Genomic DNA, 136,618 nt, shown 5'->3' with positions numbered 1-136,618 from the left:
GTTCTCCTCTTTTTATTCCCCAATATTATTCCACTTTGACAGGATTATTTTTCTCATAGCCAAAAAAAAAAATCTGGCATACGAAAATTCTTAGAATCAAATTTTATAAAGTTTCGCAATCTCTTCAGACTTCTTCATCTCTGTTAGCAGTCAGCAAGTCTTCTCAGTTTGTGCGAGGGAATTGCAGGGATGCGTTTAATTTTCGGATCCAGTTGGGTCGGAAGATGGATCTCGATCAGGGATGCATCTAATCCCGAATCTTTCCGTTCCGCCACGTAAGCAGATGCCGCCGAGTGTCCGACAGCGTTGACTGCAAGAGTTGAGCAGGGAGAATCTATCCATCTGATCTCATCGTGATCTTGTCTGTTGCATGCAGTCTGCGACACCCGTCCTTGCCATTAGATTTCCACCCATTTACAGCTGGTACCATCAGATCTCCATGGAGCATTATGGCTTGTTAAAAAAAAAAAAAAAAGGGAATTTGGGGGTTTTTCTTCTTCTTTATATATATATATATATATATAGAAGAAGAAAAACCCCCAAATATATATATATATATATATATATATATATATATATATAATTTATTATTTTTTTTAAGGATTAGCTGTTATTTAAGTCATGCATTTCATTCATCAATTTTAGTTTCAAAAGCTAGTTTAATTTTAACCTCTAATTTCTTCATAGTGAACTTTTACCACAAATTCATCAATAGCGTCTCCTCTGTCCCTTATATGTAGTTATGCGGAAAACAATGGTTCCAGAGAAGGTCAAAGTTTTTCTTTGACTTGCCTTAAAACCAAGCTACAAACCAAGGAGATCCTTGCCAAAAAGGATGGTCAGTGAGTATTGGATGTCCATTTTGTAGAGAAAATGCCAAATCTATCAGAGAAGTTGTTCTTCAATCTTCATTCTCTTTGGACCTCATGGTGGAACAAAAAATTCATCAACCAGTTGAAAAAGCTTGGGATTGACTTATCATGGCACTGTTTTGGCATGTTTGGTGCAAAAAAAAAAAAGGAAAATATCTTTCTTAGGGCCCATTTGGCTGGAGTTTATCGGATTACAGGATGATCTAATGATTTTTTAGAATCATTTTTCGAAAAAAATGTTGATTACGAAAGAAAATAATATTTACTATATTTAGTTTGTAAAAAAAATTATTTCAAAAAATAATATTGAAAAAATATTATTATAATTGATTGGAAGTAATCCTATATAAAGATATTGTCACGTCCCGAACCCAACACCCGGATCGGATACGTGATGGTCACACACTCTTTAGAGCAAGTCCTAAAGAATATGCAAGGCCAAATTAAATCATTACAACCTTATCAACCATAATAATTTATTTCAACAATAATTTGTAAAACTTGCATAATTACAAATTAATTTTCTTCAATCCTCTGATCATGTACTATGACACTCTATCTATCCATCTGCTCACCCATAAATCTAAGCCATAGCCAATCATGAATGTCCTGTAACTCTGAGAAGAAAAAGAAAGATGAAGGGGTGTGAGCTTTACAGCCCAGTAAGAATTTCCATATCACATCAATATAATAATATAATCTGAAAATAAAGATAAGCAATAACACATAAAAGTCGATGTTCACTATCCAGAATACTGCAAATATTTATAGATTATCTGTTTTATCAAAGGAGATGCATTATCATATATTAATAAGTGAAACAAATTTATTCAACGATTGTTTCATGTCTTATCTTTTCTAGTTTCTTCTATTATCACATCATCTTAAATCCTTTTCTTTTTGGCTTTGGCTTTGGACTATCAGGATCATGCGACGATCTTTTATTCGGATCGATTTCTGTGATCTTCTTCGGATCGAAATATTCATGATCTTTCTCGGATCAAAATGGCCATGATCTTTCTCGGATCAAATCATCCATGATCTTTCTCGGATTATATTCTTCCACACATAAGCCTGTGGGGGCTGTCCCAGGCATAAGCTCCTGACAGGCTATTCCACATGACAAGGCCAGTCCAAACCATATTTCTCTTTCTTTTCATTTTTATGAAATTATAATATTTGACTTCATTAATCAATTCAACTTTTGCAGTGTAATAAATATGTCATACACATATAATCATGCCATCAATCGCTGATACATATGTATTGATATAACATACTCATGCTCAAAATCACATAAATAAATAACAGTGTCTCAGATATAACAAATTCATTGATCTTAAATCCAACGATGCAAAATCAATGAGATAAAACCAACGGTAAAATAACATATATAATGATGATCATGTACAGGGATTCTTACCTTTACCGGTGACTGATCCAAGCACAGAAATCAATGTTCTTTTTTGATTTATGAATTTCTTTAACAAAATATTCCACTCGATATCATATGCAGACAATCATCTCTTTATAACCCTAATTAAATATAAAAATCATATACGAAGAAAATTATCCGATAATCAATCCACAAATCTAGGATCTCTCTCAGGATTAACCAAAATTAAGATTTGTCTAAGTATCTGGATCTTCCACTGATCCATAAGACTCCTAGAGAAAGAAAATTCATGAAAAGAGAGAAAATTTTAGAGAGAGAAAGTAGAGAGAGAATCTTCGTATCCTTCAGATGAGGCAATCATGATCGAGATCATCAGAGGTCTTATCAGGATGACTTAATATGAATCAAATGTTATAAATTTCGAATAGGATCGGACTGAGATTAGATCTACTGCACGAATTTCGGAGCAATCTCAGATCATCTTATTTTCATCTCAATTTTATCCTGGGTTCGCGATGAAATCATAGAGGAAGAAAAGATCTTAGAGAGATAAAATCCGTAAAGAGAGAGAAAAGTTCTAGAGAGAGAATCTAGAGAGAGAAAATATAGAGAGAAGGTACAGAGAGGAGAGAGGAAAGAGGAAGAGAAAGGAGAGAGAGGAGAGAGAGAAAATTCTCTCTTTCTTCTTTTATTTTATTTTATTTTATTTTATTTTATTTTTATCTCTTTTTTTCTTCTTTTTCTTTTTTTTTTCTTTTTTTTTCTTTTTCTTTTTCTATTTCTTTTTCTTTTCCTTCTTCTTCCAGCGGCCTCCTTGGGCTGAAACAGGGGGAGGACTAGAGAGGGCTCAGTGGCTCGACTCCGGCGAAGGCGGCGGCTTCGTCAGAGGTCCGGCAGCAGGTGGAGGTGGCGGTGGAGCAAGGGACGGCCGACGGCAAGGTTCGACCGACGAGAATCAAGAAGAGATCGGAAAAACAGGGGATCGCTACTTTTCTTTTGTTTTTCGGTCATTGGCCGATCACCGACGGCCAATACCTTCAAGGAAGAGAGAGAGAGAGATGAGGGTCTGGTCTCGAAAATGAGACGCCGCAACCGGCGGTGCCGGTGGCCGAAAAAGAGAGGAAAGAGTCCGGCCGAAACAGAGCAAAATAGGATTCATCCTTTTCATGGATTTTTCGGCGATCCCGACGGTCGGTGAGGGTTTAAAGCCATGGGAAGAAAGAGAAGAGGGAGAGGAAGAAAAATTGAACCCTTACCTGAACTCCGGTGGCCTCTTTGACCTTCGATTTTCGACGAACACAAGAAAAAGTGCCGCGGCTTCCACGGAGAAAAGGAAAGAAATCAGGCTCAACAGTCACCAGTGGAAGCTCGAGAGGGAGAGGAGAGGCTTATATATAAAGGGTCCTAGAGTTTCAACAAACTTAGAACCCTTCTCCGATCGGGATTCATCGGAGAAGAAGACTCCCGAGTCTTCTTCCTGTTCTATTTTTTTTTTTTTTTTTTATGGGCCGTGGCTGATTCTGGGCCCAATTTGGGTCGGGGTGTTACATTCTCCTCCCTTCAAATAATTTCATCCTCGAAATTAAGTTATGTTGTTTGAGATATATTTCAAAGTATACATTCTTCATATCATTCTCAAGCTTACAATAATATCTTTTATTTCTTATGATCTTGTTATAACAAAAATTATTTAAAATTTCAAACTCATCCCTTCTTATTGATTTCTCAACTTTTTCGAAGAACTGTAACATTTTAGACTTGTATTAATATACCACCATTATTTGTCTAATACATTCCACTCAAAATTCATAATTATCTCAGACTGTCTATGATAGAAAAATAAATAAAGGTCAAACATCGGGCACTCTTCACAATCATCGATTTCTTTCTTCTCTTGACCTTCCAACAAATTTTATATGTAGACTCTCATCTTAAGAAAACCTCAATCTTCTATATCAGTTCGAATAATAATATTAAATTAATATATATATATATATATATATATATATATATATATGAGATCTGTGTTAAGACATTCTAAGTTTGAACTAATAACAGAACTATCAAGCTATTAACAATAAACTTGAGATATCTAGGATTTCTTGATATTATCTACAATGAAGCAATCTACTGACAAAAATTATTAGACTATGATCAGATTAGATCAAAATCTATAACATCCTTTCATTATCAATAAAATCTTTCTTTATTTGCAACTAATGTATTCCATCATAATATCCTTTTTAAAAAAATTAATATTTCTAATCAGTTTAATCCACCACGCTTTGCTGCGCACTCTGATCTTAATTTATCAAATTATATAAGTCTATCAAAGATAAAAATATCCTTATATGTTAGATCAATCCAGAATAGATCCAACCTTCAAATTTCATATAAGACTTAGGATAAAATTTTTAAGTTTCTTTATCTTTATTGCTCCTTAGACATAGCACATCAAAATTAAATCTTGATCCACTCCCTATGTTTAAAATCATTGCATAAGCTTCATCACTCTTCAAGAATCCAACATGTCTAGAATCAATTGGAGTTAACCTTAGATTTACCTTACAATCATTTAGATAATTTCAAAATCAATCTTTATTTTTAAAAGAATTAATAAAAACTTGACAAACTAGAAGAACTCAAGCCAACATCCTTAAGTAGAATCAACTTAATTATTTCTTATAGAGCTCCCTTCATCACAATCGTTAATATTAATCCATACAAAATCTTGTCCCTTGTATAAGTCATTCAAAATTTATCACTAGCAAGATGTCTTAGTTCAAAAAAAAAATCCAAACTTTGATTTGAATAATTAATACACTTCACCATCTTCAACAATCACAAGAAAAATTAAAAAAAATCTAATTCGAAGATAGTAATACGAATTATTAAAGATTTCATCATAACCTGTATATCATACTCTGACCAAATAAATTTTCTTCTTTAATTTAACAACAATATCAAAATACTTTTGATCCACTTAGAAAAATAAGCTTTTGACTTGAAATTCAATGTAACTTGAAAGATCAAGGAATCATATTCAGAATATGATATTTTGAGTAACCAAAGATTTTACCAAGATGTGTATCTCATATTCTTATAATAAAATTCAAGTATATTTTTCGTCTAAGATTGAGTTTCATATATGACCTCTTATAGGTTCAGTGTTCAAAAATATTTCTCTCTCATATGATGTAATTTTTTTTTTTTTTAGACCATATCCTAACTTTCTTCTGATAAATTTAAAATTTATAATGCTCGAATAATTAACATCAAAATCAAAAAAATTATCATGATTTCCTTCCATATAAGTTTAGCATTTCCAAAATCATCGAGTATACTCAACATAACATATCAATACCTCCCGCTTCCTTCCAGGGTCAATTCTTCTTATATTCAGACCACCCCACTAATTGAAATTCAAGATATAACTCGTCAATTCTATTATAGATATCATATGCCACTTATGCGTAATTTTATCTTAATATCTATTGATTCGCAATCTAAATATTGAATCTTCTCTTTTATATCTATCATGTTCCTCATGATCATAACCTAAGTTCAGATATCACTAAAATTATAATTCTGAATCATTATAATCTTAAACTCAAATACCACTTAAATCATATTTTCTAGTGATCATAACCTAAACTCTAATATCGTTCTATCATACCTTTAATGATCATAATCTTAAATTCTGATATTATCAATCATACTCTATTGATTATAATCCCAAAGTTTTGATATCACTTATATGACAATCCCCAGTGACCTTAAACTTGAGCTCCAGTACTGTTTATCATATTCTCTGATTTCACTCTGTCACATCCTATTGATCATGCATAAAGTTTTGATATCTCTTCATAATCTCTGGTGATCTTAAACCTAAGCTCTGATACCATTCTGTCACGTCCCAAACCCAACACCCGGATTGGATACGTGATGGCCGCACACTCCTTAGAGCAAGCCCTAAAGAATATGCAAGGCCAAATTAAATCATTACAACCTTATCAACCATAATAATTTATTTCAATAATAATTTGTAAAACCTTGCATAATTACAAATTAATTTTCTTCAATCCTCTGATAAGGTACTATGACACTCTATCTATCCATCTGCTCACCTATAAATCTAAGCCATAGCCAATCATGAACGTCCTGTAACTCTGAGAAGAAAAAGAAAGATGAAGGGGTGTGAGCTTTACAGCCCAGTAAAAATTTTCATATCACACCAATATAATAATATAATCTGAAAAATAAAGATAAGCAATAACACATAAAAGTCGATGTTCACTGTCCAGAATACTGCAAATATTTATAGATTATCTGTTTCATCAAAGGAGATGCATTATCATATATTAATAAGTGAAACAATTTTATTCAACGATTGTTTCATGTCTTATCTTTTCTAGTTTCTTCTATCATCACATCATCTTAAATCCTTTTCTTTTTGGCTTTGGCTTTGGACTACCAGGATCATGTGATGATCTTTTATTCGGATCGATTTCTGTGATCTTCCTCGGATTGAAATATTCATGATCTTTCTCGGATCAAAGTGGCCATGATCTTTCTCGGATCAAATCATTCATGATCTTTCTTGGATCATATTCTTCCACACATAAGCCTGTGGGGGCTGTCCCAGGCATAAGCTCCTGGCAGGCTATTCCACATGACAAGACCAGTCCAAACCATATTTCTCTTTCTTTTCATTTTTATGAAATTATAATATTTGACTTCATTAATCAATTCAACTTTTACAGTGTAATAAATATATCATACACATATAATCATGCCATCAATCGCTGATACATATATATTGATATAACATACTCATGCTCAAAATCACATAAATAAATAACAGTGTCTCAGATATAACAAATTTATTGATCTTAAATCCAACGATGCAAAATCAATGAGATAAAACCAACGGTAAAATAACATATATAATGATGATCATGTACAGAGATTCTTACCTTTACCGGTGACTGATCCAAGCACAGAAATCAATATTCTTCTTTGATTTATGAATTTTTTTAACAAAATATTTCACTCGATATCATATGCAGACAATCATCTCTTCATAACCCTAATCAAATATAAAAATCATATATGAAGAAAATTATCCGATAATCAATCCATAAATCTAGGATCTCTCTCAGGATTAACCAAAATTAGGATTTGTCTAAGTATCTGGATCTTCCATTGATCCATAAGACTCCTAGAGAGAGAATATCCATGAAGAGAGAGAAAATTCTAGAGAGAGAAAGTAGAGAGAGAAAGTTCGTATCCTTCAGATGAGGAAATCATGATCGAGATCATCAGAGGTCCTATCAGGATGACTTAATATGAATCAAATATTATAAATTTCGAATAGGATCGGATTGAGATTAGATCTACTGCACGAATTTTGGAGCAATCTCAGATCATCTTATTTTCATCTCAATCTTATCCTAGGGTCCGTGATGAAATCAGAGAGGAAGAAAAGATCCTAGAGAGATAAAATCCATAAAGAGAGAGAAAAGATCTAGAGAGAGAATCTAGAGAGAGAAAATGTAGAGAGAAGGTACAGAGAGGAGAGAGAAAAGAGGAAGAGAAAGGAGAGAGAGGAGAGAGAGAAAATTCTTTCTTTCTTCTTTTTATTTTATTTTATTTTATTTTTATCTCTTTTTTTTCTTCTTTTTCTTTTTTTTTTCCTTTTCCTTTTCTTTTTCTTTTTCTTCCTTTTCTTTTTCTTTTTCTTTTTCTTTTTCTTCCCGCGGCCTCCTTGGGCCGAAATAGGGGGAGGACCAGAGAGGGCTCAGTGGCTCGACTCTGACGAAGGCGGCGGCTTTGTCGGAGGTCCGGCAGCAGGTGGAGGCGGTGGTGGAGCAAGGGACGGCCGGCAGCAAGGTTCGGCCGGCAAGAATCAAGAAGAGATCGGAAAAACAGGGGATTGCTACTTTTCTTTTATTTTCTGGTCATTGGCCGATCACTGACGGCCAATACCTTCCGAGAAGAGAGAGAGAGAGATGAGGGTCTGATCTCGAGAATGAGACGCCGCAACTGGCGGCGCCGGTGGTCGGAAAAGAGAGGAAAGAGTCTGGCCGAAACAGAGCAAAACAGGATTCACCCTTTTTATGGATTTTCCGATGATCCCGACGACCGGTGAGGGTTTAAAGCCATGGGAAGAAAGAGAAGAGGGAGAGGAAGAAAAATTGAACCCTTACCTGAACTCCGGTGGCCTCTTCGACCTTCGATTTCTGACGAACACAAGAAAAGGTGCCGCGGCTTCCACGAAGAAAAGGAAAGAAATCAGGCTCAACGGTCGTCGGTGGAAGCTCGAGAGGGAGAGGAGAGGCTTATTTATAAAGGGTCCTAGAGTTTCAACAGGCTTAGAACCTTTCTCCGATCGGGATTCATCGGAGAAGAAGACTCCCATCGGAAGTCTTCTTCCTGTTCTGTTTTTTTTTATTTTTTTATTTTTTTATGGGTCGTGGCTGATTCTGGGCCCAATTTGGACCGGGGTGTTACAGATATAGCCAAATTTATAAATATTTTCATCAATATAAAATAATTTTTTAATATCAGGATAGCATTATCTCCAATCATTTTTTATATGATAGCTATAATCATATAGCCTTTTGTATAATGTCATCTATATACTAATTTTTTTGCAAAATTTTTTTTATTGAATGAGTTTACAAAGACATCAAAATAAATTCAATGATTATATATATACTTTATTTTATAAGCTTCATTCTTTCTAATATTTTTATTATTATCAATGTCTTATTCATCATCCTTGATTTATTGGGAGTATTTTTGTTAAGTATGAATTACCATCGCTCGAAAATTTACTAAATACTAATCCTCCATGATATTTATTTTACCTTTTCTCTCTCTAAAAAATAAGTATGGGATCCAGTAATTTTTTTATCATCTCTCTTTTTTATTTTTTATATTAAATATGATAATCTAATATAAAATTTATTTGTCCATCTTAGATTAACCCCAACTAAACAGACAAAAGAAAAAACTTCATCCATGCCACTCTCCAAAGGCCACTATAAACTTTTTACTAGTGGGAGAATCTATGTTCAATGAAGGAAATTGACAGCCATGGACAGATTTGGAACTCCTTGTCTAACTAAGTTTCTCCTCAAACCTCTTAGTCTCGTAGCGTCTCATGGACATAGTCGAATTTGTTTGGCTGTATCTGTTGTCCATGGCTTAATTTGGGAACTCATCTTGTCCTTTTCCTCTCCTTCTTTGCACATTGCTTTCAATAAATCATGGAAAGTATCTCACTTGCTCCATATTCACTCCAAACAAAGAGGATCTATTTTTCAAAGCCCAATGCCAGGAGGTTGTGAAGGAATGGTATCTTGGGCATTGGCATTATCTATGATTCTGATGTTGCTCCATATAATAGAAGAAACATTTGAGTAAAACATATGAATCCAGCCTTTTCTATTTAATAGTTTACTAATGTTGAGGGTGTTCTTGAGGGTTAGCCAAAATAAAAAAGACTTTACATTTGGTTAGAGCAGAAGATTCCAAATTGGGGGTGCCATTAGACAGGTAATATCTCCCCTAGTCAGAAATTTTTGAAAAAGAGTTAGCGTAGATGGATGCTAAGCAAGTGTGTCATACATTGGTATCGCTGAAGTGCAGTTCGAACGGGCTTATCGGATTTTATGGTGGCTAAAGCATGCATGTCATACACTATACATCACAGACCGGCTAGGGGTGTAATCAAGCTGAGCTGAGTCAAATAGCTAGAAGTTCGATCTGAACTCAATTCAAAATACTCAAGCTCAAAATTTAGCTCTTGATTGAATTTTAATATCTCAAACTTGAGCTCAACTCAATGAACAAAAAGCAAAACTCGAGATCAACTTAACTTGAATATCAACCGAGCCATACTCAAGCTCGAGTTCCAGTTCAAATCCAAACTTTAGCTTACTAATGATATATATATTATATAGATATGATAAATAAAAATAATATTATTAAAAATATACAAACTCAAATCAACTTATGAACTTTCAAACCGAGTATCTTACTACTTGAACTCGACTTAAAAAACTACTTCAGCTTAATAATAGTTAAGTCAAGTTGAGTTTGGACTCAAGTCAAGCCTGAATAGCTCACAAACAGCTTGATTTGTTTCCACCCTTCACCCTGACTTTCAAATTGTAGTAGTTGCTGCTAGGTCCATCCCAGCCATGGCACCAGCATGGGGACAATAATGGTGTGCCTTCATTGTGGCTAAAGAGTTAACTGAGAATACTAGAGAACCATCTGTATACTAGCTTGTCACATCATAGGTTTAGTTTGAGGAGGGGCAGAATTTTAGGAAGATCCCAGAATTCTTAAATGGAAAAAATCCAACATTGGAAGGATCAGAGGAATGGACCAATTACAAGGGTTGTCATTCTAGAAGTTAGCGACTAGAGCCTCTTTTTCAAAAGAATTTTCCCAAAGATTGGGGAAGAGGACATTTTGGGGATATCCACCAATCCAGTGCAAGTAACTTGTAGGAAGAGGTAAATAATAAAATGTCCATGGACAAAGAATTGAGTTTCAATTTTTTTCTAAAATGTTAGAAATCGTTTTGTTGCTCTCAAAACCAGATCTGATGGGGAGATGAGCTGACGAGTGAGGCTACTTTGGTCAATTGGGCTAGAGGAGTTGGTATTGGAGCTTATCAAAGGAATAAACAGATCTTACTCGAAAACCAAAATACCAAAGGCGAGCTGCTTTCCTCAAGGTGGCTAAGAAAGCTCAGCATAAAACTACATTAGCCGCCCTTTATAATATCATGAGAGCCTTCAACCTCTCAAGGTGGGCCATTGGGTCTAAGGTGTCAAAGTATACTTTAAATTGGAGCATCTTGAATTTTCTTGATGGTGGTTCCTTCATAATTGTTTGGAGAATGGTGGGTCGATCATGATCTCTAGTTCTTCTCTTTGGACGACATGCCTTTCTCTAAAGGCTTTGATTTATTATTCATTTTCCCTGATCCATTAGGTTGGCCTCGCTCTTGAAGTGGCTTTTTGGCTGGAGGGATTTCAAATCTCTTAGGTCGGAGTCCATTTCAACGAGCACTAGGATGATCATTTTCTCGATGTCACCAAAATTCTCAGGGTGATGATCAATATGCTATGCTAAGCTGTACCTAATGGTCTAGTGGCACGATGGTAGTTTGTTGGTTGGGCATTACTTACCCTTGACTACCTCTGTCAAAGTTTTTACTTACTGGATGTGCAAGTTAAACTACTTGGCTATTACCACCTCGGGAACCGGCTGCAGAGTCGAAGACCATTAAGGCTAGGTCGGAAGTCATTAGACTTCTCTAGAGTAGGTTGGTACAATGGTATTTGTTTCGTTTGAATTTTATCTCTCTTAAATCTCCATATAAACCTCAAAAGAGGAGAATTATTCTTCTCGCGTCAATTTATTGCTACTCAAAACCTAACCTGATGTGTGAATGTACTGACGAGATGAGTCGACAAACTAGATTGCTCTACTTAGTTGGACTCAAAAAGCGTTGTATGGTGTTGAAGCTAACCTGCAATGCAAAAAAATGATCAGGAGGTCATCGGAATATGTCCGATTGAAAATCCTCTAATGTTTAAGTGTGATAAAGTTTCGAGAGGAACAAGAGAAGTAAAAGAAAGATTGAAGCATGAGAACATGGTATTCAAATTTTCTCATGTACCTAAGGATCCTCATGTCTTATATTTATAGAGAAGAGGTGCAAATCTACGTAGTTAGGATTGTGCGATTCATAGACGAGTAGTTGAGCTCTTTCTTTATCCGTTGGTTGGAATAGTCAAGAAATTCATTTTTAGGTTCATCGTGATCAGGTGCTTGTCTTATCTGTTGATCAGGTTGATTATGATATTTCTTTTCAAGTACGTTGAGATCCCATCAAGCAATAATCAATCGCATGGATTATTCGGAGATTCGATTGGCCATTGGTTTTGCAGAACATATGTCATCTTCTGGTTGAACGGTTGAGCTGTTGGGCAAGATTTTGGGATGATGAATTGAGACGTATCACTTTGTTTGACTATCACTTGGTTATCAAACTTTAAATAAAATGTTATTTTACATGTAGTCTGCCGCATCTAATTATTATAAAACTAGATTGACACTTTCTACATTACTTATAGAACTAAATATAAAAAGGTCGTTGGAACTAAGGGGCAAAGTAAAATTTTCAATCAGAGACTAAAATAAAAGTGATAATCATTCTAAATGGTCTATCTTAATTTTCTTAGAAAGATTTACTGGAAGACAGCGGGCTGTAGAATAACGAGTAGTCTTCTTCTTCTTCTTCTTCTTTTTGATTCAAGTAGGAGGTAGCTGGAGCTACCTGGCTTTATCATATCTCAGTAGGTACATGAAAATTGAGGTTTACATATAAACTCTACGAGTCATCAGAGGGACCACGATTTACAGAGCCCAAATATTCAATTGTTTAAAGAGGTTTATAGAGATTATAGAGTTTAGAACAGAGATACTGCATATGAAAAGTTGACACTACAGCAAATTCTGAACAGAGTTATTGCACGTTGGGTCAGCTTATTGTTTGTGCCAAAGCTTTTAGCTTCTCCCACAGGTTTTTGTGAAGATTTTCAGAGTTCCCAGTGCATAAGTGTTCCTAGCTTCGAAAGGAGTGGAGGAGCTTCTGCACCGGGGATAAGAAGACCCTTAAACTATGTTGAAGAGTTTCAAAATGGTTAAATCCTCTTGCTATACAAGTACACTTGACCCCACAATAAACCTTTTTTCTTTTTCTTTTTTTAAGGGGAATGGATCATGCAATAAGTCAATTCCCTTTTTTATTAATAAAGAATAAATTAATTTGACCCCACAATAAGCTTTTTTTTTTTGATAAAAAAAAGAATTTTGGGTGGGGGGGGGGGCGCGACCAGCGTAACCATCCCACGCACCCACGTCCATCCAAGAAAATTTCTTCATTTAATCGACTCCCATTGTGGTTTCAGCCAATACTGACTGAGCTACCATCTTGATGGTACCCCACAATAAGCTTGAGAAAGGAATAAAAATATAAGAGAATAAATTTAACATGCTTAGCCGAAGTGGAGAAGTTAAAAAAGCATCAATAATGAAACAGAAAAAAAGGAAAACTAACGTGCCACTTGATGTAGTGATGCTTCCCTATATATTATTGAAGAAATACTTTAATCATCTTTCGAGATGGTGGGAAAATCCTTGATCCTTGTCCAGATGTAGAAGGTCCTAGGGGGATGAGCCAGTCTACAAAGCACATATCGATCATTAAAAATAGACATGCCTCATGATGCATCAGAGCAAATAGATGAATCACTATTCAAAAAAGTCAAATTGCATTCCTTCCATGTAGACCAAGATATTGCCATGAAAAGGGCTTAAAAGCAAGCCCCATCTTCATTGTAGTATATTTCTTCTCCAATCAAGGTAGAAGCTCTTGAAGGCTTCGCAAGGGAGAATTATACCCTACACCATATGTATCATGTGATGATGTATTACGCCAACCACCTTATTTTATTTTTGTGGGCTCCATTCATCTATGTTTATCTCGTTTGTCTTAATGAATGGCTTATAGAAATGAGACGAAGTGGGGGTATGATCTATCGCTATATGGTGCACGTAGTATAGGATATAATTTTCCTAGCATATATGTTTTGATGATAAATAGTGAAAAAAAATAACAAAATAAAAAAAAAAAGTATCATAGCTTATTGTAAAGAGTATGATATTTTTTATTTGATAGATATATTAAGAATTGCAATACAAGCATCTTTCACATCCAATGAGTCTTTATTAATGCATGCGGTATCTTAATTATGTTTGGTAATTGGTTAGGTTGCATTCCGAAGGTTAAAAAGTTTCAATCCTAGCAAAACCATTTCCAGTCAGGTTAGGAAGAATAAACCAATATTTAACTCTTGTGAGGGCTCAAATCCGGCACCGCTGAGTTCTACGAGCAATTAGAAGGTTCAATCCTCTAAAGCACCTGTGAAAATATTTTTGATGTGGTATCGATACTCTTATGTCCGTATTCTTGAGATTACAAATTTATCCCTTAATAAATCAAATGTAGAAAAAAAGCTTTTTGTTGATGATGCAGAAAATAAAGCAACCAAAATTATTATTACTTGATTATCAAAACTTATTATTTTGATTTCTTCTACTTAGCTAGTTTTTTCTTTCGTTAATTGTAAGTATTTGTTTATTTTTTATGATAATACTTATAAATTTAGTTGAGATTTGAGAACTTAATTTTATTAATATTTGAATATTATATATATGATTAATTTTTTTTATATATTTTTATTAATATTAAAATATTATATATATTTAAATATTAATAAAATATAAAATATGTAGCCGTATCCGTATTGTGAATTTTTTAATTTTTGTTGTATTGACGTATCTGTAACATAAAGTATTCGTATCACATTTTGATATCTATACTTTCTAAGTTCAATCATTATTTTACTATTCAGAAATCAATCTGGTGCTCTTTAACTACTGAGTTCTACGAGCAATTTTCAGGATTCATGTATTATATTTTGTCACTTGCTGTGGCACTGTATAACAGTACTTCAATAGTATCATGCTTCCAGATACTCTGATTCCAGTTTATTCAGTCAACTATCCTACGTGCCGGATATGCCTTACAGATTTCACATATCATTGATTTCTGTAGACATGCTGGGACTCCCTTTTTTTTTCTATCTTTTCTATCAAGTTCAGGGTTGCAGCAGCTATTTATGTAGAGCTGGATATCACATGATTTTATTCTCATTCTTTTCTCTTCATTTCAAAGTTACAGCAGCTGTTTTGCTGGATGTGCAATAAAATATTTTGGCTTGGGTTCTTGCAGTATATACCATCTATTTGGATGTTTGTTAATCTATTGCAACTCTCTTTCTTTTGTTCCCTTCGCTGGGTATTCTTTTTCTACTTTGGGGGCCCATGTAGTTTCAGTTTGTAATTTGTTACATTATTAATATTTTCTTTCAATATAGCTCATGCCCCTTTGTTCCTACCAATAAAAATATTGGGTGGATGTCTGGTCAGGACACCACCTCCAAAGACTTTTTCGACACAGCACGATGCAGCAAGAAGAAAAAAAAATAAAATAAAAAATAATCAAAATACGTGGATCAGCCACAAAAGAGCTCGTCTCCACGGGGCATGCAAATTTCACTATGAACAAAAAATTTTACAAGAGGAGATCTCACCCTTAACCCTCGTACACCCAATTTCTCTCTCACAGAAAGTTTTCCTCACAAAAGCTCTCTTTTTCTTGGAAGACACTCCTGAATCCCTAAAGCGACCGCTGTTTGCTGTCCAGGAGCCTCCCTGCTCCTTCTCCTCTCAACGTCTCAGGCTCTTTCTCTTCCCGAAATTTTTCTCTTCATAGGATTTTTCGTGCCCATGCGAGACCATGGGTCGCCGTCCACAGATCTTCACAATAGAAAACCACCATGGGTCGCCGTCCAGGCTTTTCTCACGTGAAAAGTCAAGCCCAAAGACCATGGGTTACTGTTCCCGTGAGAAACCAAGCCACCATAACACCCCTTTCACTGTTCTTGGCCTTTTAAAGGCTTAAATCCCTAATTAGATCCATATTAGGACTCCTAAACCAAGCCATAAAACCCCAGATCAAGCCCCGAACCGTCGGATCATCACCGGGAGTCATCCAGGCCATTTGATCGCACGTCAGTCCACGAAACAGTGCCTTGGACCGCACGAAATGCATGGGAAATGCCCATGCAGTCCATGCGGTCCGCCATGAACCTCCCGATCCACGATGGACTAGGATCTAGGCTCCCAGTGTGGCACGCTGGGCTGGGCCAACCTGCATGTGGGCCTGGGCCGCGCCCGAGCAGGCGCGCCTGGGCCTGGGCCACGCGGTCCGAGCTTGGCCCGACCCACTCGCCTGTGTGCCTGGGCCTGGGCTGAGCCCGCCCGCTGGGCCACGCCCTGCGTGCACCGAGCCTGCGCATTGGCTGCACCTGGGCCGTGCACCATCGGCTTGCCATCGGCCGCCGACAGTCCACCGCCGCTTCGGATTTCATGCCGACTTCAAAAGGTTGTATCTCCTCCGTCCGAGCTTTATTTGAGGTGACCTTGATCTCGCTGGGCTCCATTTTTTATCACGAACTTCGCTATAGGCTCAATTTGGAACGAATCTTAAGGCATCAAGTTCTAACAATCTCCATCTCGATTCGATATTCGATCTCCTCCTAACTCCGAGAGCTTCTGGACCTCCTTGCCCCCATGCCTTGGGGCAATCGCCTGCTGATCGTGGATAGGCAAACATGGGAGTCGAGCTAGGCTGCTCGATCCCATCTCCATCTTTTGTTGTGCTCCTCCCGACCTGAGACCTACTCGAGATATCATTCTGCGGCAATAGAAATCTCACCTTGCGACGTTGCCTTTCTTCCTCCTGAATCTCTTGTCTCATGCCCAATCCACCTCCACCTGGAGCTCCATCTGGCTCCTGAAGCTCCACCTCACACTAGGCTCCCTGCCAGGTGATAATGTCCTCTACTCTTCTTTTCCTCCAGTATAATCCTATCGCTGCGTAGGACCTTCAAGATTTCTCCACCAGCTACCGTCCTGTAGCCTCTCGAATTCAGTCTGTTAGATGAGATAAGATTCCACCTGAAATTGGGTATGTATCGGACCTCCTTCAATCTCCTCACTGCACCATCATATGTCCTCCAGCTGACCGTCCTGATGCCTCTGATCGCACAGCTCGATCCATCCGATAGGTAAACAATGCCCCACTGTTCTTCAGGGAGTCAAACTGCTCCTCTTTGCAACATACATGATGGGTGCATGCAGAATCTAATATCCACTGCTGCGAAGAAGTAGATACCTCATCAGATATCTCTAGGACATCTCCATCTGAATTGCTGCCGACCGCTGCTACAGCAGCCACCGTCCAATTTTTGAGTTTAGGGCAATCTCTGGCTAGATGCCCCAACTCCTCACACCGATAACACCTGATTTTGCTCAAGTCCCTCCTGGACTTGGATCGCCCTCATCGCGATCTCCTGTCGCTCTGTCTACCGCCTTCTGCTCCTCTAGAAGCCATCAAAATTGAGCTACCGTCACCTGAGCTTGAAGTCGGGTTTTCTCTGTTGAGAACATCATTCTGGAGTATCGTCGTGGTGACCTCGTCCAACTTGATAGTGCTCTTCTCCACTAGAAGAGCAGTCACCAAGGACTCGTACGAAGGAGGAAGCGATGCTAGCAAAACCAGCACCCTGGTCTTCTCCTCAACATTCTCGCCAACACTGAAGAGGTCAGTGAGGATCTTCTGGAAGTGGCTTAGATGCTCCTACACGCTCCGTCCCTCAGCTATCCGTAGCTGGTAAAACTGCCTCCAGCGAAAAAGAGTATTGGTGAGAGACTTCACCATGTATAACTCCTCGAGCTTCAACCACAGCACCATCGAAAAAGTCTCGTTAAGCACATGGATCACCACTTCATCTGCTAGGTACATGCGGATGGTACTCACCGCCTGCATCTATTGTCACGCCCCGAACCCAACACCCGGATCGGATACATGATAGTCGCACACTCCTTAGAGCAAGCCCTAAAGAATATGCAAGGCCAAATTAAATCATTATAATCTCATCAACCATAATATTTAATTTCAATAATAATTCATAAAACCTTGCATAATTACAATTTAAATTTCTTCAATTTCTGATCAAATACTATGACACTCTATTTATTCTTCTGCTCACCCGTAAATCCAGATCATAGCCAATCATAAGTATCCTGTAACTCTGAGAAGAAAAAGAAAGATGAAGGAGGGTGAGCTTTACAGTCCAGTAAGAATTCCCATATCACACTGATATAGTAATATAGTCTGAAAATAAGAATAAGCAGTAAGATATAAAATCTCATGTTCAATGTCCAGAATAATGTAAATATTCATAAATTTTCTGTCTTGTCAAAATAGATGCATCATCATATATTAACAGGTGAAACACTTTTGTTCAACAATTGTTTCATGTCTTATCTTTCATTTCTCCTTTCATAATCACATGATTTTTTAACATTTTCTTTCTGGCTCTGGACTATCTGAGTCTATACCTCAATCATCATCCGAATCGAATCCACTTAAAAAGTCTTTCAAGACTGTCCCAGGATGAGCTCCTGGCCGGCTGTCCCACATACCAAAGCCCGTGAGAGGCTGTCCCAGGATAAGCTCCTGACGGGCTGTCCCAGGCATGAGCTCCTGGCCGGCTGATCCACCTGTAAGCCAGTGGGGGCTGTCCCAGGCATAAGCTCCTGACGGGCTGTTCTATATGACAAGGCTAGTCCATACCATATATCTCTTTCTTTTCATTTAATCATTATGTATTGATTTTATCAAATCAATTCCGACTTGCATTATGATCAATTCAGATATGTCATATCCATATAATCATGCCATCAATCTCTGATACATATATATTGACATAACATACTCATGCTCAAAATCAAATAACAGTATCTCAGGTATAATAAATTCATCGATCCCAAATCCGACGATACAAAACCAACGATGCAAGACCAACAGTAAAATAGCATATATATAATAGTGATCATGTACAGGGATTCTTACCTTTATCGGTGACTGATCCAAGCACAGAAATCAATGTTCTTCTTTGATTTATGAATTTCTTTAACAAAATATTTCACTCGATATCATATGCAGACAATCATATCTCTTCGTAACCCTGATCAAATATAAAAATCATATATGGAGAAAATTATCGATAATCGATCCTAATAACACAAATCGAGAATCTCTCTTAGGATTAACCAAAATTAGGACTTATCTAAGTATCAGGATCCTCCACTGATCCATAAGACTTCTAGAGAAAAAATCCATGAAGAGAAAGAAAATTTTAGAGAGAGAAAGTAGAGAGAGAAATTTTTGTATTCTTTCGATGAGGCAATCATGGTTAAGATCATCGGAGGTCCTATCAGGGTGACTCAATATGAATCAAGTGTTACAAATTTCGAATAGGATCGGACTGGGATCAGATCTACCGCACAAATTTTGGAGCAATTTCAAATCATCATATTTTTATTTCAAATTTATCCTAGGGTTCATGATGCAATCAGAGAGGAAGAAAAGATCTTAGAGAGATAAAATCCATAAAGAGAGAGAAAAGTCTAGAGAGAAAATCTAGAGAGAGAAAATATAGAGAGAGAAGGTAGAGAGAGGAGAGAGAAAAGAGAGAGAAAGGAGAGAGAGGAAAATTCTCTCTCTTCTTCTTCTTCTTCTTTTATTTTATTTTATTTTATTTTTATTTTTTTTCTCTTTCTCTTTTTCTTTTTTTTTTTCTTTTTCTTTTTCCTTTTTCTTTTCTTTTCTTTTCTTCTTCTTCTTCCTTCTCCTTTTCTTTTCTTCCCACAGCCTCCCTTGGCTGAAACAGGGAAGACCGTGAGGTCCCCCCTCGGTGGCTCGGGCTTCGATGGCTTGGCCGGAGATCCGACAACGGCCGGCGATGGGGTTCGACCGGCGGCTCTCTTTTTTTTTTTTTGAAAAACAGGGAACCGTCCCTATTCTTTTTATTTTCCGATCATTGGCCCGTCACCGGCGGCCAAGACTTTCAGGGAAGGAAGAGTGAGAGACGAGGGTCTGGTCTCGGGGATGGAATGCCGCAACCAGCGGTGCCGGTGGCCAAAAAAGAGAGGAAGATGGCCCGACTGAACAGAGCAAAAATAGGGGTCATCTTGTTCATGGATTTTCCGACGATCCTGACGGCCGGCGAGGAGTCTAAAACCATGGGAAGAAAGAGAAGAGGGAGAGGAAGAAAGATTGAACCCTTACCTGAACTCCGGTGGCCTCTTCGACCTTCAATTTTTGATGAACACGAGAAGAGGCTGTCGCGGCTTCTACGGAGAAAAGGAGAGGAATCGGGCTCGAAGATCACCGATGGAGGGTCTTGAGAGAGGGAGAGGCTTATTTATAGGGGTCCCTAGGGCTCGGGTGATCCTAGGACTCCCCTTCCATCCGGGATTCATCGGAGAAGAAGACTCCCATCGGGAGTCTTCTTCCGGTTCTGTTTCTCTTCTTTCTTTTTTTTTTTGTATGGGTTTTGGGTTTTGGCTTGATTCTGGGCCGGGTTGTTACATTCTCTCCCCCTTCAAATAATTTCGTCCTCGAAATTAAGTTATGTCGTTCGAGATATCTATTTCAAAATATACATTCTTCATGTCATTCTTAAGTTTACGATAATGTCTTATATATTATTTATTTCTCATGATCTTGTTATAACAAAAATTATTTGAAATCTCAAACTCATTCCTTCTTATTGATTTCTCAACTTTTTGAAGAACTGTAACATTTTGGACTTGTATTAATATATCACCATTATTTATCTAATACATTTCACTCGAAATTCATAATTATCTCAGACTACCCTTGATAGAAAAATAAATAAAAGTCAAACATCGGACACTCTTCACAATCATCGATTTCTTTCTTCTCTTGACCTTCCAACAAATTTTATATGTAGACTCTTATCTTAAGATAACCTCAATCTTCTATATCAGTCCAAGTAACAATATTAAATTAGAAAAAATATTAGATCTATGTCAAGACATTCTAAGTTGAACTAATATCAGAACTATCTAGTTGTTAATAAACTTGAGATATCTAGAATTTCTTGATATTATCTACAATGAAGCAACCTACTGACAAAAATTATCTGGCTATGATCAGATTAGATTAAAATTTATAGCATCCTTTCATTATTAATAAAATCTTTCCTTATTTGCAACTAATATATTTTATCATAATATCTTTTGATTTAAAAGATTAATATTTTTAATCAATTCAGACCATCACGCTTTTGCTGCGCACTCTGATCTCAACTTACCAAATTATATAAGTCTATCAAAGATAAAATATCCTTATATGTTAGATCAATCCAGAATAGATCTAACCTTCAAATTTCATATAACACTTAGGGCAAAATTTTAAGTTTCTTTATCTTTACTACCTTCGGGTATAGCATATTAAATCTTGATCCACTTTCTATGTTTGAAATTATTGTATAAGTTTCATCACTCTTCAAGAATCCAACATATCTAGAATCAATTAGAGTTAACCTTAGATTTACCTTACAATTATTTAGATAATTCCTAAATCAATCTTTCTTTTTTTTAAAAGAATTAATTCTAACTTGACAAACTAGAAGAATTCAAGCCAACATCCTTAAGTAGAGTCAACTTGATTATTTCTTATAGAGCTCTCTTCATCACAACCCTTAATATTAATCAATAAATCCATACAAAATTTTGTCCCTTGTATAAGTCATTCAAAATTTAACACTAGCAAGATGTGTTAGTTCAATTTAAAAAAAAAAAAATTCAAACTTTGACTTGAATAATTAATACACTTCACCATCTTCAACAATCACAAGAAAAAAATTAAAAAAAATCTAATTCAAAGATAGTAATACGAAGTATTAAAGATTTCATCATAACATGTATATCATACTCTGATAAAATAAATTTTCTTCTTTAATTTAACAACAATATCAAAAGACTTTTGATCTACTTAAAAAAAATAAACTATTGACTTGAAATTCAATGCAACTCGAAAGATCAAAGAATTATATTCAGAATATGATATTTTGAGTAACCAAAAATTTCACCAAAATGTGTATCTCATAATTTCATAATAAAATTTAAGTATATTTTTCATCTAAGATTAAGTTTCATATATGACCTCTTATAGGTTCAGTGTTCAAAAATATTTCTCTCTTATATGATGTAATTTCTTCTTAGACCATACCCTAATTAACTTTCTTTGATAAGTCCAAAATTTATAATATTCAGACAATTATCATTGAAAATAAAAAAAAATTATGATCTTCAATCATATAAGTTTTACATTCCAAAATCCTCTAGTATACTCAACATAACTTATCAATACCTCCCACTTTATTCCAAGGTCAACTCTTTTCATACTTAGGTCAACCTTACTAATTGAAATCTAAGATATAACTCATCAATTCTATTATAGATATCATATGCCACTTATACATAAATTTTATCTTAATATCTATTGATTCGAAATCTAAATATTGAATCTTCTCTTTTATATCTATTATGTTCCTCATGATCATAACCTAAGTTTAAATATCACTAAAGTCATAATTTCAAATAATTATAATCTTAAGCTTAAATACCACTTAAATTATTTTTTTTTTTAATGATCATAACCTGAACTATAATATCATTCTATTACATCCTTAATGATCATAACCTTAAACTCTGATATTATCTATCATACTCTATCGATTATAATCTCAAAATTTTGATATCACTTAAATGACAATCCCTAGTGACCTTAAATCTGGGCTCTAGTACTGTTCTGTCATATCCTAATCACTTGTATCATTGGCTCCAAATAAACATAACCTAAGCTCTAAGCTCAGATGCCACTCTATCACATCCTACTGATCTTACATAAGGTTTTAATATCTTTTTATAATCTCTAGTGATCTTAAATCTATGCTCTGATACCATTCTGTCATGCCCCGAACCCAACACCCGGGTCGGATACGTGATGGCCGCACACTCCTTAGAGCAAGTCCTAAAGAATATGTAAGGCCAAATTAAATCATTATAATCTCATCAACCATAATATTTAATTTCAATAATAATTCATAAAACCTTGCATAATTACAATTTAAATTTTTTCAATTTCTGATCAGATACTATGACACTCTATTTATCCCTCTGCTCACCCGTAAATCCAGATCATAGCTAATCATAAGCATCCTGTAACTCTGAGAAGAAAAAGAAAGATGAAGGGGTGTGAGCTTTACAGCCCAGTAAGAATTCCCATATCACACTGATATAGTAATATAGTCTGAAAATAAGGATAAGCAGTAAGATATAAAATCTCATGTTCAATGTCCAGAATAATGCAAACATTCATAAATTTTCTGTCTTGTCAAAATAGATGCATCATCATATATTAACAGATGAAACACTTTTGTTCAACAATTGTTTCATGTCTTATCTTTCATTTCTCATTTCATAGTCACATGATTTTTTAACATTTTCTTTCTGGCTCTGGACTATCTGAGTCTATACCTCAATTATCATCCGGATCGAATCCACTTAAAAAGTCTTTCAAGACTGTCCTAGGATGAGCTCCTGACCGGCTGTCCTACGTACCAAAGCCCGTGAGAGGCTGTCCCAGGCATAAGCTCCAGGCAGGCTATCCCAGGCATGAGCTCCTGGCCGGCTGATCCACCTGTAAGCCAGTGGGGGCTGTCCCAGGCATAAGCTCCTGGCGGGCTGTTCCATATGACAAGGCTAGTCCATACCATATATCTCTTTCTTTTCATTTAATCATTATGTATTGATTTCATCAAATCAATTCCGACTTACATTATGATCAATTTAGATATGTCATATCCATATAATCATGCCATCAATCTCTGATACATATATATTGACATAACATACTCATGCTCAAAATCAAATAACAGTATCTCAGGTATAATAAATTCATCGATCTCAAATCCGACGATACAAAACCAACGATACAAGACCAACAGTAAAATAGCATATATATAATAGTGATCATGTACATGGTTTCTTACCTTTACCGGTGACTGATCCAAGCACAGAAATCAATGTTCTTCTTTGATTTATAAATTTTTTTAACAAAATATTCCACTCGATATCATATGCAGACAATCATATCTCTTCGTAACCCTGATCAAATATAAAAATCATATATGAAGAAAATTACCGATAATCGATCCTAATAACACAAATCGAGGATCTCTCTTAGGATTAACCAAAATTAAGACTTATCTAAGTATCAGGATCCTCCACTGATCCATAAGACTTCTAGAGAGAGAAAATCCATGAAGAAAGAGAAAATTCTAGAGAGAGAAAGTAGAGAGAGAAATTTTTGTATTCTTTCGATGAGGCAATCATGGTCAAGATCATCAGAGGTCCTATCAGGGTGACTCAATATGAATCAAGTATTACAAATTTCGAATAAGATTGGACTGGGATCAGATCTACCACATGAATTTCGGAGCAATCTCAAATCATCATATTTTTATTTCAAATTTATCCTAGGGTTCATGATGCAATCAGAGAGGAAGAAAAGATCCTAGAGAGACAAAATCCGTAAAGAGAGAGAAAAGTCTAGAAGAGAAAATGTAGAGAGAGAAGGTAGAGAGAGGAGAGAGAAAAGAGAGAGAAAGGAGAGAGAGAAAAATTCTCTCTCTTCTTCTTCTTCTTTTATTTTATTTTATTTTTATTTTTCTCTTTCTCTTTTTCTTTTTTTTTTCTTTTTCTTTTTCCTTTTTCTTTTCTTTTCTTTTCTTCTTCTTCTTCCTTCTTCTTTTCTTTTCTTCCCGCGGCCTCCCTTGGCTGAAACAGAGAAGACCGTGAGGTCCCCCCCTCGGTGGCTTGGGCTCCAGCGGCTTGGCCAGAGATCCAACAATGGCCGGCGATGGGGTTCGGCCGGCGGCTCTCTTTTTTTTTTTTTGAAAAACAGGGAACCGTCCCTATTGTTTTTATTTTTCGGTCATTGGCCGATCACCGGCGGCCAAGACTTTCAGGGAAGAAAGAGTGAGAGACGAGGGTCCGGTCTCGGGGATGGAATGCCGCAATCGGCGGCGCCGGTGGCCGAAAAAGAGAGGAAGATGGCCCGACTGAACAGAGCAAAAACAGGGGTCATCTTGTTCATGGATTTTTCGACGATTCTGACAGCCGGCGAGGAGTCTAAAATCATGGAAAGAAAGAGAAGAGGGAGAGGAAGAAAGATTGAACCCTTACCTGAACTCTGGTGGCCTCTTCGACCTTCAATTTTCGATGAACACGAGAAGAGGCTGCCGCGGCTTCTACGGAGAAAAGGAGAGGAATCGGGCTCGAAGATCACCGGTGGAGGGTCTTGAGAGAGGGAGAGGCTTATTTATAGGGGTCCCTAGGGCTCGGGTGATCCTAGGACTCCCCTTCCATCTGGGATTCATCGGAGAAGAAGACTCCCATCGGGAGTCTTCTTCCGGTTCTGTTTCTCTTTTTTTTTTTTTTTGTATGGGTTTTGGGTTTTGGCTTGATTCTGGGCCGGGATGTTACATCTATAGCCGTTTCCAATCCTGCACCTCCATAGTGGTTGGCTTCTTCTAGCACAAGAGAACATCGATCAACCCTTGTTGGATGAGCATGTCCTTCACCCTTGCCTACCACAAGGAGAAATTACTCTTACCATCAAATTTGTTGATCTTCATCTTGATTGTTCCTGTCTTCTCCATCTTCGATCTTGCTCACCACCACTGCAATCTACATCTTTGTACCGCCTCACTCTGATATCACTTGTTGGGTGGATGTCTGGCCAGGACACTATCTCTCAAGATCTTTTTGGTACCACGCGATGCAGCAGGAAGAAAGAAGAAATAAAATAAAAAATAATCAAAATACGTGGATCAGCCACAAAAGAGCTTGCCTCTATGGGGCATGCAAACTTCACTATGAAAAAAAAAATTACAAGAGGAGATCTCACACTCAACCCTTGTACACCCAATTTCTCTCTCACAGAAAATTTTTTTCACAAAAGCTCTCTCTCTTGGAAGATCCCCCTGAATTCCTGTAGCGATCGCTGTTCGCTGTTCAAGAGCCTCCTTGATCTCCCTCTCAGTGTCACAGGCTCTCTCTCTTCACGAAATTTTCCTCTTCATGGGATTTTTCGTGCCCATGCGAGACCACGGGTCGCCGTCCACAGGTCTTCACAACAGAAAACCACCACGGGTCGCCGTCCAGGCTTTTCTCCCGTGAAAAGCCAAGCCCAAAGACCACGGGTTACTGTTCCCATGAGAAACCAAGCCACCATAACACCCCTTTCACTGTTCATGGCCTTTTAAAGGCTTAAACCCCTAATTAGATCCGTATTAGGACTCCTAAACCAAGCCATAAAATCCCAGATCAAGCTCCGGACCGTCAGATCGTCATCGGGAGTCATCCAGGCCGTTTGATCGCACGTCGGTCTACGAAACAGTACCATGGACCGTACGAAATGCGTGGGAAATGCTCACGTAGTCCACGCAGTCCGCAGTGGACCTCTCGATCTATGATGGACTGGGATCTGGTCTCCCACGTGGTGCGCTGGGCTAGGCCGGCCCGCACGTGGGCCTGGGCCGCACCCACACAGGTGCTCCTGGGCCTGGGCCGGTGCACGTGCCCATGCACCCGGGTCTGGGCCGAGCCCGCCTGCTAGGCCACACCCTGCGCGCACCCAACCCGCATGCTGGCCGCACTTGGGCCGTGCACTGTCGCCGCTCCGCCGGCCCGCCGCTGGCCGTCAGCAGTCCACCACCTTTCCGAGTTTCATGCTGACTTCAAAAGGTCGATCTCCTCCATCCGAGCTCCATTTAATGTGATCTTGATCTCATTGGACTTTATTTTTTATCGCGAACCTCATTGTGGGCTCAATATAGATCGAATCTCGAGATATCAAATTCTAATAAAAAAGTTAGATATATATTTTAAAAGATTGCCAAAAAGATAGTTCTAGTACTGGATGCCAAAAATAAAGTGAGAGAGTAAATGGGCGAAAATAGAGAGAAGCAAGCACTGAACGACACGAGGGAATGGAACGGTGTAAAGGTTGGAGAAGTTGGGAAGGGGCCCAATGTTGGGAGGCATGCCTCACTTTCTTGGGCTGGGGTGGAAGGGAAGACTGATGAGGCAATGATAGATCAAGAGGAAGATGCCAACAAGAGGAGAAACCTCTCGGACAACTGAGGAAGAAGTCTCAGACATGGGCTCAGGTCGCCTAAGGTCATTGACGATAGTGGTGGGGAACCAGCAAGATTTTTAAGGAAGAGATTTTGAAACTCTAGAAAAAATTCTCCAAGGTGGTCCTCTTCTCGGATGAAGAGTATGGTGGTGCATGTGAGTGCTGGACTCTTTTCCTTTTGGATAGGACTGAGTAGGTCGGATTCGATCGAATTGAGAGAAAAATTTTATCTGATCAAATCCAATCAAGTTGAAGAAAATTCAACCCGCTATCGATCATTTATTATATATAAATCGTCTCAAACAAAAGTGAACGATTTGTAGTATATTTGGATGGGTTGTATCGGTTTAGACTTCAATGTTGATCCAATGTTGATTTTAAGTTCAATATTGATCCATTTAAACTTATTTATTTTTTTAAAATAATTTAATGTAACTAAGTTATAAAGTTTGAACTTATTTTTGAATCTGTACAAAATAAAAATAAAAAAAAAATATGTACTTATCTGAAAGCTTTTACTTTAAAATTATCTCAAATTGATGTGTTTCTATTAATAATTCAAGATTAATATTTTCATAAATCTAAATGGGTGATGGGATGTTTTTTAGAATGTAGTATTGAAGTCTACATGACACTGTCCCAAAATGAAAGTGAATTTGTGAAATACTACATCGGCTGAATTTAGCTTCATACGGATTAAAAATATAGGAATCGAATTCGACCGTAAATAATTGATTTTTTATAAATTTCAATCCGATTTCATCCAATTTATGTTTTTCAACCGATCGAAACCGATGTTTATTGGGTCGGATTGGATGGGTTCCTTCGGTTCCGTTATTTGCTCAACCCTACTTTCGGATAAATTCTTGTGCCCAGGATTTTCCTTAGATTTCATTATTAAGGAGTTAAAGCTTCGATGGAAAGAAGTATAGGAATTTAAAGTCATCTCTCTCTCTCTGTCTGGAACTATGTTTTCCATTTTCAAAAGAAGAAAGATTGTGATTGGGATCTCTCCCACAGCCCGTTTGGTGGCTGGACAAATACTAGCGGTGGGGAGGTGGTGATTGAATTTCCGATTAGGAACGAACTCTATTAACAGTGTGGTGATATGGATGAGGCTACCAGATCTGCTAGTGAAAATTTGAAATAGGGGAATGCTCCTACATATTACCTCTGCTGCATGTACTCCATTGTTTACAGAACTTGGATGAAGTAGTTCGAGGTGGGTTTGCTAAATTGTGTGTTGGTGGACTTGTTAATGCCGCTGAGGTCAGGAGTGGATATAGTTGCTAAGGGACAAAGATCATGGCCACAATGCCAATATGAGAATATCTCCACTGTTTGCTTCCCCTATGGCAGAATTTGTCACTTGGAGCATTGCTGCCCACGTTCTGCAGGGAAGGAGAATCAAAGCCAGAGTTTGGATGAACAGCTTCATACATGTTCCATGATTGATCGCTGCTAGGGTTCTAGTAGGGAAGGGAAGCTGGAGGAAGAAGACAATGGCTTCTATTATGGGACAAAACCGTCATAAACCAGCCTCAATGAGTGTAATGACCCATAATTCGAATTTGCAGGGGAAGTGGGTTTCATATTGGAGGATCTCAATTCTAGCCATTAGAGGTGGATATGGAAGGGGAGGTGGAACATACTCAGCAAATGGATGTGTCCTGCGATCAAAACCTATCCATGGCTGAAAAGAAAGATAAAAGAAAGTGCTCTCCCCAGTGCACCCAGACCACCAACCCATGACATGGTTCACCCGCTCAACCGGAACCCAAACTTCTCATTGTCGAGAAGCCCAATATTGATAAACCAACGGATGCCATCGTTACTGAACCAGAGATTTCTGGATGTGGCCCAACATTGCAATCTATCAAGGTTCAGTCAAAATCTAGAGTTGGGTTGGATTGAGGCGACAAAGACAAATATATTCCTCTTGCATCGCCTAGCCTTAGTCCTAGCATAGGAGAACCAATTGGTAGTTGACTAACCTTGCAGCCAGTCGGTTCTGGAGGAAGTGATCACCAGCAAGTGGTGAAAGATCTACGCTCAACCTTGGCTCCTTTCTCACCTAATCATAGCGGTGGTAACAAAGATTCTGAGGATCACCATGTTGCCCCGGAAGAAGATGGCTCATCAGCATCTGGCTAGGTAGTCCTTTTCCTCTCTTCTTCTATCTTTAATTTATCATTTGTTGTAGCAAGACGCAAATAAAGAAGTAATCGAAGTAAACAAAGGTCAATGCAAAATATAGGCTTTACGTAGAAAATCTTTTAAATCAAAGAAAAAATCACGGATAGAGAAAGATGGAGATTTTCACTATCTTCAAAGTTGAAGATTATAGAGTATAAGATAAAAATCTTAGAAAAGTACTTATGCCTCAAAGGTAATATATTTCGCCAAAATAGGTGCATCGAGATATAAACAGAATTGAATCCCTGGATTCCCATAAAAGTGCCACATCAGAATGATAATGATCGAAAAGCCCCTATTAATTCTATGGCCAATGATAATCTAAATGCAAAACACATCTATAAATCTCCACCTTGGCTTGCATTTAGCCAAGTTATATAAAATATCACATCTCTCACCAACTCTATCTCAGCCCCCAAGGGCTCTATCTCAACAACTGCAAACTCCAACCAAGTCTAAGTAATGCTTAGACTTACTTGTGGTTATGAGCTTTGTCAACATGTCTGTAGGATTATCATATGTGCTCATTTTCTTTATTAAAACTATTCCCTGACTTACAATTTCTTGAATGAAGTAAAATTTAATATCAATATGTTTAGTCCTCTTATGATACATCTGATTTTTGATCAAATATATAGCACTCTGACGATCAGAATGCAAAATAGAATGTCCAAACTGAATATCCAGATCATCAATAAGACCTTTCAACCATATTTCCTTCTTCACAGCCTCTGTCAATGCCATGTACTCAGCTTCTATTGTAGACAAGACAATAATGGATTGCAAAACTGCTTTCCAACTAACTGTACAACTAAAAAATATGAAGATTTAACCTATCATAGACTTTCTTCGATCTTTATCAGCTACATAGTCAGAATCTACAAAACCAATGATACCACAAAATATATCAATATCCCTGCAGTAAACCAACCCAATATTCACAGTACCTTTGAGATAACGAAGAATCCACTTCACAGCTTGCTAATATCCCTTCCTAGGATTGGCCATAAAACTGCTAACAACACTAATAGCATGTGCAATGTCCGACCTAGTGCAAACCATAGCATGCATTATACTATCTATAGCGCTAGCATAAGAGACTCTAACCATATACTTGTTGCTTCTTGAATTGATTTTGATGATTACAAAGCATTTGAGGGGGTTACTAATGATTTTGGCTTGAAAAAAGATTTATTGTATTTCAGGGGTAAAATCATAATTTTATTAAGTTCTGATTCGGAAGCCTCAAGAGCAAGAGCAGAAGATTTGTAATCTATTGGAGGCAATTTTAATATTTTTGGATGTGTATTTTGAAAAAAAAAATGATATTTATAAATTTGAGTCGACCTCATGAGTCAACTCATGTCAAAAGGGGCTGAACGGTACGTTGAATTTTTTGGCTGGCACACTCTGTGAGTCGACCCCATAAGTCGATCCTTGTGCATAAGTCGATCCTATGAGTCGACCTCTGCTGCTGTGTAGACCAAAATTACAAAACAGTCATTTTCTGTTCTGTACCACAGAAGTCGACCCCTGTGCATGAGTCGACCCTATGAGTCGACTCCTGCGACGAAAAAACTCCATAACGGCTAGTTTTCAGCTTGTTTTGGCTACATTTAATGCCCATTTAATGTGCTCTAATGGCTCTATTTCAGTCTAGATTACTCTCCACCATCATTTGAAGTTATAAAAGGCACTTAAAGGAGGGAATCAATAAGGTTTTGAAAAATGTTCTTCAAGCATTTACTTCAACCCTAAGCAAGAGCCCTCTTAAAGTTAAAGAAGCTTTTATTTCAAGTTCAGCAACCCCTCAAGAGCTCATTCAAGTCTTCAACCACCTTGAGAAAAATCAGAAAAGCTTGCTTCTCTTTGTGTAAAGTGTATTTAAAGCTTTACTCGCTCTTTAAAGGAGTTACATCTGTATTTCTATATGATTAACTGTTATACTCTATTTTTGAGTTGATTTTTTATTTTGGAAGGGTTCCAAAATGTAGAAAGGTTGATCCGAACCTTGAATCAGATTGTATTGGGTTGGTTTATACCTAAAAAATAAGTGTTCTAGTTTGAAATAGCTAGAGTCGGAGGTTTCGACGTTGTATTCGGGTTAAATACGGTTTAGTAGATTTGAATTCTCAAGTAGGAGCTTGGGGAGTGGATGTAGGTGCAAGGTTGGCATCGAACCACTATAAATCTTTTTGTTTGTGTTGTGCTTACTTGCTCTCCTTTTAAATTTTTTTATCTTCTTGCATTCTTGCATCCAACTTCTACACCTTGCATAAATTTCACTCTCCACATTTATCTTGCTCATTGTTAAATAATCCTCATAGTTGTAAGTTGATTTTTAAATTTTTAAAAAAATCCAATTCACCCCCCTCTTAGGTTGCATAGCTGGACAACAAGTGGTATCAGAGCTCGGTGCTCTAGCCCTACTTTGATTTAACCATCAAAGAGCTAAAGATCTATGACAACTCAAGTTGGTGCTTCACTAGCCGAGGGGCAGTCCACCAACCGACCTCTACTTTTTAATGGGTCAAACTATACCTATTGAAAAGCTCAGATAAAAATCTTTATTCAAGCACTTGACTATGATATGTGGAGTATCATAGTAAATGAACTACACACACCTACTAGAATAATTGATGGTGTGGAATCAACCAAACTCGAAAAAGAATGGGATGAGGTTGATAAGAAAATGGCTCAACTAAATGCTAAAGCCATGAATGTTTTGTATAGTGCTCTAGATGCTAATGAATTCAATCATATTTCAACATGCATGTCTGCTAAAGAAATATGGGATAGATTAGAAGTAACTCATGAAGGAACTAATCAAGTGAAGGAATCAAAAATTAACATGCTTGTGCATAAATATGAGCTTTTTAAAATGGAGAATGATGAATCAATAACTGAAATATTTACTCATTTTACTGATATTATTAATGGTCTAAAAAGTCTTGATAAGTCTTATTCTAACAGTGATCTCGTGAGAAAGATTCTTAGGTCTTTACCAAAGACTTGGGAGGCCAAAGTGACCGCAATCCAAGAAGCTAAAGATCTAAATATCCTACCTTTGGAGGAGCTTCTAGGATCGCTGATGACACATGAGCTAAGCATGAAACAACACCAAGAAGAAGATGTCAAAAAGAAAAGGATAATCATCCTCAAATCTACTACTCAACCTGATGAAAAATCCGATGATACGAAAAATGAAGAGTAGGATGAAGAAATGGCCCTCATTACTAGAAGGTTTAAGAAGTTTTTGAAGAAAATAAGACAAGGAATGAGGAAGAGGCCACCTACAAAAGGAGAATATAGTAAAGAGAAGGATAAGGAGCAACCCCTTATTTGTTATGAATACAAAAAATGGGACACTTTAATTCTGAATGCCCACAAATGAAGAAGGATCTCAAGAAGTACAAGAAGAAGGTCATAATGGCTACATGGAGTAGAAGTGATGAGTCAAGCTCTGAAGAAAAAGACTCAAATGAACAAGCCAACTTGTACCTTATGACATATGAAAATGAGGTAAATACTGAAACCTCTATTGACTTTACCTTTGAAGAACTTCATGAAGCGTTTTATGATCTAATTGATGAACTAAAGAAGCTAGGGGTAAAGAACAAAGAATTAAAATCAAAGAATCAATTTTTACTAAAAAAAATAAGAATATTTCAAATGAAAAATCAATCTTATCTCAAGAAAATCTAAACTTAAAAATTGAGATTGCCAAGTTAAAATCAATGGTTGAAAAGTTTACTTTAAGTTCAAATAAGCTTCACATGATACTTGACAATCAAAAGGCTATTTATGATAAAATCGATCTTGGATATAATCCTTTAAAGAAATAAAAATTTTTGAAAAATATCTTTGTAAACTCATCATACAATAAGTTTTCAAATATAACTTACTTTAAATGTGGTAGAGTAGGACACAAATCCTATTCATATTTTTTTAACAAATCTGAAAATTTTAATGTAAAAAAATATGGGTTCCAAAAGAAACCATTATGACTAACCAAAAAGGATCCAAAAAAACTTGGATACCTAAAATCAAAACTTGACTCTTATGTGTAGGTGTGTCTTGCATCCCAAGGAGCAAACCAAAAATGGTATCTTGATAGCGGGTGCTCAAGACACATGACTAGTGATGAATCTCAATTCATCACACTTGATGCTAAAAATGGAGGGATAGTCACCTTTGGAGGCAATGGCAAAGAAAAGATCATCGGTATAGGTAACATTGGTATCACTCCCTCCAAGTATATTGAAAATATTTTATTAGTAGATGGTTTAAAACATAATTTTTTAAGCATCAGTCAATTTTGTGATAAAGGATACAAAGTCATTTTTGAATCTTCAGTTTGCATAGTAACTAGTCCTATTAATGAAGGCATTAAATTTGTTGGGTATAGACATGATAATGTTTATATGGTATATTTGAATGATCTTTCTAAAATAAACATGCAATGCCTAGTAGCCTTGAATGCAAAAATTAATGAGACTAGTTGGTTTTGGCATCGTAGGCTTGTAAATATTAGCATGCATTCACTTTCAAAACTTATTAAAAAGGAATTGGTTATCGGCTTATCCAAATTAAATTTTGAAAAAGATAAAATTTGTGATGCATACCAAATGGGTAAACAAACATGAGTCTCATTCAAATCTAAAAATATTATTTCAACTACTAGGCCATTAGAACTATTACACATGAATTTATTTGGACCCACTAGAACTACTAGTCTAGGTGAAAAATGATATAGTTTTATAATTATTGATGATTTCTCTCATTTTACATGGGTTTTCTTTTTGGCACATAAGGATGAAATTTTTCATATTTTCTCAAAATTTTATCGAAAAGTCACAAATAAAAAAGATTTTTCAATTCAAAATATTTGAAGTGATCATGGAACCGAATTTGAAAATTAAGATTTTAAAAAATTTTATGATGAAAAAGGTATTGACCGTAACTTTTTAGCATCTAGGACACCCCAACAAAATAGGATAGTAGAAAGAAAAAATAAAACTCTTAAAGAAATGATCCGTACAATGCTATGTGAAAGTAACCTTTCAAGATATTTTTGGACGAAAGTAATTAACACGGTATGTTACGTGTTAAACCATGCTTTAATTAGATCAATTTTAAAGAAAACCCCTTATGAGCTTTGGAAAGAAAGAAAACCAAACATTGCATATTTTCATATTTTTGATTGTCAATGTTTTATTTTGAACAATGGTAAAGAAAGACTAAAAAAATTTGATGCTAAATCCGATGAAGCGATTTTTCTTGGTTACTCCTCTTCTAGCAAAGCTTTTAGAGTTTTCAACAAAAGAACTTTAATAGTAGAGGAGTCAATACATATTGTTTTTGATGAAACTAACGATCTTCCTTCAAGAAAGAATGAAGGTATTGATGATGCAGATCTTCTTATAGAAGGAATGAAAGAGATCACTCTAAAAGACTCAACCATTCAAGATAATGAAGAATATGAAAACAAACAGGATGAGAAAGATGAAGAACAAGAGCAACCTCTAGGTACAAATGATCTACCTAAAGAATGGAGGTATGATCACAATCACCCCAAGGAACTAATCATTGGTGATCCTACACATGGTGTAAGAACTCGCTCTTCACTAGAGATACATTCAATCATTTTGCTTTTATTTCTCATCTTGAATCTAAAACCATAGATGAAGCTGAAAAAGATTATAATTAAATAAATACAATGCAAGGAGAACTTAATCAATTTAAAAAAAATAATATATGGATTTTAGTTTCAAGACCTAAAAATTATTCAATAATTGGCACAAAATGGGTATATAAAAATAAATTAGATGAACATAAAACTGTGATAAGAAATAAAGCAAAATTAGTTGCAAAGGGTTATAATCAAGAAGAAAGAATTGATTTTGATGAGACCTTTGCACCTGTTGCTAGATTACAAGCAATTAGACTTCTACTTGCATATGCTTGCTTTATGAATTTTAAGTTATTCTAAATGGATGTCAAAAGTATTTTTTTAAATAGATATATTGCTAAAAAAGTTTATGTAGAACAACCTCCAGGTTTTGAAAATCATGCTTTTTCTAATCATATTTTTAAATTAAACAAAGCATTATATGGTTTGAAACAAGCACCTAGGGCTTGGTATGAAAGGCTAAGCAAATTTCTGCTTAATAATGATTTTTCAAGAGAAAATATAGACACAATCTTTTTCATTAAAAGAAATCAAAATGATATATTAGTTATATAAATATATGTTGATGATATTATTTTTGGATCTACTAATAAAATTCTTTGTCAAGATTTTGCTAAGCTCATGTCAGGAGAGTTCGAGATGAGCATGATGGGAGAACTTATATTCTTCCTTGAACTCCAAATCAAACAAATAAAGAAAAAAATCTCCATCACCCAAAGCAAGTACACAAGAGAACTACTCCAAAGATTTGGAATGGAGAACTCCAAAGTAATTGGTACACCCATGAGCCCATCATGTAAGCTTGACAAGGATGAAGGAGGTAAACATGTAGACTTAAAATTTTATAGAGGTATAATTGATTCTCTATTATATTTAGCTGCTAGTAGACCAGATATTATGTTCAGTATTTGTCTTTGTGCTCGTTTTCAATCAAATCCAAAAGAATCACACTTGAATGCAGTTAAAAGAATCTTTAGATACTTAAATGGTAGACAAACTCTAGGACTATGATATTTTAAGGACTCATTAATTGACTTGATGGGATATTCAAATGTCAACTTTGCTGGATGTAGATTAGATAGAAAAAATACTAGTGAAATTTATCAATTTTTTGGAATTAACTTAATCTCTTAGTTTAGCAAGAAGCGAAACTTGATAGCACTGTCTACGGTCGAGGCCAAATACATTGCAGTCAGAAGTTGTTGTACTCAAATCTTGTGGATTAAGTAATAACTTGAAGACTTTGGCATCAAACTCAATGAAACTCCCATAAGATGTGATAACACCAGTGCTATAAATCTAACTAAAAATCCAATTCAGCATTCTAAATCAAAACATATTGAAATTAGGCATCATTTCATAAGAGAACATGTCCAAAATAAAGATATAATTCTTGATTATGTTTGTACTGAAAAATAATTGGCTGACATCTTTATCAAGGCCTTAAGTGAAGATAGATTTTGTGAAATTAGGAGAGAACTAGGAATTCTTGATCCATCAGCTTAAGTATCTCTCTGATTCTAAATTCTCAATGCCAAAAATTCATTGAACCAAATCTATTGAGCTCAATTCTCATTTTTCTTAAGAGCTCAAAAGCTCAAAACTATCATTTACATGATCAATATTTGGGTAAACATCCTTCTCTCAGAGTTTCAAATTTTTTTGAAATTGTTCCATCATTCTTTTGAATTTTTCTATACCATGAGTCGACCCCCAGAGTCGATCTTAAGATAAACTTGCAATTTTGACAAAATTCTTCAGGCGCTCTCTTCTTATTGAGAATTTTTTCTTGAGCCAACTCAGCCCTTCGTCTTCTTCCTCCCACCGAACCAAAAGCTCTCCATCTCTTCTCCCTCAAATCAAAGATTTCTCTCAGATCTCTCCTCCCACTGTTTTTCACTCTTCAAATTGCCTGGTTAGGAACCAAATTTCTCTCCTCTCTCTTCTTCATTTAGGGCGATTCGAGCTTGCCCTAGACTCTATCCGTCTTCTCCAAATCGGCACATCACCTCTCCAAAATCTTTACCTTTCCACTAGAATCTTTTTCTCTCTCCCTCACATTTAGTCTCCAAAGCTCCGTGCAAGTCCTTCTTATGAAAATGGCTCCCAAAACGAAGCTTTCACAGAGAAAAAAATCTGTTCGCGGGTTGGAAGAGAGTGTGCGTAAAAAGAGATTAGCAGTCGAGCCCTCTCCTGCTTCAATCCCTGCTCCAGGTCTTGCTTTAGCTTCCACTCAGTCCCCATTCAGCCCAAGCAAGGTACCTCTCTCTGATCGAAAAGTGAAACCCAGAAAAAATATTGATTTCAAGTTTTTTGAAAAAGAAGGGTTCACTATTGGATCAAAGATTAAGTATTAAGGATAGAAATTTTACTGCTCTTTAAAGAAAAATACTTATGTCGATCTAGTCAAAAAATTTTACTTAAATTTGAGCTATAGCAATAGAACAGTGAAATCTACAGTAAAAGGTATTGATGCTATTCTTGATCCAGTACATTTGGGACAGATACTGCATTTGCCTTGTGAAGGCTATACCAATATGGAGCTCCCTATTAAAGAAGAAGGAATTAATGTTATCTTAGGGAGAACTTATACTGAAAGTCTAAATAAATTAGAAGCAAAAATTCTTCCTGTTGAGATGAGGCTGTTACATCACTTGGTAACCAAACTGTTTGTCCCTAAGAGTGGTAGACACGACCTTCTATCTAGTAGGGACATTTGCATTATGTACTATGTGATCACCCAAACCCCCCTGAACTTTTCTGCATTGATGTTTGAGGCCATGAGAGAGACCTTGAACAGATCCAAGGCTCACATGCCTTTTGGTATGCACTCACCTTAGTTTTTAGGAGGTTTGAAATCAATTTTGAGGAGGAGGCAGTTACTAGACTATCCCATTCTGACACCATCAACCGTCACACACTGCATCGCATGGGTTTTTCTAAGACTGATGGCGGTTGGACAAAGGATGTTGAGGAGAGAGCGGAGGACAGAGTAGAGGATGAGAGACCATCTTCACCTCTTTGTGATCACAGAGCATCTCCAGATATTCAGTTCATATCTGATCACGTGGCTGGTCCTTCAGAGTCTGTGAGGAGGCATGCTTCAGTTCCACAGTCAGAGAGCAGGGCACATCCTTCAAAGTTCAGACTAGTAGATGATTAGATTGAGATGATGTCCCAGCGTGTTGCCTTCATTCTATCTCAGCAGTTTGCCACTTCAATATTTGCTCAGAGATCGACATCCCAGGATGACTCAGATCAGACTCTGATCCCTCATATTTCTATTATTTTTCAGATGCTTACTGATCAGTCGGTACGCATTGAGCAGCTTGAGGGATGTATTTTGAGATTGACAGGCAGAGTATTAGACTTGCAGGGGCAAGTATTAGCTTTAGCCCATCCCCAGCCGCATGAGGATATCACAGAGGTCTCAGACCTAACTGCAGAGGCGGCTAGACTTCGAAGAGTCTTAGAGAGTGATTTTGACTTCTTGAGGAGAGAGATCAGGGGCTCCAGTGAGAATGCTTCTACTTAGTTCAGTATCCTGATGCAGTCTGTATCGAGAGCCTTGGATCTTTGGGACACCATCAGACTTTTCCTTATTTCACAGTCCGTAGCTTCTCAGACTCTAGGATCCTCCCACCCCTCTACTCATGCTGGTACCTCTACCCGTGGTCGAGGCAGATGCGGTCGAGGTCGTGCTCGTGGACTTGATCCTGCATCTCCTCATCCTATCTCTGATTCTTCAGATTCTGATCCCTCTAGCCGTGACATCTATTAGATCTAGATTAGTTTGTCTCCTATGTCTAGGATCTATCTTATGGATCTTGTATTTGTTGGCTAATTAACTCTTGGATAGTTTCTATCCATGACTTTTGTATTTTGAGTTGACTCATGTGTATTGGGACACCTTTTGTATTCAGTCACTTTTGAATATATATATATATATATATATATATATGTGTGTGTGTGTGTGTGTGTGTGTGTATGTGTGTGTGCACGCGCGCGCGCGTGCTTTGACTTTCAATGAATGTCTATGAATGTGATCAAATTGAATTATTTTAATTATGAGATATGAAAAATAACTCATATTAGTACTGAAAAATACTATGAATTGCAATATCTTCTAGATGAGCAAGTTGATATATCCTTTATGTTTGCTGTGTTGAGGGGGAGTAGAGAAATAAGCAATCAAAGAAGGGGGCTAAAGAAGTAAAATATGGTATCAAAAAGGGGAAGTAAAAAAAATATATCCTTTTTGTCATCTTTATTTTCTTTTCTCTATCCTTAAAATCTCTTAAGATCTTAATTGATGCTATCAAAAAGGGAGAGTAAAAAAAATTTGTCCTTTCAAGATCTCTTAAAAGGAGGAGTAGAGAATCTTAATTGATGCTGTCAAAAAGGAAGAGTGGAGAATCAAAATCAAATTTGAGCAATAAGCAATAAAGAAATGAGCAATAAGCAATAAAGAAATAAGTAATAAGCAAAATTGTTAAGCAAATGTGTCAAAGAATCAAAATCGTCAGCTCCTTTTTTATCTAATTTTCAAAGTAAATGAACTTATAAGCAAATTTCAAATTAATCTTCAAACTGCTTATGATGCATTTTGTTCAAATACTTGGCTATAATATTGAAGTGATGCATCTTCATAAATTTGAAATTCATATTCAATGCTTTATATATGCTTTTGCTCAAGTATTTTGTCATCATCAAAAAGGGAGAGATTGTTGCTCCTTGAATTGATTTTGATGATTACAAAGTATTTGAGGGGGTTACTAATGATTTTGGCTTGAAAAAAGATTTATTGTATTTCAGAGGTAAAATCATAATTTTATCAAGTTCTGATTCGAAAGTCTCAAGAGCAAGAGCAGAAGATTTGTAATCTATTGGAGGTAATTTTAATATTTTTGGATATATATTTTGAAAAAAAATTATGTTTATAAATTTGAGTCGACCCCATGAGTCGACTCATGTCAAAAAGGGCTGAACGGTATGCTGAATTTTTTGGCTAGCACACTCTATGAGTCGACCCCATGAGTCGATTCCTATGCATGAGTCGACCCTTGCACACTTTCTTCCTGAAAATTCATTTACATCCAATAATTTTTTGACCATCATGAGGTTTCACCAACACCCATGCTTCATTCTTTTGAAGAGACTTTATTTCTTCGAACATGACAACATCCCACTATGTAGATTCATCATAAATGATAACCTCACGATAGCTGCTTGGCGTGCTCTTATCCATCAATTTTTTCTGTCATATTCAAAGCATATGCAACCAAATCAGTATATCCAAATCTTTGTGGTGCTTTTACCTCTCTTCTTTGTCTATCTCTATCAAGACCATAGTCCCTCAAACTCTATGGTTGCTGCTATCTGAAGCTTCAATCTGAACATCCTATGCTCCAGGCTAAATTTCAGAAACTTGAATTTCATTCTCCACCTACTCTCCAATGCTATGGTCTGAATCTCCATTAGTGCACTCCTTTTGCTCTTTAAACATAGTGAATTCATCGAAAATAATATCTCTACTGATAAGAAGTTTGGAGGACTTACCATGAGGATACCATAGTCTGTATCTTTTTACTCAATCTATATAGCCAAGAAATATACATTTTTTTATCTTTGGCTCAAGTTTGCCCTACCGCACATAAGCATATGCTGGACACCCAAAGACCTTCAAATCAGCATAGTTTGTAGAAGAATCTGACTATTTTTTCTCAGGAGTCATGCACTCAATTGATGTCGATGGAGACTTGTTTATCAAAAATACTACGGTATTACAAGCTTAAGCCCAAAATTCCTTCTCCAGACCTGCATTAGACAGCATATATCAAGCTCTCTCTAAGAGCATTTTATTCATCCGCTCTACTATATCATTCTGCTATGGTGTTCTCACAATAGTACGGTGTCTCATAATTCTATGCTCACTACAGAACTGGTTGGATTCATCACTACAAAATTTCAGACTATTAGCTAATCTCAAGCATTAATTGACTTTTCTATCTGCTTTTTCATCATTATTTTTCAGTATTTGAATTTCTCAAACACATTACTTTTCTATTTCAGAAAATATATCCAAACATTTCTTCAATAATCATCAACAAATGTTAGACTATATCTGAGACTACTTTTAGATGGCACCTGAGAAGGACCCCACAGATCTGAGTGAATGTAGTCAACTATTTCTTTGATTCTATGAACATCTATATTGAACTTCATCCTGTACTATTTTCTGAATACACAATGCTCACAAAAGTCCAGTTTTCCTATTTTCTGACCACATAACAGTCCTCATTTACTTAATTCTGCCAATCCTCTCTCACTTATGTGTTCTAAATATATGTGCCACAACATAGTAGTGAGAGACTCTTGCTCTATAGATCCAATTGCAGTAGACCCTATAACAATATTGCCTTGGAGAAAATACATTCTGTTTCACTTAATTCCTTTCATCACAATAAGAACATCTTTAGAGACCTTGATAACTTCACCTTGACTTCTAAACTCATAGCTAATAGAATCAAGCATACCCAAGGAGATCAGATTTTTCTTCAATTCTAGTATATGTCTAACATTTGTCAATGTTCTCACAATACCATCAAATATCTTGATTTGAATTATCCCTATTCCAACAATCTTATAAGTTTTGTTGTTTTCCATTAGAATTCTTCCATCATCTACTGACTGGCAGGTAGCAAAAGATTCTTTATCTGGACACATAGGATAAGAATAGGCCGAATCAAGAATCCACTTAGAACCAGAGCATACAGCATCTATTGCAAAAACACGAGTGTTTACATATCCATCAGAATTCTCTTCGGCTGCTACTGTAGGAATATCGCCACCAACAAACTCATCAAAACTTGCCTTAACAACATTACTAGAAGATTCAATTTTTTTCTCTTTGTGCTTTGGATAGTTTCTCCCGATATGGCCATTCTCCTTATAGTACCAGCAACTTACTACTCTCCTCTTAGATTTACTTTGAGACTTTTTTCTGATATATGGCCCTTCATCCTTACTTCTACCTCTAATCATCAAGCTATCTCCATCATTGACTTGATTATCTATCACCTTTTTTTTCAAACTCCTTGGAATTCAAGGATGATTTAACATCTTTCAAGATGATACTTGTTCTACTATATATCATAGTATCAACAAAATTTTCATATGATTCAGGCAAAGAACACAGTAGTAAAAGGGTCTGATCTTTATCTTCAATTCTTACATCAACATTATGAAGATTCATAATAATTTGATTAAATAGATCTACATGATTGCTCATAGGAGTATCTGGTGTCATCTTCAATTGATACAGACGTTACTTCAAATACAAGCGATTCATTAGGGATTTCTTCATATACAGCACCTTCAGTTTCTTTCAAATCCCAGTAGTGGTCTGATTGCATATCTCATATAGCACCTTACGGTATAGACTCAATTGGATCGCATTATGAGCCCTCGCTATAATCCTTTTCTTCTCTGTCGCCATCAAGATCGCAGGTAGATTGTCCTCTCCCTCCAGACCATGTAACACAAGCAATGCGTGCATCTTGATCCACCACAATCCAAAATCATTTATTCCATCAAATTTTTCTACTTCGAACTTCACCACAGATATCTTTGATCAACGATCTATAACTGGGCTTTGATATCAGTTTGTTGTAGTAAGACGTCAATAAAAAAAATCAAAATAAAAAAAAAAATCAATGCAAAATATAGGATTTATGTGGAAAATCCTTTAAATCAAAGGAAAAAAATCATGGATGGAGAAAGATGGAGATTTTTACTATCTTCAAGGTTGGAGATTACAAAGTATAAGGCAAAATCCTAGAAAAGTACTCACATCTCAAAAATAATATATCTCATCAAAATAGGTACACCGAGATATAAATAGAATTAATCATGTCCATACTACGAGGGCTCCACCTCTGTACCCCCAGATTTCAATCGAAGCACTACATCGGAATGGTAATGGTAGAAAAACCCCTGTTAATTCTGTGGCTAGTGCTAATCTAAATGCAAGATACCTCTACATGATTATTGTCTCATGAAACTGTAAGGGGGTTACAAATCCATCTTTCTATAATAACTTCAAGAAGATAGTTAAGGATCATGATCTTGATGTGTACTATTTTCTTGAAACTAGACTTTCCAAATCGAGTCTCAATTGGGCCACGAAAGTAATTGATAATGTTTGGAATTTCTATGCTATTGAGGCAGAAGGATTATCTAATGGCATCATTGTTGTTTAGAAAAAATTCTTTCACCATCTTGATCTCATTTCTATGAATAAACAGATAGTTTTTGGTGTGGTCTCTGCACCAAGCATCAGCCCATCGGTGTCAAGAGACATATACGCTAGCACTTTAGTAGCTGTAAAGAAAAAGGTCTGAGATTTAACTACAGCAGTGGTTGAAATGGAGAGACCAATTTTATTAATCGGAGATTTCAACGTTATCCTTCATCCAAATGAAAAGGAAGAGGGGGAATTAGTTAACGTTTAACAGGGACATCGAGGATCTCTAAGAATTCATGGACTCTCAATTCATTGATAGATCTGGGGTACTTTGGGCTACCTTTCATTTAGTGCAATAACTAGCAAGATCAAACTCGTATTTGGGAAAGACTTGACCTCACCTTGGTGAGCTGAGAAGACAAGTTGGTGGGTCAACAAGTTCATCACTAACCTAGAATTGGATCGGATCATTGCTTATTATTGCTGTAGACCCAACCCATTATTAACAAGAACGCTGCTCCTTCTAGATTCGAAGATTTTTGGTTAAACTGTGACGGCTTCTGTGAAGTTGTTCATCGCTCATGGAAAAGGTACAATCATATATCTTTAGCACAGAGAATTGTTAATCTTCTAATAGCTACGAAGAGATCAACTCAAAATTGGAACAAGCATTTTATTGGAAACCTGTTTAACAAGTGCCACCAGCTTGAAGTTGACATTACTAGGCATCAAGAACAGGATACTCAGAATGGAGGATTAAATCCTACCCAACATGGGGTGTTACCCAAAAAAATTTCTGATTATAGCAAGGTGGTTGGACAGCTGGAAGTGTTTTGGAGCCAGAAATCCAAAATTCATTAGTTAAAAGGCAATGACCTAAACACTAATTTTTTCCATCAAACCATATTTTTGAGGAAAAGGAATTGGATTCATCAATAGAATCGTCAAAAAGGGCTGGCCTAGCCCATGGAGGGCCGGCGCTTCATGAGCCAGACCCATTAGAGCCAAGCCCACGGGCTAGGCGCTTCATGAGCCAGACCCATTAGAGTTGGGCCGAAGAAGCCCTTTTGATAAACGGGCCATCAAATAGACAGTCCGACTCTAGTCCTTATAAATGTATGATTTAAATAGACCGATCCTTATAACTCATCAAAAAATTAAAATAATTAAAAATTTAAAAAATAATAAAAATTAAAAAACTTTCAAATATAATACTTCATTAAATAAATAAATAAAATCAATCCCTATATCAAATTTTAAAGCACTAAAAGCAAATATAAAATAGTTTCAAAAAATTTAAAATAATATCATAATCTCCATTCTCCACAAAAAAAAAAAAAAAAAAGAGAAAAAACTACCATAAACTAATTAAACTCCACAAAATCAAAAAATGGGTCGGCCCGCGGGCTAGACAAGTCAGCCTTTTATGAGTTGGGCCATTAATGGGCCAGGCTAAAAATCTCTTTTGTTAAACGGACTGCCAAAACTCTAGTCTAGCCCTACTATTTTAAGGGTCTAAACGGACCGGCCCGCGGGCCTCATTTTGATGGCTCTATTGATCAACTGACGAACCAAGATAATACCATGGTCACTATTGATGAGGACATTAGATCCGATTTCAAAGACTATTTTCAAGGGAAGTAGAATACCCATGCAATCAATAGTTTACCAACTTGCTGCATGTTCCTTATATCCTTTCAAATGATGAAAATAGGTCTTTGATGGTTCCTGTCAGGAATGAAGAAATTGAAGTGTTGTCCGTTCGATAGCTTCAGGAAAATCGCTTGGCCCTGATGAATCTGTTGCTTCCTTTTTCAAGGCATGAAGCAGTGAATACCTACACCAGCTATGCAGACCCAATTAATTGACTTTGAGAGTCCTGAAGAGATTGGATGATATGTGCCTTCTGGTCGGGGCCAACAAATCAATGGATTTGGCTCTTACGTTCCTGCCTAAAAAATATTCATGAAAGTTGACATTCATAACCCTGATTGCTAAAAGAACTAATGCCAAGCAACCCAAAGTTTTTCCGTCGACAAGTTTATGCAACACTACTGATAAGATTATGGCGAAACTTCTGGTGGACTGGTTGAGGCAGGAAATATGCCTTTACTAATCTCTGAGAAATAGGATACCTTTGTCTAAGGCAGAACAATCACTGATAACATTCTAATTGCCCAAGGAGTCCTGCACTATCTTCATAATGACTCCTCCATGAACTCTCTTATGGTCTTCAAGGTGGATATAAAGAGAGCTTATGATCGAGTACGGTGGAATTCCCTCTTCGAGATGCTGTTTGGGTTTGATCAGCTCTTTATCAGTTGGATTGCTTCTTGTGTTATCCAACCAAGTTTTCCTGTTTCTCCTCTATTCTGAAATATTGTCGACTATGCTTTAAGATGTGGTTAATCAGCACCAGCTTGTACCTTATCAGACGCTTGGCACAGATCCTACTGTTTCACACCTCATGTTTGCAGATAAAGTCCTATGAATGGTTAAGGCTTTGATCAACAATGCAACTATCTTAAGAGGCATTATGATAGACTACTGTGTTATCTCTGGTCAACACGCCGATAAATCTCAAGTTGTTTTTAATCCGAAGGTAAGAAGCTCCGTCAAACAATCCATCATTCAATTTGTTTTAGATTCATGATGCTATCGATACTTTTAACTCGCTGTTAGATAAGATTTAAAGAAAGATGCTGGGCTGGAAGTGGAAGAATCTCTCATAGGCTGCGCGATACATGTAACTTCAGGCCATTCTGTCATCCATGCCAATGTATCTGATCGCTAAGAGTGTGGTTCTTTTGTTTATTGCCAACGGGATTCAGCAATCCTTTAAAGCAATCTTATGGGGACATAAAGTTGATTCCATAGGACCGCATCTCATTTCGTGGGCCAAGATTTCCTTAGGACTGCTATGGTTATTGTCACGCCCCCGACCCGAGATTGTGAATCGAGGGTCGCGGCAACCGCCGCATACTCATGAAGAACTCTCTCCATAAGCATGCAAGGCATCTCATCACGATATCAATGCATCGCAGCGGAATAAATTCAAATAATTATTATTCAACTGTAATTCAAGTAATTAAATCAAATGTCTTACATCCAATAAAAATTTTTGCTAAAAAAATAAAAATAATAGATCTAAGTTCAATGAAGTTGACAATGCTAAATCTCGCCTCTAAAAGCTCTGTCCCAATATTTCTTCCCACGTTCAAAATTAATTATCTGAATCTGAAAAATAGAAAGAAAGGTAATGAGCTAGACAGCTCAGTAAGTAACAAGTATCTCTACCAGATATTCAGATATTATTTAATTTTCAAGAACAATGCTGCAAATAACATAAAAATATATTTCATGCTGATTTAATGCAAATCCAATATTTTCAAAAATTCACACATAATATAATTATAAATTCGATTCGATTCAAAACACTCGTAACTCAACAGCCTTGACTATGACCAACGTTTAACCCCCATTGGCGGGATCCACAGAATACCAGCGCACAACCCCCACTGGCAGGGTCCAGAAATACCAGCGCACAACCCCCACTGGCAGGGTCCACAAATACCAGCGCACAACCCCCACTGGTAGGGTCCACAAAGTACCAACGTATAATCCCTATTGGCGGGGCCCACAGAAACATAGTTAGGTTGAGAGCATAAATCCGATCTATATCAAAATACTTAGTACCACAATATATATCATAATCTTTCACTAAACATGTGCATAAATCGATATACCATAATATTTCAAAAGCACTTTTCTTACAAAACATAATTTCATAAATCATGCATAATTTCAGAGAATAATTATTTATTTTTAGAATAAATATGGAATATCTCGAGAAGATGATTCATTACTTACCTTTCACGGAGCACTGAATGAACAGATCGACTAACTTCTAGGAGATTCTTCTGTGCCTATTATCCAAAATTATATTTTTCCATTAATTTAATTCAAAATTAAATCTAACAAATCCCAAAATTAAAATCTCGCTTAAAATCAGACTCGTCTCTAAACTCGATCAGAATCATCAGATGAAGCCTTCCCCTATGCTAACCTTAGAAGGATAACTTTAGAGAGAGAAATCCATCAAGAGAGAGAAAAATAAGCTAGAGAGAGAAAATTCTAGAGAGAGAAAGTAGAGAGAGAAAGTCCAATTCCAGAGAGAGAAAGTCAGGGTTCAGACTGAAAGAAGAGAGAGAAGAGAGAGAAACTCTCTCTCTCATCAATTTCAATTTTTTTATTTATTTATTTATTTATTTATTTACTTACTTATATATATATATTTATTTATTTATTTTTATTATTATTTTTTTCTTCTTTTCTTTTTCTTCTTTTTCTTTTTTTTTTTTCTTTCCTTTTCTTTTTTTTTCTTTTTCTTTTTCTTCTTTTTCTTCTTTTCTTTTTCTTTTTCTTTTCTTTTTCTTCTTCTTCTTCTTCTTTTTCCTTGGTTCCTTCCAGGCCGAACAGGGGACGGTGGGGGTTCTTCGGCCTTGACCGGCCGTTCGGGCCACGGCCACCGCGGCGGAGGCCGGCGGCCGACGGGAATCACTCCCCCGATCACGGAGGAGGGTGGCCGGCGATCAATTCCGACCGCCGGCGCCGGAAAATTCAAGGAAAAGAGCTCAAAAACAGGGTGTCTTTCTCGACCGGAAATCGACGACTTTCGTCGCCGGCAGCCGCACACAAATGCACGGGAAGGAAGGAGAAGAAAGAGGGGAGGAAGAGGAAAACTTACCTCAGCCTCCGGAGACCTCGTCGGCGGCAATCACGGCGAGAAATCAAAGGGTGTCCGCGGCCTTCGATCGAGAAAAACGGAGAGAAAGAGAGAGGGAGGAGGTCGATCTTCGGTCTCAAGGGGAAGGGGTCTTCTTATAGAGAACCCTAGGACTCCGAGGGGTCCTAGGAGTCCTAATTTCCATGGGTTTCGTCGGAGAAGAAGACTCCTACCGGGAGTCTTCTTCCCGGTTGCTCTGTTTTGTTTGTTTTTTTTTTTTTTTGGCTGGGCTGGCTTGGTTGGGCTGATTTTGGGCTATAACATTCTTCACCCCTAAAAAGAAATTTCGTCCTCGAAATTTTTCATACCTGTCATCATTGTATTGGAAGCCTGTGGATTCTGTTGAGTAAGCGCATAAACTCTTCTCTGGGTTTTAGAAATCTTTCCGCCATCCTTATATTGTCCTTCATGAGTTCTTTTGCCAGCTTGATTTTCAGTATTTAGCGGGCAGCTAGCAATTTTATGATCTTTCTGACCACATTTGAAACAAGCACCGGTATTCCAATAGCAATCTTTGTCTGCATGATTTTTGCCACATCTGGAGCACGGCTCACCATCAATCTGTTGAGTCTTATTGTCTACTGTTCGCTTGGTTGATCTTTTGATGTTTTTATTATTCTGCCCTTGTATATCATTTGATCTATTTGTTAGGATGGGTTTATTATGATGCTCATACTCTAACGTCCCAATATTCCTAATGTCTACCCACCTACACTCATATATGTTAAATTCTATGTGTCATAATTTATCCACTTATGCTCTGATACCATATTAATTATCACGTCCCCGACCCGAGATTGTGAATCGAGGGTCGCGGCAACCGCCGCATACTCATGAAGAACTCTCTCCATAAGCATGCAAGGCATCTCATCACGATATCAATGCATCGCAGCGGAATAAATTCAAATAATTATTATTCAACTGTAATTCAAGTAATTAAATCAAATGTCTTACATCCAATAAAAATTTTTGCTAAAAAAATAAAAATAATAGATCTAAGTTCAATGAAGTTGACAATGCTAAATCTCGCCTCTAAAAGCTCTGTCCCAATATTTCTTCCCACGTTCAAAATTAATTATCTGAATCTGAAAAATAGAAAGAAAGGTAATGAGGTAGACAGCTCAGTAAGTAACAAGTATCTCTACCAGATATTCAGATATTATTTAATTTTCAAGAACAATGCTGCAAATAACATAAAAATATATTTCATGCTGATTTAATGCAAATCCAATATTTTCAAAAATTCACACATAATATAATCATAAATCCGATTCGATTTAAAACACTCGTAACTCAACAGCCTTGACTATGACCAACGTTTAACCCCCATTGGCGGGGTCCATAGAATACCAGCGCACAACCCCCACTGGCAGGGTCCAGAAATACCAGCGCACAACCCCCACTGGCAGGGTCCAGAAATACCAGCGCACAACCCCCACTGGCAGGGTCCACAAAGTACCAACGTATAATCCCCATTGGCGGGGCCCACTGAAACATAGTTAGGCTGAGAGCATAAATCCGATCTATATCAAAACACTTAGTACCACAATATATATCATAATCTTTCACTAAACATGTGCATAAATCGATATACCATAACATTTCAAAAGCACTTTTCTTTCGAAACATAATTTCATAAATCATGCATAATTTCAGAGAATAATTATTTATTTTCAGAATAAATATGGAATATCTCGAGAAGATGATTCATTACTTACCTTTCACGGAGCACTGAATGAACAGATCGACTAACTTCTAGGAGATTCTTCTGTGCCTATTATCCAAAATTATATTTTTCATTAATTTAATTCAAAATTAAATCTAACAAATTCCAAAATTAAAATCTCGCTTAAAATCAGACTCGTCTCTAAACTCGATCAGAATCATCAGATGAAGCCTTCCCCTATGCTAACCTTAGAAGGATAACTTTAGAGAGAGAAATCCATCAAGAGAGAGAAAAACAAGCTAGAGAGAGAAAATTCTAGAGAGAGAAAGTAGAGAGAGAAAGTCCAATTCCAGAGAGAGAAAGTCAGGGTTCAGACTGAAAGAAGAGAGAGAAGAGAGAGAAACTCTCTCTCTCATCAATTTCAATTTTTTTATTTATTTATTTATTTATTTACTTACCTATATATATATATTTATTTATTTATTTATTTTTATTATTATTTTTTTTTCTTCTTTTCTTTTTCTTCTTTTTCTTTTTTTTTTTCTTTCCTTTTCTTTTTTTTTCTTTTTCTTTTTCTTCTTTTTCTTCTTTTCTTTTTCTTTTTCTTTTCTTTTTCTTCTTCTTCTTCTTCTTCTTTTTCCTTGGTTCCTTCCGGGCCGAACAGGGGACGGTGGGGGTTCTTCGGCCTTGACCGGCCGTTCGGGCCACGGCCACCGCGGCGGAGGCCGGCGGCCGACGGGAATCACTCCCCCGATCACGGAGGAGGGTGGCCGGCGATCAATTCCGACCGCCGGCGTCGGAAAATTCAAGGAAAAGAGCTCAAAAACAGGGTGTCTTTCTCGACCGAAAATCGACGACTTTCGTCGCCGGCAGCCGCGCACAAATGCATGGAAAGGAAGGAGAAGAAAGAGGGGAGGAAGAGGAAAACTTACCTCAGCCTCCGGAGACCTCGTCGGCGGCAATCACGGCGAGAAATCAAAGGGTGTCCGCGGCCTTCGATCGAGAAAAACGAAGAGAAAGAGAGAGGGAGGAGGTCGATCTTCGGTCTCAAGGGGAAGGGGTCTTCTTATAGAGAACCCTAGGACTCCGAGGGGTCCTAGGAGTTCTAATTTCCATGGGTTTCGTCGGAGAAGAAGACTCCTACCGGGAGTCTTCTTTCCGGTTGCTCTGTTTTGTTTGTTTTTTTTTTTTTTTGGCTGGGCTGGCTTGGTTGGGCTGATTTTGGGCTATAACAGTTATCCTTCGACCCTCTTCGTTATAGATGAAAATGGTCACCATCAAATATGGCTTCATTGGACACTGGCTTAACTACACAGCTACAAGTAACATATTAGCTATTTGGAAGGAGAATTGCCAAGCGGCGTGGACTATACGAGACGCTTTTTCCTGGCAAGATGGTTCAGGGCAAAGTATTAGGATCCTCGACGAGCTATGGATCTGCAATCAACCCCTTAAAAGGCTGCCTACATTCACAAATGTTTCTAGCTTGCATGATGCACAGCTGGCTACTCTGCCAACTACTGGTCAAGCTGAATGGAACTAGAGCAAAATTGTTCAGTCATTTAGCCAGGAGATGGCTCAAATCTTATTAACAATACCAATGCTCAGTACTCTACATGAGGATCCAATTGTCTGGTAAAGAACTAGGATATCTTCGATGAAAGTCAAATGTGTATCAGGCGATCATTATGCAATCCACTGTGGAAGACTCAACCTGCAAGAATTTCTATCCTATGTGGAATCCGGCTGTGAGCGCTAGAGTCAAGATGTTTTGGTGAAAGATTTTCTGGAACGGAATGTCTGTCAAATCCTTGCTCATTCGGAGATGTCCTTCCTTTAAACTTGGGGAACCGTTATTTGCATAATGGTCTCAAGGATGTGGAGTACCTTTTGGTCTGATTTAACTTGTATGTTCAGGCGTGGGATCTAGTGCTTTCATCTCTCACCATCACTAGCAAACCACAGAGTGTTGATGCCTGACAAACTTTGATCTCCGAGCCAATCAGAGTCCCATGGATACGCTAGCGATATAGCGCCAATTAATTGGCTTTGAGAGACTGGAAGACATTGCGTGATACGTGCCACCTAGTCGGTGCCAACAAATCAATAGATTTGGCTCTCCTATTCCCAACCAAAAAAAAAAAAATAGTGGATGTTGACATTCATAACCCTAATTGCTAAAAGAACTAATGCTAAGAAACCCAAAAACTTCCGGTCAATAAGCTTATACGATACAATTTTACAAGATTGTAGTGAAGCTTCTGGTGAACCGGTTGATGCAGGTGATAACCTTACTAATCTCTGAGGAATAGGATATCTTTGTCCAGGGCAAACAAATCACTGATAATATTCTAATTGCCCAAGAAGTCCTTCACCATCTGCATAATGCCTCCTCTAGGAACTTTTGTATGGTCTTCAAGGTGGATAGAGAGAGCTTATGGTCGAGTGCAGAGGGATTTTCTCTTCGAGAGGCTATTTGGGTTTGATCAGCCCTTTTTTGGTTGAATTGCTTCTTGTGTTATTCAGTCAAGTTTTTCTATTTTGGTAAATGGTGTTCCATCCTTATGGTTTGGGTCAAACATGGACCTTAGCAAGGGATGGCCACTTCCCCCTTCCTGTTTCTCCTCTATTCTGAAATCTTGTCGACTATGCTTAAAGATTCGATTAATCGAGGCCAGTTTGTATCTTATCAACTGACCGGCATAGATCCTGGTTGTTTCACACCTCATGTTTGCAGATGACCTCCTGTTAACAGTTAAGGCTTCGATCGATAATGCAACTATTGGAAGAAGTATTATGATAGACTACTTTGTGATCTCTAGTCCACATTCATGTGCTTCAGATTCATGATGCTACTGATACTTTTGACTATCTTGGTGCTTCTATATCTGAAAAAAGCCTCAAAATTACAAATTTTAACTCGCTGTTAGATAAGATTTCAAGGAAGATGCATGGCTGGAAGTGGAAGCATTTATCACAATCTGGCGATGTATATTACGTCAGACCATTCTGTCATCCATACCAATGTATCTTACAACTAACGGCTGGAAGTGGAAGCATTCTTATGGCGACACGAAGCTGGTATGTATCTTACTCTTCGTTATGATCGAAGGTGATCCCTCCCAAATGTGACTTTACTAGAAACTGGCATATTATGGTAGATGGATATAGAAAGAGCTTATGATCGAGTGGGTGGGATTTTCTCTTGGAGATGCTGCTTATATTTAATCAGCTATTTATCAGTTGGATTGCTGCTTGTAGTCAAGTTTTTCTATTTTGGCAAATAGTGTCCCGTCATCTAGATTTGGGTCAAATATGGGCCTTGGGTGGGGATGTCCTCTTCCCCCCTTCATGGAACTTTTTGGCCAATCCACAGTTATCGTGAAGGAAATTTTGCTCCAGATTGGTTGGCTGGTTCTCGTCGGTAAGCTATTTATCAATCTAGATCTACCCTGGCTCATGACCTTTCGGCTATTGTGTAGTGAGACACTTTTGGCTTTGGTTTCTTGAGGGGCACCTAACCCGGCTTTTGTTTTGCATTTTGTTTTAGTTGCTATATGATGTTTTCTCCACCGAAAAGAAAAATAATAGTAATAATGTAAGAGAGGAGAAGAAATTAAATCGAAAAAGCTAGAATAATAAGTCATAAACATTGATATTTGCTCCACTTATCTTTTCATACCTCTTATTCTTCTATTTATTATTTATACAATCTTTCTGATCTCCTGAATTAAGTCTTGATTGGATCATGGCTATTGCACCATGCCACTATGTTAGAGGTCCAGGGATATGTGTCTAAGCCATGAACCTGCGGGCATTCCGGTATACTATGCCGTCGATGGCTTGGCCTGGCTCAAAATCCTGACTCAAATTGAGAATGGAATCTTAAACTATTTTTGGGCTAGTCCTGGACTAAAAATTTGATAAAAAGTAAATAGAAGTCATTTCAAGGCCTGCCTGGTGCAACCCCAAAGTATACGCCAAGTCAGGTTAGGCTCAGCCTTGAAACTCCAAGGTTTGTTTTGGGCCCGGCCCTTAGGCCAGGTTCGAGCCTAAGGTTTTAAACCGACAGCTCTGGCTGTAGGCCCGACCCAGCTTATTGACACCTTTCACCATATTGTCATGAGAAGGGCCGGAGTTGATCTAGGTTGGTGATTTGGTCTTATATAATATTGTGTAAATACTGACTAATTGTCGTGGAGTGACTTAGTCCAAATTGATAAAATATTACTATTTTTTACTTGATCTTTGTTGTTGTAGTTTAGAATTGCTTCATAAGTTTATAGATGAAGTATTACAAAGGGAAAGGGTTGAATGCATCTTCATAAAACATGCAAGCCAGCTGCATATAATTGAATTCTCAGCGATTGTCATTGGATACTACTACACTTGAGAACTGTTCTAGAAGGAGCAGCAATATATGTGTAAAGTCTTATTAACATTCGATCTCCAAATAGAAGTGTGAGGGTTCGTACAGATGTATATTTGATCCTATATTAACTATATACTAGACAGATCTAGAGTATTTACATAAAATCAAGAAATCCAAATAACATCTTTCAACTAATCTTTTTTGATAAAGTTTTAAATCATGACAATAGTTTCCGAGTGGATCCGACTCACGGCTTATATAGACTTGGGGGCATTGCTGCATAAATCTATTAGGACCGATGACGGACCACTCGGGATGCTTCTAACCAAATTTGAATGGATTTGACTTTTAGCCTGGTGAAGATGTCAAGGCTTAAATGGGAAGAGTATGTGAGAATCCATTCGGATATTTGTTTAATCCTGTATCAGCTATGAACTAAATAGATCTTAGGAATATAATTCATAGATCATTTTATTACAATTCAACCATATTAAAGCAAAACTCCAGCTACTCTAGAAGAACATTTTAAGAGTCATTGATTAAGAACTAATGTATCCTCCAATGCAATCAACAATCTAACATTTAGCGCCAATTGGACTGAAGCACTTGTTCATTTCTTAGTAAGGAAATTATGGGATTGTTTTGTTGATATGTTACTGAAATAAGTTTATATAAAAATAAAGATGAATGCTTTTCGTTGTTTAGTGGTTCTATATAAAATTTATTTTTTAAAAATAAATGAAATAAAGTCTGACTAAGAGTACAAATGAGTTGAGCTCCTCGTGAGCCAGTTGAGCTAAACTCGAATCTAAGCTCGACTTGACTTAGTTATTATCGAGCTCGAGTAGCAGGATACTTGGCTCGAAAGCTCACGAACCTACTCGAATTTATATATTTTTTAATAATATTATTTTTATTTATAATATATATTAATATATATATTATTAATAGGCTAAAGTTCGATTTCGAGCTGGAGTATGGCTCGATTGATTTTCGAGTCGAGTCAAATCAATCTCGAGTTTTACTTATCTTTTATTGAGTCAAGCTTGAGCTTAAGATATTAAGACTCGATTGATCTCAAGTCGAGTTTCAAATCCGAATATTTTGAGTTGAGTTGAGCTCGAGCTTCTAACTACTCGATTCGGCTCAGCTCGATTGCACCCTTAAGCCTGACAAAGAGTTTTACGAAACCAGATCCCTCTCTACTTTTGATGAAACATATTTTATGGAAACCATATTCTATAGTTATCTATATTAGAAAAACTACAGCCACTATGTCAATCAATTAATCATACTTGAGTATGATCTCTGCAAAAGCAAGAGATGAGGGGTTCTAGTCTTGAAGTGGTAGTTCTCTCAAGACTTCCACCTAGTCCCCTTCTCTGCTCAAAGATTTTTTTTGGAGTTTAAACTCCTATCCTGTGAGCAATAGATCTCAAAGTGCTTAGGTAGCTAGTAGTGAAAGGACCGATCAAGGGATAATCAAGCACATCTCAACCTACACAGCATACAAACACAATAGAAATATGGATCATTTTGTGGAGGAAAAAAAATTTAAACAAACGTAGAACACAAAAATAAAGAGGGATAATCAAGCACTAAAATTAAAAAAAAAGCACACGAGATATAACATGATTCGGCCTATCAATTGGCTTACGTCCATGGGCAAGATCTCCTCAACTATTCTTTTATTAAATTTCACAACGCAAGAAATATAAAATTGATAGGAGATACAACATACTCTCTTTTACAAGGAAAAAAACACACCTTTTTTCTCTCAAAAGAGCCTCACGCCACTCTGTGCATCCTATTGCCCCTTGATCCCTCGGATACCCTGGTCTCTATTGTCACAGGTTCTTTTAAAGCCCTAAAAATGAGTCCAAAATGGAGTTTATCTTCGATCAAGACTTAAAGACTTCTGCTTGCCGTCGGATCTCCATCAAACGAGCGAAAAATCACTTGAAACAATCCCAAAATAGGTCTGATCATCCTATAGCTGTTGGATCTTCATTGGAATTAATAGAAGCCATCCGATTGCACAATGATCCATACAATCCCCTATAAACTACGAGAAATGCCAGAGGAAATGCTACTCAATCGACACCTCGCTCATGAACCATGTGGGAAGATCGCACGGGCCGTGCCTGCGTGCGCCCACCTGGGCCATCCCTCAGAGCTTGCCGACCCAAACACTGAGCTAAAGTTTGAGGTTGTCGACCCAAAACCTATGAGCTAAGCTAAAAACCTCAGACCACACGCGTTCCTCAGTTCATTGCATACCTCGGCCTAAGAATATACCTCGAATTTCTCCACATGGGCTTCAAACCTATTATTTCTCTCACTTGAAGACATGTGCCGAACTCTAGAGCACGTCATCTCTAGAGGCCTTGCCACCTCTCTCCCCTCATGTAGCTTCAAGATCGAGAGAAGCTTTACTCCAATTGAACTTCTCTCGAGTCACTGGCTTCATCAACACATCTGCTGAATTTGCATCCGTATGAATTTTCAACAGCGAGATTTGACCATCATCCACCATATCTCTTACAAAGTGATAGCGAATGTCAATATACTTTGTTCAAGAGTGAAACACCATATTTTTCATCAAGTGCAACGCACTTTAACTATCATAATTTACTCTCATCAAACTTGCTTCACCTTGAAGTCTCCAAGAAGTCTCTTATGCCAGATAGCTTCCTTAAATATGTGTGCCATCATAATATATTCTGCATCTATTGTTAATAATATCACCACTGACTGAAGCTTAGATTCTCAGCTTATAGCACCACCACCCATGGAGAACACATAGCCTATGGTAGATCTTCTCTTATCTCGATCTTCTGCAAAATCAGAATCCACATACCCAATGCACTCCAAATCCGCTGAACCATAACAGAGTGAACAATTAGTCATCTCCCTTAGATACTGGAGGATCCACTTTACTACTTTCCAATGGTCACTATCTGGATTCGCCATATACCGGCTTATAACTCCCACTGCTTGTGCAATGTCTGGTCTTATGCATATCATAACAAACATAAGGCTCCCTATTGCTGATGAATATGATATCCGGGCCATATCAGCCTTTTCTGCTTTCATTTTAGGTGATTGCTCGACCGACAGTTTTAATTGAATAGAAAATAGGTAGATACCGGCTTTGCATTCTATATATTGAAGCACCGTAGAAGTTTCTCCATATATCTTTTTTGTGAAAGTCAGATCTTTCTATCCTTCCTCTTCTATAGCACCTTCATCCCGAGTATTTGGTTCACAGCTCCTAAGTCCTTCATCTCGAACTTTTCAGCCAACTGAGTTTTCAAATCTGATATCTGACTCTTGCTATTCCCCACGACCATCATATCATTGATATACAATAACAAGATACAAAAGCTCCCATCATCATAACTATAGAAATATGCATAATGATCCATCTCCAATCGATCAAATCCCAAATTTATAATAAAGAAATCAAATCACTTGTAACAATATCTCAGCGTCTGTTTGAGATCGTACAATGATTTGTTCAGCCGACAAGCCAACTTTTCCTTATCTTTTTCGATAAAACCTTCAAGTTGTACCATATAAATCTCTTGCTCTAAGTCACTATGCAAGAATACCATCTTTACGTCCATTTGCTCAATCTCCAAATCTATGTCTGCCGCGATTGTCAAAATAACTTGAATAAAAATTAGATGAACCATCGATGAGAAGATCTCATCAAAGTCATTTTTGATTTCTGAGCATACCTTCAACACCAAACACACTTTGAATCTCTTCATATTTTTATCTGTATCCCTTTTCACCTTATAGATCCATCGACATCCGATCGGACTTCTCTCCTTCGATAGAACTACAAGCTCCCAGTCTTGTTCTTCCGAAGTGACTCCATCTCCTTCTCCATAGCACAATGTCATTTTTCAACATTGATGGACTCACAAGCCTCCCTATATGAAGTTGGCTCATCCCCCTCCATCAAAGCAACATAAGCACAAACATGGTTAGCAGAAACAATAAAAGAAGTGATATAGTCATCATACCTAACGGAAGGTCTAATGACTCTTTTAGACTGCTCGAACTTTATTGGCGGTTCTTTCGATGAGATAGCATCCTCAGATGTTTGCGGAGACTCTGCGCCCAGTTCATCATCAACTACCTCATCATTTACTTATGCTTGCTTTGCTTACACCTCATCGCATGCATCAAAGAACTCAATAGGAGTAATGGCTTCATCATCTTATTTTTTCTTAATGCATTGAAAAGATTCTTCATTGAAAACAACATCTCAACTAACAATGATCTTATGGGTAGTAGGGTCCCACAATCGATACCCTTTTACTCCTTTAATATAGCCAAGAAAGATGCACCTCCAAGAGTTCCTATCCAATTTCATCCTTTTCTCTTTTGGGATCCACACATATGCGTCAATCTAAAGACAGAGATGAGAATAATTTACAGACTTGCCGCTTCAAAGTTCTTTTGAAATTTTCAATCCAAGTAATTTTGTCAGCACTCGATTGATCAAGTAACAAACCGTGCTCACAACCTCTGTCCAAAATCTTTTATCAAGTTCCGTAGAACTCAACATACTTCGGACTCTCTCTATGAGTGTTCTATTTAACCTTTCGACCACACTATTTTGCTGTGGTGTCTCAAAAATTGTGCGGTGTTGTCGAATTCCATGCTCGCCATGAAACTCCTCAAATTTCTTAAAGCAATATTCTCCTCCATTATCTGAACGTAGGTATTTAATTTTCAAACCCTTTTCATTTTTCACTAGAGCCTTGAATTTTTTGAAGATCTCGACATATCAAATTTTCACTTTAATAGATATATCTAAGCCTTCCGAGAATAGTCATCAATAAAGGAGACGAAGTAAGAACATCCATCCAATGACCTATTGGGTGACTCTCATATATCTGAGTAGATTAGCTCAAAAAAATTCTTACTCTATTACTGTGATAAAGAGAAAGAAAGTCTTCTTTATTTACTATAGATGTAATCTTCACAAAATTCTAGTGGTGCAGACTTGTACCCCAGAAGAAGCTCCTTATTTGATAATAATTGTAGCTCGTACTCACTCATATATCCCAAATGATGATGCCAAACCATCGGAGATACCATCTTTACATTTGCTACCGCCGCCTCTCCCACCTGAGTTTCACCCACCAATTTATAAAGACCACTTATTTGCACTCTCTTTATCACCACCAAACACCCTTGGCGCACCTTCAATTGATCTTTCTCTCCGACAAACTTCAAGCCTTACTTACAAAATTTTTCAAGTGATAGTAGACTCTTGCGAAGTGTAGGAATATGCGAATATTAGAAACTATCCGAACTATACCATCAAACATCTTGATCCGAATATCTCCCACTCCAATCACAAGATATGTTGTATTGTTATGTAAATAGATAACTCTACCATCCATGGTTTGTACGTATGAAACCACTCCCTAAAAAGAGTCATATGAAAAGATGCCCCCAAATCTAAAATCCTATGGTGTGCAAGCTCGGATATCTCCGATGCCATCAATATATCTCCGTCTTCTGAAGTAGCCAAACCAGCTTCACTTTCTGCTCCATTATCTTGAAAGTTTTTTTATTCAAATTTTGTATCAACTCCTCTGGCCCGACAATCTTCTTTTACATACTCTGATTTTTCATAATTCCAACATTTCACCTTCTTCTTGCCCTTGGATTTAGATCTCGCCTTCTCTCGATCACCGCGTTTCCTTTCAAAAGGCCTTCTTCGTGCTACCATGTCCTCCTCCGAAGAGCTTCCTTAGCTAGATTTTTGTCTCATCTCTGCTAGCAATGATGCAATAACTGACTCCATCTTGAGGATTTCATAATGAGATTATCCCAAGATTCTGGCATAGAACAAACTAAAATGCTAGCATTTTCTTCATCTTTAATTCTCACATCTAGGGCCACAAGCTTGTTCATAATGAAATTAAATACGCCCAAGTACTCTTAAACTAATGCCCCATTCTTCATCTTCAGATTGTATAATTACCACCTCAAATAGATTTTATTCACCAAAGACTTCTCTTCACAGAGGTTCTTCAACTTTTTTTCAAACCCCTTTTGTAGTAGTCTCTGCCTCGATATTCAACAACACCGAATCATCTAATGCCAAATAGAGATTTGCCATTACCAGCTTATCTTTCTCCTCATATTGTCCATTCATCATCTCTTGTTATTTGCATTCTTTTTCTTGTAAAGCAACTTCATAACCATCCTTGATTAATATCGTCTGCATTTTTATCTTTCAAAATATAAAGTTTGATCCATCAAACCTCGATATCTCATATTTTATTGTCGTCACCTTATCCGTCATTATTTCAAATCAAACCAACTACAAAACAATCTCTTTGTTCTGATACCAAATTGAAAGGACCAGTCGAGGGGTAACTAAGCACACCTCAATCCATATAGCATACAAACACAATGGAAATATGGATCATTTTGTAGAGGAAAGAAAATTTGAACAAACGTAGAACATAAAAATAAAGAGAGATAATCAAGTAATAAAATAAGAAAAAAATACACGAGATCTAACGTGGTTCGGCCTATCAATTAGCCTACATCCATGAGTAAGACCTCCTCGACTATTCTTCTATTAAATTTCACAGTACAAGAAGTACAAATTTCACGGTACAAGAAGTACAAGGGAAAAAGTATTTTTTTTTCTCTCAAAAAAGCCTCATGCCGCTCTATGCATCCTATTGCCCCTTGATCCCTTGGATAGCCTAGTCTCTATTGTCACAGGTTCTTTTAAAGCCCTAAAAATGACTCCAAAATTGAATTTATCTTCGATCAAGACTCAAAGACCTCTGCCCATCGTCGGATCTCCATCAAACAAGCGAAAAATCATCTGAAACAGTCCCAAAACAGATTTGATCATCCTACAGCTGTTGGATCTTCATCTAAAATAATAGAAGCCATCCGATCGTGCAATGGTCCACACCATCCCCTGTAAACTGCGAGAAATGCCAGAGGAAACGCTGCCCAATCCACACCTCGCGCATAAATTGCATGGGAAGATTGCATGGGCTGCACCTGTGTGTGCCCGCCTGAGCCATCCTATAGAGCCTGCCGACCCAAACACTGAGCTGAAGTTCGAGGTTGCTGACCCAAAAGCTATGAGCCGAGCTAAAAACCTTAGACCATATGCGTTCCTCAGATTGCTGCATACCTCGACCCGAGAATATACTTCGGATTTCTCCACATGGGCTTCAAACCTATCAAGTAGTAGTGTAGTGGCTTTGGTCTCACTGCTCTCAAAAAATAAAAATTTAAATAGCATTCCTTTGAGTTCTACTCTACAATTAATGCCATAGATTTGGGAAACACCCCTTACTACTAAGTCCTAAACTGCATGTGAGAATATAAGTGGAGATATTGGATGGACCACTGTTTTTTTTTCCAACTAATGGTCAGTGGCTAAAATATGGCTAAGCAATTCTTTAGTATTGTAATTGGTGATGCTATGTGAATTAAAGAGTCTTTGATTTTGAACGACTCTATCTACTACAAGTGTCAATATTTGTTTCACTGTTGTCTAACGATGAATAGGTCTCCCTACCGATGACCATTTTGAAATCTGCACACCTCGTAGACTTTAACTAATTTTAACTTCAAATCTTTTCAGCAGATAAGTTCGATAATAACAGCTAACATTGCTCAGTATAGCATAATAATATTCTTATTCATAATGATATCACTTGTGCATGCCTTTCTTCCAAAGGGGCACAAGAACACATGCAATCCACTCTAAACTCCCTTCAATCATTACCTTCACTCACTTGCATGGATGACAGATTATACAAGTCGAAACCAGGTTGATCGATCATCCTCATGTACCACAGTTTGGAAGACAGAATCCTACATGCGTGTGCGTGGGTTTTCTTTCTTTTGTGTGCATGCCTATGACTACCATGAGCATGTCACCTCCAAAATTATTGTTACTGAAACCTGGCAATCTCTACAATATGTAAGGCATATGCGCAGAGGAGTGCATGCAAGAGGCTACACATTTCACTTCCTTCTTAGAGCACTCTTTTCTAACAAATACTTTGCTGTGTCAGCAGAAAATAAAAACTTTTCTCTATATCCACTATCTCACTCTGATATATGATGGAGATCGAAAATAAAGAGTATATAAGTCGACTTATTAGATCTAACCCAAATACTATGATTAGCAACATGGTGCCTACTTGTGAAATTTTCCTTGCTCTTAAATAAGCAGCATATATGAATGCTACCAAAGCAAAACTCCCTATCAAATAAGCATTGAACTCCAAGTGTGACAATGAGGCATACATATGGCAAAGGTGAGCACGCTTGTTGCAAGAATATTTCTCGTGATGTATATATTTATTGAAGGTTAGGAATTAATATGAAAATGGCAGAATAAAGAACAATTCTCACACATGATGCAAATGAAATAAGGCTAGCATCCAAGAAATCATGTGCAATGGTGAAAGGTCACACGTATGGTTGGCAGGCCTTCGTAATTAAAGGTTGAAATTTTATCTAGCCCATACCCTGTTTCCTATAGATACTAGCAAACAGGCATGTGAAATGTGCATATAAAAGAATGAATAAAGGTTTTTGATCTCAAAATAATGATCTTATTTTTCAGTAAAAGTTTATAAATCTTAGAAATTAATATTTTTCTGGAAGGTATATGGTGGTTAAATGGGAATTATTAGAAAACAATGTTAGATAATGAGAAATATTTTGGGACGTAAATGAAAGGATGCTTGTAACTAGGTGATATTAATTCTGCCTGAATAGTGAATAAAAGAAAGGATGGTTAGGTGCAAGGGAGATTGGTCTCCTTCTGTCACAAAAATAACCAAAATATGGATTAGAATGAGGCATTTTACTTTTCTAACAGAGAAGCTAACATATCGTATTTACTTCTAAGATTTTACCTGCCTTTCTTTAGATTAGCTTTTATATATATATATATATATATATATATAGTGAAAAGCGGGTTACAGTGTTTAACTCTTCCCTCCCTAGTCCTAATGACAACCTAGCCTAAATCCACTTCCCTTTCACAGTTTCACTAATATTCTTGTGTCTGATGCTATTTGGTGTCATGTACCATGGCACATTTGGTGATTCTCGTCCCTATGAAAATTTAACAGTAGTAACTACAACTACTGAATGCTTTTGTGGGGTCCCTTGTGATGACCAGTACCTGTCCTGGAAAATATTGTGGTGCAATATGCGATTGAGGCCCTTGCTTAGCCCCAGTCCAGTTCCAATTTTCTTCTTGGATTCTGATGGTTTGAACTTTGAAAGCTTCTTTGGTCCCCATCAATAAAATATTTAATTTGTTTTTACTAGCCGGTAGCCACATTCACTTTCTGTTGGTTTGGAAGTCTCTGGCAGGGTGTCCATTAGATCCTCAAGTCTGCAACCCAGTTTATTTAGTACTGATTTCTGTAGTTGAAGGTTTAAGTAAATACCCATTTTAGGAAATATTCAAAAGGTTTCCCAATAAGTTTTCTTAATGGAAAGCTTAAACATTTTCTCTTCTGGTCCATTCCAAAATCCAACTTCAGTTATTCCCACCTCCATCTCTGTCGGTTTGATGCTTTAAAAGGTTGTCGGATGGTAGCCTTTTGTCGAAAGAATCGATAGGCCATCCTGATGGGCATGTAATCATATGCTCTGAAGGCTACAAGAGAATCTATCTGGCTTCCTTCTCACTCTCTCTTGCTATCCTCCGAAGTTTCAGATAATGCCTCTAACTTGCTAGGCTTCAACCTTTAGTGTCCGTACATTGCCTTCAGTTTTGCTTACAAGGATGTACAACACTGGTGTTCTGCACTAATTTACATTGTCACGCCCCAAACCCTACACTTGGATTTGCCACATGACACACCCGCATGTCCCCTAAAGTATAATTCTAGAGTATATGCAAAGCCTAATAAATCTGAACCAAAAATACTTAACATTTTGCGATAAATAATTAAAGTAAATAATTCATTATAAATTTTTATTGAAAACTAAAATTTTTCAAAATACATACAGTTCAGATATTCCCAATATCAGATATAAAAACTTTACTATTACTATTTCTCATCGAAAGTTCCAAATCAACCTCATTTAGCTAGATGTTCTACGGCTTTGAAAAAAATAGAAATGATAATATGAGCTAACAGCTCAATAAGAATTTTTTAAGCTCACACACAAGCATAGAAAGATAACAATTATTTACCAAACATACTCATTGAAAAAATAATAGTTTAAATCTCAACAATTAACAATTGAATATTCATAAGCCCAACTTAATAATGCTATTAGAATATTCATCAAGTTTCAATATATAATAGTTTAGATGTAAGCAATACTCCATCAATAGCAACTCTGATATGCTCATCATATCTAACTAGATAAAGAATTTTATTTGACTAAGGTGTCATTTTGAACTACTATTATTTTGGTTAACATCATTTTCAAGCTATTATTCTCATTTATTATTTTATTATAATATGTATAAAATAGATCGGATCCAAATTTTTGACATTTGAACTGTTCATAGTCATACTCCTGTCTGTGACTGGCCATACTCAAATACCACATTCCTATCTGTGATGAGGCCATACTAATAAAAGTACCATGTTTCTGTCCATGATGAGACCATACTGATAACAATACCATATTTCTGTTTGGGGCGAGCCCATATTGATAAAAATACCACATTCCTGCCCGTGACGAGGCCATACTGAAATCGTGACTAGTCCAAATGCCCTAATTTTAAATTATTATAAATCATTCATTTCACTTTATTATTATTGTTATTTTATAAATCATTTATGCACATTCTTTTTACACAATTGAGCATAAATTAGAATCATAAAGAAATCAACTTCATATGCAACATATGACACAAAATATTTATGATTATGGAGGTGGTTGTGGTTAGAAATCCTTACCTTCTATAGTAGCAAAATCCAACTGATCTACCAACTCAATTTGCTGCACACCTAGAATATTCAGATAATCTCAAATCAATATTTGATACTATAAAATTCAAAAATCATTATCTTGGGAAAGAATAAAGAAAGAAAAGAGAGGATACAACATCTTCTCCTTCAGCCTTTCCCAAGCAACAGCCCCAATGAATTAATTATTTACCCAAGCTAAACTTATCCAAAAATTCTCAAATTTTACTCTCAAGTTGACTATGAATTAGCAATCCCTAATTAAAATTTTAGCTTAAACCATCTTGCCATTAGAGAGATAAAATTCTTAGATTAAAATAAGATAGAACCAATCCACTCTCAAAATTTGACAAGCAATCTCCCAAATCATTCATTATTTCTTAAGATCCTGTTCTCATTAACATCCTCACCTCCCTTAACCCTCACTCTTCTCCTAACAGCCCCTTCTCTTTCCCAAATTTTTTTTTATTTCAAAGTTTAAAATTTCTATTTTGACCCCTCTTTTCAATCTACCATCTATTACTTATTTCATAATAGAAATTAAGTACCTACAAAAAGTTTCAATAACTATTCATTGATCTTTAATTGAAATCAGCCCAAATAATACAAAAAGATGCTTAATCTTATCTGCTCTAATGAAGAGCCCATCCACGACAGCAGCGATAAGAGAAGAAGAAGAGATAGAAGAGAAAAGAAGAGGGAAGGAGAAAGAAAAAGAGAGAGGAAAAAAGAGATCATATTTCCTCCTTTCTATCTTTCTTTCTTTTCCTCTATTTTTTTGTTTTTCAATTCGCTCACACACGGATACACACACAATGAGGGAAGAGGGAATGGGAATGTGAAGAGAGAGCGCCTAGGGAGAGAAGACATTAGGGAGAGAGGAGAGAGAGACACAGGGAGGGAGAGAGTGAGCGTGTGAGAGAGAGTGGGAGAGAGGGCACAGAAGAAGGGGAGCGAGGGAGAGAGAGGGCATGGGAGAAAGAGGCGGTGGGCTTTCGGCTTAGGAAGGTTCAGGAGAACAGGGAAAATCTCTCCCCTGTTTTTGGTTTTAAGAACCAACAGGGCACTGCCTAAGGAGTGGGCCCTACTGGGATTTGGGCTTAGGCTTAGATCAGCCCAGGTCATCACATCCTCCCCCCTTAATTAAATTTCATCTTCAAAATTTGCACATTCAAACTCAAATCACATCCCTAATTTATCATTGCTAAATCTATGCTACCAATCATAAGCTCTACTAACAAATTTCAATATAATTGCTCATATACTAGTCTATGGCTAGAATCTTAATGGTGAGGCTACTTTTAAGATCTCTAATCGTCAAACTTATTACAATCCATAGAAATTTTCAAATATAGTTGTAGATAATTAGCATTACCAATCCCCCATGGCAACTTTCAAAGAACATGGATCTTTACCAACTCTCTTGTAACTTAGCTTTGGATAACTGTCATACTTATTATAATTAGAGTGTCAAATAAAAATCAATTTAATGTATCAACTTAGATCAATTTGATCATACTAGCAACTATATTACTATGGTCTCCCTCTCTTAACATTCACAATTGCGATTCTAGTATTTTTTTCTAATATCCAAATGTCTAGAATTTGCTGATCCTTTTCTTCTGCTTCTTACTTTTGCTTCTTTCCTTCTTTATTTTATTTTATTTTTTCACCCAATATACTCATAGCAATGGTATCTATAATTTAATTACTCACACTTACAATTATTTTACTGCACACTAGCACTTGCTACTTTATTACTATCAAAATCTAATTAACTGGATAATATCTGAGAATTCATAAAAAAAAAGTTATCTCCATCATTATAACCCTATGTACAATAAAGATATAAGTTCCAGTATCAAGCCCCCAAATTCATAGATGCCACCATTTGTAATGACTTTACTCCTTCCATATGGATGATTTGTATTAATAATCTCATTATATAAGCAATCCTTAGTAGATCTGGATCACCATGCTTTTCTTTTCTTTATCCTTTGTACTTGCTTTAACTACCGAAATAAGACTTCAAATTCAAATTCAAAATATAGCATTGCAAATCTTAATTTCAATTTTTGATGATCTCCTTTCAAAAGTTATACTTCTGAATCTAATACCATCCTCCACTTGATATACTTGCAACATTTTCTAGACTCCTATCTATTCATTTCATAACATTACTTTAGTCAATACATGATCATCTCTTTTTAAAAAATAGCAACTTAATTATTCTTAATCGATACATACCCTAAATCATGATTCAATGATTAATAATTTTTAAATTTCTAAATCCATAATAAAATTAGACCTAATCAATTTTTAAATTTCATCATAAAGCATGCTAGTATTCAGAAGACCTTCAATTATGTAACTTGTATCAATAGCTACCGTTCAAAGTATTAGGCACTTGTTGTTCCATCTACATGCCTTTGGAGGAGTTCTTATAAAAAATAATTTCAATCTTTTATAACTACTTACATCTTTATACCATTTTTTATGCAAAACATTATAAAAGACAATAGAATTTAATTAAGCCTTAATATGTTATTTCTAATTCAGATCTATCTACTAAAATAACTTTCTTTAAATCTACAATTTCTTTCCAAGTTCCTTAAGAATATTTGATCAACTATCAATTTTTAAAATTTTTGAATATTATCTTTAATTTTTTTTCAAAATATATCAAGATATTTAAGTAATTATGAAAATTTTTGATAATATAATTCAAAATTGATCACTACTAAGTTTTCTAACATCAGATAAATTCAAATCAATTCAGATCAATTTTTCAAATATCAAGTATAGCATAAATTTATTCTATGCAATAATAAATCATTACTTTCTTTGCTTTATCCTCTTTCTCCCACATCAATTTTTTCCTCACAAAAATTCAATATCCGAAGAAAGTGTCTACCTCCATCTCTCGACTTCTTAACGCAATTCAGCACACTCATTCCTTTGCTTTCGATGTCTTTTCACTAGTAAATCATATCCTCATCTCAACTGTTGTTGTTTTACTCGTAAATCCTCATACTAGCATCCGTTCTTTAATATATATATATATATATATACTTATATTCTTTATCATTGTGATTTGCATCTTTAACTTTCAAGCTAGTTTGACTCTTAAAATAAATTAAAAGCATAAGTGGCAGTCTTTTCATCTGATTCCTGTTGCTCTACTCTACTTGACTACTACTGGCTTCCAAGTTTATGAGACTCATTTCTCCCACTCATCATAATATTTACATATGATTGCACATACCGCCCGTATTGCCCTTTATATTGTTCACGCCCATAAACAGGTTCAAATAGTCCTAAGTTTTTAGTTATCTTAACTAAAATAATCTTTGGAGATGTCTCAACCACCTTTATTGCTCTGCAATTACCACCACGAAAATTTAATTATCAATATAAAATGACTATTGTTACATCCATATGAAAATGAATCCCAACTTGATCATAAACATATACAAAATGATTATCTTCTTTTAGGGTCAATCATCATAAAATCATATATCAAAAATTTTCATAGAACCTACAAGTTATAATTCCACAATGCTTTTATTGTGCTAGCCTGATCCATTTTGTTGCTTAATATTAAATATATGAAAGTCATTCTTATCTTCGAATATCCACATTGTACATGCCAAAAGTGTGTTAAATATTCGAGTGCATCCTGTCTTTTTTGTCTTGAAATTATAAATCATAACCTTATAAATTTTAAAACTTTTAATATATGATAATCCTTAATAGTTGCCATTTAGTTCTTTATTTATCGATATAAATTATACCAACCATCACCCACATAGGAGTGCTATCCCAACTCCCATCGACTAGTAAACAACATTCAACATAACTAGGAAATATAAAAATTCACACATTTCACTTATCACAAGAACTATCAACAACATAGATATACTTGCTCAACTTATGCTCATTAAGCAAAATACCAACAACTCATAACTATTCAAATTGCTTGAAAAAAAATAAAAAATAACATCCAATATGGTGATGAAATATGACCATAAGGTGACTTCTCTATACTATAATCATTACTATTACTAACAACATTTATAACACCATTGATACCATTATCAATTTATGCTGAAACATCATGAAGACTTTATTGTAGAATACCAAATAAATTAAGATGTAGGATTATTAATAATTCATAGTATCACAAGAGATTGTATCTTAATTTCTGATAACCATCCCACTTATACTCAATATACATCATATTCTAAGATCTAAAGAAATCCTTATAATTGAATCTATGCCTTCCAATACTACTTGCACCATAATCCCTAATGATTATAACCTAGGCTCTAATATCATTGTTGTCACACCCTAAACCCCACACTTGGATTGGCCATGTGACACGACCGCATATCCCCTAGAGTATAATTTTAGAGTATATGTAAGGCCTGGTAAATCTCAAACAAAAATATTTAACATCTAGAGATAAAAAATTAAAGCAAATAATTCATTATAAATTTTTACTGAAAACTAAAGTTTTTTAAAATACATGGTTCAGATATCTCTGTTTCAGATATAAAAACTTTATTATTATATTTCTCATCAAAAGTTTCAAATAAATCCTATTTAGCTAAATGTTCTGCAGCTCTAAAAAAAATAGAAATGATAATATGAGCTAACAGGTTAGTAAAGATTTTCTAAGTACACATATAAGTATAGAAATATAAAAATTCTTTAATACACATATTCGTTAAGAAAATAATGGTTTAAATCTCAACAATTAACAATTGAATATTCATAAGCCTAACTCAATAGAACTATCAAAATGTTCAACAAGTTTCAATATATAATAGTTTAGATATATGCAATACTCCATCAATAGCAACTCTGATATGATCATCATATCTAACCAAATAAAGAATTCCATTCGACTAAGATGTCATTTTGAACTGCTATTATTTTGGTTAACATCATTATCAAGCAATTATTCTCATTTATTATTTTATTATAATACGTGTAAAGTAGATCGGATCTGAATTCCCAACATTTAGACTATTCACTGTCATACTCCTGCCCATGACTGACCATACTTAAATAACATGTTCCTATCTATGGGGAGGTCATACTGATAAAAGTATCATGTTTCTGTCCGTAGTGAAGTCATATTAATAAAAGTATCACATTTCTGCCTGTGGCGAGGCCACACTAATAAAAATACTATGTTCTTGCTTATGGCGAGGCCATACTGATAAAAGTATCACATTGCTGTCCGTGGTGAGGACATATCGAAATGGTGACTCATCAAGATGTTTCAATTTTAAATTATTATAAATCATTCCTTTCACTTTATTATTATTGTCGTTTTATAAATCATTTATATGCATTCTATTTACACAACTGAGCATAAATTAGAATCATAAAGAACCAACTTCATATGCAAACAAATTTATATGTAAAAAATAAAATATCCATAATTTTCAACATATAACATAAAATATTCATTATTATGCAGGTGGTTGTGGTTAAAAATCCTTCTTACAATTGCAAAATTCAACTGACATGCCAAGTCAATTTGCCGCACACCTAGAACATTCAGATAATTCTAAATCAATATTCAATACTTATAAAATTCAAGAATCATTATCTTGGGAAAGAATATTAAAGGAAAAAAAAGAGAAGATACAACATCCTCTCCTTCATCCTTAATTTTTTCCAGCAACATGCTCAATACACTAATTATTTATCCTAGCTAAACTCATCCAAAAATTTTTCAATTCTATCCTCAAGTTGACCCATGAATTAGCAATCTTCAGTTAAAATTTCAGCTTAAACCACCTATCCGTCCTTAAAATTTGATATATAATCTTCCAAATCATTTATTATTTCTTAAGATCCTGTTCTCATTAACATCCTCACCTCCGTTAACCCTCACTCTTCTCCTAACTGGCCCTTTCCTCTCCTTAGGGAGGGAGGAGAATGCGAGAGAGAGATAGAGGGAGGGAGAGAGCAACCGCTAGAGGGAGAGTGGGAGAGAGGGCACGGAAGAAGGAGAGCAAGGGAGAGAGAAAGTGTAGGAGAAAGAGGCGGTGGGGTTTGGGCTTAGGAAGGTTTGGGAGAGCAGGGGGAAATCCCTACCCTATTCTCAGTTGAGTAATTCTTTGTGCATCGCCTGCAGTGTAAAAAATCCAACGTGGAGTACATAGCTTCTTTCGATTAAACCACGCAGCCACCGCTTTTCGACGCATATTTAATACCTGCAAGTTAGTGTTTTCGTTTAAAAATTTTGTATGATGAAAATACTCATGCCCAAAATTATGACATTCCTTAACAAAAAATCTTTTATGACTTCCTGATACCTTGTATGACTTTCTGTGAGTATATATAACTTCTTATGAATATATATGACTTTCTCTAACTTCATGTGAATATATATGACTTCTTATGAACATATATGACTTCCTATGAATATATGTATGTTCACAGGAAGTCATATATGCTCATAGGAAGTCATATGATATGAAGTCATATATATTCATATGAAGTCATATGATAGGAAGTCATATATATTCACAGAAAGTCATACAAGTTATCAAGAAGTCATGAAGGGCATTTTTATCATACAAAATTTTTAAATAAAAATACTAACTTGCAAGCATTAAATGTACATCGGAAAGCAGTGGCTATGTGGTCCAATCGGAGGAAGTGGTGTACTCCATATTAGATTTTCTATACCGCAGGTGGTGTACAAAGAATTTCTCTTCTCGGTTTTAAGAACCAATAAGGCCCTGCTGGGATTTGGGCTGGGGCTTGGACCAGCCCAGGTCATCACATACATATCAAGGCCCCCGGATTATAGAATAAGAATCAACTTTCCTTCTTTACTGGGATATCTATCTGTGATAGGATTCCTTTATTCTCTGTCCTCTTTATGCTGTGGTGAAAGGGTCACTTTCTTGTCTCTCGGGCACTTTGGAGTATTGTATTATGTGTAATCTCATAGGTTTCTTAAAGCTACCCAGCTGGTGAATGCTAGATAATATGCCTGAACTTTGGGTTATCTTTTCTGTGTGTGTAGGATTCTGCTACTTGGAATTACTTTAGCTTTCGACCTTTTTGGTACAAAGCTGCCAAGGCTATTTGTTCCTTGTTGAGCCTGCAAGAAATTACTGGTCCAAGTCTTCATCGTTGTCTTTAGCTGAAGATTCTCCGATTTCTTTGGCTCCTTTAGTCTGAGGGCTCTCTATTGAGTTCTCTATTCCCTCAAGCTTTTCCGAGAGGTCATTCAGTTTTATATACGTGTTGATAGCAGCAGCAATTGGTATTCGAAGAGAGGTGTGAGTTCTACTTAAGTTTGTTGTCTCAAAAGTTTAGTATTAACAAGGAATTGAATGTTGATTCCTAAAATAGTTTCTGCAATGATAGCTCCAAGTTATTCTTCAAATGTTGCTTAACAATTTGCAGCTAATGATTGGGATCCACTTCTTTCAGTAGATCAGAATGTGGATTTCAATGTTTGATCAGCGGGTCATTCGTCCAATAATGTTCGTGTACAAGAAAGCAAGGGATTTTCTAACACGGATACAATGAAGCAAATTCCAAGGCTTCTGTCCTTTAGCAGTGAGAACTTCACTAAAATGTTGAGTTCCTTTACCTTGCCTGCAAGTAATCAGATTGCAATTGTTCCTTGCCCTCCAGATATCTCTTCATCTAAAGAGCATGTAACTAAGAAAAATCTAATGCATTGCTCCGAGACCTCATTCTCTTTTTTTTTTTTTTTTTGATGAAAATGAGTTAGGAAACATCTAACTCAATAGTTATATATTAATAATATTTAGGGTTACATATCTTATGATTATATTCTGAAGTTTGGATGCTGGTAACAGACACAACAGTACAGGTATTCTGTTTACATATTTTCTTTCAGATTAACAATCACTAAAATGTTGAGTTCCTTTACCTTTCCCGCAAGTAATCAGATTGCAACTGGTCCTTGCCCTCCAGATATCTCTTCATCTAAAGAGCATGTAACTAAGAGGGTGTTTGGTTTGCAATCGGAATTAGAATGGAAATAAGAATCGGAATGGCTTGGAATCGAAATCGGAATGGCTAAATCCCCTGAAGCGTTTGGTTCGTGATCGGAATCAGAATTGGAATTGGAATAAAAATTTGAATCTATAGAGGAGAGTAGGGATTGAGTTCTATATAGATAGAACCATTCCTATTCCACTCCGGAATCGGAATCGGAATGGGGCTTCTCCCAACCAAATGCTTGGAATGAGAGTCATCCATTCCGATTCCGATTTCAGACCCCCACTCCCCCAACCAAACACCCCCTAAAAAAAATCTAATGCATTGCTCCGAAACCTCATTCTCTTTTTTTTTTTTTTTTTTGATGAAAATGAGTTCGGAAAGATCTAACTCAATAGTTATATATTAATAATATTTAGGGTTACATATCTTATGATTATATTCTGAAGTTTGGATGCTGGTAACAGACACAACAGTTCAGGTATTCTGTTTTCATGTTTTCTTTCAGATTAACAAAGAAATAAATACTCTATCAGTCTCCCAACCCTCTGATTTGATCTTCAACCTCCTAATTCATTGATGCATCGTTGAAACTCTGTTCTGGAGTGTGTCCAGCCCTTTATGTAGTCTTATATATATTAGTTAGATTTGATTCTGAACCATCTGCCTGCATTGCTGATCTGAAAGTGGTTACTAGTTCATAGCACTTGTTTCAGAATGTTTCTGATAGCCTGCGTCGAATGTTCATCTTCCCCATCAACATTTTCTGTCCAGGATATGAAGTTTCATGAATTGCTTGCTAACATGGTTAGGAAGACAGGCATGGTATTCAAAACATCTCTTATTTCATTTGTCATGGCCTGGCCTGGCCCATGCAACAATCAGCCAAAGCCCAAAATAAAACAAAAAAAAAAAGAAGGAAGGAAAACAGAGGAGAAGAACTCCCGAAGGGAGTCTTCTTCCTCCGTTCACCGGCTCCTAATCGGAGTCGGAAACAAGTTCCCTCCGGCCCTATTTAAGGAGGAGATCCCTCCTCTCTCCTTTCCACCGAAAATCCTAAACTCAAACGGCGGCAATCGTCGGAAAAATCCCGCGGAAGACCGTCCCTGTGCCGTCCAATTTCTCGCCGAAAAAGCTTCGCCGGCTACGGAGGTAAGCCTCCTCCCCTTCCTCTCTTCTCCCTCTTCCTTCCCGTGCTGATGTGCACGCTCGCCGGCGACCGGAGTCGCCGAATTTTGTTGCGGAAGTAACCTTCATTGTTTTACCATTTTTCTTGGATTACCGGCGTCGGTGGTCACCGCCGACCACCGGTTTGGCCCTCTTCTTATCGACGAGTCACCCCCCTCCTGCCGACGGCCGCCCCACGCCGGCTGCACCGCCGGCCGGCCAACCAACGAGGGGACCTCACGGTCCCCTGTTTCGGCCCAAAAGGAACCCACGGGAGAAGGAAAAAAAAAAAAGAAGAAGAAGAAGAAGGAAAAGAAAAAGAAAAAGAAAAGAAGAAGAAGGAAAAGAAAAGAAAAAGAAAAGAAAAAAGAAGAAAAAGAAAAGAAAAAGGAAAAGAAAAAGGAAAAGGAAAAGGAAAAAAAAAAAGAGAGAGAAGAAAAAATAATAATAATAATATAATAATAATAATAATAAATAGGATTTTCTCTCCTCTCTCTTCCGTGAAGGAAAAAAAAAGAGAAAGAAAGAAAAGAAGAAAGAAAAAAATAAAATAAATTAATTTATAAATAATAAAATATGAGAAAGAGAGTTTCTCTCTCTTCCCTCTCTCTTCAGCCTGAACTAGTATTTTCTCTCTCTAGAATTAGACTTTTTCTCTCTACTTTCTCTCTCTAGAATTCTCTCTCTAGATTATTTCTCTCTCTTAAGATTTTTAGAATTTTGAAAAGAATGATGATGAATTTAAATGATCCTCATGATGAATTTTTGATCCGTGATCGTCGGACGGTACACCGACATCCACTTTGATCAGATCAAGTATTTTTAGATTTTATTTCTCATGATCTTATTGAATTGTCCACATGATAATCTTAGCATGATTTGATCTGATCGATCAAATTTGTTGAATCATATCGTTTGAGGAGTTCAAGATGAGTTTTCTCTCTCTAAAATTTTCTCTCTCTAAAGTTATTTTTCTCTCTCGATCGATTTCTCTCTCTTGATCGATTTATCAATGAGAAAATTCTTTCAATAGTCCTGATCTGATTCTAATGAAGAATCCTGATCCATGATTGTCAGACAGCGTACTGGCACCCACTTTAATCAGACCATGAATCTTTAGATTTGATTATCCATGATTTCGATCTAGCCATGACTTGATTTGATCATGTTGATTTCACCAATTGAGATATTGGATCAATCGTAATGTTGGATTGTGTCACCTGATCAATTCGAATTGTACCTCATGAATTCTCTCTCCTCTGATTTTCTCTCTCTACTTGATTTTATAAAATCAATGAAGAAACCTCGGTCCTATCACTTCGAATCCGATTTGATCTGATAGTCAAACTTTGGATCATTTAGATCCCAATTAGATTTTGATTAGATGAAATTAGATGATCGGACTCAGTCTAAACCATTGAAATATGGTATTCGTATTCTTTCTAATTATTGAAATTGATTCTGTATAGGGTTGTGGATGTTTGATCATGGGATATCGCGATATGATCTATGAATAAAATTTTTGGAAAAAAATTTATAGAATTATGTGGGTTTATTGGAATGCGTTCGAGGTAAGTAATGTTTTACTTTTTCTAGATTTATCGATAAATTATAATATATTTTTCTGACATGATTTGTGAAACAATGCATGAATTGGATGAATGGTATTTTGTTATGAAAATATCTTATTTGAAATGTTATGATGAAGCATGATTAAACATATTGATTTCATGATGCATTACATTGATTGATTTCGATACTACATGATTATATATTTTATTATCGAAATTAGAATATGAAATATGATTTATGAAGAATTATGATATAAGAAACATTATGAATTGACAACCTGACTATGTAAAGGACCCCACCAATGGGGGCATATACGTTGGCAATTGATTGTCCTGAGGATTTATGTCGCCAGCGAGACCAGTGACATGTCGCCAGAGAGACCAGCGATAAACCGCCAGAGAGACCAGCGGTTCCGAAGGACTTTGCTGCCAGATGATTCGCAGCTCACCGCAAGCAGATACGCGGTATTATGATCCTGCCACAGGGAAAATATGGTCATAGCTCATGGTTGACGAAAAGAATTGAAGAACAAAAGAAATTGAAATCTCGAAAGAAACTTGAATTTTCGAAAAAGAAATGAATTTGGCATGAATTATATTGCATAATTAAAATTGATTTCGAATTGATGAACTCTAGATGCTTATTTTCTATAAATGATTATTTACTTAAATGCCTGATGAAATCTGTTGAAAGTGATCATTGCTTATTGGGCTGTCTAGCTCATTTCTTCCTATTTTACTGTTTTTACAGATGTTGAAGAATTAAGATGATACAAGATATGAATGGAAGAGTGATCAGAAGCAGAATCTTCATACTTTTATTTTAGGTTGAAAGGCTTATTGAATTTGATGCAAAGCCTTTGAATTATTGTTGAATTTATTGAGATATTAAAGAAGAAATTTAGATCGTTATGTTTTGGATTTAATTTATTGACTAATTATTCCGCTGTTGTTTTAGAATAGCATGATAAGATGCCTTGCATGCTTATGGGAAGAGTTTTCTATGAGTATGCGGCGGTTGCCATGACCCTCGATTCACAATCTCGGGTCGGGGGTGTGACATCATTCCTTTCATAAAGTCTATAAGTCTGCAATCAGAAGAATATCAATTCCTTTCTGCAGACCACACATAGGCTCATCTGATCGCGATGAATTCCATAATATAAATTGGATATGTGGAAGGTCTTTCAATCGAAGAACGGGGATAAGAGCTAACCAGACCTATCTAGAGAATAAGCATTGAAGGAACAAGTGATCCACTATTTCTGAATTTGAATCACACAAGGTGCAATTGTCTTTGCCTCTCCACCCTTTTGTAATCAGGTTTACCTTTGTTAGGATTTTGTCATGGAAGCTGAGATAAGTGAAGTATTTTGTCTTCTCCGATGCTTTGGCTCTCCAAACAACTCTGCTAAAAAATGTCCTCACACCACCATCCATAAGAAATCGATAACATTGTTTTGTTGAGAATTGTTTGGTTGATAACCATTTCCAATATATAGTATCTAGATTATCCAAAAACTCGACACTCGAGAGTTCTGTCACAGTTCTTGGTGATCTAAGCCATCATTAAGCCGTAATGTGAGATGCCAACTAATGTCACCAACTGATCGTGTGAAAGCCTCTGCCACTGTAATGTCGTTATTTGGTGAGACGATATAAAGCCATGGGAATTTTTCTGTTAAAGGTTGATAAGAAATCTAGGTGTCATGCCAAAAGGAGACGTGTGTTCCGTTTCCAACTTGAAATCTTGTCAGCATGCGGACCATCCATGAGACTCACAAAACTTGCTTCCAGAATGCTGATAAGTGTTGTGTATGAATCATTCTCAGTGATATTGTCCTATATTGATAATATGTTGCTTTAATGACACAGACGTCATAGCGATCAGATATATGGATTTGAAAGATCGGATCCGAAAGGATGCAAAATCGACTTGACAGCACCGATTCCTGTAGAGTTCTGACATTGTCGAGCTAGAACGGTCATAACTTTATCATTAGATGTTAGAATCCTTATTATGACCCTCTTTTGGAAAGCTCTTTTCGAGCTTTACAAGGTTAATGCTTCACCGTCACTATAAATTTCGAAGCAAAATTCAATTGTCTGACAGGTCAACGGGAGCACGCAAGAGTTCTAGTCCCACATGGAGTCTAGTTTTGATTTATTCTTTATTTTATTTTGTTTCGAATTTCTTCTTTTAGTTGAATCAAAATTTTTAGTCTATAAATAAGGCCCCATGGCCAATATTGCAATCAGTTAATTTGAGTTATTGAAATAAAATTTCAAAGAAGAGAGTTTCCTCTTCCCTATTCCATTTTTTTCTTTGTTTCATGCGTCTTCTTCCTACCTTTCTATCGAAACGTGGCCCTAAGCTGCATCATTTAACCAGTATACTCCATGGTTTCGGCATATCTGAGAAGAGCTTCCACCATGATTTACAGAAAAGTACCTGATTAAATGTTGTGAGATTAACAATTTCCATTCCCCTAAATTCCTTTGGTCGACCCACTGTGGCCCAATTCAGCAAGCATCATCTTGTTTTTGCTTTTTCATCAGCATTCCAAAGGAATCTTCTTCGTAATCTGTCAATTTTCCTGATAATAGCTGAAGGAAGAATAAAGTTCGACATCCAAAAGGTCAAGATTGGCATGATGACAGCATTGAGAAGTATTATTTGACCTGCTATAGAGAGCAATCTCATTTTCCAGCCTGCCAACTTCTTCATGACTTTTTCAAGAAGTGGTGTCCCATGTTTTTTTCTTGAGCTTACGAATACTTAGGGGCATACCCAAGTAGGAGACTGAAAATTCTATCGATTGGCTGCCTAGAATGGTGGCAAGTTGATCTCTGTGCTCTTTTTGAATGCCAATGCCTAGTATATTTGATTTCTCAAAGCTGATCTTTAGTCTTGTTAAGAGCTCAAATGAATAGATCCGAGACCTCATTCTCCAGCAGAAAGTTTTCAAGTAAGATGAGTTACTCTCTAATCCTTCAAGAACATTGATACATTTTTAATTATTGAACACTATAAAACTGCTGATAAATTTTTGCTGGTCCTTGCACAAGGATGTCAATGCTAGCTGCCAAAAGATATTTTGTCTTATAGTGTCAAAACCTCAATGGAGGATTAGAAGAAGCAAAAGAGTGAACTAAACTCAGGTGGCAACAGCGATTACTCCACTGATAAACTTGCCAAGAATCATTTTCTGAATGGTGTTAATGATGGTCATATTCATCTACGGGCTAAGCAAGGCCAAGCCACCAACAGTCACAACCTCGCAAAAAGAGTAAGTTTCAAATTTTGAGATGTTTGGTTGGTGGAAGTTGTCGTCTGAAATCAGAATGGGAATGGGTAACTCCCATTCCAACCATTTAGCTAGGAGGAGTCCGATTCTGATTCCATTCCGAGGTGGAATGGAAATGATCTAATATATCTAAAACTTCATCCCTACTTTCCGCTAAGCATTCCAATTTTCATTCCAATTTTAATTCCGGTCATGAACCAAACGCTTTAGTGATTTTGTCATTCCGATTTCGATAACAATCTATTATGATTTTCATTTTGATTTTGATTTCAGTTACGAATCAAACACCCCCTTAAGTCATTCCTTTGCATGTCATTAATCCTTCTCAATTTCTAGATATGGTTTCCTTAACTTTTAGATTAGAAGGGAAAAAACTAGTGAAAGAATGAAATTTCTTTAGCGTCTTGTCCCAAGATGCAATAAGGTATATTATCTTAGGAAGTATTTAGTTTATAACCGGAATTGAAATCGAAATGAAAATCAGAATGGATTGGAATCGGAATCGGAATGGCCAAATCTCTGAAAATATTTAATTCATGACCAAAATTGAAATCGGAATAGAAATTTGAATCCTTAGGAAGAGTAGAGATTGAGTTTTAGGTAGATTGGATTGTTTCCATTCCACTCCGGAATCAAAATCAGAATGAAACCCCTCATAACCAAATGGTTAGAATGGAAGTCACCTATTCCCATTCTGATTCGAGACCCCAACTCCCCCAAACCAAACATCCCCTTAGCGCCTTGCAAGGTCATGCTCCTTTTATTTATGAAGTCAAATATGGTTTTTGATATGTTCTTAAGATGGCGAATTTCTACTCTTTAACAGATTACTTGTAAGGGGGTGATGCTTGATGAAATAATCAATTATGTTCCATCACTTCAAAAACAGGTTGAGGTGTGCTCTTCAATTTCCTTCCTCTCAATCCCATTTGTTTAATGCTTGTACTAATTTCTATAAGCTGCATCAAACCTTCTGACAAAAGAAAAGCAATTATCTTTCTTTCTTCTCATTTTTGCCCATTTATTATTGGAAATGTAATTTCAGTTTTTGTCAATGAAACTTGTGGCTGTCAATCCAGAGCTGAACTTGGTTATCGAGCAGATCCTTTCAAAAGATGTAAGACTACCGTCTTAATGGCAAGAATATATATTTGTTCAAGTACTTCTGATGTCTTTAGTGACCAGGGTATTTGCAAGCTTTATTGTTGTTGTTGTTATTGTTGTTTCTGTCACGCCCCCGACCCGAGATTGTGAATCGAGGGTCATGGTAACCACCGCATACTTATAGAAAATTCTTTCCATAAGCATGCAAGGCATCTTATCATACTATCCTAAAACAACAGCGGATAATTAGTTAATAATGTAAATCCAAAATATAACGATCTAAATTTTTTTTTCTTTAATATCTCAATAAATTCAACAATGATTCATAGTCCTTACATCAAATTCAATAAGACTTTCAACCGAAAATAAAAGTATAGAGCTTTTGCTTCTGATCACTCTTCCATTCATATCTGGTATCATCTTAATTCCTCAACATCTGTAAAAACAGTAAAATAAGAGGTAAGGAGCTAGACAGCCCAGTAAGCAATGATCACTTTTTAATAGATTTCATCAGGCATTTAAGTAAATAATCATTTATAGAAAATAAACATATAGAGTTCAACAATTCGAAATAAATTTCAATTATGCAACATAATTCATGCCAAATTTATTTCTTTTTCGAAAATTCAAGTTTCTTTTCAAATTTTAATTTTTTTTGTTCTTCAATTCTTTTCGTCAACCATGAGCTATGACCATATTTTTCTGTGGCAGGGTCATAACACCGCGTATCTTCTTGCGGTGAGCTGCAAATCATCTGGCAGCAAAGTCCTTCGAAACCGCTGGTCTCTCTGGCGGTTTGTCGCTGGTCTCTCTGGCGACGTAAATTCTCAGGACAAATCAATTGCCAATGTATATGCCCCCATTGGCAGGGTCCTTTACATAGTCAGATTGTCAATTCTTATTGTTTCTTATATCATAATTCTTCATAAATCATGTTTCATATTCTAATTTTGATAAGAAAATATATAATCATGTAGTATCGAAATCAATCAATATAATGCATCATGGAATTAATATGTTCAATCATGCTTCATCATAATATTTCAAATAAGATATTTTCATAATAAAATACCATTCATCCAATTCATGCATCGTTTCACAAATCATGTCAGAAAAATACATTATAATTTACCGATAAATCTAGAAGAAGTAAAACATTACTTACTTTGAACGCATTCCAATAAATCCACATAATTCTATAAATTTTCTTCCAAAAATTCTGTTCGTAGATCATATCGCGATATCCCATGATCAAACATCCACAATCCTATACAGAATCAATTTCAATAATTAGAAAGAATACGAATACCATATTTCAATACTTTAGATTAGGTCCGATCATCTAATTTTATCTAATCAAAATCTAATTAGGACCTAAACGATCCAAAGTTTGACTATCAGATCAAATCGGATAAGAAGTGATAGGACCGAGGTTTCTTCATCGATTTCATAAAATCAAGTGGAGAAAGAAAATCAGAGGAGAGAGAATTCATGAGGTACAATTCAAATTGATCAGGTGACACAATCCAACATTACGATTGGTCCAATATCTCGATTGATGAAATCAACATGATCAAATCAAATCATGGCTAGATCGAAATCATGGATAATCAAATCTAAAGATTCATGGTCTAATTAAGGTGGATGCCAGTATGCTGTCTGACAATCATGGATCAGAGTTCTTCATTAGAATCAGATCAGGACTATTAAAAGAAATTTCTTCATTCACTAACCTTTTTTAGAGAGAGAATCAATCAAGAGAGAATATTTTAGAGAGAAAAAATTCTAGAGAGAGAAAACTCATCTTGAATTCTTCAGACAATATGATTCAACAAATCCGATCGATCGGATCAAATCATTCTGAAATTATCATGTGGACAATTCAATAAGATCATGAGAAATAAAATCTAAAAATATCTGATCTGATCAAAGTGGATATTGGTGTACCGTCCGACGATCACAAATCAAAAATCTATCACGAGGACCATTTAAATTCATCATCATTCTTATCAAAATTTTAAAAATCTTAGGAGAGAGAAAGTCCAATTTTAGAGAGAGAAAATACTAGTTCAGGCTGAAGGAAGAGAGAGAAGAGAAAGAAACTCTCTTTCTATTATTTTATTATTTATATTATTATTTATTAATTAATTAATTTTATTTTTTTCTTTCTTCTTTTCTTTCTTTCTTTTTTTTTTCTTTTTCTTCACGAAAGAGAGAGGAAAGAAAATCCTATTTATTATTATTATATTATTATTATATTATTTTCTTCTTCTTTTTTTTTTCCTTTCTCTTTTCTTTTTCTTTTTGCTTTTTCTTTTTTTTCTTTTTCTTTTCTTTTTTTTTTCTTTTCTTTTCTTTTCCTTCTTCTTCTTCTTTTCTTTTCTTCTTCCCGGGCTTCCTTTGGACCGAAACAGGGGATCTTTGATCCCCTCATTGGTTGGTCGGCCGACGGCGCAGCCAGTGCGGGGATGGTCGGCGGTCGAGGGAGAGGTGATCCGACGGCAAGAGGAGATCAAACCGGTGGTCGGCGGTGACCACCGGCGACAGAAAAATGGCAAAAAGGAAGATTCTTCCGTAACAAAATCCAGCGACTCCGGTCGTCGGCGAGCATGCACACAGGCATGGAAAGGAAAGGGGAGAAGAGAGGAAGGGGAGGAAAGCTTACCTCGACCGCCAGCGAGGCTTTTTCGATGAGCAATTGGACAGCACAGGTTCGAGTCACCGTGAGGATTTTTCGGTGATTGCCGCCGACTGGATCCCAGGTCTTTGGTGGAAAGGAGAGAGGAGGGATCTCCTCCTTAAATAGAGCCGGAGGGAGCTCGTTTCCGACTCTGATTGGGACCCTTCTCCCCTATTTTTTTCTTCTTCTTTTTTTTGGGGGGCTTTGGTGGGCTGGAATTCTTGTTCGGGCCAGGCCATCACATTCTTCCCCACTAAAAGAAATTTCGTCCTTGAAATTTTTCTTGCTTGAGTCTTTATAGTTTCTTACTTGAATCTCACCCACAAATATTTCAATAGTCTAATTCTTGATATGAATTCATTCTTAAATCATTTCATAAGGAAAAAGTCGGTACATCAAATATCGTTCTGAAATGGAATCATTCATTTTCTTATTTATCAAGATCAACATCTCAAAGATTTTTAATATTTCAAGATTTTGAAATTATGATCTCATTTTCTGTAAAAATTAATGTTCAATATCTCATGACTCAAATTAAAATCAAATCTATCTCTTGTGAATAGAAGAAGATCAATGTCTCTATTCTTGCATAAGAACTTCATTCATCATCATTCATTTATTTATTTATTTATTTCAAAATATTAGCCACTCTTAATTTCAACCCATCATAAGATAGGAAAACATACTTCTATGAATCATTTGATGATATCCTAATCAATCAAAATTTAAAAATATTTTCTCTTATTTGTATTTTCAAAGGTTAAAGATTTATCATTTCAATCTCATTCTCGAACTTTTGATATTTTAATTCTCGATACAACTTCATCATTAAGTCATTTCATAAAGATCAATATCGTTATTGTTGATTGAATCAATATCACTATTTCTAGTCATCAAAATTTTCTTACTCAAACCCTCAAACTCTTAAATATTCTAATTCTTGAAGCAAATTTTATCATTAAGTCATTCCATAATAAAAATTAATAACTCAAAAATTGATCTAAATCAAAACTATATGTTTCTTATAATCAAAATCAATGTCTCTATTCTAAGTAAGTATATCAATTTTCTTCATCTAAACATTAACAACTCTTAATTAATCGATTCATTATCAAATTAAAATAACTCCAATCCATCTTTTGTAGAACAATCGTCCATATCAATAGATAACCTCCATCTTTTTCATTTAGTCAGAGAAATAATAATAATCAAAAGAGTCCAAACTTCAAATTTTATTATACCCTAGAGATAAATATTTGAGTATAATAACCTAAGATCGAAATCATTATTCGATAAATAATCTCAAATTCTTCCTAATAAATAGAGAATTATAAAATTTAATTCTAGGATAGAAAAAAATTTTATCTCTAAATATTCTAAATCTAAAATCAAAAATCAAGGGTCCACTCATCCTAGAATTAAGATGCTAAATATTTTTGTAGCATAGTAGGTAGAAGCACTATTTTTAAAAATTACATTAGGATATCTAAAATAACTCAAATAAAATATTATTCTTTCTAATATCAATAAATTTTTTGTATCAAATAATATCATCTATCATAATTTTTTGACTCAAAGAATCAACATTCCTGACTTGCTCAAAGTAATCCAGATTACCATGTTTTCGCTGCGCACTCTGATCTTACAATCAAAATTTCTTAGGTTCATCAAAAAAAAAGTTTGATCAAATTATTTCTTTACCTTATCAATAGAAAAGATCTAAAATTTTAAATTTCAATTGAAGTCAAAGATTAACTTTCGATTCTCATTCATACTTTTACTGGTGTACAATAATCTTGATTAACCCTTGAGTCCAATATCATATTTAAACCATCATATAGATTTACTATAGTCAATATGAATCAAATTTTAATTCTCATATCAATTCAATTCGATAATTTTTAAATAAAAAATCTTTATAAGTCAAATCAACGAGAAAATTCTTCGATGCTCCACCAAATTTGGACATAATCTGAATATATATTGTTGGGAATAGTATCCCAAAGCCAATCGTCAGCCTGTTGACGGTTGTGCTCCTTTTGTATTAGTACATAAATTATAAATAAATAAAAGTTATTTTGATATTTTTTCATCATAAATATTTCATCTTCTAATGAACTCCTGTGTTGTGGTGAAGTCCTTAGGACTATTTAGACTCGACAAAGGAGGATTTGTCGCTTAGTCCTTAAACATGTTCGCGACCAAATGATACGTTGTTACCAAAGACGACAACGTTTATCGAGCATAGGTCGTTGTGTGCCATATGGGTTGGTTGTCCTCATAACCAAAGAGTGTGGAGACACTCCTATGGCATACAAGTGAGATGTAATGGTACATCTGCACTGAATGTGACCAACTCCGAAGCTATTTCTGCTGTCAAGATTTGCTCCGATGGGATATGGGTATAAATGTCCCTCCGACCTGAGACCGCCACGGTGACTTGCAAGTAACTCACTGCACTTAGGCACTGGACGACCTAAATTTCTAATTCGATGACGGAAGGCTGCTGGGTGTAGTCAAGTACTTGACTTGTCGGTGCGTGTGTCAAGATGAGATTGACCACTCCAGTTTAGGAGCTGTGTACAGTCGTGTTTCAATTTAGCAAAATCTTGGCCAGGATAGTCCTAGTGAGGAGTCACAGGACTAATTGAGTTGAGCACGATTCGGATGATATCATCAGGGTTGACAGTTTAATCCTGAGTCGTCCTAAACACAGGGGTCAAAAGGGATGAATTATACGGTAACTATATTCACGTAGGTTCTGAATGTTGCGATTGTGATTATTCGATCTATCCGATCGTCGGGTACCATTGCTAGATGGTCACTTCGATTAGTACTGGAATTGATTTCTGTGCTACCGGCTTAGGTTCGAACCTGCGGGGTCACACACATTAGTGGTTCCTTTCTGATCAAATGGCTGATTATGACTCTTATGTGTCTAGGACTCTATGATTGAGAATTAGGATTCTTTGTTCATGAGTTTCACACATTTTGGGTACCGGGGTCAAAATTTTGAATTTTAAATTTTGAATTTGAAATTTGAACTCTTTGATCAGGGTTTCATATCGATGGTCTCTGATGCCTGATTGACCATCGGATTTGGACTCAATATTTATGAGAGATTTAATTAATGATTTGATCGCTAATTAACTCAATTTGATTGAGCAATTATTTTTGGATCAAGTTCAATTGAATTGGATTCAGTTTGGATTGACCCGATTAGGTTAAATGTTGACCTAATCGCTAAGGTGGTTTAGTCCCTGATTTGATCAGGAGTTAGGTTTAGTTAATTTCTGATTTGAGGTAGAATTTTATTGAGCCTAATTAAGCCTAATTAAGTTGGATTTAATTTATTCTAATTATGCTTAACCTATTTAGATTAGGTTGGCTCAATTAGGTTCAAACCACCTTGACTTTTCTCCCTGCGCCACCTCACTTCTTCTGTGCATATTTAAATTCACGAGAAGCAACTTCTCATGAATTTTCTCCACGTAGAAGCCATCCCATGCCCACCCTTGTGTGCCAAATATCTGGATAAAAATAAGTTGGTTGGCCATTCAAATTCAAAAGAAAGTTTGAATTTGAATGAGCAACCAACTAATCCATGCGCCATGGTCTTATCTTGTGCGCCCCATATTTTACACGAAAAAATATTTCTCGTGTAAACTCTCCATGCACAAATTAACTCATGCCCCTTCTCTTCTCATGCACAAGTGGATAGGGATGAGTTGGTTTTGCATTTGAATTCAAATTTGATTTGAATTCAAATGTGCAACCACTTATCTTTATCCTCTCACGCGGATAAGACACGTTCGACGTTGTTTTAAAAAGAGGAGAAAGGTGGGACGTGCGTAGAAATTTTAGGAGAGAAACTTTGGGGCACGAGAAAAGTTTGTGTGCAAGGTGAAGGTCCAAAACCTTCCGAGAGAAAAAGAAAGAAAAAAAAGAAAATTGAGCGCAGGGTTTCTAGTGTGTACCCTAGGGTTTCTACCTAGGGTTTGGGAAGTGAGATTGGTGTGCCACGAGTGTCGTGAGTCCACCAAATTTTAGGAAGAGATCCATCAGCCTCTCAAGCAACCGTGCAAATGATCTGAAGCATTCGAAGAGTCAGCACACATTGATCGAAGGAGTTTGATCAACATTTGCCATCAAAAGGGTGAAATCACGAACTAGCATTCGTGAGGAGCTGATCCGACGGGAGCTTCATGTGGATGATCTGCAGAGGTTAGATATTTGTGTAGCTGTGACGTGATGATCAGAGCCCCCCGATGGTGATCAGATTGCGGTGATCGACTACCCGCAAAAGATGATGTGTTCTGAATACAGTACTGTAAAAGGTTTACTGATTCAAATTTGAATTTCAAATTTAAATGCATGCTATTGTATCATATTTAGATCCTAGTGTAGAGTTAATTAGTATTAATTAATGAGATTAATTAATAATTCTACTGTAAAATAGTAATTTTGAAAAAAATTTAAAATTATCATTTTGCCCCTGCACTAAATTTTCGCTACAAATGGTATCAGAGCATGGTTCTAGAATATGATATATATATGCATGCGTAGATTAAGGTGTAATCTATAAGTTTAAATTTAAAATTCAAAATTTAAAATTCAAAAAAAAAAAATTAAAATTTAAAATTTAAAATTTAAAATTTGTTAGAAGTTTCAAATTTAAAATTCAAAATTTGAAATTTGAAATTTGGTTGAAATCTCAAATTTGAAATTTAAAATTTGAAATTCAAAATTTGAAATTTAAAATTTAAAATTCAAAATTCAAAATTTAAAATTCAAAGATTGGAAATTCAAAATTTAAAATTTGGTTGAAATCTCAAATTTGAAATTTAAAATTTGAAATTTGAAATTTGAAATTTAAAATTTAAATTTTGAAATTGGTATATTTAGATATACTTGATCCAAGTAGCAAGTAATCTAATTGGGTTGGTTGCCATGGCCGTTCGGTCATAGGAGAAAAGTAGGGTTTAAAGGCCCTCTCTTCCCATTTGATGGGGTCTCCTATGGTGGTAGGGGTGCCGATGCAATTATATCCCATACCGATGAAGCAGCGAAAGGACTTAATTAAGAAATTTATCATGAATATATTAGATTAGATCTAAAAAAAAAATTATGATTTATTTTGAGTTATTTTCTGTTATGAAATGAGCAATAGGATTGCTGTTTATAAATTGTGCTGACCCGTTTGTGAAATGAGTCAACACATTTGGTGAACAAAAAATAAAATCTTTCAAAATTTGAAAATTATTTTCAAAATACCAAACCCTGACCCATCAGTCCAAGTACTTAATTAAAAGAATTAAGTATTGTCTAGTAGGTCTAGAATTGTGAATTAAGACCTAAGACAATTGCATAAACTTGTGGGTCAATGGGTTAGATGAATTAGGTCCATAATTGGGTTAGACCTAAGGTTAGCTTAAAAAATAGACTAAATGGAGTAATTGGTCAAATCTAATCAAAAGTTGAATTAGATTAGGTCAAGGATACTCTAGACTCAACTTCAATAGTTGTAGTTGAATGGGTCCATGTCTTTAACTAGACCAAGATGGACTTAATTCATGGCTACGCGGTGGAGCCCTATTTACTAAGTTGATCAAAATTAAAACTAATGAACCGGTTGGTGTCTAAGGTAAGTTCGGCAGTTTTGACCAGTGGTTCTTAAGCGGGAGCTACTTGCATTGATTCGATCATTGACGAGTTAATGGCAAATCCCCACCACTGATCTCACTTACCTGGCCAATCTGGTAAGTTAGATTTTGATTAGATCACTTGGTGATTAGAGCTCACCCATGTCATTAGGTAAATCAGTGTGACTGATTTAGGTGCTCCTAATGCTAGCTTTAATTAAATTCTTTTTTAATCTGACTTGGTGAAGTCAGTGGGAGGATTGAAATTGGCTGGATGATTTCTTCTCTACTATTCTTTAATAAAATCTTCAAAATTATTAGGTCCCTAAAATGATTAAGTTATAATGATAACTAAGTCATAGCCTCCCATTAAGTGAGTGATAATGACTCCATTAGTTCAATGATCATTGGAGGCCCAAAGGCCTGGTGCTCATTGGCTAATGGAATTATTATTCATAATATGATAATTTGATTGAGTCTTTCTGATGGTGGTTAGGTTGGCCGGCCAAAGTCGGGCCTGATCATTTATTGGTCCGATTCAATAAATTAAGTCATGTTAATGGTTGGATCTAACCAGATCTTTTCAGTGGAGGCCTGTGATGAAAAAATATCAAAATAACTTTTATTTATTTATAATTCATGTACTAATACAAAAGGAGCACAACCATCAACAGGCTGACGATTGGCTTTGGGACACTATTCCCAACAATCTCCCACTTGGCCTAAAGCCTATCGGTGCAGTATCTAATACCCATCTTCGACTTGTAGTCATTGAACTCCTTCACCGCAATGGCTTTAGTGAATGGGTCGGCCAGGTTCTCCTTCCCGTCGATCTTCTGAAAGTCGACATCACCTCGATCCACGATCTCTCGGATGAGATGGTAGCGGCGCAGAATATGCTTCGTGAGCTGGTGTGCCTTTGGTTCCTTCACCTGAGCAATGGCTTCAGAGCTGTCGCAGTAGAGCAGAACTGGACCAACAAGGGAGGGTGCTACTCCGAGCTCGGTGATGAATTTTCTCAGCCACACCGCTTCTTTGGCAGCATCTGATGCAGCAATATACTCTGCCTCGCATACTGAATCAGCCACAGTGTGCTGCTTGGAACTCTTCCAGCAGACAGCCCCACCATTAAGGGTAAAAATAAATCCTGACACACTCTTGCTATCATCGCGATCAGACTGAAAACTAGAGTCTGTAAACCCTATAAGTCTCAAGTCCGATTCACCATATATAAGCCACTGGTCCTTAGTATTTCTTAAATACTTCAAGATGGTTTTAACAATCTTCCAGTGATTCTCTCCTGGATCAGATTGGTATCTACTCACTACCCCTAGTGAGTATGCCACATCTGATCGTGTACATGTCATGGCGTACATGATAGATCCCACTGCCGAAGCATATGGAATCCTACCCATACGATATCATCCACATACAATACCAGAAATACTACTACTGGACCATTAGCCCACTTATAAATGCAGGGCTCTTCTCCGTTCTTAACGAAGCCATACGTTTTGATCATCCTATCAAAACGTATGTTCCAACTCCGAGATGCCTGCTTAAGTCCATAAATGGACCTCTGTAGCTTGCACACCTTAGACTCATCTGTGGATGTGAACCTTTCAGGTTGTATCATATACACCTCTTCGTCCAGCTCTCCATTTAGGAAAGCTGTCTTCACATCCATCTGCCAGATTTTATAGTCCAGATGGACAGCTATCGCAAGCATAATCCGAATGGATTTGAGCATTGCCATAGGAGAAAACGTCTCGTCATAGTCTATACCATAATGTTGACGATATCCCTTGGCAACCAGACGGGCTTTATAGGTCTCCACCTTTCCGTCTGCGCTCCTCTTCCTTTTGAAGACCCACTTACACCCTATGGGTTTTACTCCTTCGGGTGGGTCAACCAATGTCCACACATCGTTGACCTTCATGGACTCCATTTCGGATTTCATGGCCTCTAGCCATTTCTCAGAGTCAGGTCTCTGCATTGCATCCATGTAGGTGATCGGATCCTCATCATTTTCATCAAGTTCGACAGGATCACCATCCCGGACCAAGAAACCATAGTATCTGTCCGGTTGATGTGGTACTCTACCAGACCGCCTTAAGGGTGCATAATCAATGGGCTCCAGATCTGATCTAATCAAATCCGGTTCAGGTTCAGTAATATGTGTCGATTTTTCTACTTGTCGAACTTCGTCAAGTTCGATCTAAGAGGCAACAATTTTTTCACTAAGGAACTCCTTTTCTAAAAAAATTACCTTAAGGCTGACAAACACCTTTTGCTCATCAGCAAGGTAGAAATAATACCCTTTGGTCTCTTTTGGGTACCCTATAAAATTATACTTGTCAGACCTAGGTCCAAACTTGTCTGTAATTAAACGTTTAACATAAGTCGGACACCCCCAAACCCTAAGGTGCGAGAGTACTGGCTTACGTCCTATCCATATCTCATATGGCGTTTTGGCTACAGATTTACTCGGACTCTATTTAGAAGGTAACAAGCCGATTCGAGCGCATATCCCCAGAGGAAGATCGGCAGACCAGCAAACCCATCATGGATCGAACCATGTCTAACAGGGTCCGATTCCTCCTTTCAGACACACCATTATGCTGTGGTGTTCCAGGAGGAGTCCATTAAGAGAGAACCCATTCTCCCCTAGATACGTCAGAAACTCATTGGAAAGGTATTCACCTTCTCGATCAGATCGAAGAGTTTTAATACACTTCTCAGTTTGTTTTTCTACCTCATTTTGGAATAGTTTGAACATTTCAAATGATTTCGACTTATGGTTCATTAAATAGACATACCCATACCTAGATAGGTCATCTGTGAAGGTTATGAAGTAGAAAAATCCACCTCTTGCACTTGAGCTCATTGGTCCACATACATCAGAATGTACCAGACCTAAGAGTTTACTGGCTCGCTCACCTTTTTCAGTAAAAGGTGACTTGGTCATCTTTCCAAGAAGACAGGACTCACAGGTTGGAAGTGATTCACAATCACTAACTTCAAGAATTCCTTCTTGAGCCAACCTGTTTATCCTGTTCTTATTGATATGACCTAGCCTATAGTGCCAAAGGTAGACTTCTGACACATTATCTATTCTAGAGCGTTTACCGAAGTTTTGAACCACATTAACAGGCTGTAATAGTAAGTAAATTCTATTATTTAATTATCCAACAAATATTGTAACACCATTCAAAATGATATTGCAAATATTTTTTTTTATTAAAAAATCATAACCGTACATGGCCAAAAGGCCTACAGAAATAATATTTAATAAAAAACTTGGATAATAGTGACATTCACTCAGAATTACATTACGAGAATTGATTACAAGACTCATGATTCCTAAAGCTAGAACTGGAACTTTGCTTCCATCTCCAACGTTCAGGAACCTCTCGCCTTCATCAAATCTCCTACTGACCTGCAGACCCTGCATCGAATTACAAATATGATAAGGGCTTCCGGTATCCAATACCCAGGCAGTAGTATCACAAATCGAAAAGTTGCAAGGAGTTATCATATAATTACCTTGCTTCTTCTTTGGCTTGTTCGGGTCCAGGGAGGCAATGTATTGAGGACAGTTCCTCTTCCAATGCCCCTGCTTCTTGCAAAAGAAGCACTCCGCCTAGCTCTGGTCGTGCTTGCGCTTCTTGGTCTGACCCTGTGCTACTGTCCCAGCATGAGATTGCACCTTCTTATTTTTCCACTATATTCACCGACTCCTTATGGAGTTGGTGATCCTTTTCAACGTTCTGCAGCAACCCCAACAATCCGTGGTAGTTTACTGCAGGCTTTGTCATTCGAAAATGAGTAAGGAGTGGGAGGAAGGACTTGGGCAAGGAATTAAGGATCGCATCCTTACCGAGCTGCTCGTGCAGAGGAAAGCCCAATTTGCTTAGGCGCTCAATCATCTCAATCATGTACAGTACATGATCAGTGACTGAGGCTCCATCCCTCATCCGAGCATTGAAAATGGCACAACTAGTTTTGTGCCTTTCAACGTTGTCAGGCGTGCCAAAGGAGTCGTTCAACATTTGAAGCATCTCCTGTGGCTGGGCGTTCTCAAACCTTCGGCTGAACTCGTCATTCATTGCTGCCAGCATAATACATCGAACAGTGGTGCGGTCATTGAGCCACTTCAAGTAAGTGTCTCGGATCGCCTTACTAGTGTTCGGAGCTGACTCCTCAGGTGCTGGATCCGTTACTACATAAAGGATCCGCTCATGCTCAAGGACGATTTTCAATTTTCGATACCAGCTATCGAAATTAGGTCCCATGAGCTTGTCATTATCTAATAATGACCGGAGCGACAGGGTAGTGGCCATAGCTGCATAAAGAAAAACGAGACCTCTATTAGTACATAAATTAATACTAAAGACTTGGACTTTAGTCTAAAGTTTTTTTCAATATTTTTATGAACTGGTAGCCTCATCCTCCAATTCAAAGAATTACTTTAATTCCTTAATGGGTACTAGAATCCACACAGACTACACACGAGCCCAACTTTGGTTGGTCAACCCATGTGCATCTATGGGACTAATTAACTCAATTTGATTGAGTAATTATTTTTGGATCAAGTCCAATTGAATTGGATTCAGTTTGGATTGACCCGATTAGGTTAAATATTGACCTAATCGCTAAGGTGGTTTAGTCCCTGATTTGATCAGGGGTTAGGTTTAGTTAATTTTTGATTTGATTAGGATTTTATTGAGCCTAATTAAGCCTAATTAAGTTGGATTTAATTTATTCTAATTATGCTTAACCTATTTAGATTAGGTTGGCTCAATTAGGTTCAAACCACCTTGACTTTTCTCCCTGCGCCACCTCACTTCTTCTGTGCATATTTAAATTCACGAGAAGCAACTTCTCGTGAATTTTCTCCACGCAGAAGCCATCCCACGCCCACCCTTGTGTGCCAAATATATGGATAAAAATAAGTTGGTTGGCCATTCAAATTCAAAAGAAAGTTTGAATTTGAATGAGCAACCAACTAATCCATGCGCCATGGTCTTATCTTGTGCGCCCTATATTTTACACGAGAAAATGTTTCTCGTGTAAACTCTCCATGCACAAATTAACTCACGTCCTTTCTCTTCTCACGCACAAGTGGATAGGGATGAGTTGGTTTTGCATTTGAATTCAAATTTGATTTGAATTCAAATGTGCAACCACTTATCTTTATCCTCTCACGCGGATAAGACACGTTCGACGTTGTTTTAAAAAGAGGAGAAAGGTGGGACGTGCGTAGAAATTTTAGGAGAGAAACTTTGGGGCATGAGAAAAGTTTGTGCGTAAGGTGAAGGTCCAAAACCTTCCGAGAGAAAAAGAAAGAAAAGAAAGAAAATTGAGCGCAGGGTTTCTAGTGTGTACCCTAGGGTTTCTACCTAGGGTTTGGGAAGTGAGATTGGTGTGCCACGAGTGTCGTGAGTCCACCAAATTTCAGGGAGAGATCCATCAGCCTCTCAAGCAACCGTGCAAATAATTTGAAGTATTCAAAGAGTCATCACATATTGATCGAAGGAGTTCGATCAACATCTGCCATCAAAAGGATGAAATCACGAACTAGCATTCGTGAGGAGCTGATCAGACAGGAGCTTCGTGTGGACGATCCGCAGAGGCCAGATATTTGTGTGGCTGTGACGTGACGATCAGAGCCCCCCGACGATGATCAGATTATGGTGATCGACTACCCACAAAAGATGATGTGTTCTGAACACAGTACTGTAAAAGGTTTACTGATTCAAATTTGAATTTCAAATTTAAATGCATGCTAGTGTATCATATTTAGATCCTAATGTAGGGTTAATTAGTATTAATTAATGAGATTAATTAATAATTTCACTGTAAAATAGTAATTTTGAAAAAAAATTAAAATTACCATTTTGCCCCTGCACTAAATTTTCGCTACATATATGAATTTCAAATCATTATTATTATTTTTTTTTCTAAAATTTCTATCATCAAGATCTTCAATATCTATCAAATATCTTTTCATAACAATCATACAAGCTTCAAAAAAAAAATCAAATCTTCATTTAATAATAGATTCAATTAGGGACCTCGTTAACAAAAGCAAAGGAACTCATATCAATTTCTAAATCCAAAATTTCTAAATTATAAATTCACAGGGATCCTTTAGTCTGCAATAAATATAAATCAGATCTTTTATCTTAATCTAAAGATATCAATTTTTCATTAACAACCTCAACAATAATATCAGAAAATCTCTTGATCAACTTAGATACGAAATCTTTAAATTGAAATTTCACACACATCATGTAGTCCAGATCCATTATTTAGATCTAAGGATGACGATTAAAGATTCCAGTATGATGAATATTCTACAACCTCAAAATCAATTTCATCAATAAGAAATAAGCTTCTTTGCAATATCCTCAAATATGTATTTATCCTAATATGTCACTTCATATATAATTCACATACCAAGTTCAATTTCGATAAATATTCCAATCAAGCATCATAAGAGACTTTCTTAATTCATCCTGGAATAATATTTTATCATCAAATCTTTATCTTGTCAATAATAGTCAACTTCTCAACTAGAAGTAATATCATAGTATTATTCTCACATCGAATTTGAACTTACGATTCACTTGAATAACCAATGATCAAATTAATAACCATAATGCACAATAAAATTTTGTGTCAATCCTTTTGTGATTACTTTCAATCAAGATCTAACTAATCATATCATGATCTATAGGTTATCCATCATATTTCAACCTCCATATGTCATAATCTCTGACGATCCTTTTATACATAATCTCAATGTTTAATCAAAAATTATAAATATTTCTCCTACTACAATCATCAAAGATCTACACTATAATGTCCCTGGTGTCTATCCACTTACACCAATTCTATATCCGATTCTATGTTTCATAATTCATCCACCTGGCTCTGATATCACTTTAATTGTCACGCCTCCGATCCGAGATTGTGAATCGAGGGTCATGGCAACCGCCGCATACTCATAGAAAATTCTTCCCATAAGCATGCCAGGCATCTTATCATACTATCCTAAAACAATAGTGAATAATTAGTTAATAATTTAAATCCAAAATATAACGACCTAATTTTTTTTTTTTAATATCTCAATAAATTCAACAATGATTCATAGTCCTTACATCAAATTCAATAAGACTTTTAACCGAAAATAAAAGTATAGAGATTTTACTTCTGATCACTCTTCCCTACATATCTGGTATCATCTTAATTCCTCAACATCTGTAAAAATAGTAAAATAAGAGGTAATGAGCTAGACAGTCCAGTAAGCAATGATCACTTTTCAATAGATTTTATCAGGTATTTAAGTAAATAATCATTTATAGAAAATAAGCATATAGAGTTCATCAATTCGAAATAAATTTCAATTATGCAACATAATTCATGCCAAATTCATTTCTTTTTCAAAAATTCAAGTTTCTTTTCAAATTTCAATTTCTTTTGTTCTTCAATTCTTTTCGTCAACCATGAGCTATGACCACATTTTTCCTGTGGCAGGGTCATAACACCGCGTATCTTCTTGTGGTGAGCTGTGAATCATCTGGCAGCAAAGTCCTTCGGAATCGCTGGTCTCTCTAGCAGTTTGTCGCTGGTCTCTCTGACGACGTAAACCCTCAGGATAAATCAATTGCCAACGTATATGCCTCCATTGGCAGGGTCCTTTACATAGTCAGATTGTCAATTCTTATTGTTTCTTATATCATAATTCTTCATAAATCATGTTTCATATTCTAATTTCGATAAGAAAATATATAATCATGTAGTATTGAAATCAATCAATATAATGCATCATGGAATCAATATGTTCAATCATGCTTCATCATAATATTTCAAATAAGATATTTTCATAACAAAATACCATTCATCCAATTCATGCATCGTTTCACAAATCATGTCAGAAAAATCATTATAATTTATCGATAAATCTAGAAGAAGTAAAACATTACTTACTTTGAACGCATTCCAATAAATCCACATAATTCTATAAATTTTCTTTCAAAAATTCTGTTCGTAGATCATATCGCGATATCCCATGATCAAACATCCACAATTTTATACAGAATCAATTTCAATAATTAGAAAGAATACGAATACCATATTTCAACGCTTTAGATTGGGTCCGATCATCTAATTTTATCTAATCAAAATCTAATTAGGACCTAAACGATCCAAAGTTTGACTATCAGATCAAATCGGATAAGAAGTGATAGGACCGAGGTTTCTTCATCGATTTTATAAAACCAAGTGGAGAGAGAAAATCAGAGGAGAGAGAATTCATGAGGTACAATTCGAATTGATCAGGTGACACAATCCAACATTACGATTGGTCCAATATCTCGATTGATGAAATCAACATGATCAAATCAAGTCATGGCTAGATCGAAATCATGGATAATCAAATCTAAAGATTCATGGTCTGATTAAGGTGGGTGCCAGTACACTGTCTGACAATCATGGATCAGAGTTCTTCATTAGAATCAGATCAGGACTATTAAAAAAAATTTCTTCATTCACTAACCTTTTTTAGAGAGAGAATCAATCAAGAGAGAATATTTTAGAGAGAAAAAATTCTAGAGAGAGAAAACTCATCTTGAATTCTTCAGACAATATGATTCAACAAATCCGATCGATCGGATCAAATCATTCTGAAATTATCATGTAGACAATTCAATAAGATCATGAGAAATAAAATTTAAAAATATCTGATCTGATCAAAGTGGATGTCGATGTACCGTCCGACGATCACAAATCAAAAATTCATCACGAGAATCATTTAAATTCATCATCATTCTTATCAAAATTCTAAAAATCTTAGGAGAGAGAAAGTCCAATTCTAGAGAGAGAAAATACTAGTTCAGGCTGAAGGAAGAGAGGGAAGAGAAAGAAACTCTCTTTCTATTATTTTATTATTTATATCATTATTTATTAATTAATTAATTTTATTTTTTTTCTTTCTTCTTTTCTTTCTTTCTTTTTTTTTCTTTTTCTTCACGGAAGAGAGAGAAAAGAAAATCCTATTTATTATTATTATATTATTATTATATTATTTTTCTTCTTCTTTTTCTTTTTTTCCTTTCTCTTTTCTTTTTCTTTTTCCTTTTTCTTTTTTTCTTTCTCTTTTCTTTTTTTTTTCTTTTCTTTTCTTTTCCTTCTTCTTCTTCTTTTCTTTTCTTCTTCCCGGGCTTCCTTTGGGCCGAAACAGGGGATCTTTGATCTCCTCATTGGTTGGCCGGCCGGCGGCGCAGCCGGCGTGGGGATGGTCGGTGGCCGAAGGAGAGGTGATCCGACGGCAAGAGGAGATCAAACCGATGGTCAGCGGTGACCACCGGCGACGGAAAAATAGCAAAAAAAAAGATTCTTCCGCAATAAAATCCGGCGACTCCAGTCGCCGGCGAGCATGCACACAGGTATGGAAAGGAAAGGGGAGAAGAGAGGAAGGGGAAGAAAGCTTACCTTGGCCGCCGGCGAGACTTTTCCGATGAACAATTGGACGGCACAGGTACGAGTCACCGTGAGGATTTTTCGATGATTGCCGCCGACTGGATCCCAGGTCTTTGGTGGAAGGGAGAGAGGAGGGATCTCCTCCTTAAATAGAGCCGGAGGGAGCTTGTTTCTGACTCCGATTGGGAGCCGGCGAGAGGAGGATTCTTCTCCCCTGTTTTTTTCTTTTTTTTTTTTTTTTTTTTTTGGGCTTTGGTGGGCTGGAATTCTTGTTCGGGCTAGGCCATCACAGTTTCTCACTTCATAGATGCTTCACTCACGAAGTAGAAGCCCAGCAATTCTTGGGTTTGATACTGAATTAACCCAAATCCACCCTCATTTGCATGGACCATCCTCTTGTCAATCCAAGCAACGAGAAATGGTTCTTTCAAGCAAACCAATTTCAGGACGCATTCTAAGAGCCACCAACTCTCACATATTTCCCCTTTGTCAGGTAATATGAAGCCTCTAGAAGCACGACCTGCGAAGTGCATTAGCAATTTATACTGATTTGGATCATGGATATTATGCGGACATCAACAGTATGGTATGCTGAATTCCAAAATATTTTTCAGTTGGGTCTCATTTCTAACCCACCTCTCGATTGTGAGGAGCTGAACGGCAAACATCCATATCTTCATTCAATAATGTTTCGAAGATTTATCTTTTCAGGTTCATGAAATTTGTTTGCTATTGCAGGTCAAATGAAGGTGCAGCCATGAACAATTTAAGGGAATGCAGAATTTAGATACTCCTAAGATGTTACATATATAGTCAGTGGCATTTTTATTTGCTTGAAGCAAAGATTGTGTTATTTGTTGTCATATTGGTTGTTTGAGTTACCATTTATATAATGTTATTATTGTAATTTGTAGTCATTGATTTTTCTTTTTAATGTCACTAACCAGGACCTCATCTAGAAAAAGCTAGTTGGAAGTCGTAATTTGGGTTTCTAAGTCCTATATAAGTACTCAAGATTTTTTCGATGAAAAATCAATGTGAGATTAAACACATACCAATACAGATCGTCACATGCTTCTTCTATTTAAGTCCTGACATCCTCACCTATAGATGGCAATGGATTAGATATAGGTTAAGTTGGTCAATACCTGTACCCATCCTGCAATTAAAATCTTCATTACCCATATCCATCCCATAACTATCTTGGGCCGAGCCGTGATAGTGCAGGTCGGATAGATAAGATGGATTGGATTACGTTTGAGCGGGTCAAGAACTCATCATGCAAATATTATAAAATAATTGTAACTTTGAAAGAGAAGATTTTGATTAAGATTATATCGGATCATATTCAAGATGGGGCATACTATTATACATTTTGCCATTCCTATCGTCGGAAGGATAATCCATTTAAATCCAATCACACGTGCTAATCGGGAAGCATAATCCATTTAAATCCAATCACATGTGCCACGATTAGCTCATAGTCTTGCTCTGATATAATTTGCCACAACTTAGAATGTTATCTAAAAAGATTAGCCGAAAGATATTATTTGGATTCCTAAGTTCTGTATAGTTATCCATAATCTCTCCAGTAAATAATCAATATGGGATTAAACATACGTTCACACATATTCTCATATTAATACTGTTGTTTATCTGGTAACGATATTTGTTATGCACTTTGTTGCATTTAATTAGCTGAAAAGGTGGATTGGAGATACTTTGAGATCCGTTCTTTCTATTCTACATTATTAATGAACAATATTCTAGTTCTGACTAGAATGCCTCATCATCAAGAAAAATGTGTCAGCTGTTTCCACGCTATCCTCATGGCTGCGCCTTGCATTGCTGGCCCATCACTGGACTCTTCTTAAGTCAAGATCCTCTACGAAACCTTGACAAATTTGATGATGGGCTTCTTTTTTCCTTCACGTTGCAGACTTCCAAGAACAAAAAGCATCTAGAATTCTTTTCTACGTTCCCAGCCCGACACATCATTCACAGTTGCATTTGTACAGATCAAAGGGAAGGTCTTGGCCTACAATGACCTCTGCTCCGTTATAAAGTTCTTGAAGCTCTCTTCCCTTCCCTTGAATTTGCACTGATCCGTAGATATCTGATATTTCACAGCTAGCACTTGTTTTTTTTTTTTTTGAGAGAACCACTTAGGGCTGAAAACGGATCGAATATAGATCAAATATCAGTACATCCACATATATTTTGTTTGACGAATATAAATTTAGATGCGGATATTAGTCGGATACAAAAATTTATATTCATATTTAATTTAAATGGATACGGATGTAAATGAAATATTGAAAAAATAGATATAAATATAAATATAAGCTAGATAATCAAATTTTGTGACCATAGATCAAAGATATACTAAGTGTACGATAAATTAAGTTAATGGCACCTCAATATGGTTATATATTTCTATTAAAAATTTACAAGTACTCTACATAATTAACTAGGATTACAAATAGAATCAGATATTCAAATATGGATTGGATAATTGCCTATTCATATCCATATCTGTTGTTCTTTAATGGATATGGATACAAAGACAATATTAGTCGAATGCTTCAACTTCTATTCATATTTGGATAAATTTGAATATGAAAGTAAATCTAAATAAATATTATCCTATCTATTTTCACCATTAGAACCAGCACATATTACTTGATCCAAAAAATGAGCCACTAAATGGCCATAGAAAACCATATTCTATTGTTCACTTCATGACAATTCATTGTCATTGCGACTGACAAGAAGAATGACGAAGAAAAGAGGAAAAAAGTAAAAAAAAAAAATAATTCTATATTTTATTTTTTTTCAGAAAAGGGGTTCCCACATCTCTCTCTCAAGGAAAAAAAAGGGACCAACGTGTACTTTAGTAACATGCATAAAAGAATAGTGCGTCCTTTTTTTTTTTTGGTAGAAATAGTGCGTTCTTTAATGTAGGCATAAAAGAACTAGAGGTTCAATGGAAGAAAAATTGGGTTTAAAGTGGCCAACATTGATGCTACTTAGCATTTGCAATGTGCATATATTGATGGTTTAGTGTCTGATCCAAACATGGACCGCTTGTTTGGTTAGAACAATGCCATTTTATAAGAGGTGGTACATGGGAAAATGGATCATCCACCATCCGAACTTTCCTTCTATCATCACTTTGGCATACTTCCCATGAGCTAGTGATGACAATAACTCAAGGAAAGATCAGTAGGTGGATGGATGGGGACATCTACTTTCTCTTCATCCATAAAAAGTACAATTTTCCAAATGGACTAATATAGTCTCACCAAAATAGTGGGACCTAGATATTGGTCACCGATGAGCGAAGCCATCCAAAAATTTATCGTGCTATATTTAAAGAAATGTGGCTCTATTGGTGTTGTATCTTTCGTGCCCGAAAATAATTGATGTTCTTTCATGAAATCAGCCACTAGATCATGTCTCACATATATCTCAAATACTCTGCACTTTTTTTCATCAGTCTACACAAATCTTAAAGTAGTCATTGCGCAATCCAATGGTTGAAGTCACGCAAAAAAAGATGAATCGTTCTTTTGCTCAAAAGATATTACGTGAACCCCTTCATGATATTGGATGGAGATTTCCTTGCCGCTGAAGTCAGTATTTCAACCTTTCACTTTGCGAGGTGTTATATCAATCAAAAAAGGAACATGATATTTAGCAGTCCTTTATTTTAACTTTTCCCCATTTTATTGAAGCATTTCTTGAAGAATGTAGTTTAGTTATTCACCAACCACTCTATGATTTATAATTTACAAACTTCTCATGTTCTTGACTTTTCAGATCCATGCTTGTAGGAAAACAAATAAAATAAATCAATTGCTTTGTACGGGTACATTTATTCTTTCAAAATTTATGTATAGTCTTTGCATAAGATTTTACCAAATTTTCACTTGTCGAACCAAAGTTTGAACATGTTTCTTATTATTTTTGATGACCTCCATATGCGACTAACCAAAGTAGCGCCTCTCATTTTCACGTCCCCAAGTTAACATTGAAAAAATGGATCGAGACAAGGAAAGCTATATAATTTAGGGGAATAGCAAAAAGCAGGTTTGAAACCTTTTTTTGACCCATTCATCTAAAAAAGATGACAACGATTCTATTTACAGATAAGTTCAAGCTGTTGTAAAGCTATTTATATTTTTCACCCATAAAAAGGGAAAAACTAGATTTAATCTTTTTATTTTCCAAAGAATTTAGTGTTTGATGGTAGATGCCTTTTTCTTATATCCATCCAAAAGGTTGTTAGACCCTAAACCCAATATCCGGATCGATCACGCCACGGCCGCACACTCTCAGAACAAGAGCAAGATCCTAAAGAATATATAAGACCTTAAAATTCATTACAATCTTAAAATTCCATAAATATTATTAATCTCAATTCATAACAAATATTTTACATTAATAAATATCAAATATTATATAATTTAGGTCATCCAATTGATATTAATGATGCTCTATCTAATCAATTCTTTCAAATTGAAATATGAACCTGAACCAAATATAAAGTATCCTGTGACTCTCAAAAAGAAAAGAAAGAAGAGGGTTGTGAAATTTACAACCCAGCAACAATCTCCGCACAACCACATCAATATAATGATATAATTTAAAAATAGCAATAAATAATAAAATATCATATTAAATATCCAAAATAATTCAAACATCCATATAAACATTTATCAAATATCTATCGTATCAAAAGAGATATATCATGATATAACAACAAGTAAAATTATTTATTTAGTATTAGTTTTGTATATCTTATCATCTGTTCCTCTTATCACAATTCCATATTTCTTAATTTTTTTCTTTTCGACTTTAGACTCACTAAGATCATATCCCAATCCATGATTGATCAAATTTTAATACATAAACTCATAGAGATTATCCTAGGCATAAGCTTCTGGAGGCTGTCTCAGGCATAAGCTTTTGGCCGACTATCCCAGGTATAAATCTATGGAGGCTGTCCCAAGTATAAACTTCTAATTGACTTTCATACATATAAGCTTGTGGAGGCTGTCTCAGGCACAAACTTCTGACCGGCTATCCATATGATGAAATTAGTTCGAACCATATTTTTTCATTCAATTATTATATATTAATTTCAGCACATCAATTCCAAATTATAGTTTGATTAAGATAAGCATATCAAAAGCATATAATTATATCATCAATCACTGATACATATATATAATCAACATATAATATACTCATACCGAAAAATCATATAGAAATAATAGTATCTCAAATAAGACAAATCCATCAGCATGAATCTAACGATACAAAGTCAGCGATACAAGTTTAATAGTACAAGTAGTATATATATGATAATCATATATGGAGATTCTTATCTCTGTTGATAATAAACTCTGGAACAGATTTTATCAATCCACGAATAGCATGTTCAATCAATGATATAATCCCAACACATCCTTGATCAATCATTAGCACTATAAATAATAGATTATTATTAGATTTCTATTTTTATAGTTCTAATTTTTGAATTACTGTAAATCCCAAAAATCTCGACTCTATCTAATACATGACTAATTTATAAATAAATATTTAAAAATTTATCTTGATTTAGGAATTAGAGCATACATCTCCTTTCTCGATGTCTTCTCATTTGATTGACTTCATCTATATACAATCGAAATCGATAATCCAAAGAAATCATAAAGTGATCATCATTACAGTGGAAAACTATGAAAGAGAAAGAACACAACTACTTAGGTAATGATACTTGGCAATCTGAGTGGGCCATCTAGATGACTCGATTAGTAGATTATGAAGTAAGAATTTAATAGGTTCGAAACAAGCATTGACAATGATAGATATTCTACAAAAATCAGGATAGAAATCAATACCGATGAAATCGCCGTGATTTCAGTCTAGGACTCTTTATCGGAGTTTAAACTCAAGCATAGTAATTGATCAATCTCTCGATCCACGACCTTAAGGTCAAAGGCATTCTGCTCAATACTTTGCATAGACAATTGCACCTCTACATAATTAAGATCAAACACAAAATCATAGATGATTATAGATAGTAGAAAATCATGGTAGACAATCATAATACTATAGGTTTAAGACTTCTCCTAAGGTCAACCAATTGATTCAAATTTATCTAAATATCTGGACCCTCCACTGGTCCATAAAATCTCTAAAGAGAGAAATCCATAAAGAGAGAAAAGATTCAAGAGAGAAAAGATTGTAGAGAGATAAACTAGATAGAGGAACTTGTAGAGAGAAAGATAAGAGAGAGAAAAGAGGAGAAATTATTGTTATTAGTATTATTATTTTTGAATCCCTTAACTCACCTAGAGAGAAAAGAGAGAATAAAAGAGGAAAAAGAGAGAGAAGAGATAGCACTTTTTATCTTCTTCTTCTTCTTTTTGAAAATAGCAAATATCAACCCCTTCCCTCTTCTCCCAACTAGGGCTGCAAGAACTTGGACCGGTGACAACCAATGGCACTCGACATCAAAGAAAAGATCAATGACCTCGACAGCGACCTTGGCCGTCAGAGGAAATTAAAGAAGAACATGGGAGATCCTGCTCATGTTGAATCAGACTGCATGTTGGACCAAATTTGGAGACAATCTGGTGAGAAACCATGCCCACAAAATCAGGAAAAAAGAAGAGAAGATGATCTTAGGTTCTTTACCAAAGTCTGGTAAGGCTGGAAAGCGATTTCGGCAAGCCTTTTTGATAGAAATCCAAAGAAAAACACCGATCAAAATCTTGGAAATCGATTGTAGTTTCTTGAGAAATTTATGATGCAATTCAAGAGAGGAGAAGAGCCCTTTTATAGATAGGTTTTTAGGATTTTTAATCCAATTTTAGAAGCCTTAGCATCCCCTTTTCCTAGCGAGAAATGGAGAACATGAAGACTTCCAGTGGAGTCTTCCTTCCCTCTCTCACATGCACAACATGTAGACTCTTTTTTTTTTTGGATGCTTTAAAATTCATGCAAAAAAATTTTAAAAGGATGTGTCCTGGCAAAAGTAATGCTAAAAACTCTCACTTCACAATCATCAACAAATGAAGGGAATCTCATTGGCCTCTTCCAATCTTTTTATGCATGGAACTAAGAATTGCCAAATATACTTCTATATTATAACTTGCTTCTATTTCGCTCTCCTCCAAATACTGTTTTATAAGATTATAACATTATGATTTGTTATAAAGGTGATTTTATAGGTAAGAAGGTGGAATCTCCTCTTATATAGCATATTTTATAAATAATCAATTCTCCCAAGTTTAATAAAAAATAATAAGAATTTTTTTTCTATGACAAATACAACTCTACTCTCTCATTTTCTAAAAATTATATCCTATACGACATGCACCATCTGATGCCTACAACCGCTTGTTTCTGTGATTTCATCCATCAAATATTCATTTTGATGCACAGATAGTTGTAATTCGTGGTATGCATGGTCACATAGTGTATGTTATGTAGGATATATTTTTCTATCTATGCATATCTACGATAAGAATGTAATGAAAAGAGGATTTGGGTTCTCTTTAGTGCAAAAGAATGATTCATCCTTGCGCCCGCCCCGCCCCCCGCCCCAGTGTGCACCGTTGGATCCATGTGCACCATCCCTTTATGTGATCATAACTGTGAAAGTTTGGCGGCAGCTCCACCGCAGTCATTGGATCCCTCTCAAAACGCAAAAGCTATGGTTCCATTTGCACCACCTCTTATAATCAAATCCCTCCGTAGAGCCTCCAAACTTGCATTAATTGTCCATTTACTAACACAACTAATCCAACCGGGCTCTCCTCTTCCGTAATGCCCTCACCTTCCATGCATTCACCCAGAAAATCTCGTCCAAATTCACGGAATCATACCCCCATCATCGTGCCACTAAATGAAGGGCGGTAACAATAGGGTGGTGCGCGTATCCCGCAACGCGATAAAAAGGAAGGCCGGAGCCAATCGAGCCGCCCATTTCTCGTACCGTACATCGGAGGGATCTCTCGTTCAAAATTTCCTTCCCACTCTCCGGAATTATCTTAAGTTCTTTACAGCAGAAGTTATTTCTTTCACTTCCGCTCTGAAGCCCAAAAGAGGGAGGAGTCCTCCGAGTCCAAGATTCAGTCTTGGCGCTACCGAGTTATCCCTCCGGCCTCCGCCGCTTTCCGATCTAGGGTTCCGCCGACGAGATGGCGAGCCCGCGGACGAGGGCCTCGCCGCTGGCCACTGGTGCCACCCGATCGCCGGTTCCGAGGGTTGCCGGTGCTTCCCCGCCGGCCACCGGCGGGACCCCGCTGGGGGACGAGGCTATCTGGAGGCGGCTCCGGGAGGCGGGGTTCGATGAGGAGTCTGTGAAGAGGAGGGACAAGGCCGCCCTCATTGCTTACATCTCCAAGCTCGAAGCCGAGGTATATTTTCGCTTCTGTCGACACTCTTTAGTGTAACTGTGGTTCTTTCTTGACTGTGTTTCTTGTTTTTGTGAGGTTGTTTGGTTGTTTAGATAGGTGAGCTTTGTCCAATTTTGAGTGTTAAAAGAGAATCTGGGAAGAAGTTTTAAAACTTTTTATAGCTTTGAGGAAATTGGGCAGAACGGTTTGTTGGGAAAACTGATTCCAAGAAGATGCTGTTACAAGGGTCAAGGTTTCTTGCTTGATTAAAGAAAAAAGGAAGGAGAAAATGGGCTCTTTTCTCATAAATTTTTGTCCTTAGATTTTACTTCTTCATTTTGGTTCTTCCATTGTTATTATTTCTCTTGTCCAAGCTGCACTCTGGCTCAAGTATGGACACTGGCGGTGCCTAGTGGGGCAAGAAACACATTAGTTAATGTTGGTGCAAAAATCCGCTTGCGCCGGAGAAGCTGGAGTCGGGGAAGCCGCGGTCGCCGCCGGGACCTGCAAGGGAAGTCTAAACCGGAGGTGGGGTTGCTCCGGCAAGACCCTCCGACGCTCAAGTCAGTTCTCTGCCTCAACAAGAATGGAGTGCTCGAACGGAGAATTTAGCAGAGTTTTGAGATAAGGAAAATGAGCTTAAAGAATAACGTATCTGGATCTCCCTTTTATAGGCGGAGGAGGCAAAGGATTGATGGTGACGTTTGTAACCGCCTGGTAGTGGGCCGTCCATGGTCAGGGAATTGATTGCGAAAGATAGTGGGGTAGATCCGTGGCCATCGTCATAGCCCGCCACGTAGGGCCTGTTGCAGGTAGTGGAGCGGCGCCCGTTGCTGCTAGTTGTCAGCGAGTAGTGGGATCGTGCAGCACCTGCCGCAGGGAGCGGAGCAGCATCGTGGCCGTTGACACAGCCTGTCAGAGAGTAATGGGTCCGCCGTAGGGGGTGATGGAGCCGCACGGAATCCGCTATAGGAAGTGGAACAGGATCATGGTTGTTATTGTGATCTGCCAAGGGACGAGGATCTGTTGGTCGAGGCTCGGCAGTGGTCGGAATTCGGCCTTTGTAGGAGTCCGGGAGGAGTCCTCCTTTCGGTTGAGGTCGTAGGCGGAGCCCGGCTCCCGTAGGAGTCCGGGCGGAGCCGTTCTGCTGTTGATGGCGGAGCCCGGCTCCCGTAGGAGTCCGGGAGGAGCCGTCCTGCTGTCGATGGAGGAGCCCGGCTCCCGTAGGAGTCCGGGCGGAGCCGTTCTGCTGTCGATGGAGGAGTCCGGGAGGAGCCGTCCTGCTGTCGATGGAGGAGCCCGGCTCCCGTAGGAGTCCGGGTGGGGCCGTCCTGCTGTTGATGGCGGAGCCCGGCTCCCGTAGGAGTCCGGGAGGAGCCGTCCTGCTGTCGATGGCGGAGCCCGGCTCCCGTAGGAGTCCGGGTGGAGCCGATCTGCTGTTGATGGCGGAGCCCGGCTCCCGTAGGAGTCCGGGAGGGGTTGTGTTGCTGAGGATTTCGGCTGTGGGTATTTTATACCCAACACCAGTCCCCCTACTTCTGAGTTTGAATTTCAAACGAAGGAAGTACACATAGAGAGAGATGTGCACAGCCGGAATTGCCCCTTCGAATCTTGCGCGCTGCCGCCCCCATTTAATGCGCGCACGTCAGAGTCCGTTTTTCGGTGAAGGTGACTTGAAAAGTTTTTTCGGAATCCCCGTTGAAACGCGATCCTAAGCGTCGTTCTGCGGGAATTCGTGAACGGTCAACCCTCGATGGCGATAAAGGGGATAAGCGCGTCACGTGGCACGCACCAGTTGGCCCAGGAATACCCGCCGCCATAACTGCGCCAGGATCCATCGGCTATTTAAACCCCTCAGTCCCTTCGTGGTTTCATCCTGGCGCTTTTCTTTCGTCTGAGAGTCCTGCTTCTCTCGCCCCAATCCCTGTCTCCTTTCCTCGCACCATGTCCTCTACTCGGGAGGCTGTTCTTGAGGGAATTTTTAGGGTTTGGAGGAAGGTGAGGAGGAGAATGGCGGCCGGTAAGAATCTCCGTCGTTCTAAAGGGAACCCAAGGAAGAATTCCTTCAACAACAGAGGTTTAATAACGGGGGCTGTCGGTGAAGTTATTCCGCCCGCGAATCTCGGAGTGGCAAGGTGGGGTGATACCGGTCAAGAGGGCAGAGCAGTCGTCATAAGCCATGACGGGATCCTTGACGCCGTCGGGGCCGAGAGACCAGAGGCGGTCGGCGTCGATGGTGGGGCAGTAGAACTTGTTGCGGGGGCGGTGGAAGTAACGCATGCCGACCTTGCCGGAGCGTCTCGGGTGGCGGCCGTCGTGGTGCATTCGAAGATGAGGCACATCTCTGGTGTCGCAACCGCTCCTGAAGTGGCTACGGTTCTTCTTGAAACAGGTCTTCGCTACTGCCGTCGTTGCCCTCACCGCCTCCGGAGATCTATCCCACCCCTTTCCCGCTAAGGTTGGGACTTCGGGAACAGAATGAGGCGAGATGGGGCGAGAGCTGTTACACGCACTGGAGAATGCGACTGAGAAGGATAGAGATGGAGTTCGTAGCTCGGAGCGGCCTCCGGTTCGTCCTGCCCGAACCGTGCTTGCGAGACTTGCGATGACGTGTATCTTCTTTTTCATCTTCTTTTTTCCTGACCCACCGGGTCCTGTAACGTGTACTTCTGTTAAATGAAAAAGTGATTTTGGTACCTTGTTTGTATCTTGTGTTAAATAGTTGTCTGCCGAACTTCATCATTTTCCTTTCCTTCTCTTTGTCTGTGTTACGTCGTCCCAAGGTCGTCGGCGACCTCTCCAGTTTATGTGGGGTCGTCATTCGCCGAGCTCCTTTTCGGCTTTTATGCCGTTCGGAGATACCCACTTGTCAGGTTTGCTTTGATTTCTCTCCGCTGAAGTCGGGACTAAGTTCGGCTCCCTTGATAATCCGAATGGAGAAGCCCTCCTGAAGTTGGAGTAGCTCGGCTCCCGTAAGAGTCAGGGCAAAGTTTTTCTGCAATCGAAATCATAAGCAAAGTCCGGCTTCCGTAGAAGTCCGGGTGGAGTTGTCCTGTAGCTGATGTTGGCGATGGAGCCCGGCTCCCGTAGGAGTCCGGGTGAAGTCTTTTTTGTTGTTGGAATCCGGTTCCCGCTGGAGTCCGGGTGAAGTTTTCTTTGGCGTAGAAACCCGGCTCCCGTAGGAGTCCGGATGAAGTCTTCTTTGGCGGCGGAACCCGGTTCCCGTAGGAGTCCGGATGAAGCTTTCCTGGGCGGCGGAACCCGGCTCCCGTAGGAGTCCGGGTGAAGCTTTCCTGAGCGGCGGAACCCGGCTCCCGTAGGAGTCCGGGTGAAGCTTTCCTGGGCGGCGGAACCCGTCTCTCGTAGGAGTCCGGGTGAAGCTTTCCTGAGCGGCGGAACCCGGCTCCCGTAGGAGTCCGGACCTTTCATTTTGCTTGAGCCGGCGCGAGGTTCTCGTTATCAGCCTGGCTTGTGGGGGCGCGTTAGGGCGCTGTAAGGCCTCTCCCCCCTCCGGTCTAAAAGAACCGGGCCTTCAACTTTGCTCATGTCAGGACGAGGTTCTCCTCCTGTTCCTGACATGGCTGTGGGGGCACATTAGGGCGTTGCAAGGCCTCTCCCCCCATCCGGTCTAAAAGAACCGGGCCTTTGACTTTGCTCAAGTTAGGGCGAGGTTCTCCTCCTGTCCCTAACAGGGCTGTGGGGGCACATATGGGCGTTGCGAGGCCCCTCCCCCCATCCGGTCTAAAAGAACCGGGCCTTCGACTTTGCTCAAGTTAGGGCGAGGTTCTCCTCCTGTCCCTAACAGGGCTGTGGGGGCACATATGGGCGTTGCGAGGCCTCTCCCCCCATCCGGTCTAAAAGAACCGGGCCTTCGACTTTGCTCAAGTTAGGGCGAGGTTCTCTTCCTGTCCCTAACAGGGCTGTGGGGGCACATATGGGCGTTGCGAGGCCTCTCCCCCCATCCGGTCTAAAAGAACCGGGCCTTCGACTTTGCTCAGGTTCGGCCTCCTCGGGGATGGTGCATTCTACTATGAAATCCGCCAATATTTGGGCCTTTATTGCCGGTCTAGGTTTGTAGTTGATGTCGAATTCTGTGAGCTCGATTGCCCATTTCGCCATTCTCCCAGAGATATCAGCTCGGTGCAAAACCGCCTTGATCGGTTGGTCGGTGAGTAACGTCACCGTGTGCCCTTGAAAGTAAGGCCGGAGTCTTCGAGCTGCAATCAACAAGGCGTAGGTCAGTTTTTCTAATTTAGTATACCTGGTCTCGGCGTCCCTCAACACGCGACTAATGTAGTAGACCGGTCGCTGGATTTTCATTTCCTCTTTAACAAGGACAGCTGCAAGGGCTGTGGGAGAGACTGCCAGGTACAAAAATAATTCCTCCTTAGGCTCGGGCTTCGCCAGCAGTGGGGGCGAGCTAAGGTAGCTTTTTAATTCTTCGAATGCCTGTTGGCATTCAGAGGTCCAACAGAAGTTCTTCGGCTGCTTGAGGGTTTGGAAGAAGGGCAAACATCGTTCGGCCGACCTCACGACAAAGCGATTAAGAGCCGCAACTCTTCCCGTGAGGCACTGAACCTCCTTGATCGACCTTGGGGCAGTCATATTTTGGATGGCGCGAATTTTTTCCGGATTGGCCTCGATCCCGCGCCCCGATACCATGAAGCCCAGGAACTTTTCTGAGGTTATCCCAAAGGCGCATTTGGTCGGGTTCAGCTTCATTCTATACTTTCGAAGAGCGCCAAAGGTTTCCTCGAGGTCGGCGACATGATTTCCGGAAGACCTGCTTTTCACGAGCATATCGTCCACATAAACCTCCATGTTTCGGCCGATCTGCTCCTTGAAGATTTTGTTCACCAGTCGTTGATAGGTTGCGCCCGCGTTCTTGAGGCCGAACGGCATAACCCTGTAGCAGTAAAGGCCGCGATTAGTGATAAAAGCAGTCTTTTCTTCATCTTCCGATGCCATTCTAATCTGGTTATAGCCGGAGAACGCGTCCATAAAAGTGAGAAGCTCATGGCCCGAGGTAGCGTCCACTAGTTGGTCGATCCTGGGAAGGGGGTAGCTGTCCTTTGGGCAAGCCTTATTCAGCTTTTTGAAGTCGATGCACATCCTCCACTTGCCGTTTGCTTTCTTGACCAAGACAACATTGGAGATCCACTCAGGATAGTTGACCTCCTTGATAAATCCGGCCTTGAGAAGTTTATCTACTTCCTCGGCTATTGCCCTCTGCCTCTCCGGGGCATGACTCCGGATTTTTTCTTTTGTCGGCCGATGTTTGGGGTCGACCGCCAGATGATGTTCCATGACCTCTGTGTCAATCCCCGGCATATCCGCCGGGATCCATGCGAAAACGTCCGCATTCCTTCGGAGGAAATCCACGAGATGCGTCCGCACCTCCTCCTCCAGGTTGGAGCCAATTAACACCACATGCTCCGCATTCCCATCATTCAAAGGAATTGGTATTAGGTCCTCGATCGGACCGCCCCTCTCTTCAGTGAGGTCATCGCGCGCATCCAACCCGTCGACCGGACAGAGGTCCGCTTGATCGCTCCTTTGCAGGGCGATGTTGTAGCAGTGCCTGGCCAGCGCTTGGTCTCCCCGGACTTCTCCGATCCCCTTGTCGGTGGGGAACTTCAATTTCAAATGGTAGGTCGAAACAACGGCTCTGAGGGCATTGAGGCCGGGTCGGCCAAGAATTGCATTGTAGGCAGATGGCGCCTTTACCACCAGAAAATTCACCAGGGCTCTGGACTGCTTTGGATGCTGACCCGCGGTCACAGTTAGAGCTATCATTCCTTCCGTTGGAACGGCGTCACCAGTAAACCCTATCAAGGGGGAGCAAATCGGCCTTAAATGACCGCCAAGAGTGGCCATTCTCGAAAAGGCACTGTAGAATAAGATGTCGGCCGAACTTCCGTTGTCGACGAGAATGCGACGGACGTCATAATTTGCTATGTTCAAGGAAACTACGACCGCGTCGTTATGAGGGAATTGGACTCCCTAGGCGTCTTCTTCAGTGAAGGCTATGGGTTCTTCAACTTTTTGCCGCTTGAGGGGCGCAGCTGATGTGCTGATTGCCTCCTGCCGAGATTCCCCCGAGATGACATTGACGGAATCCGGCCACCCTTTGTCGGCGACCAGAGCCGGAGGTAGTCGTGCAGAAACCCCGCGAGAGGGCATCGGACGGGGAAAAGAGGATTGGGTGCCGGAAAAGATGGCCGGAAGCGGGTCCGTTGAGCGCTCCTTCAAGAACAAGGGTGCTGCGAAGACACAGGCCCCTTCCTCTAGCGCCAATCCTGTTGGTGCAAAAATCCGCTTGCGCCGGAGAAGCTGGAGTCGGGGAAGCCGCGGTCGCCGCCGGGACCTGCAAGGGAAGTCTAAACCGGAGGTGGGGTTGCTCCGGCAAGACCCTCCGACGCTCAAGTCAGTTCTCTGCCTCAACAAGAATGGAGTGCTCGAACGAAGAATTTAGCAAAGTTTTGAGATAAGGAAAATGAGCTTAAAGAATAACGTATCTGGGTCTCCCTTTTATAGGCGGAGGAGGCAAAGGATTGATGGTGACGTTTGTAACCGCCTGGTAGTGGGCCGCCCATGGTCAGGAGAATTGATTGCGAAAGATAGTGGGGTAGACCCGTGGCCATCGTCATAGCCCGCCACGTAGGGCCTGTTGCAGGTAGTGGAGCGGCGCCCGTTGCCGCTAGTTGTCAGCGAGCAGTGGGATCGTGTAGCACCTGCCGCAGGGAGCGGAGCAGCATCGTGGCCGTTGACACAGCCTGTCAGAGAGTAATGGGTCCGCCGTAGGGGGTGATGGAGCCGCACGGAATCCGCTACAGGAAGTGGAACAGGATCATGGTTGTTATTGTGATCTGCCAAGGGACGAGGATCTGTTGGTCGAGGCTCGGCAGTGGTCGGAATTCGGCCTTTGTAGGAGTCCGGGAGGAGTCCTCCTTTCGGTTGAGGTCGTAGGCGGAGCCCGGCTCCCGTAGGAGTCCGGGCGGAGCCGTTCTGCTGTCGATGGCGGAGCCCGGCTCCCGTAGGAGTCCGGGAGGAGCCGTCCTGCTGTCGATGGAGGAGCCCGGCTCCCGTAGGAGTCCGGGCGGAGCCGTTCTGCTGTCGATGGAGGAGCCCGGCTCCCGTAGGAGTCCGGGAGGAGCCGTCCTGCTGTCGATGGAGGAGCCCGGCTCCCGTAGGAGTCCGGGCGGAGCCGTTCTGCTGTCGATGGAGGAGCCCGGCTCCCGTAGGAGTCCGGGAGGAGCCGTCCTGCTGTCGATGGAGGAGCCCGGCTCCCGTAGGAGTCCGGGTGGGGCCGTTCTGCTGTTGATGGCGGAGCCCGGCTCCCGTAGGAGTCCGGGAGGAGCCGTCCTGCTGTCGATGGCGGAGCCCGGCTCCCGTAGGAGTCCGGGTGGAGCCGATCTGCTGTTGATGGCGGAGCCCGGCTCCCGTAGGAGTCCGGGAGGGGTTGTGTTGCTGAGGATTTCGGCTGTGGGTATTTTATACCCAACAGTTAATAAATTTTACTCTTGTGTTTGTCACATATACAAATCTTAACAGAAGAACCAAAAATCCTTGATATGAGCTACAACATAGTTAAAAATATGATTTATATAGAAAAAAATCAAATTGGTTCCGAGAGTTGAGGCAGTAGACCTTCTTAGGAGGGTGATGAGGGCAGAAATAACATGGGTCCAGCAGTCCATACTAACTGCTTTGGAGTGCCTTCATGGGCCTTGATAGCTTTGATGAACAGCAATGGAAGTGAAAGGTAAAATAAGCTGTTGATCATGAATGATAGATCCGCCAAACGAGAAAGTTAAATAGGAGACAAAATCTTATTGAAAATGTGAAACAAGGATTTCCAAGATCAAACTGAGAGATGATGATTTTGAATGACGCGGAGAGGGGGTAAAACTGTGACCATGGCTAGGACATGGAGGAATAGAAAGGCTGTAGTATTGAATGGGATCTAGAGGAAGAAAGGGGAGAGAGAGGTGTGCCATGGATGAGAAGGTAATGGAGATGAAGTGCTAGTCTTCCACAGCCAATCAGATTTGGTATGGCAATTGAAGAGTTTCATATGTGAAGAATATTCAGTACTCAACCATAAATACACCCAAGACTACACTCTGTATCTGTTGTATGTTCATGTATGTTGGGATCCTACTTACAATGGAAACATGGAGAATTGGGTGCTCAGATTAGCAATATGTTTATTATTTCCACTTGAAAAACATGTCCAATTGAGAACTGGAGATAAGAAACAAGTTGTCATTGATTGGATAAGGTAGTAGGGTTATTTCTTGTTGTGAGGTAGAGGAGGAGCCATATGTTAAGGAAAACCATGTGTTGACAGTCCCCCTAGCCATCCACCTATTTTTGCCTTTGAAGATGGCCACTCATCTTCACCATTGATAACTAATCATCTCAATCCATTGTTTATCACTCTGCCATCTTTTATTGTAATAATATTGAGTCCGTTCATCTGCTCATTTATGCCCATATTTTTATTAATTCTGTTGCATGCTTACCTCTTCTGATCAGTTGTTGCTCTTGGGGAAAGCAATTTTGCTTGATACTAGCAGACCAATGCTTTCTGTGGAGAAGAAAACTAAGGGAAAACACTTAGGGCCTATGCTTATGGAAGTGATTCAGAATAATACTTCAGCTATTTGTTTGGGAAAGTGGTTAATATGCGATAGATTCTGGCAAGATGCAGCTTCCCTTGTTGGTTTCCACATCAAGATGAGAGATGAACCTATTTGAGTAGCATATCTACATTCTGATTTGACTGAGGGATAGAATTGACTTGTATTAGCAGTTATCATCATCAAGAAATTTTGGTTCATTCAATTTCATCAGCTTTACAACCTTTTTGCTATTCAATCAGATCAAGGCATGTATCCTCTGTTAAAATGAGCCTCCTTTCACCTTCTAGTGTTATCATGAATGATTATATTCTGGCTTGTTCGAGCTTCCTATGTACCTCCATGAAACTAGTTTTGATTAGGAATGCAAATAAGCTGAGTAAGCTACTCAGGTTTGGTTGCCATATAAAAAGGGTAAACAAACTCAAGCAAGCTTGACAACATATGTCCAGGCTATCCTTGTTTATGATCGAAACCAAGCTCTGCGCAATCTTCTTATCAAGTTGACTCAAGCTTGTATTTATATCTGCAAATCCAAAATATTTAAGCTTGGCCTTTTTTAATGAGTTGAGCTCTAATAGATGTTTAAGCTTGGCTTGCTTAGTCGAATGAGCTTGAAGGAGCAGCATATCATCTAGTTGAGCCCACAGCCGTTCACAAGCAGCTCAGTGCATTTGCAGCTGGAGTTCTGATATGTCGATTTCATAACTTTTAGTATCACTAATGAAACTAACTCATTCTAACTTTTTCCTTGGGAAAACAAACAGCTGGATTATTTTTGCAGTCCTAGTTTTAATAAAGTGGATCATGTAGCTATTGATATCACTATTTAAACTAATTCAAGCTTTTCCCTGGAGCAAGTTTTGATTTTTTGGGATGGTAGTTTAAGAGGTTGACTAAATATAGCATGACAAATTTATGAAATATGTGTTTGGACAGTTTGAGCTTTAGATGAATCTTTTCTCAGAAATAGGATGCAAAAGGGCCAGCTTATGAACCATATTTTGCACTATTTAGGATTTGTTAGGGGTGCAAATGGGTCAGATCGGACCGGGTCACGAGTGACCCCGATCCGACCCAGTCCCTTGATCGGGTCCTAATGTTGGACCCAGATCCAACCCATTGAAAATCGGGTCGGATCGGATCGGATTGGATCCATAATCAAAAAGTCTGCCCCATTGGATCATTCAGGTCGGGTCCATATATAATCCGGTCCCAATCTAAAAATTCTGGATCCGGCTCGGACTCAAATTCTGATCGGATCTTGTTCGTATGATAAACCAATATATGCAAAGTTTATGGCAAAAGAAAATAAACATTACTTTACCTTGGTTATTAATTTGTAAGCAATTTCCCCAAATCTCACAGTCAAATTGAGTAAAACTGTATGAAACATAATAATACTACCAGAGCATTTGGAATTCTAATCCCACTTTATTTGTTCTATAGTTTATATATTGGAGTCAATATTGAATTCGGGTCAGGTTCGGTCGGATCCGAATTCAATAAATCCAGACCCGACTCGGAATATTGAATGGATCCAATTTTAAAACCCGACCCGGCCCCACAGGTCCTTTAAAACGGGTTGGATTGGGTCTAAGCGGGTCGGGTTGGATCGGATCACAGGTTGACCCGACCCATTTGCACCCTTAGGATTTGTTGTCTGTTTGACCTTGTCAAACATTTTGGAGATTTATGGTTCTGATGTGGCCCATTTGCATTCCAACATGGAACTTGGGCATCCAAGCTTCTTAAAGTTTTAGAATTGTAGAATCTAACTTCTTTAAGGCTATATAAACACACTTGAACTCTTAGCTAAATTAGTTGAGATTTATGGAGCAATGGAGGGACTAATAGTTGTCAAGGCAATCAAAATAGCCATAAAATCATAGGGTGCAATTCCCATCATTGATAAGAGACTTCACAGTCCAAGTGCAACAACATTAATCCTGGAAGAAGAGATTTTGTTGTCACCTATTTTCTTGCTTAATTTGACCTTGTGCATGTGATGTGATTGCATTTTCTTGAAGTCTAAGTGGCAAATCATCATCTGGGCTCTACAGAAGTAGGTTTAATAGATCAAATAGATGATGCTATTTCATTTTCATAGCTTTAGATGTGTTTTATTACATGGCTAAATTCTTTCATCCAAAAGAAAATATTGCCATGTACATAAGCTTATCATATTACGGACTTCCATTTATATTAAGTTGTCAAAACTCTTTAAGCAGGCAACTCGAAGGACTTTAGAGAGTAGGAAACCTGAACTCTTGTCAACAAATTTAGTTTTCCTAATTTTTTGTATGAGGATTCATCATAGATTTGATGATTCATCTACTTCCATACCATCATGGTTCAAGCAAAGTGAGGCAAATATGCTGCACTAGCAACCTAAGGGTTTGGGCATATGATTGAGGTGGACCACTTTGGCTATTTTGGGAAGGATTGGATAGGATCCAGAAGTAAGATCCATCATATCAGGAAGTTGCATCGCATGCCAAACTTTCAGAAGTCATAATTTAAATGTATGTTGTTTGATTGAGGTGCTCGGTTTTTGAAATCGGATGACTTTTCAAGCTCTATGACATGGCACCACTCCTTGAAGGTGTGGTGCACCAAGTGATCAGAGTCAAATCCCATCATTTGGATCTCGAAATGGGCCGATTAAAGCCAAAGTGCTTTCTAAGAAAGCCTTTGAATTGGCATATCTCTTAATTTGGGAAGAATTAGATGGAGTGGTGGAAGACAAAATTGATGTAGAAGTTGAGGTCTACTTCACATGGGATGTTAATTTTTTTATATCATTTTTATTTTAGGAAAGTTGTGTCATCCTTTAATTAGAAGTGAATTGTACAAGGGTGGACCTATTAGACTTAGATTAAAATTCATTAAAGAAAGAAAACGGACGCTAGACCTTATTTTCACCATTTTTACTTTTTCTTAAATTTTCTTAATCCATTTGAGTGGAGCTGATTGAAGGAATTACTTCCTTCTCCCTGATTGTATCAGCATAAATTCTATGTATGAGAATTCATCATTGATTTTGCAATTCTTATACTTCTGTGACATCATGGTTCAAGCAAAGTTAGGCAAGTATGTTGCATTAGGAACCATCACGGTTGGGCACAGGAGAAGAGGAACTTTTATGAATCACGCCCTTCTATTTTCTGATGGTTGGCTGTAGCTCTTGCCACTGTTTTGTCAGTGAGAAGTGGTTTTTGCCGCCCATGTATCCTGTTGCTATTGAATTTCCAGCCAACAGTTCCAGAAGATATCACCGAAGCAAACTTATCTGAAGGTTTTTGGTCATATCAACTATACTATCCATGTCCTTTTGCTAGCTGGCTAGTTGCAATTGTTTCAGCGGGAGGCTCCATCAGCAGCAGCAGGTCTTGTTAACGTTTGCTTAATCTATTCCCTTATGACCGACATTTAAGATTTTGTCATTGGCACTTAAGTAGAAAAATCAGGAAAATATTAGGGTGTTGGTTTCTTTTGTTATAGGTGCTTGTTTGGTTGTGCAGTGATGGTGGTTGTGGTCCTCGATGGATAAATTGTGTAGCAGGATTTATAAAGCATCAGGCCATTGCTTTGTGATTATGGATATGTTTCATCAAATGATTATGCCATTTTAGTTAATGGACGAAAGCAATTACGGGTCAAATCTCAGGTCCGTGTGAGCTATTTCACCTAGACCTGCTGCTGGATTGTCTTTGTTATTTCGTATGGCATTCATCAGAAATTCTAATCATTAATTGAATATTTACAAAAAGGTTACTGATCTTTGTCAGGTTCCATTAAGAGAATAAGTGCCAAAGTGTCAGCTTTCTTGTTCTTTTACTGCCATTATTATAGTTATTATGGTTATTATTCTAGTCATTGTTCTTTTTCTCCTTAAGTAGTAGTTGTTGTTGTTGTTCACATGAACTTTTGCTTCCGTTTAGGTTTTGAACAGATTGAGTTCCTATTTAAGCGCTTTGGCCCTTCGTACTCTATACTATCATCTTCACTATGATGATGAAATTTGACTCTTTGAGTTGTTATCAGTTTCTACCATAAACATGAACAAACTCTTGATGATTTTGTAAAATATAAATGCGGTTTTTCTGTTATATGTTATATTCTACATAGTTTAACCTCTTAACATTGCATTTGATTCCTGGGAGTGTGCAACTATTTCTAGTAAATGAATTTTGCAATGTCAGAGGTTCTTTTGTACTACACATGAATCAAATAATAATTATTATGTTTGCTCTAAATCTTTTTTTGCATTGATTAATTTATTTAGATATATGACTATCAACATCACATGGGGCTTCTTATATTGGAGAGGAAGGAATGGACATCCAAATACGAACAAGTTAAAACATCTGCTGAGTCTGCTGAGGTTGTATATAAGCGTGAGAAAGCTGCACAATTATCTGCTCTAGCTGAAGCAAGGCAACGAGAAGAGAGCCTAAAGAAAGCTTTAGGCATTGAGAAAGAATGTGTTGCAAATGTAAGAACATATCACTTGAAGAAATTTGTTGGAATCAGATCTATTTTTTTATTTTTATTATTATTATTATACACTAACATATGCATGTGCTTAAAAAATTCTTTTTGATATTTATATTTGCTGCATATCGTTATCAAAGTAAAATTTTGTTTTTGTCCTGCTATCTGTAGATGCATCTTTCTGTTTTCTGCCATCTTGTGTGATTATGTGATTGTAGTTCCAGAGAGGTGGTAGGCTTATGTCGGTGCAACTTTTAATAATTCACTGACATGTGTAGAGTAGACTGCTTTATGATTTGTTCACTGGAGTATTTGGTGTTCAGTTGTCTGACTCCAATATATGCATCTGAGCCTCTGCCTGCAACATCATCAACTATAATAGAAGATAAGATGAAAACAGTGTGTGACATATTAGCATAGATTTGAGATGAAACATTAAACATGTCTATCTTTGTATAATCCTTAATATCTGTTAAGTCCCTCAGAACTGCAGCAACAGGGGTGCCATTCCAACAGGTGCTAAGAGTTGAAACTTGTAGAACAAAACACAGATATTATTTTCAAAATTTTCATAGGAGATATATTGCCATAGCTTTGATACATTGCATGGAATCAACTGTTCAATGTGCATATGCCCTTCATTTGTTAATAGGGATCATGAGAAACGATATTGAATGGGATGTCAAAATTACTATCAAAGCTTACCTGCATCAACATTGTATGAACATGATGGTTTCTGAGGAGCCGATTTTCAAATTGCCAGTTCATTTATTGAATATTCTGAAATTTAGTTTTTGTATTGTTGGAATACCACCCTGGAATAGTTGTTACTGTTGCATTTTAGTGTTTAGATGGATTATTTCAATGTTTCTTATTTTTTAATTTGAATCTTATAATGTTCAACTGACATGGTAAAGGAAGAAAAAGTTTTCTTCTTCTGATTAGCTAGCTCTAGCTGCATTCGTTGTTAAAATAATTTTTTTTTTTTTTTTTTAAAAAGAGAAGAATTCTAGGTTACATACTAGAAGAAATGGATGAAGACAAGGTGCACAAATAAAAATTGGAAAGAGATATTAATGCTGAGTGTCTTGTGCGTAGATCAAATGTTGAAAACTTGGAACAGGGATCATGAAGTTCAAAATTAATAAGACAAAATGTTAAAGGAATGCTTGAACTGGCATGTGTTTTTAAGTGACAGCAAAAAGAAGGTGCTGAGGTAGATAGGAAGAAAAGGAGGAAAAAAACAAAAGGATATAGGAAAAGAGATGGTTTTGATGGAACAAAAATGAAATGAAAAAAGGCTAAAAATAAAAAGAGGTTAGAATATTCTAATTACTTTGAACAAGAAATTAAACAAATATAAAATACAATTTATTTGAATTATATTTCCTGCAAATGGCAAACATGGTTCCTCTCTCATGCATATCTAGTTTCTCTCGAGTATTTAATAGCAATGAAAATTGACTAACACAAATATGTTTCCATTATTTTGCTTTGTTAAACATGAATAAACAGTTGTGATTTGGTATCCACATGGAGCGTTATGTAGACATTTTTCCTTCATGTTCAAGGCAGTCCATACTTAAAAGCTGAAATAACGGTGGGAAAACCAATCCCTAAATTGCTTCCATTCATATTATTTCATGCTCCATTTTAAGCAATGAATTGCAAAATATTTATAATTCCTTCAGTTTGGTTTCTGTCATTTTTGCTTGTGACTTTAAGTAGAGTTCACAATGGAGGGGATCCCAACAATAAGCAGCTGCTTTTAGCAAGGTGGTCAGTAGCCATTATTGGTAATAACATATTTAAGAAATTGTTCTAGTTGTGTTCATTTTATTGTCCTATTTTCCAACCATTAACCATTTGAAGGTCATCTAAGTGCCTGAAGATGTATGTTATACTAGATTGCATCGCTTAGAACTCCTTGAAAGGCCAGACTAGTAGATCTTCTATATGTGGATGAAAGCCTGCTAATGGTCCGTTTGCGTACTTAGCCTGAAACATGATCAAAATCTAGTTTCTGGCTGCTATCTCTGTTTGAGTGAATTTGATTAAAGCTACATTGAATTGATTGCTACTTCTTTAAGCCACTGCAGCAGAAACCTTCTCTGTTCCATCTCTATTACTCAACCTATTTGGGTTTTGTGTTCTTTTTCTTGTCGTTTCTTGTAACTTGTTGCAACAGCTTACTGTTTTTGACTTTTTTCAGTGGCACTTACTGTTTACGAACTATAATATAATATACATTTTAGTCCTTTATAAATTGCCTCACTCTGTTTTTGGTATTGTAGGTAATTTATTGCTGTTACTCAACCTTATTCGGAAATCACTATTGGTGCTTGTTACCTTGTAAATGAATGAAACCTACCTTACTGATCACGGAATCTTATCTTTTTTTTTTTGGTTTCTTTCCCATTGTTTATGATTAAAAAATAGATTTTAAAAAATAGATAGCATGTATATTGAGAAAATCCTATCTATTTGGATTTTGAATTATCAACACTGTTTTTGCTAAAGGTTCCTTTTATTACTTTTTCCTCTAAAATAGGTGTAGTCATCATCTGTGACAGTACTAATGTTTTCCTCATATTTGGTCTCCATATTGCTTTGGTTTTTCATATCCTTTTTTTAGTCTGGATCTGAAACCATTTCTTTAATCTTGAGGTTTGGATTCAGATTTCTCATACAAAAGTAATGTTTTTGATCCACAGTGCTGTTGCCAGAATATCACATTAAGCTTCCACAGAGCCAATTTCATGCTAGCCATAGGCACATGTGGATGAAAGAAATTAAGATGCACCCTGGTTGCAATCTTGTTGAAAATTCTACAAGTTAACACTAATTTAGACAAGCTTTCTTTTTAATATTGTTATTATCCTCAAGGATATACCTTTTGACGATATATTTTTATTAATTTTATAATGATACCTCATTAATTTGTTGACCTGCTTAACCAAGCCATTACATAATGTCTTTATTGATTAAAATACAAAATCAAGGACATAAAGATAGTTGTATATGTATCTTTTCTTTACAGTTTTTTCTGTTTTCTTTTTTTGATCTACTTTTATAATATTCCAATGTTTTAACTGTACTTTACTATCTCAACTGAACTTATCAAGTACTCTTCCTTTATCTTATCTTTAGCTAGCACAGTTCTCTCATGCAATAATAGGTGAATGTTCTCATTTAGTTTAAAACAGAAATCATTTTTCAAAGAAAGGGATAAAATTTTGTCCGATGATTTAAGTTAACGAAAGACAAGAGGTTTGCTAGGCAGAGATATTTGAGTTTACGTTGATGAAATGAGTGGAATGTGTATAAGGCAGCTTTCTGTGATTGAGCTTGTACTCTAGTATTTAATGTTGGGGAAGAGGCTATGATCATGACCTTAAGACATAACCTACCATTATTTTTGTCTTTTATGTAGATTGAGAAGGCCTTGCATGATATGCGTGCTGAATCTGCTGAAACAAAACTTGCATATGAGAACAAACTGGCTGAAGCTCGTCAATTGATGGAAGCTGCACAACAGAAATTTGATGAGGCAGAAAGAAAGCTGCTTGCTTCAGAATCTTTGCATGCAGAGGCCAGCCGGAGCCGTAATACTGCATTAAGAAACTTACAGGATGTTGAAGCACGTGAAGATGAACTTAGGAGGGATCGTATTTCTTTTAAGTCTGAGTAAGTAGTCCTGCAATTTGTTTTGCAGTCCTCTTTTTTTGCACTTTTTCTAAGATTTATATCGAGCATTCCCATTGGCAACTAATTATTTCTGAAGTTGTCCAGTAGACAATTTATCTTCTTCAGTAGTCTTCTTCAATAGCATTGTACTAATCTTTACATGAAACATTTTATTGTTTCCTTGCCTCAAATGGGATGTCTGACATAGCTGAGACTCTGTTTGCACATGATGGTTCTGATTATTATTTTGAAACCCATTTTCCTTTTGGTGTCCTGCTACGTGTTATTGGCTTGGTATCTTTTGTTGAAATAGACCAGTATGATGAATATTCTCCTTACAGGATTTCCTTAGCCATCTATAATATATTGGTGCTTGCAATAGTGATACAAATTAATAATTTTGCAGATGTGATGCGAAGGAACAAGAAATCAACCGTGAAAGGCAATCTCTATATGATAGGCAGAAAATTCTGAATGAGGAACAAGAGAGGTTGATAGCAGCACAGACCTTATTAAATCAGAGGGAGGAATATATCTTTGAAAGATCGAAAGAATTAAGCTGCTTTGAAAAGGAACTGGAAGAAGCAAGAAGAAATCTTGAAGAAAAACATAGAGCTCTGAAGGAAGAAAACTCCAATTTGGATCTAAAAATAGCTGGTCTTGCAAATAGGGAGGAGGTCTGTTTATTTTCTGTTTGCTAAATGAGATGTTCCTTTTCTATACTCATCAGCTGTTGTTCAGTGGATTTCATTTTTGATTACTTATTAATTCTTGCAGTCTGTGATCAAGAGGGAATCTTTGCTTGATAAAAGAGAGCGTGAGTTGCTAATTTTACAAGAAAAGATTGCCTGCAAAGAACATGTGAGATTTCTTTTGCTTATTAAGAAATTTGTCCCCATTTATATGTAGGTCAAGGATTAAAGATTAAGCTAAGCTTTGCATTCAGTGCTCTTGGTTTTCTCCACTGTGTATTGATTCTACATTTTATGATGAGGGCAGGATGAGATACAAAGACTTATGGATGAACATCAGTCTGCCCTGCAAAGGAAGAGGAGTGAATTTGAAGCTGAATTGGAACAGAGACGCATGATGTTAGATGATGAGATGGAGGCCAAACAAATGGCTTATGAGATTAGGGAGGCTGATCTCAATGACAGAGAAAATGCTATTCGGGAAAGAGAACATGCTATTAAGCTTGAGTCGAGTGCCTTAGCAGAAAAGGAAGAGGATGTAGTGAAAAAATTGAAATTACTGGATGAGAGAGAACAAAAGCTACATTTTACCCAAAAAGCAGCAGAAATCGAGATGCAAAACATGCAGAATGAAAGAGCACAGATACTGAAGATGAAACGAAACGTTGAGAATTCTAAATCTTCCCTGGAAGATGAGAAGAAAGAAATTCAGTGTGCACAGGAGAAACTAGAGCTCACTGTAGCTGAGAGAAATGAGTTGCTTGTTCTGGAAAGAAAACTTCAAGAAGAAATTGATAATCTTAGAACCCAAAAGATGGAACTGACAGCTGAAGCTGATAAATTGAAGGCAGAAAAGGAGAAGTTTGAGATTGAGTGGGAGCTAATGGATGAAAAAAGAGAAGAGTTGCGGAAAGAAGCAGAACGGGTTGCTGAAGAGAGAAAAGCAGTGGACCAGTATCTTAAAAATGAACATGATAGCATTAAATTGGAGAAGGAAAATTTTCGCAATCAGTTCAAGAGTGATGTTGAGTCCTTGGCTCGTGAGCGGGAGGAATTCTTAAGCAAGATGGAGCGTGAGCATTTAGATTGGTTCAGCAAGATTCAGCAAGAAAGAGAGGATTTTGTGAGGGACATTATGATTCAGAAGAAGGAATTAGAAAATTGTATGGATAAAAGACGAGAGGAAATTGAAACATATTTAAAAGAAAAGGAGGAAGCATTTGAAAAAGAAAAGGCCAGAGAACTCCAGCATATAGGTTCTCAAAAGGAATTGATTGCCAAGGAGTTGGAACATGTTGCATCTGAGATGCAAAAGCTTAATGATGAGCGAATGGAGATTGCTCTGGACCGTGAGAGGAGGGAGAAAGAGTGTTCTGAGATAAAGAGCTCCATTGAAGCACTCAATATTCAACGGGAGAAGCTACAGAAGCAAAGGGAATTGTTGCATTCAGATAGAGAAGAAATTTATGAAGAGATTCAACGTCTTAAAAAATTGGAACATTTGGACATTGAATCTGAAAATAGGGCTCTATCTGAGACACCTAATACATGGAGGCTTTCTTGGAAAACAAACACAAATGCTGATGCTGCACCTGATATTGATGATCCAATTGAACAGAAGATCACTGCCAATGGTGGTTCTAATCTAAAGTTGCTTTCTGAGAAGACCTCTGATGCTTCACCTCGAACATCCACTACTCTATCCTGGGTCAGGAAATGTGCCGAGGTGATATTCAAGCTTTCTCCAGAAAAAAATATAGAATATGTTGAATACAAAAACTCAGCCAAGTCTGCAGGAGTGTCTGAGGGAAATGGTTACAGCTCTCCAAAGGCTGGGTCTCATAGGAACAAAAACTCTGGAGATGGTAAAAGAATTAGCTTGTCAAAATGGAACGACCTTCAAATTCCATCTGTTGCATCCGAGGTAATGGAGTCAAAAGGTCATGAGAGAAGAGGAAGAAGGGAGACCCAGTCTGTGAGGTCTGATTCACCATATGTGGAAAGAAATCAAGGCTTGTGCAATGCTGAAATTGAAGGTAACAGAGAGAAGGAACTTATCGAAGATTCTGAGAAATCCAGAAATGCCGACGGTGCATTGCCATTGGGAAGAAAAAGGCTTCACAACACATTATCTCATGAGCATGCTGATATGCAGTTAGAACCCAGTCGGAAGCACCAGAGGAAAACAAGGCAGAACGGAAGTGCTGATGTGGAAGGAGTCACTTCTGACTGGTATAACTATATATTTTTTCTCTCTATGGATATGTAGCTATGTATATTAATGTAATCTGAAGTTGCATGATATCTTTTAGCTCTGTGCATTCTCTAACTTGTATATGGTGTTGCTAGCTTGCATGCAGTGCAAATGCCAAACTCAGATGATTGTGATCCATCATCACTCAATCCCACCGCAGGATGTGAAGAACTGCCAGTTGGTTGCAAAGATCAAGAATATGAAAATCCTGAAGTTTCAATTTCAAAGACACCAGAAGTTTCAAAGGACACATCTACAATAGTACGTCCTCATATTCTTGAAAATGGAAATTCACATGGATCAGAAAATTCTTCGCTTCTTGGAGATGGTATTTTGTTATATGGTTCAAATTTTCATAAAATGCTGAAAAAGCAAGAAAATGTAGGAGACCAAGAGATCTTTGAGGCTGAAGAACCATCAAAGGAGATTACTACAGTAATTTCTATTCTAAATGCCTTTGTTTCTTGAATTGGTTCATTTTCAAAATTCATGGGATTTGGCCAACTTTTATGCTTTCCAATCTGATACTCCTAAGTCCTAACAACAATCATTAATCATGTTTTCCTATTACTGAGGTACATGGGTAGCATTCTTGTATTTGTTTATATACTGCCTGATATACCAACATTGAGTTGACTCATAGCAACAATCAAAAAAAGGAATATAGAGATAATCAAAAGGAACATGAAAAAAAGATTTTTAGTGACTTTAGAAACTGGAAAGTAGAAAGTAACTATGTCAAATGTTATTAAATTTAGTTTAATAATTAGTAATTCTGCTGTGAACTGAAGCTTGCCCCAGTAGTCATGCCCTTCTATTTAGCAACTAAGAGGTTTTGAGTTCCGGTATTGGGTGGTCCATCTCCAAGCATTTGGACCAAGATATAGAGTGGGTTGGGTCTCCCTCTCGCAAAAAGAACAGAAAAATAATTAGCAATTCTTGCATCATCAGTTTGTTAGTTTCTATGGTTTGGCAACCATTACACCAATTGTGCTTTTTTTTTTTTTTTTGCTTAAAAATAAACTGTTCGTTCTTGATCATAATGATTTTCTACAGTATTCCCCTCCCACTCCTATTTGCTTCTGCTGTACGCATCTTCTGCTGTCCCTTCTTTAGCCTAGATATTAGAATAAAAGAAAAATTCACATTCTGCCAGTGTTGTAAATGCTTGGAGACTCAAACTTGGACCTAAATAACTTTTATAAAGCAATTAAATGGCCGAAATTGCTTTGTTTGCTCTGATTTAGACTTGCGAATACCATCAATCCGCAGGTTGGATCAGCTCATATATTGATAATTTTCCTGATGAACTGGCCAGCCTTTATAGCAAAAATATCCAGAATTACAGGGCAATAATCTCAGTACCCAATCATGTAAGCCAGCTGATTACTCTTAAGTTGTGCCTCCTTTGCAGCATGTGGATTTCCTTATATACTTTGAAACATATTTTTGTCAGAATGGTTTTAATCATCTATTTGTTTGTGTGATCTATAAAACTTTCTATGTAATGTTACTGCCATCTTCAAATTTTAAGTGTGTGAGAGCTTTTTCATTGGGGAAGGGGGAGGCTTGTTGCACTTTCTTACATGTTACCTTGTTTGTTTTTTTTTTGTAATGTCAGCCTACAATGGAACAAACTGCTGATGATGGTGGCAAAATTAAAGAGCAGGATGGATGCAACCAAGATGGTGATGATGAAGTTGAGGATGAGGATGATGATAGGTTATCTATGAAAGAGAAGCTATGGAAATTTATCATTACCTGAGTATGTAGATTACTTGTATCATAGATGTTAGAGTTCATTACACCTGCATTCTGATTTCTTAATGCTTCTTATATAGTTGTTGCTTTCGCCTAGCTTTTTTTCTATAACCAAACCACCCGTAGGAGATTTCAGAATCATCTGGCTTCTAACGTGGTGTTGGTTGTGGCACAGAAGATTGAAGCACATGCGTTGGATCTCTAAGCGGTAGCTTTCTAATCAGCGCATGGTATCCACTTTTTCTTTTTTTTTTTTCCTTTTATTTTTTCCCTGCTTTCATTTCTAAACATGTAAAGTGATGTTAGTGTGCAGAATCTGTAAGCATGTTTCCACCTTCTTCATACAATGTAAGGAATGCATTTGAGACTTTGAGTGATGAATTAGTGCATACAAGTGTATTTTGAAAGTTCTACGTGTACGAGTTCTGATCTCCTTGTTGTGTGGACGGAGATTTTAGTGTGTAGATATCTCTGGTTGAGATTTACTTATGTGATCTCTCTTTACTGTGGGAGACAAATAGCGGGATGGTGAAAAATCGTACTCCCGGAAGATAGAGAATGGTTGAAGAGATGGGTGTGTCGGTATCAGTTGCCTTGAATCTTGATGGCGAAGGCTCGTGGAATGATGAGGGGAGAAAAGTTAACGTCGGATTCGGAATAATGTTATTGTTGACCTCATTAGAGTTTTCTTTTTTATCTTTCCTTTCGTTTTTTTTTTTAAACCTTTTTTTATCTTAACCGTGTATGGACAGAGGTCTTTTGCCAGAACGTACTTTCCTTCAATGTAGTCAGAAATTTGTTAATGGTTCATGTTTAAGGGCTTTTCTGGCTTTTTCTTTTTTTTTAATGGTGGCATTTTATATATGAAAAGAATAACATCAAAGATAACCCAGGAACAAATTATCTGTGGATGTCCCCCACATAGCCAATTGTTTAAGAGAGATGGTAGGGTGGCATTGACGATGGAATTGGGACGTTGCAGGCCTTCACGACTTTGACGGCGGTGGCCAAGGTCCCATCGCCGAAATCCTGACACCCAAAGGCGATCAAAACACTCACTACCCAGTTGGAACTCAATTCACTACGATAGCACAATTTTCCGTTGTGGGTACGCAGGGTGAACGTGTACCCGCTGGTGGGCAAATTAGGGAGCGCCCGGGATTGTGTTGAGGATCTATGAGAGCGAGATGAGATGGAGACGAGGCTGAGTGCGCCATCGAGGGTATGCCATCAACGAGTGGCCAAACGGAGACATCATTGGCCGCGGTGTTCATGGAGGATCTCAAAAGGAAAGATACAGTGACGATTAGATGAGTATCGACGTAGTCACGTACGTGCATGCTGTCAATTATAGCCATTCGTTTCTACGAGTCTTGTTCATTAAGTGCTCGTCTCGGTGCATCAACAAGCGGCTGTAGTTGATGGAGTGCATGGCCATTTGTAATCCACTCTTGATGACCTCCACTTTCTAATAATAAGGCCAATCAATTCTTGGGTTCCCCATCCCCTCCATTTTCCATGCTCTCAAACTCTTATCCCACCATCATAGGGCCCTCAAAGATTCTAAAATTAGGAGAAGGTGTTAGGATTTAACATCTCAAAATTCGATCCACACGAGTTGACAGCGAGGTCCGCGATGATGAACGAAATCCAACAAGCTCAAAATCAGCCCAAACGGAGTCCAGATGAAGAAGATATGCTCGAGAGAAGTCCAAAATAAATGGCACGACCCACGAGATGGTGGAGGCCGGCGGCGGGCCGGTGGAGGCCGCAGTGGAGTGAACGCACATGGCGGCATGCGGGCCGGTCGCTAGTGTGCGGCCCAGTGCACGGATGCGCAGGCGTGGCCTAGGCCCAGGCGAGTGCGCGCAGGTGCAGCTCGTGCAGATTTCTCAAGCGGTCCATGCATGGTGCGTGGACCGGTGATCCATGGAGACCATTGTGGACCAATCGGTCATTTCCCGCCTAGTTTCGCATGGTCTACCGTGGATCAGGGCCCGAGGCCCGTTTCTCTCGGTCTACTGTGGTCCACATCCTGTTTCGCTCTGATTTTTATACGGGTGCATGATCCAGTGGCTGTGAGAGTTTGCAATAGTGATCAGATGGCTCAGAGGGTCCTGGAGTTCTAATAGAAGATGGAATTCGCGTTGGACTCATTTTGAAACTCTTGTGTATAAACAATCTGAGGTCTTTAAGAAGAGCTGTGGCATGGTGATCGGCAGAGACTGAGCGTAGTCGAGAGAAGTAGTTCGATAGGCAGCAGCAACAGACCCTAAAGAGATGTCGACAGCGAGCAAAAGCAGGGATGCTTCAGGTAGACTATCAGACAGCAGATAGCAGTTGCTTTAGGGGTTCAGGGGGTCTTCCTAGAGAGAGCTTTTGTGAGGGAGAATTTTTTGTGAGAGAGAGATTTGATGTACGAGAGTTGAGAGTGTGATCTCCTCTTATAATTTTATTTTTTCTCATAGTGAAGCTTGTATGCCCCATGGAGGCGAGCCTTTTGGCTGATCCACGTATTTGATTGTGTTTCTATTTTATTTCTTTTTTTTTTCTACTGTGATGCATGGTATCGAAAAGGTCCAGTAGAAATGGTATCCTGGTCAGACATCCCCAACAAGTGGTATTAGAGCAATTGATATCAGAATAATTGGTATCAGAGCAAGGTGGTATCAAGGCACAGGTTGCGACGGTGGTGAGCAAGATTGAAGATGAAGAAAACATGCTCAATCAAGGTGGAGATCAACACACTCGATGGAAAAAGCAATTTCTTTTTATGACAGACAAGGATGAAGGACATATTCATCTAGCAAGGGTTGATCGATATTTTTTTATGTGAGAAGCCGACTATTATGGAGGTATAGGATTGGAGGTGGCTCTAGATGTAGGCGGTGAGTATGATCCGCTTGTATCTAGTGGATGAGGTGGTGATTGATATACTTGGCGAGTCTTTCCTAACAGTGCTGTGGTCGAAGCTCAAAGAGTTGTACATAGCGAAATCTCTCACCAACACTCTCTTTCTCTGGAGGCAGTTCTACTAGCTGCGGATGACTGAGGGACAGAGCATACAGGAGCATCTCAGCCACTTTCAGAAGATCCTCACCGACCTCCTCAGCGTTGGCGAGAAAGTTGAGGAGAAGAACAGGACACTGGTCTTGTTAGCGTCGCTTCCCCCTTCGTGTGAGTCCTTGGTGAATACTCTTCTAATGAGAAAGAGCACTATCAAGATGGACGAGGTCATCACGGCGATTTTTTAGAATGAGGTTCTCGAGAGGAAGAATCCAGCTTCGAGCTGAGGCGGCAGCTCAGCTTTGGTGGTTTCTGAAGGAGTAGGAGGTGACAGACAGAGCGACAGGAGATCGCGACGAGGGCTGTCCAAGTCTGAGACGAGGGTCTTGAGTAAGATCAGATGTTATCGATGTGATAGTTAGGGCATCTAGTCAAAGATTGCTCTCAACTCAAGGATCGAACGAGGGCTACTACAACAACGACCAGTAGCGAGTCAGAGGATGATACCCTGGAGATATCTGACGAGGTATATATTTCTTTTCAGCAGTGGATTTTAGATTCTATATACACTTATTATATATGTTGCAGAGAGGAGCAGTTTGACTCCCTAGAGAGCAGTGAGGGCACTATTTATTTGTCGGATGGAGCTATGCGATCAGAGGTATCGGGATGGTCAGTTGGAGGACACATGATGGTGTAGTAAGAAGATTGAAGGAGATTCGATACATATCTAATTTCAGATAAAATCTTATCTCACTGAGCAGACTGGATTCGAGAGGCTACAGAACGGTAGCGGTGGAGGAATCCTGAAGGTCATGCACGATAATAGGATTATTTTGGAGGGAAAGAAAAGGACAAAAGGATATTACTATTTGATGGGGAGCTCAGTGTGAGGTAAAACTCCAGATGAAGATGGATCGCGTATGAGATGCGAGACTCAGAAGGATGAGAGACGATATTGCGGGTGAGATTCCTATTGCCGCAAGAGAATACGTCGAGTAGATCTCAGGTCAGGAGGAGTATAGCATACGATGGAGATGAGATTGAGCGGTCTGGCTTGACTCCCATGTTTGCCCATCCATGATCAGTAGACGATTGCTCCAGGGTATGGGGGTGAGAAGATCCAAAAGTTCTCAGAGTCAGAAAGAGGTCAAATGTCGAATTGAAATAGAGATTGTTAGGATTTGATGCTTTGAGATTCGATCGATACTAACTCACAGCAAGGTGCACGATGACGAATGGAGTCTAGCAAGCCCAAGATTAGTCCAAACGGAGACTAGATAGAGAAGATACGCTTGAGAGAAGTTCGAAGCAGGTGGCACGACCCACGAGGCGATGGAGATCGATGGCAGGCTGGTGGAGGCCACGATGGAGCAAGCACATGCGATGGTGCATGGGCCGGCTTTGAGTGCATGGACGTGCGGGCACACACACGACCCAGGCTCAGGTGGGTGCGCAGGCACGACCTTCGTAGATTTCTCATGCGGTCCACACACGATGCATGGACCGACGGTCCATGGAGACCATTGTGGACTAATCGGACGTTTCCTGCCTAGTTTTGCATAGTCTACCGTGGATCGAGGCTATTTTTAGGCCCGTTTCTCACAGTCTACCATTGTCCACATCCTGTTTCGCTCTAATTTTCATGCGGGTGTGCGATCCAGTGGCTATGAGTATTTGCGGTAGTGATCAGATGGCTCAAAGGGTCTTGGAGCTCTGATAGGAGATGGAATTCATGTTGGACTCATTTTAGAACTCTTATGAAGAAACGATCTGAGGTCTTTAAGAAGAGCTGTGGCGTGGTGATCGGTAGAGACCTGAGCGTAGCCGAGAGAAGTAGTTCGGCAGGCAGCAGCAGCAGGCCCTGAAGAGGCACCGACAGAGAGCAGGAGCAGAGGTGCTTCAGACAGACTGTCAAACAACAGATAGTGATTGTTTCAGGGGTTCAAGGGTCTTCCTAGAAAAAGAACTTTTATGAAGGAGAGCTTCTTGTGAGAGAGAGATTGGGTATACGAGGATTGAGGATGTGATCTCCTCTTATAATTTTCTCTTTTCTCATAGTGAAGCTTGCGTGCCCCGTGGAGACGAGTCTTTTGGCTAATTCACATATTTGATTGTGTTTCTGTTTTATTTTTTCTTTCTTCCTACTGTGATGCATGGTATCGAAAAGATCTTGTGATTTTGGTGTCGTGGCCAGACATCCCCAACAGAAGGGAGCCATGATAGGGGCAAGAATGTTACAGGTGTGACTAGCATGATCATAAGAATCAAATTCTCTAGATAGGGGAGGATAAGGATGAAGAGGCTAGGGCTGAGCTGTTGATGGTGTTGCTAAATGCATTGGTGGAGGGCTAGAGGGGACTAGATCTAGGCTTTGAGGGTTGTCTTCTTGCAGCGTGATATTGTTTGGGATAAAGTCCTTGAGGGAAAGAAAATTTTCCTTTTATCTTAACCATGAATATCTATAGAGAAGTTAATAGTACTATATACTGGATGGCGATGTATGTAACCAATCACACTAGATCTATTTTGTAGACAATTTGATGCGGGACATGATCTAGAATTTAGATGCTATGATTCTAAAGATGCGATATGCAATCTAAACCCATGCAAAAAGAAACTAAGATCAGCAATTAACTAAGTATATAGCAGAAAAACAAATCTATTCAAGTTCTATCTTGATGATTAAGATATAATTAGATTATGACAAAGAAATTAAGCAGATGACAGATGAATTCTAGATCTAAAGTTTTATGGATCATAGGCGATTAAGAAACCACCTATGATTAGGATATGCTTCTAGATCTTTAACATGCAAATCTAATAATTAAGGAATAAAAACTCAAAAAAAAAATCAATAATAATTTTTTTAAAAAAATATCAATTAAAGAGATCTCACGAGAGACATGTCAAATAAGCTCTGGAGGAGCGAGTTCACTTCCCTTGAAGATCGACGATGATCGCATTCCAGATTGATCGCAAAGTAAGGTCGATGGATATCATTGCGTAGATTGAAACTTCAGCAATGGAATCGTAGTGCAAAATTTAGTTTAGAGAAAAGTAAAGAGGAGGAGAAGAGGGGAGAAAGTAGGGAGAGAATAAAAGGAAGAAGGAAGAGGAGATGTGGAATGTTTGATTCTCAAAAAATTTTTTGCATTCTCTGTCCTTTCTTTTTCTCTTTAACAAGCCTTTTATAGGCTAAACTAAACATAGAACAAATTGCTTGAACTCTTTTATTTGTTAAACACCAAACCACTTAGGACTCTTATCCTTATCCAAATTTCAATTTAAATTAAACTGTTCTTAGCCAAACTAAAATAGACTAGAATTAACCAAATAAAAATAAACTAGCTAACGAGATCCAATCCAATTGACTCAATTGGGTTGGATTTACAAGACCTTATAACTAAAACTCAAAATAGAAGAAATCAAGATCCAACTTAATTAATTGAGCCAAATGAATGTTGATCTGATACTTCGGCATCGTCCATGTGTCCAAGTTAGCTTCGATCGGTCATCACTGGTGATGGTGTTCGCACCAATTCTCCTGGGGAGGGAAGAACTTGGTTTCATCGAAGAAAATCTGCTCTATTCTGATAATGCTCTAGCAGATCCGGGTCAATCTCTTGCAGCTATTCTCAGATAATCCAAATATCTTCAGACTCTGATCTCCCTTACCATCGAACCAGATATTGCTGATAGCCTTAATTCTTGATGGAAACAGTCGCTCATCCAGAATACTTTCGATTTGATCATCTCTCTTAGTTGTTTTGGGCTATGGGTACTCAGGTTGGGGTTCACTCTTAATAGAAGGATCAGACTCAAACGAATCACTGGGTATTATTATTGACTCCTTATATCTTGTTAGATCCGAAATATTAAAGGTAGAGCTAATACCATAATCAGGTGGCAAATCTATAATATATGCATTCGGTCTTAGTTTCTTTAAGATCTTGAATAGACCTGCTTCATGTGCATGTAATTTCTTAACAGTTCCTAGAGGAAATCGTTCTGACCTAATCCATATCATGGCATAATCATCCTCAGCAAAATTTTGAACTCGTCTGTGAGAATCTACTAAGTGTTTATACTGTTGATTGCTGATATTAATCTTTTTACAAATTTATTTATACAGACTCCTAACATACTGTGCAAATGATTCTGCTAACTCTAACACTCTAGCATGCACCGGTAATGAGATAAGGTCAACTGGCTTCCTAGACTTATAACCATGCTCTACCTTAAATGGACTCATGCCAATAGACATATTAATAGAACTATTATATGCAAACTCAGTCCGAGGTAAAAGAAGATCCCAATTACTTACATGCTCACCTACCAAACATTGAAGTAAATTTTCTTGACTTCTATTTATGACTTCAGTTTGGCCATCAGTTTGTGGGTGATATGATGAAGAAGATTTTAGTTTTGTCCCCATTAAATGCCATAAGATTTTCAAAAAATAGCTCATAAATCTAACGTCCCTATCAAATATGATTATCTTTGGCAATCCATGCAACTTAACGATTTCATCAAAATATAACTAGGCCACTTTTGAAGCATCAAACGTTTTGGGATAAGGTAAAAAATGGATCATTTTCAAAAATCTATCCACTACCATGCAAATTGAATCATTCTTTCTAGCTGTTCGTGGCAATCCTAAAACAAAATCCATGCTAACATCTTGCCATGGATAGTCAGGTACAGGTAGTGGGGTATAAAATTCAGTGTTTTGCTTGTGCTGTTTTGCCAAAGCGCAAGTTCGACATTGGGCCACTATCTGGGCAACATCACACTTCAAACTAGGCCAATAGAATTGATTCTCTACAGCCTCAATGGTCTTATTTCTACCAAAATGTCTAGCTAGTCCACCAGCATGCAATTTCCACACAAGAAAATCTCAGACAAATGTTTGAGGGATACACAATTTATTGTTTCTAAACAAATAGCCATCTTACAACATATAATCACTATATTCTTTAGATGGTCTTTGCTGAAGTGAGGAATGAACGTCCTTAAAGTTAGGGCACTCTACATATTCTTCATTAAGCTTCTCAAACCCTACAACTTCAACACTAACAGTCGAAAGTAGAGACACTCTCCGGCTAAGCACATCCGCAGCTCGATTTTCTACTCCCATCCGATGCTTGAGAATAAAAGTATAGGCTTGAAGAAATTCAAACCATTTAGCATGTTTAGGGTTTAGTTTCTTCTGGGAGTTTAGAAATCTGAGGGCTTCATAGTCAGAATAAAGGATATATTCTTGTGGTAGCAAATAATGTCTCCAATGTTTCAAAGCCTGAACTATCGCATAAATTTTTTTTGTCATATGTAGAATACTTAAGTTTGGCATCACTTAATTTTTTACTAAAATACGCCACAGGATGACCTTCTTAACTCAAAATTCCTTCTATACCTACACCTGAAGCATCGCATACAACCTCAAAAACCTTTAAAACATCAGGAAGACGCAAAATAGGTGCATGGGTTATCTTCTTTTTAATCTCTTGAAAAGCTTTATTGGCAACTGTTGTCCACTCAAAGGTTTCCTTCCTAATGCAATTCGTAATAGGGGCCATAATAGTACTAAAGCCTCTGATGAACCGATGGTAGAAGGTCGTCAGGCCATAAAAACTAGGAACATCATGTATATTCTGAGGCACTGGCCACTGAACTATCATTTTGACCTTTTCAGGATCAGCAGAT

At 37.7% G+C, this 136,618-nt stretch overlaps 1 protein-coding gene and 1 pseudogene across 4 annotated transcripts; both read left to right on the top strand.

Annotated features, from left to right (window-relative positions):
• The first annotated feature begins 60,983 nt into the window (after positions 1–60,983).
• LOC105060134 (transcription factor bHLH74-like) lies at positions 60,984–98,717 on the top strand (annotated as a pseudogene).
• Positions 98,718–105,954: 7,237 nt separating this feature from the next.
• On the top strand, positions 105,955–128,728 carry LOC105060068 (nuclear matrix constituent protein 1b). Of its 4 annotated transcripts, XR_002166341.3 has the most exons (10): positions 105,955–106,391; positions 119,304–119,513; positions 122,946–123,199; positions 123,606–123,876; positions 123,977–124,060; positions 124,199–126,123; positions 126,241–126,580; positions 127,767–127,910; positions 128,082–128,136; positions 128,213–128,728. XR_002166341.3 is itself a non-coding variant. In XM_010943659.4 (9 exons), the coding sequence occupies exons 1-8, from the start codon at positions 106,173–106,175 to the stop codon at positions 127,908–127,910; spliced, it is 3,447 nt and encodes a 1,148-aa protein (XP_010941961.1). In that variant the 5' UTR covers positions 105,955–106,172; the 3' UTR covers positions 128,082–128,728. The 4 variants fall into 4 exon arrangements, 3 of the variants coding, with proteins under 3 accessions (XP_010941961.1, XP_073115807.1, XP_019711278.1); XM_010943659.4 differs by having other exon boundaries at positions 128,082–128,728; XM_073259706.1 differs by lacking the exons at positions 128,082–128,136; positions 128,213–128,728 and adding an exon at positions 127,418–127,518 and having other exon boundaries at positions 126,241–126,406; positions 127,767–127,906.
• Positions 128,729–136,618: the final 7,890 nt, after the last annotated feature.

Source organism: Elaeis guineensis, chromosome 6, assembly GCF_000442705.2.
Source record: "Elaeis guineensis isolate ETL-2024a chromosome 6, EG11, whole genome shotgun sequence".
NCBI lineage: Eukaryota > Viridiplantae > Streptophyta > Magnoliopsida > Arecales > Arecaceae > Elaeis > Elaeis guineensis.
Note: the sequence above shows the minus strand (reverse complement) of the source record. Positions and strands in the feature narration are given on the sequence as shown.

Coding starts and splice junctions, on each gene's coding strand:
- LOC105060068 (XM_010943659.4), top strand. CDS start 106,173: ATGGCGAGCCCGCGGACGAGGGCCTCGCCGCTGGCCACTGGTGCCACC. Junction 119,514..122,945: donor AGAAAGAATGTGTTGCAAAT/GTAAGAACATAT, acceptor TCTTTTATGTAG/ATTGAGAAGGCCTTGCATGA. Junction 124,061..124,198: donor AGATTGCCTGCAAAGAACAT/GTGAGATTTCTT, acceptor TGATGAGGGCAG/GATGAGATACAAAGACTTAT.